Raw genomic sequence first — 144,179 nt, 5'->3', positions numbered from 1 at the left:
CTTCCCCCATTCCACTACATTGAAGAAGTTTTTTCTTGACTCTTATGTGAAATATCTTAGCCCCTTCTTCCTCTCCTTTCTCTTCCTCCCAGTACTTTCTTTTATCACCCATTGACTCCATCTTTTTACTATATTATACCATCATATTCAGCTCCTTCCTGTGCCTTGTCTATATATGTTCCTTCTAACTGCTCTTATAAATGAGAAAGTTCACATAAGTTATCAGTATCTTCTTCCCATGTAGGAATATAAACAGTTCAATGTCATTAAGTTCCTCATGGTTAGTCTTTGTCTACCCTCCCCCCATGGTTCTCCTGAGTCCTGTACTTGGAGATCAAACTTTCTGTTCAGCTCTGGTTGTTTCAATAGGAAAGTTTGAAAGTCTTCTGTTTCATTGAAAGCCCATCTTTTCCCCTGAAAGAGGATATTCAGCTTTGCTGAGTAGTTGATTTTCAGTTGTAAACCAAGATCTTTTGCTTTCCAGAATATCATATTCCAAACCCTATGAGCCCTCAAAGTAGATGCTGCCAGATCCTATGTAATCCTGACTATAGTGCCATGGTAGTTGAATTGCTTGTTTCTGGTAACTTTTATTATTTTCTTTTTAATTTGGGAGTTCTGGAGTTTGTCTTTAATATTCCTGGAAGTTTTTCTTTTGGGGTCTCTTTCAGGAGGTGACTAGCAAATCCCCTCAATTTCTATTTTATGGTCTGCTTCTAGGATCTTAGGGCAATTTTGCTGTATTATTTCTTGTAAAATGAAGTCTAGACTCTTTTCCTGGTTGTGACTTTCAGGTAGTCCAATAATTTTTAAATTATCTCTTCTGGATCTGCTTTTGAGTTTGGTTGTTTCTCCAGTGAGATACTTCACATTTTCTTCTAATTTGGTTTTTTTTTTGGTACAGTTTTATTTCTTCCTGAGTTCTCGCAAAGTCATCTACTTCTTTTAGTTCTATTCTGCATTTAAAGGAGTTATTTTCTTTAGAGAGCTTTTTTAAATCTCCTTTTCCAGCTGGTCAATTCTGCTTTTTAAGGCATTCTTCTCCTCATTTGCCTTTTGTGTTGCTTTTTCTATTTGGCCTAAACTGGTTTTTAACATTTTATTTTATTCAGTATTTTTCTGTGTTTCTTTCACCAAGCTGCTGACTTTTTTTCATGATTTATCTGCATCATTCTCATTTCTCCTCCCAATTTTTTCTCTACCTCCCTTAATTGCTTTTCACAGTCTTTTTTGAGCTCATCCATAGCCTGAGCCCATTTTCTATTTCTCTTGGATGTTTTGGATACAGAAGCTTTGATTTTGTCATCATCTGAGTATGTATTTTGGTCCTCCATGGGACTAAAGTAATTTTCTATTGTCAGATTCTTTTTTTCCCATTGTTTGCTCATTTCCTTAAGCTATGACTGATTTACTGCACTTCCAAGGCTTTGGGGGGGTTGGGGACAGTCCACAGGGATCTTAATTCCTCCATGGTATTATGAGAGGCTTCAGGCCCTCCCCTCTGCTCTGGATCTGTGAGGATGGTCCCTGTTTGGCTATGGTAGTATGGAAGCCTAAACTACAACCTGGATCTGAATGTGGGCAAAAAGCTGAGTCCTGCCCCAGGGAGAGCAGAGAGAGACTTCTGCAGTCTCCCCCAACTCCCTTACCATCTGTGGGCTGGGAGCTCTGGACATGCTCTCTGCCAACTCCTGCTGTGGGTTCTCACCATAGTGCTGCTCTGAGGTCGGTGCTCTGCTCCGCACTTAATCTGGTGCAGCAGAGCTTTCTCACCACCCCTTCCTGGCTGTTCCTGATGATTAAACCACACCCTCTGCCACAGACCCAGGTATCTAACCCTACTGTGCTGCACTGTGATTTTTTCCAGCACCGGATCCTGGTGGAACAGACCTGTCCTGGAGATCTTCTAAGTTGTCTGGTCTGGGAAATTGTATCACTCAGTCTTTCTGTGAGTTCTGCCCCTCTAGATATTGGCTAGAGTCATAATTTGACAGCTTTTGGAGATTTTTGGGAAATGAGTTTCCAGGAATTCCTGCCTTCCTACTGCCATCTTAGTTCTGCCCTCCTGTTTTGAGTTATTAATGTTTCCCTTCACCTAGGTTCTAATCTTGAAGTTTATTCCTTTCTTTCCCTCTCTGTATCTAAACAGCAAAAAAGTATATTATCAAATTCCATCACTACTACATCTCTTCTAGCTGTCTTCATTCACTTGGCCACCATTGTGTGACCTTCCTTGCTACTCACCTGAATTATTTTAATAGACTTTTAATTCTTTTAATTGGCCTCCCTGCCTCTACTGTTTATCCTTTCCATACCATCCTTCACACGGTGACCAGAATTGATTTTCCCAGTGTATTCATCTGACTTTCATCCCCTTCCTAATCAAAAAAACCTTCTATGCCTCCCTATTGCCTCTAGGTCCCTAAAATACAAATTTATCAAGCTGGTATTTAAGATCCTCCAAAGTCCAACTGAACTTTCTATTCTTGTTTTATATTCCTTCCCTTTATAGACTAAGCATTCTGACCTAACTAGACTATGAGTTGATCCTCAAAGATTTTCAGATGATCTCTCTGCATTTGTGGAAGCTAAGAAACTCTACTATATTTGAAATGCATTTCTTCTTTACTTCTCACTATTAGAACCCTTTGAGGCTTAGCTTTCTCTGTAAATTCAATTCATTTCAATTTTTAAAAAAGTTTACTCAGCTATTATCAAATACTTCTGTGCTAATTGCTGTGTTATGCTGGGATACACAGACACAGATGGAATGGTCCTGACTTCAAGAAACTTACATTCTCCTTGGAATTGGGGATAAAAAAGTCTACAAAGATAAAAATATAAAAGAAAATGAGAAGGAAGAGGAGAGACCATTAATACATAGGGACATCAAGGAGGACTTCATGAGGGAATGGCAACTGAGCTTTAAAGGAAGACAAGGTCTCTGAGAGGCTGGCATAAGGAAGGAGTTCGTGTGAGCCATGGGGAACATTACAGAAATTGAAGCTAAAAATTTAGAGAATAAATAAATAATAAATGTCTTGCAAACTAATTAAGTAAATCTACAAGATTTAGGAAACCCTTAATAGACCAATTTGGCTATTAATGTAAAGAATAAGACTTGGAATGTATATAGGTGTCAACATGTGGCAAGCCTAAAATGCCACAGTAAGGAATTTGTATTCTATACATAGGGAACAACTAGAGCAAATTACAGAAATTGAAGTTAAAAATTTAGGGAACAAATAAATAATAAATTTATTGCAAAATAATTAAGTAAATCTATGAGATTTAGGGAAACATTAATAATCCAATCTGGCTATTCATGAACAGAATAAGACAGAACATACCTAGGTACCTAAAATGTCATGGCAAGAAATTTGTATTCTATCCTGTCATCAGTGGGAAGCCCCTATAGGGTTCTGAGTTGTTGTAAATGGGAGACTGCCCAGTGAGCCCAGTCCCTAAGGGCCCTAGGAGCATCAGTGTGCTTGGCTAATATGGTACCCTATGTCGAAATAACTGAACAGCCAGGTTCTTGGAGAATTGTAGTATCAGGTAAGGAAAGTTCCTTGAGGAAACTCTGGAGCATGTGCAAACATTCTGAAACTGGTTCCAGTTTGCTAAACACATGGTAGACAACCATCTCTTTGATTGGCTCTGGTTTTATAACCAGAACTATAGGGTCTTAGTCAGCTTTGGCAATTCCTGTCTCCTTGGTTGGAACTCTCTTCTTACAATGGCTTCTTCACTGATAGTAACCCAAGGAATCTTGAGTCCTTTCTGTCTAAAACTGACATGTAGTCCCATGGCCTTATGATTTTACTTGCCTCAGTGTTTACTTTTCTGCTTTATAGGAAAGAGATTAATCTGGAGGCTAAAATCTTATAAGTTTTCAAAGGTCAGGACCAAGTTGTCCAGGAGTCTGGTAGTCTAGAGAGTCAAGTCCATGCTGGTTTTTGCATTAAATGTCCCTAAAAATGACTTTCAAGACCCTTCCCAGTAGTAGGTGAGACAAAGGACTCGTCTGATAGTAATGCTGCATTTGGACATGTCCTAAGTAGAAAATACATTAAGTTAGGACATGCTCTCCCCAGTGACTATGAAGATATGGGGGAGTCTGTTCCTTCAAGGTAATAGGGGGAAATGTTTGTACTTTTTCTTGATATAATTTTGTAGTAAATATCTTTTTGTAAAAACTATTGAAACTTAAGGTTTTAGTCACTAATAGCTAACATTAGGGTGAATATGCCTAAAAGTTGATGGCATTAATGAAAGAGACACCAATCCCTCTGGGGTACCCCTAAAACATTGAGGGAGAACTATAGCAGTCTGTTTCTGGGATGGTGAGCTCAGAAAATACTTACTACATTATGTCAGGCCAAAAGTGATAAGGACCCAATTAAAATGATGATTGGGTGAATCCAGGGAAGGGGAAGGGAATATTTAAGATATATTTATATATCTATATATGAAATACATATTTATAGATGTATGTATATATGATATATTATGGAAATAGAATCTACAAGAGTTGAAAATCAACTGGATAGAGGTCATTAGAAAGAGACAGTCAAGGAAGACTGAGTTTATGAACATGAGGAATATAATGAATTGTTTGAAATATATTGAGCTTGTGATACCTTCAAGGTGTATTCAAGGGAATAAATAAATAAATAACAACTATATTACAAACTAATTAACTAAAAATTTAGGGAACCATTAATAATCCACCTGGGTAACATAAGATATTCAATGGACAACTGGTGATGCATGATAATGACACAGGAGAGAAACTATGTCTGGCTATGTAAATTTGGAAGTCATTTATGTAGAATTGATATTTGAACCCATGAAAGCTGATGAGAGCTCTAAGAAATAATATCTATATATCTCTATCTCTCTCTCTCTCTCTCTCTCTCTCTCTATATATATATATATATATATATATATATATATATATATATGTATATATATATATATATATATATATGAAGAGAAGAGGACCAGGACAGGACCCTTCCTGGCACCCATAGTAGGATGATAAGTGCCAAAGGAGGACAAGGAATAATCAGACAGATAGGAGGAGAAGCAGGAGAGATCAATATCTATCAGTATGGTAGACCAGACCTCTTGATATCAAGATAACGAATTTCAAAAGATGAAATCTTATCTATCTGTACTTGAGTTATGCTAGGATACAGAATGAAAGCTGAATAAGCTACTTCAATAAGTATGTTGTTGATTTGTTCATTTTAATACACTATCCTTGTGCTAAATTTTTTTAAAGTAGCAAATATTTTTTTAAAAGGCAAAGGAAAAAAAAAAAACTGTGATGGAAAAACAGCCAGACCAGAGCACGGAAGATAGCCAAAGGCAATGAGTGTTTAGGGGAAATAGCAGAATAAAGAGCTACAGAGAGGTAAAGAAGGATGAGAAAAGGCTATGTGAAGGTATCTTCCATCCTCCAAATGGGGAACTGTGTGAATGGAATATTACAGAGAATGTCACTTTTTCAGAGAGTTAATTAGTTTTGCCAAACTGGTTTTTTTTTCTATTTTTAATTTTTATTATAATGGATAGCTTTATGGGAGGGCTCAGGAGAGGGGATGCACTAGCAAATGTAGTTAATATAGAAACAAAATCCATTAATGAAAATGCATTTTTTAAAAACGAAAATTCTATTTTAGAGTCAAAGATTAAAAATTCATTGGTAATCTTAAAGAGAACAGCTTCCATCCAGTGGTAGGGGCAGATGCCAAACTCCAAGAGATTGGAGAACTGGAAGCAGCAAATAGATACCAATTTCTAGGAGTTTATATGGAAAATGAAAGAGAGGAATAGGATAATAGCATTGAGAGAGTGGCAGGATTAAGTGAAAGCATTTCCAAGAGTGGGGAAGAACTGGACATATGTGTAGGCAAGAAGGAGGTATGAGTAGACAAGGGCAGATTTGTGGGTTAAGAGAGAGAAAAAAAATAATCAAGGTGTCAAGGAAACAGAAAAGGATGGGATCAGCACCACCATTTCTGAAAAGAAAGGAACAAAGGAAAAAGAGAATATATGTAGGACATATGTGTAGAAGAGTTTACAGGTGTGGAGTAAGGAAATTCATATCAGACTGGTTCTTTTTACTTAGTAAAGAAAGAAATAAAGACATCTGCTTAGAGATGGGATGAGGGGAGGTGGGGTGAAAGAGGCGTTATGAATTACAGAAGGGAGGAGAAAGCTTGGAGTAGCCACTGAGGGGAATGGGATGGAGAATTAAACAAGAATGAATTAAAGTCTTTGCCATGCAGCTGTGAGGATCTAGGTGAAATTGGACCAGATAATTTTATAGTGACTCCATTTGGCAAAAGTGGGGAGAATTTCAGTTCAGAATATGAGACAGATGGTGGGGTTGGTCCCAGGTTGATGAGTGAAAGAATACAAGTAGACAAGGGGCAATGTTTAGGTGAACTACGTGACCACAGCTATGACAGGAGTTCAAAGAATGATAATTTGGTAAGAATGAAGAATAGTTTAAAACCAGGATTCCTTAACCTGGAGACCATGAACTTTAAAAAATATATATTTTGATAGAATAAATTCTTTTCTGATCTTATGTACTTTATCTTATGCATTTAAAATATTATTCTCAGACTTTACTAGATTTCAAAGGAGGCATCACATACACACAGACACACATTAAAGATTTGCGGTGTGGATGTAGGTTGTTGATAGAGAAAGGAGAAGAATGGGAAATTATGCTCAAACAGGGGGTGGAAGTCACTTAGTTTGGGATGATGATGAGAGACAAGTTTGGACCTCTTAACTGCTAAATCTGATGGTCTTTTCTTTTGTAAAAATAATAAATATTTACTGGTATCTTTTTTTAATATTCCTGGTACTTTTCAATTGCCCTACTCAACTTCCACCTTCTCTGAGACTATTCCTAGGAGTGACTTAAAGTACAAGAAAGTTTCAGATCATGGGAGTTGAGGTAAGTAAATGACATAATAGATAGTGAAACTCAGGAAAACTTGAGCTCACATCCTGTGACAGTTTTTGTAATAGCCCTGTGTAACCCTGGGGCACTCAACCTTTATTGCCCTTGGTTTCTTAATCCATAGAATGGAAATAATTGATAACATCGATCTCTGTTAGAAGGGGTCAATAAAATAACATGTAAAAAATTTTGCAAACTTTTAAAAGTCATAGAAATGTTAGTAATAATAATAATAATTATTATTATTTTATTGAAGGATGATAGATAGAGGATATTTTGAGGGTAACACTACATTTTTTCTTTGAGCACAAAGAGGGGTTAGGTTGGAATGGAGGACTTTGAGTCAGGTCTTATGAATAGTGAGAAAAGAGGGAAAATGACCCGGAGACCAGAGGACCATGGTAAGGAGGCTCTAGACTAACAAAAATAGCTTGCATTTTTCTCTCTTTGAATAAAAAAGTTCTTTTATTCTGAACGTAATAAATACCAAATAAAATTGTAAACTCCTAGAGGTCAGGGACTGCCTTTTGCCTCTTTTGTATCCCCAATGCTTAGCATAGTGTCTAATACATAGTAGGCACTTAATAAATGTTTATTGATTGATTGATAAAATGGGCATTTCCATCCATCAAGTCATTTTATACATAAAGCTGTAAATCTCCCTCCTTTCTCTTTTTCCTCCCTCAACTTCCCATTCCTTCCTCAGTGAAAAAATAAAAACAAATCCTTATTTTTCCTACAAAAATGCAGTCAAGTGAAAACAAAACCCCACTGTTGACTCTGTCTTTTTTTTTCTGAATCTTGAGTAAGGCTTTATTTTCAAAAGAAAAGAAGCTACTGAGTGAAAGGGATAGAGGGAAGGTCTGCAAGTGGGAGTCAGTAACAGAGTGGATCCCTTCCTCTTCCTGGCCCATTGCATTGGGGAAGAGATGAAAGAAGAAGCTACCAGCATTTGAGACAGTGGGCAGGGATGCACTGGACACAAGAGAGAAGAGATCATTTGTTAACCCCTGAGAGAAGAGGTATCCTGGAGGGCACAGTGGAAAGGGAAAATGAGAAGAGAGTAGGAATAAAGTAAATAGAGTATGGAACCTTTACCCCTGGAAACAGTGATTGAATAACTAGATCTAGGGGAGCAAGAGGCCTAGATTTGCTGGCTATTTCTCCCAATGGGTGGGGATCTCTACTTTCCAAGCATGTTACTCTGACATTTTAGGTCCATCACCACCTGACTTCCATGTATCTTTCATGCTTTAATCCAAACAATAAGAGCATATAGAAGTATGAACTATTCATTGGATTTTATACTCCTCCTGCCTCTGGGCATGGGAGGTGGCATGATTTGATGCTAATCACTCAAGAGCTTTCCAGTCTTCTAACATATATGCCCCCCTCATATTAATATATACATCAACACTGAAACAGCAATATTGCAGATAGGTCATTCAGTGGATTCAGCTGGCCTCAGACATTTGACATGTACTAGTTGTGTGACCTTGAACAAGTCACTTAACTTCACATCCTGGTTCATCTCCAGTCACCTTGATTCCTATCTGGCCACTGGTCTCAGATGGTTCTGGAGAGAGAAAGTGAGGTTGTTGACTTAACACAATCAAAGTTCCTTCACTCAAATCCAATTCATGTGCTTGTCATGATATCTACCTCCCCTATGTCGTGGTCTTCTTTGAGAAGGAAGGGTAAGCATCATCCACAACAATCAACTACTCATAACTTTAAAGGACTTGTGATGTAAAATACCATAAAATTCCAGATAGAGAAGTGATGGACTCCAAGTGCCTATTAAAGCATATTTTTTTCCTTTCTTTTTTTTGGATGTGGTTGAAGTAGGCAATTCATTTTGCATGGCTATACATATTTATAAAGTTTTTTTGCTTTTCTTGTATTCTCAATGGATAGAGGGTGAAAGAGAAGGAGGAGGGAGAGAATTCAGAATGAAAATAAAATAAAATTAGATTTTTTTAAACAAAAAAAAATAAAAGAAACTGAAGCATAAAGAGTTAAGTGATTTACTCTGGGTAATAGAGCTAGTAAGTGCCAGAGGAAGATTAGAATTCAGGTCTTCATTAGTTTAAGTCCCAAGCTCTATCTGTCTTTGCTACTTAACTACCTAAATTTTAGTCTTGGAAAATTTGTCTGAGATATTGAGAAGTTATACAACTTGCAATTCCTTAAGTATTTCCAGGTCTATCAAGGGAAAGAAGGATTACTTGGGGTCCTTGAAAATTGTGATTACTATATTTTAATGAATTTAGTGTCATTTGTAATATTTTGTATTTTATTTTTGCACCTAAAAACTTTATTTTAGGAAAGGGTCCATAGGTTTCAACCGACTGCCAAGGGATCCAGCACCAACATTTTAAAAAAGACAGCCCCTAATAATAATAGTAGTATTTATATAGTATTTTAAGGTTTGTAAAGTGTTTTATAAATAACTCATTTCATCCTCACAAAAAGCTGGGAGGTGGGTGCTATTACCCATTTTACAGATGAGGAAACTGAGCAGACAGCAAGTGACTTGCCCTGGGTCCCACTGCTAAGTACTTGAACTTCCAGTTTCATAAACTCTGAAGTCCCTCTATCTGATCGGAACCTTCTACCACTGCATCTCTCTCACTTTTAAACCCATTCATCATTCTCACCATGTCTTCACTCTGGGATTACCTCCCTTTTCATTATATCTATTTTTGTTCATAATTTTTTACATGTTTTCTCTCTCATTAGAATATGAGTTCTTGGAGGGCAGGCTTGTATTTTTTCCCTTCTTGTCTTTAAATCCTCAACAAAGTGCCTGCACAAAGTTAGAGCTTCCTAAATGTTTACTGGTTGATTTATTGATCCTAGTTCAGCATAGTATAGAGGAAGGAGCATTGGATGTGGAATCAGAAGATCTGGGACAAATTGCTTCCCTCTCCCCATCTCAGTTGCCCATCTATAAAGTAAGGGAGATGGAGAATATGATTCCTAAAGTCCCTTCTAGTTTTAGATCTTGGATGCCATTTTTTTATACTTCATCACAATGTGAACAAAGATATTTATAGTAACTCTTTTTCTGAATGCAAAGAATTGGAAACTGAGGGGATGCTCATCAATTGGGGAATGACCGAACACATTTTTGTTGAGTCATGTATGACTCCTTGTTATCCTGTTTGGAGTTTTCTTGGCAAAGAAACTGAAATGGTTTGCCATGCCCTTCTCCAGTTCATTCTACAAGTGAGAAAACTAAGGCAAACAGGGTTAAGTGACTTGCCCGGGGTCACACAGTTAAGGTCTGAGACCAGATTTAAACTTAACTCCAGGTCTGGTGCTGTGCCATCTAGTTGCCTAATATGAATATGATAGAACATTATTGTGCCATAAGAAATTTTTTCAGGGCCATCTTTAGTCACCCTGATCCATATCTGCCCACTGGACCCTGATGACTCCGGAGGAGAAACTGAGATAGGTGACTTTGCATAGCTCTCCCTCACTTAAAAACAATTCATTTGCCTTTCATGACTTCACCTCCCTGATGTCATGGTCCTGAATGAAGGACCAATAACAACAGCTATAAAAAATAATGAAAGAGGTGGTTTAAGAAAAGTTTTGACAGACTTAAATGAACTGATGCAAGATGGAGCTAGCAAATTAGGAAACCAATTTCACAACATTATAAAGACTCAAGAACAATAATTACAACTTTGAAAAATTTAGGAACTCTGATCAATATAATTATCAGCCACAATTCCAGGGGTCTTATGATGAAATACAGAGGTCATCTGCTGACAGGGAGGGAATGGACTCAGAGTGCAGATTGAGACAAATATTATTTTTGGACATGACCAATGTGAGAATTTGTTTTGCTTGACTACATGTTTATAACAGGGGTTTTGTTTTTATTTCTTCCACTACTGGAGGGTGTGTGTTGGTAGTGGGAAAGTAACAAGGAAAAGAAGAAATATTTTTGTTAATTGAAAGAATTTAATTTAACAATAGGGAAGGAAGCAATCAATTATTAAGGACCTACTAATTGCCATTGGCCTAACTCTGGGATGCAGGGAAAGGCAAGAACAGTCCCTGATCCAAAGTATTCACAGTTTAATGAACTTGTCTAGGGAAGAGGAGTTTACTTCTTTTCAAGGCATCCTATTGTCTTGTTGATCAACTCTGATTTTCTAGATGTTTCTTTCTTGCTTTGAGCAGAAATTTCTCTACCTGGAACTGTCCTTTAACTTAGCTCCTCCCTTTGCTACTTCCTACATGAATGGGCTAGGGTAAATCATTTTAGTTCTCAGTTTCCTCATCTGTCAAATGGGAGATCCAAAAACTAACATTCGGTGAGACTCTTACTTTCTGGGTTTTTGTTTCATTATCATGAAAGGGTTCTATTAGATAGCATCTGAGCTTATTTCCAGATCTAGCCCATGATCCTTCATCTCCCAGAAGCCTTCTCTTTGCCAGATAATAGAGTTTTGTTACACATCATGTAGGGAGGAAGAAAGACAACTATTATGAGTGCATAATGAGTCAGAGGGAGACTGGGGGTCATAGCTGGAGAGATGGATTGAAGGAAAAATTGATGGTTAGTTATGGTGACAGAACTATCAGACTGACTCACTCCTTATCTTGACTCTCTTCCTGAGATCCCACTACACATGGAACCCACATGAGGAACATCTAATGACATTTTATAGGTTTACAAAGCTTGCAAGGCCAGGCTCCCAGAAACTCAGGATCATAGTTTTAGGGCTAGGAGAGACCTTAGTGGAAAATACCTGAAGTCAGGAAAACTGGAGTTCAATTTGAGCCTTAGACACTTAAGTAGCTATGTGACTCTGAGCAAGTAATTTATTTTCTATCTGTCTCAATTTCCTCATCTGTAAAATGGGGATACCACCTATCTCCCAGGGTTGTTGTGAGGATAAAATGAGGTAATATTTACAAAATGCATTGCAAACCTTAAAGCCACTATAAATTCCAGTTAGTATTATTTGTCTAAGGAAAAATCAGAGGCAGAGGTGGGCTCTGAGACAGTACTCCTGCTACTTTGCCACATTCATATTTCTCTTTCTATAATGTGAATCTTGGTGTGTGTGTATGTGGCCATCCCAGAGGGGCATGCTGTAGGAAAATCTGAGAACTGGCTGCAGAAGGGATTTCATTGATTACCCAATCCCTCTTAAAGGTAATTACCTTTATTAGACAAGAACACTCCTGGTGTCAGGCAGAATTGGGGTGAATGAGGCCTGCATCCCTCTTTATTGGTTTTTTTTTAGGTTTTTGCAAGGCAAAAGGGGTTAAGTGGCTCGCCCAAGGCCACACAGCTAGGTAATTATTAAGTGTCTGAGGCTGGATTTGAACCCAGGTACTCCTGACTCCAGGGCCGATGCTTTGTCCACTTTGTCCACTACACCACCTAGCCACCCTCTGCACTCCTCTTTAAATCAAAGATATTTTATTTAGGTGGATTAGGAAATTTACTTCAATTGGTCATGCCCTAAGAAACTTGGAAATAAGAATTCTCTCTCTCTCTCTCTCTCTCTCTCTCTCTCTCTCTCTCTCTCTCTCTCTCTCTCTCTCTCTCTGTCTTGCAGCAGAATGGAAAGACTGGGAACATGAAGATCTAAACCAGAAAGTATTGTCAGCAAAGGGTCAATCATAAAGGGACCAAGAGTAAGGAAAAATGAGCTATGGTGGCAAAAGGGAAGTTGCGAGAAGAGTCATTGGCCTGACGGGCATCTCAGAGAAAAACATTTAAGACTCCTACCACCAGTGATACCTGTCTCCTCCAGGATTGAGGAAAGTTCTGAGAAACCATCTGCTCTTTCCTCAACTTCCCTTCCTGGTACTGGTACTTATCTATTCACAGACACCATTAATTATTTTCTTGATTCTTTATCCAAATGCTTCCATTAACCCGAATTTCAATAAAACAATAAAAAAAGGCAAGGGTGAGTCAGAGATAAATATAAATATACTTACATTTAAACATTATATATATATATATATATATATATATATATATATATGATTGTAAATTAAGTAGACAATCAAACATCTGGTTAAATGTTAGAAATTTTCCTAACTGGGGGCTTGGAGAAATTCTGATTGTAACTTTTTGTGTAATATAAGCTCCCTATTAACAGCAGAGGAAACCTTGTGGAACTAAAGGATTATTATATTGTCCCAAGATTTGAAAGGGCAAGTTATTGTAATAGGTGTTACATATATTTTCTTTATTCCTTCTTTTCTCCTCCAGGAAAAACTACCCACCAATTCTAGACCTTCCAAGTTGCCCCTCCATGACCCTTCATTCCCCCAAAATACCCCCAGTTTTAGAATTCCTTCATGGAACAGAACTATCTTGATTGATGGGTGAATGAAAACACCTATATCTGTATTTGTCTCTCCAATTGGTATAGAAGTTTCAAGAGAGAAGGGATTATGGAGCACTTAGGTGGTGGAGTAAATGAAGTACCACCCAAGAGTTAGGAGGACCTGGGTTCAAATTTGACCTCACTGTGTGACCCTGGGCAAGTCACTTAATCCTGCTTGCCTCCAAAAACAAAAATAAATGTAACCCTCTAAAATGAGAAGAAAGCTGAGAAGCCATCTACTCCAGGGATCTCATTTAAATGATGATGAAATCAACTTACAGAATGGTATTAATCCTCAGTGGGGGAACTTGAAACCACATTGCCTCCAGACCCATCATAGCTAGCTCATTCCAGACCATGCTCCCTAGGACTCCATATCAAATCCCCTTTCTATTGTTAGTTGACATGACCCAAAACATGCTAGACATTTTTTTTTTAGGTTTTTGCAAGTCAATGGGGTTAAGTGGCTTGCCCAAGGCCACACAGCTAAGTAATTATTGTCTGAGGCCAGATTTGAACTCAGGTACTCCTGACTGCAGAGCTGGTGCTCTATCCACCGAGCCACCTAGCCACCCCTCCATGTTAGACATTTTCACCAAGTAGTTTTACTACTTGTTCCTCTACTAAAGAGGAACTCATGGTCCACTGAAACAGCCTATTCCATTTTTGAATAGCTTTGAATATCAGAAAAGTTTTCCGTGAACCAAGCCTAACGATGCTTCTCTACAAACTTTCCCTCATTTTTCTTGTTTCATGAAGGGAACAAGAATGATAGAGTTCAAACAGAAAACAATGGAGGGTATGTGGAATATAGAATGTCAGAGTTGGCAGGTCCCTTAGAACCCAGGCTGTCAGAACCGAGAGTACAGAGAATATCAGAGCTGGGAGGAGCCTTAAAACAGAGAATGTCAGAGCTAGGAGGGACCTTAGAACACAATGTCAGAGCAAGAAAGGATCTTAGGACATAGAATATCAGAGCTGGGAGAATATCAGAGTCACGAGGTTCCTTAGAATGCAGAATGTCAGAGCTGAGAGGGTTCTTAGAAAAGAGAATGTCAGAGCTAGAAGGTACCTTAGAACATAGAAGAACCTGGAAGGAACCTTAGAAATAAAATATTCCCATTTAGGAAGCAGTGAGGAAGACTTTGAGATAAAGCAGGCCTGAAGAGAAGGGGTTCTTGCTAGAATCTTCTCAATTCTAGCACATGCGCCATCATCTGTGTATGTTCTTCCAGAGCCAACACTTTTCCTCCAAATCCCTACAGTATTAGCCTAGGCATTTTATATTTTTATAGTTCTGAAAAAAATCATTCTTGCCCCTCCAGATCAACCTCAACCATGCTGGGGGGCAGGAGGGAGAGGAGGAAGGAGGAGAAGGAGAAGGAGGAGGAGGGGGAGGAAGATGCCTTCCCCCCACCATGGTACAGTAGGTCACTGCAGGTCCTTCCACAGAGGCCCCACGCAGGGATGGCCTGGCAGGCATTGCAGCCTCTCGGGCCTGTTTATGACCAATGAAGTCACCGACAGCTCGTTGTTTACACATTGACTCTCATAATATTTGTTCCCATTTTGCCATTCTTCCTCTCTACCGAGGGCTGACAGCAGATAGAGAGGACAATCACCACCGCACTAAGGCTTTCGCTTGAACAGTTTGCTTCCTCCTTACCCACTCAACCCCTTCCAAAGAAAGTCTGAGTTTTCTGAAATAATCCTACTAAATAAGGCTACTGGTATGGGAGTCGTGAGAGCTGGGTGTTAGTCCTGGCTCTGTCAGCATCTATGTAGCCTCTGCTTCTGTAGCCTCAGTTTCTTCATCTGTAAAATCAAAGGGTAGGAAGAAATGATCTCCATTCTAACTCAACATTATGTGTACTAAGGGCCTTCCCAGTTCTGAGATTCTGGTTTCTAAGGACCCTCGCTTCTTTGTTCTCTGTTTTGTTTCCATATTTTCAAGAGCAGTTTTGGTACCTTAGGCAATAATGAAATTTCCCCTTTAGACTTCTCACCAGGCTAACCAACCTGTCCTAATCAATGAATCTGTCTAGAGGTAGGAAAAAAGATTGAAGCTATCATAGAGATATATGAATTTCTTTTCCTGCTGTTAATTATGAGACCTTGGACAAGTCATACCCCCACAAGATATTTTCCCCTATGAAATACTCCCTTAATTTCCAAGGTCCCTTTCTGTTCTCAAAAACACTGTCTTAAAGAAAGAGACAGAGGATCCATCAGGTTCAGTCTCTCATTTTACAAATGAGAAAAACCAAAGACCAGGGTGGAGAAAGGATTTGCCCAAGGTCACACAGATTTCCCCAAAGCCATACAAACAGCTGGTGATAGTTTAGTTTTCTCTTTTACTTCCCTTTCTAGAGCTTTTAAAATGGAATGCCTAAAAAAAAAAAATAAAAAACAAACAACAGCAAAAAATAGAATAACTTCTCATCAGCTAGAGTTACATTGACCAGAATTTGACCAAAGCCAGAGTTAAAACTTAAATTGTTTCTTGAGTTCTCTCCATGCTTTAGGGGAGAGCTAGCTGGGAAGCCTTTGTGGGGTAAAGCAGGCTGGGGGGGGGGGGGCATTGCCCACACACAAATATTGTGTGGTAGCACCGCCCTCTAGTGTTCTATTCTTAGAGGGACTAGAACTAGTCATTTGGAGTTAATAACTCCTCGTTTTAAGCTTTTGGGGGTGCTGTAGCCTGTGGGGAGCTTGCAAGTCTAAGAACACTTTTTCAGAAGAATTTTTAATATATGAAAATAAAATATGATAACATTACAATGTAAAACAATAATATGGAAATATGGTTATCACAGGGCAGTTAAGTGACTTGGTAGATGGAGTTACAGCTGTAGAATCAGGAAGACTCATCTTCCTGAGTTCAATTCAGCCTCAGAAATAAGCTGTGCGATCCTGGGCAAGTCACTTAACCCTGCTTGCCTCAGTTTCCTCATCTGGGAAATGAATTGGAGAAGGACACAGTATCTCTGCCAGGAAAACCCAAATGGAGTCATGAAGAGTCAGCTATGACAGAAGAGAACTGAACACAGTTATCACAACATTTTTTTTAATTTTATAGACCTCAAGTTATACATCCCTGCTGTAGAATGCTAGGATTCAGAAAGTATTCTCTAAGGGAATTATTATTATTTCCCTTTTTTCAGTTAGGGAAACATTCTCCAAACCATTCATTGTTAGAGATTTGTCCAATTTGAATTTCAAGTCAAATAATAAGTCTCACCTTGTACAGGAAGCCTTTCCCAACCCCTTTTAATTTGGGTGTCTTCTCTCTCTCTCTCTCTCTCTCTCTCTCTCTCTCTCTCTCTCTTATTTCCTGTTTTCTTGTCTATATTTCAATTGCACATATTTAATTGTAGATTGTCTCTTCCATTGGGTGATAAGGTCTTCCAGGATAAGTACTCAGTCTTTTGCCTTTCATTGTATTTGCAACCTTCTGCATGGTTCCTGTTGTTTAATAAATGTAGATTAATAAGTGCAGATCAGGATCCATTCCCTTCCTCTTCAGTATTATTACATCATAGAACCAATCATTCAGTCTGTATTCTTGAGCACCTACTATGGGCCAGATGAGAGGTCACATAGTATGGTAGAAAGATCATACATGTTGTGTTCAGAGCCAAAAAGATGTGGATTCAAGTCCAACCCCTGATATTCTGACAGTGTAACTCTAACCAGGCTTCCAGTCAATCTCTCAGCGTCCTCGGACAATTCTATAAAACTAGATACTATGAATCCTAAAGCCCCTCTCAGTTCTGAACTTCTTTGTTCTAAGGACTCTCCTATCTCTAACATTCTGAAGTGTTATAAGGCCAATCTGTGTTGGTAGGGGAAGTTCCTCAGTTTGCCTCAGTTTCCTCACTGGATCTTCCCTAAACTATTGGAATCATTCAATTTGGTCATTTCAGTCTGAATCTCTGTGACCCCCATTTTGGGTTTTCTTGGTAGAGATATTGGTAGAGATAGTGATTGGCTATTTCCTTCTCCAAATCATTTTACAGATGAGGAAATTGAGGAAAACAATTGTTTTGAACCAAAGGGGAGAAAAAGAGAAAAGAATATTGGAATACAAATATATATGTATATGTATATGTATATATACATATATATTTCCCTTTTACAATTGGAGAAAACAGAAACTCCAAATTGTTCATTGTAATTTGTCCAAATACAAATTTGTGCAAATACAAAACAATGCCATTCTTCTCACTTCAAGATGGGTAAATTAAGCATGAGCATGTATGTCAAGTCTAATAACGAATCTCATCTTGTACCGGGTACCTTTCCCAACCCCTCTTAATTCAAGTTCCCTTTTTCCATTGATTATTTCCTGCTTATCTTGTCTATACTTCAATTGCACGCACAACCCACTCCAATATTCTTTTCTTTTTGCTCTCCCTTTTGATCCAAAACCTCATATCGACCGATTCATCTATTCATCTTCTGATGATCCCATAAGAATAATTAAGTCACTCCAAAGAAGAACATTTCCATCAAGCGACTTTAGTAGAGAAGCCAGGAGGAGGATGAGGAGGAGTTGTGAAGAATAATATACGACCCTTTAGGGACTGGTATGTGGGTCTCCGGTATGTGAGGTGAGCTTGAGTCTAGAATCAGGAAGGGGGATGGAGTAAAAATTCATATATACACAGAGACAGATGTACATTGGGAGGGGAGGGCTGTGTTTATAGTCCTTAGGCCAGAGGGGAGTGCAGAGAGGAGGCTGGGTTGATTGATTAGCTCCTTATCTGTTCTGTCAAGCTCAGAAAGAAGCACGTGGGGCCCCCTGAGAACAACATACTCTGGCCTTTTCCAAGCTCAGAATCCTATAAAGGACATCCAGGGGAAGGGACCCCACACAAAGCTATGCCCCCATCTTGAGCATTTCATCAACTGTCAGAATCTTAAGAGTAGTTGAGGACCCCATGACAAGGGATCTAGTCAAATTATACCTGGATAAGGATCCCCTCTACATTAACATTAGCAAATAGTCAGGCTTGCATTACAAAAATATCCTCCACCAAAGGTTTAGCTGAAAGTTTTTATTTAAAAATGAAATGTCAAATGTCAGAGCTAAGAGGGAACTTCAAATATAGAATGTCAGTTGTGGGGGTGGGTGGGATGTATGAACCTTAAAACATAAAATGTCAATTGTGGGGGAGAGATGTGAACCGTAACATACAGGATGTCAGAGTTGGCAGGACTTAGAGCAAAGAATGTTAGAACTGGAAAATACCTAAGAACCTGTTTTCACAATGTATCTGGGTGTCACTGAGACCCTTTTGGTGGTGGTGGGGGTGGTCAGGAGGTCAGAATAATTTTTATAACTGAGATTTTTTTTTTACCTGTTAAAATATTCTTCCCTTGGGGCAGCTAGGTAGCGTAGTGGATAAAGCACCGGCCTTGGAGTCAGGAGTACCTGGGTTCAAATCCGGTCTCAGACACTTAATAATTAACTAGCTGTGTGGCCTTGGGCAAGCCACTTAACCCCATTTGCCTTACAAAAAATAAAAAAAATATTCTTCCCTTTTCCAATTGCATATCTGTGAGGCCAGATTTTCTTCATGTATCACAACCAAGACAATAGATTGAATATAGAAACAGATGTGAGAATCCAGATGTCTTCTATGAAGTCAGATAATCAGTGATTGGCCAATACAAAACAATGCCATTCTTCTCACTATTTTTTTTCAGAAAATGTTATTTTGATTTTAAAAAGTTGTTTAGGTTAACATATAATGGGTATATTTTAAAATGAATTAATATTTGGATATTTTAAAATTTTATTGGTTTTAATTTCCTACATGATAAATATTGATACATATGACTCAAATATGTATCTTTGGGTTCATCAATAATTTTTAAGAGTATAAAAAGGGTTTGGGGATCAATAAGTTTAAAAGTGCAGATTTCGAACATAAAATGTCAGAGCTTTGGTGGGAAGCTTAGACATTTTTATAACATAAAATGTCAGAGTGGGAATAATCCTTAGACTATATAGAACATCGAAGCTGGTAAGGACCTCGGGGCACAGAAAGTAATAACCTTGTCACACAGAATATTATAATTAGAAGAGACCTTAGAATATGGAATGTCAGAGCTGGCAGGGACCTTAAGAAATACAGTATTAGAGCTCATACTACTATTAAGGACAGGATGGAGAGATATGCAGTCAGTCATTTTTCAATAGTCATTAATTAAGCTTATCAGTGCAAGCACAATGCTAAGACCTAGAAATACAAAGAAAATTATATCACAGTCCCTTCTCTCAAAGAGCTCACAGGGGAAGACAACATGTTAATAATGATGTATAATCAAGCTATAAATAAGATAAAATTTGAAATAATCAACAGACAAAAACTAAACAATTAGATGGAATTGGAATGGACTGAATTATTAGACCCAAAGAATAATCCTTAATGGTTCCATGTCAATTTGAGAATATGTCTTCCATGGAACTCCCCTATTCCACCCCAAGGATCTGTGACCATCCTTATGCTATTTAACATATAAATGGATAATTCAATAAAGGCCAAGATGGTAGGCATGCTTGTCAAGTTTGCAAACTCAACACTTACTAATGACAGGCTCTGTGCTAGGCACTAGGGATACAAAGACAGAAATAAAAATTTCCCTACCTTCAGGAAGTTTACTTTCTTTTTTTAAAAAAAATCTAGTTTAATTTTTTCCAATTACCTGTAGAGATAGTTTTCAACATTCATTTTTGTAAAATTTTCTCCCTCCATCAGTATTACAGAAAATCTTGAGTTTGGAATATTAGACCAGATAAGTAAGATCTCACTTAATAGGGATAAATCTAAAGTCTTATACATTGGTTCCCCAAATCAGGTCCACAAAGACTATGTGAGAAAGTCACAGTGAAACAATAGTTCAATTGAAAAAGATCTGAGGGTTTTAGTGCCCCCCCGAAAAAAACTAGGGGCACTTAAAATCTCTTTAAGGAAAAATTCAAGCTGGATGAGTCAAAGGAATTATCTGGCAACCAATAAAATGATGGAGATACTAGACTGCTTTAAGAAAGGCAAGAGTAAGGAAAAGATGAACCTAAGAAAATGACAGTCCTTCCAGATCATGCCTTGGTCAGAACATTGACCAACAGAAAGCATCCAGAGGAGGGCTATCAGCATAACAAAAAGACTCAAGTTATGCCATAGGAAATCCATTGAAAGATCCAGAAATGTTTACCCTTGAAGAGAGTTATGGAACTCATGATAGTTACCATGAAGTATTGAAGGACTGTCTCATAGAAAGGCTGACCTAAGACACTTACTAGCCATAGGACCTTGAGTATGTCACTTAAACCTCTCAGCCTCAGTTTCCTTGTCTGTAAATTAGCAAGATAAGAAAATGGAAAATCACTCTTGTACTTTTGCTAAGAAATTCCCAAAAGAGTCCAAAATAACAACTTATAGAATAGCAAATATCTTATTCTTTTTGGCCTCAGAAGTTCCATAGAGTTAACATCAAGTAAAACAACAGATGAAGAGTGGAATAAACTAGAAAGCCCCAGTTTCTATAAAGAAAGTATTGGGGGGCAGCTAGGTTGCCTAGTGGATAGAGTACCGGCCCTGGAGTCAGGAGTACCTGAGTTCAAATCTGGCCTCAGACACATAATAATTACCTAGCTGTGTGGCCTTGGGCAAGCCACTTAACCCCATTGCCTTGCAAAAAACAAAAAAATATATTGGGAGGAGTTTGGTGTTCTACCCCCCAACCCTCTAATTGAAGGGGAGAGGGGATTGAGGAAGGTGGGGTCACTTTAGACTTGAGTTAGCAGCATCATTATGAGATCAGAGTCCTAGCTGTATGGGACCAAGCAATTCACATAATCACTCTCAGCCTCAGTTTCCTCATCTGTAAAATGGAATCATACAGCTAGTAAGTGTCAAGTGTCTGAGGCTAGATTTTGAACTCAGGTCCTCCTGAATCCAAGTGTGGTGCTCTAGCCATGATTAATAGCAGTACTAATGGTGATGGTGGTAATATCTAAAGTATAACGGACTATTTTTAAGAGCTAGGGTCCCCCACTCATTGGATATTATCAAGCAGAGGTTAAAGGTTGGACCAAAGTCCACTCAACTCTGAGATTCAGTGGGTTTGCATAAAGAATCTTAGAACACAAGGCTTTATCAGATGAATAAACTGAGGCCCAGACTCACTTTGGGTTGTTATAGAAACAAATATCATTTATTCTGAGACAATGTCTAGATCTCAGTCCTAGAAAACAAGGTGATTTTTCACACAGTCTAGGGATCAGGTTTGATTCTGGTCACTCTAGAGCACCTCAGTTCCAAAGGGGTCTAATAAAAAAAAACATTCTAAACTTAAGTAACCTGGGCTCAGCTCCACAGCAAACATTTTAGTTCTACCTCAAAGAGTTGCTGTGAGGAAAGTCACCTGAGCAAATTGCTTCTGTCTCCAAGCCTTGTTCTTCTTATCTGTAAAATGGGAAGAGAACAAGCCTTACCCTGTCTTCCTGGTAACACAGCCACGAGGTACAGGCTTTATAAACCATAAGCACACAAAAAGAGCATGATCCTCTTGCCTCAAGTCTCTGTCCACTCCAAATTCTACCAAAGTGATTTTCCCAAAGTACAGATCTGACTTTATCACTTCCCTATTGAAAACATTCATTTATTGCCTCAAAATCAAATATTCATCTCATCTTTAACAATTTAATTTTGTGTTTTATAATAGCTAGCACACATATATGCCTTTAAGTTTTGCAAAGCTCTTTGTACATGATAGCTCATTTATATAGTCAACTACCATTTATTAAGGGCCTATGATTTGTCAGCCATTACATTAAATGCTATGCTAAGCTGTCATGATGCTTACCTCAAGCTTGGAGGCAACTGCTAATGTTATTATTCCCATTTCACAGATGAAGAAACTGAGACAGACAAGTTGTGTGACTTGCCTAGAATCACATGGATAGAAAGTGTTTGAGGTAAGATTTGAAGTCAGGTCATCCTCACCCCACTTACCTGATTTTATAATGTGTGTAATTACAAAGCCAGTGACACATGTATGTAATGTATAAATAAGTAAATATAGGCATATTAAGGAGGTATGCAATCAACAGCGGCAAACTACTGCTATTAATGAAACAAGGTCAAGGATATAGACAGTATTTGTATTCCTTCAAAAGGTGGAGAAGACTGAGCTTAGAATCTGGTTGGCAAAAATAAGCATGTGAACTTAACTTAAAAGTCACCTTCAAAGGAAGTTCTGCTGCCATCCTAGGAATGCGTGAGTCCTGGATGGTGAAGCATTTAACACTAGATGGCGCCCTTGGAGAGTGAATATGTTGGAGCCCAACACCTTCACTGGAAGAATTAAGAGTCATGGGTTTTCCAAGATCAATCTGTACAGGAATTTCTCTGAACGATCTCTCTCTCTCTCTCTCTCTCTCTCTCTCTCTCTCTCTCTCTCTCTCTCTCTCTCTCTTTCTGTGTTTCCTCTCAGGTTCTGACACCATCTAATCCAACCACACTAATTCAACTCTTACCTTTTTTTTCTTTTTTGGTAAATGAGGCCCAGGAAACTTAAGCATCTTGTTCTGGGTCACATAGTAAGACTCAGCAGTGGGATCTGAACAGGAATCCTCTGACTCCAAGACCAACGCTCTTCCCACATACAACACTCAATATCAAGTTAGTCAACATATAAAGTTCAATGGGACTTGGAGTTAAGAAGACCTGGAGATAAGTCCTGACTCAGCCATATATTTTCATTCTTCTCTGAATCACTCTTGAGTCTTAATTTCCTCCTCTATATCTGCTGTAAAATGACAGACTTAGATCAAAGTCTAAGGACCCTCCCAACTGTGTCATCTTTTGTTTTAAGGGCCCTCCTAGCTTGGCCATTCTGTATTCTAAGGGTCCTCCTAGCTCTGACATTCTGTGTTTTCCAAGTCAATTCTAGGACTCTTTACAGTTCTTATAGTTCAAATGTATATAGTATAATAGTACTATGGAAAGACTGGTGGGGTTTTGAGTCTGAGGATCTAGATTCCAATGATAACTCTATTTATTACCTGCATGATCTTGGTTGAATGGAGTCCCAGTCTCTCAGGATTGTTTTCAATGGGACAGATAGGTAGTGCAGTGGATGGAACACTGACCTTGGAGTCAAGAGGATGGAAGTTCAAATCTGGTCTCAGACACTTGACTGTTATTAGCTGTGTGACCTTGGGCAAGTCACTTAACTCTGCCTCATATCCAGGGCTATCTTCAGTTGTTCTGATTCATATCTGGTCATTGCACCCAGATGGTTCTGGAGGATAAAATGAGGTTGGTGAGTTGGGACAGCATCCCCTCACTCAAAGCCACTTCAGGTGCTTTTCATGGCATCATCTCCCTGATATAGTGTTCTTCAAAAATGAAGGACAAACTATTATTATTATCATTTTTCAATAGAGTCCAATAGACCACTTGACAGGAATATCATAGAGATCTTTGTTCAGGAGTAGCTTGAATGAAATGACTTAAGAGTTCTCTTCCAATGGACATCTTATGAAACCTCTGGGCACAGAATCTCAGTGTTAGAGTGCATCCATCCGTTTTCTCTTGCCTTTGCAATGATTACCTCTTTTGCCTGAAAAGACTCTCTCTTCCTTCTCTCCCTTCTCTCAACCTTCAAGACACAGCTCAGACAAACATATGAATGTTTCCTGATCTCCCCAAGCACTAGTACCCTCCCTCCCTATCTTGTTTGTGACTACATTTTATAACTTTATTTAAATGAAGTTTAATTTCGTTTTTAACCACATTGACTGAAAGCTTTTGAAAGTAGTGACAGGCCCATAAGTAAACAACGTACCATCTTGTTTGGCAACTCTTCATCTTCACTGAATTTTCTGAACAAGCACACTCAAATATAATATGAGACATAGCTTATGCCTTTGACTCAAATAGCTTTGTTGAGTTTGGTGTCCATGACCATTTCTTTCATTGCAGATTTGTGAATTTGCTTCAGAAACTGAAGATCTTTTATTTTTGAAGCCTCCTCCAAGGAAATGTTTGTTAATCTTGATGGTTTACTCTCTGGTCACCACTCATTGATGGCAGAATTTCTCTTCTTTTTTTTTCCTACATTTCTTTGCAGTAGCCAGCCTGCCCTGGACCAGGTCCAAAAGAAAGACTGATTTATATATACTCTTTATAGACTTATGGAGTGTGCTCATATTTATCCTTCTAGATGAGTCCTACAAAGCATGAGCATATGATCTGTTAGTCATATACTTAGAGTATGTAGGGAACACATGTGGGAGATAGTGTGACCCCCCCACTGCTCACCCCACTCTTTAGCCCAGCTCAAAAAGTCATCACATTTCACAAGAAGAAAGAAAAGAAGGCAAATGAGTTCTGAGAGCCCGATTGCTTGCTTTCATGTCATCCCTGAGCCCAACGGCTCTTTGGTGGTTGTGTCTGAGCAGAAGCATCCACGTGAGTAGATTGGAATTGGACAGAGATTATAAGGGCATACTCTGTAAAACCCAGTAGGGAGAGCAGATCAGCATACACCCTGTACCTGCTCAAATTTCTCTATTTTTGTCTTCTCTGTTAAAATGGAAGCTTCCTTCTTTATTTTTCTATCCCCAAAGCCCAACACAGTGTCTGGAACATAGTCATTGCTTAATAGATGATTCTTGATTGATTCCAACTCCGAGATCCTGTGAGTCTATATTAGTCAAAAATCTTAAAGGAAGTCAGAGGACATGAACTGGAGACCTATCTCTGCCAGATACTGGTTATATGATCCAATGAGTCCACTCTCAGCCTCAGTCTCCTCATCTCAAAAATGGGGTCAGGGATTTCTGAGCTTACTTCCCTCCTTAACCATAGAAATTCAAACTATAATTGTGTTTTGCTATAAAAATAATAATTTTGAACATGTATATTTTCCTTTTCCATTCATTTGCCTTTTTTCATGATAATTAATCTTCTAACCAGAAATAGGCACCCTGAAAACAGTCTCATTTTACCCTCAGTCCAGGGAGAACAGAAATAATGAAGCTGATAGAGGCTCAGGCTTGATCTTGCGTCTTTATCAGTTTCATCTTAGAAAAGCCGATGGAGGTGCTGGCAGAAGAATTCTAATTGCTACCAAGGCGTCCCTGGACGTGCTGCCTGGCTTGTTTGAAGTGGGCTGCAGCCGGGCAGTAGGAGTAGACGCAATATTAAGGTTGGACCTGGGGGGTTGTCTCCAAAACCCTCTACAAGCACCAGAAGCATTCTCTGAAGGTCGCTGCCAAGGTCATTGGAATCTTGGAAGCCTCTGCTGGGGTGTAGCCGTTTGTTGGATGACATTTTCTTTGGTTTTCTTGGTACAGAAAGGAAATCCCAGTTGTCAGAGCTCTAAGCATTTCTGAAAGGCATGCTTTGCAGAATCTGCAGTGACAACCAAGTCACTCCAAGGGCAGGCCCTTTCATATCTCCTCTTCAAATTGTTGGGCTTTTTTTTCTCCTTAGGTAAAGAGATGAAGAAATATATTTAGAATGCTAGATTGTCAGGGGGTTGGAACAGACCCTAATGGGATAGAATGTTAGAGAAAGAAGAGATCTTAGAGGTTATCGCAACCTATCTTTTCATTTTACAGATAAAGAAACTGAGGCCAAAGGAGAAGTGATTTGCCCAAGGTCATACAGGTTGTAAGTGACAATAGAATAGCAGAGCCAGGAGGGACCTTAGAACCCAGAATGTCAGAGTTGGGAGGGACCTTAGAACCCAGAATGTCAGAGTTGGGAGGGACCTTAGAACATATTATGTCAGAGCCGGGAGGGTCCTTATAACACAGGATGGCAGAGCTGGGAGTGTCCTTATAACACAGCATGGCAGAGCTGGGAGGGTTCTTAGAACACAGAATGTTAGAAGCTGATGCATAAAAATTTATCATAGCAATTGGAGCTAAAAGGGACCTCAGGGATCATTTTGTCCAACCTATTCATCTTAAGGAAATTGAAATCTAAAAGCACACAGGACCCAAAGTCACAGAGCTAGGAAAAGGCAAAGACAGGAATTTCAACCATAGACATGTGGATACAAATACAATGCTCTTTCCACTATATCTTATACTACCTTAGAATATGAAATGCTAAAGGAAGTTTTTGATATTTTTGTTTTTATATCACACTGACTCCCAAATATATCTCTTCTCTCCACTTTCATAGCAAATCTTCACTTTAACAAATCTTTTAAAAAAGAAGAAAAACACAGTTTTGCAAAAATCAATCATCACTTGACTGAATCAGCAGATATAACACTCCTCCTTCATCGTTCCCCACCTCTTCCAATCAGAAAAGGACAGTTCATTTTCTCAACTCTTCCAAGGTGAAGCTTGGTGACTATAATAGTTACTCAGCATTTGAGTTTTTTCCCCTTTCCAATTTATCATTTTATATATCATTTCCTGATTCTGCTTTTTTCAATTGCCATCAATTCGTTTGTTTTCCTAGGTTTCTTTCTCAATTCTTCATATTTATTATTTCTCATGTGCCATGATGATTCATTATATTCACGAATCATAATTTACTCACCCCTATTGATTGGTACCTACATTGTTTTCAGTTCCTTGCTACCACAAAAAATTACTGGCAAAATATTTTAAGATTTATAGAACTTTTCTTGTTATCTGACTTCATTGGGATATACTCTCAGAAGTAAAATCTCTGGGTCAAAGAGTATGGACTTTGAGGCACTTTTTAAATAGAATCCCAAACTGATTCTCAAAAATAATCAAGCCAATTTGCAGTTTCACCAACAGTGTATTAGTGAGCTTGTCTTCCTACAATCTTTCCAACATTAACTATTCCAATATATTTTTATGTCTTTGCCAGTTTTCTGTAGATAAAAGTAAACTGGGAAGTTATTTTGAAATTCATTTCTCTTGACATTAGTTATGTGGCATAATCTTTAATCTGGCAAGTCTTCTTTCGGGAACTGATCATTTCATTTGGCTACTTAATATCTGGGAAATGACTTTGGGTCTTGACTTGTATTAATTCCATTTTTACTATATATATATGTATGTATCATAGTTTTAGCAGAAATATTTGATGCAAGTATTTTTCCCCAAATAACATTTCTGGATTGGAATTTAAGAAGCCATATAATCCAACTCCCTTTCTTTATTGAAGAATTTGACATTCTGAGAGATTAAGGAATTAACCTGAGGCCACAAAGTAAGTGAGCAGTGCAATGGGGGAAAGGGGGGGGGAGGGGGAACCCAAAACTGCTGACTCCAGAAGCCTATACAATTTCTCTTTAGTGTCAGCTCTCCTTGGAGCTACTTTGGGAATCCATAGCATCATTTTTATGGAGGTGGTGAGATTCTTCTATGTTGCCTTCCAGATCATACCTATCAAGCTTGGTCATATATTGCTGAAGGAGCCTAAGCAAGCCAGCAAAAGAAGGGATCAAAGCTAGATTATAGGTAGATTTGCTATCTAGGTGGTTCAGTGGGTAGTGTTGAACTTAGAATCAGGAAGACTCAACTTCAATCTAGTGCCAACAAATCTAGTGCTTCAAATATAGTGCCACACACTAGCTGTACAGCCCTGGACATGCCACTTAACCCTATTTACCTCAGTTTCCTTATCTGCAAAATGAACTGGAGAAGGAATTGGCAAACCACTAGCTAGGAAAACTCCAGATGGGATCATGAAGAGTTGGATCCAACTGAAATGATTAAAAAGATAGATTTGAGGCATGTACTGGTTACCCTCCCACCCACACACCCAGATTCTAGTGACTTCCCATCTAAGTTAATTTATGTCTGCTTTGTATCTGTTATCTATGCCTACATAAATATATTTTCTTCCCAATTAAAAATATATTATTGCTTAGTAACAACAATAAATGCTTATTAATTGGTTAACTCTTGTGTCCTAAACTGGCAATTCCAACTATGCTCTCACTTGAACTATTTGTCCACTCCCATCCCAAAGTACAACTTAATTCCCTCTTTCATCTTTTTTTTTTTGAAGTTGTTCCTTTGTCTTGTCAACTTTAGTCACTCTACCCGCATTCTGTCCCTCTCTTTTTGGGTTTGACTTCTTAGTTCCTAGTCTAACAGCTCTTCTTTAAAAAAAATTATTCCAGGTATAATTTTCCTTGCTGCCATATATGCCTGAGCCCAAATGGACAATATTTACCAAGAGAAATTGAATTTTTCTGACTCTGAAACTTCACTGTTGTCTTTTAATAGTATTTTTTCCTATTTTCATGGAATAAATACAATAATTCTCAGTCATTTTTCAGTTATGTAGAAGTCTCTGTGACCCAATTTGGGAGTTTTCTTGGCAGAGATAATGGAGTGATTTGATTTGCTGTTTCCTGCTCCAGGTCATTTTACAGATGAGGAAAACTGAGGCAAACTATGTGCTCAGAGTCCACAAGTTAGATAGTGTCTGAGGTCAGATTTGAAATCACAAAGATGAGTCTTCCCCTAATAGTCATTCTGAAAGGCTTCCTCTCTTCCACTCTGGTTAAAAATATACTTCTCACAGTCTTTCCTTCCCCTTTTAAGGCAACCAGTCCAAGTTAGATCAGCAATTATTTATCGTGTATACTCTGTGCTAGATACAGTGTTAAACGTTGGGGATATAAAAAAGAGACAAAAGATAGTCCCTGTCCTCAAGAAACTTAAAATCTGATGGGGAAAGATGACAGGTAAACAAATAATTACCAAGCAAGCTATCTACAGGATACCAATAACATCATTAACAGAGGACAGACATTAGAATTAAAGATTTCAATTTGGGAATTAAAGGAAGATAGAGAGATATCAATAGAGGAAAAGCATTAAGATTAAGGAGGGTTGGGGAATGCTTCTTGTAAAAGATGAGATTTTAGCTAGGACTTGAAGGAGGTTAGAGACCAGGAGATGGAGGCTGGAAGGGAATTAATTCCAGACATGGGAGACAATCAGTGAAAATACAGTTATAATATGGTGTTTCCTCTGTGTTTGGGGAACAGCAAGAGTCACTGGATCTTAGGATATATGGAAAGGAATAAGGTATAAGAAAATTGGAAAAGTAGAAAGAAACCAGCTTATAATGAGTTTTAAAAGCCAAACAGAGGGTTTTAATTCGATTCTAGAGGTAATAGAGTTTATTGAGGGGCAGGAATATGGCACAGTGGATAGAGTGATGACCCTAGAGTCAGAAAGACTCATCTTCCTGAGTTCAAATATAACCTCAGACACTCACTAAAGCTATGTGACAGTGACCAAGTCACTTAACTCTGCCTCAGTTTTCTCATCTGTAAAATGAGTTAGAAAAGGAAATAGCAAATCATTCCAATCTCTTTACAAAGAAAGCCTCAAATTGGATCATGAAGAGTTGGACAGGACTGAACAACAGTACAATATAACACAATAAATACAATACACAAAACACAAAAATAACACAATAACCAAAAGTTTATTGAATAGGGAGGTGACCTAGTCAGACCTGTACTGAAAGAAAGATCAATTTGTCAATGTTGAAACTGGAAGATACTTTTGAGATAACTGACTAAACTCTTCATTTTATAGATGAGACAAGGCACAAAATGAGGAAGTGACTTGACAGAGGTCACAAAGCTAATTGGTGGCAGGGCTGGGATTCAAATCTAGACCTTAGAACTCCAAATGAGGGACTTCCACTATTATACAATTCCTAATGTTCTAAATAGCCCACTCATGAGACAAATTTTCCATAAACAATTCAATAAACATTCAGTAAGTTGGTACTCAGGGCTAAGCCCCATGGCAGATACAAAAAAGTGAAAACATGAATGCTTTTGACAACATAAATCTCATTTCAATCCATATAGGAATTTAATATTCAACAAAAACAATTGAACAAACTGTAGTTAAGCCCCTCGTGTTTCCCAGTCTGTGTTCTAAAAACTAGAGATAAAAGGATGAAAAGTGACTTAGTCTCTGCCTTCGAGGACCTTCTAGTACGGTTAGAAGGGAATGGGTCATGAATGAAGAGGTAAAAAGCCAGGTTTAGAACTAATGATACAATTAAAATGTCACTGGACAACATAGAGATTCACAATTGGGTATCTTAGGCTGTCGCCAGGTGGCAGTACTGGGCTTGGAATCAGAAAAACTCTTCATGAGTTCAAATGAGACCTCAGACACTTACTACCTGGGGAATCCTGGGAAGTCATTTAACCCCATTTACCTCAGTTCCCTAATCTGTACAATGAACTGGAGAAAGAAATAGCAAACTGTTCTAATATCTCTGCCAAGAAAATTCCAAATGGAATTAGAGTCCAAATAGAGTCAGCCATGATTGAGCAACAACAAGGAAAATAAAAAGGGAGAAAACAATTTCATTTAGGGAATAAACATGGAAGAGTTTATGGCAAAGGCCTTCAGTTGACCTAAAAGGAAAAGAAGCAATTAATGGGCAGAGTGAGGGCTTTATAGGCATGAAAATTGGATAGTGGGAATACCCAGGTGGAAAAGGGCAGGCAAAATAGAACAGGACAAAAAATCAAAGAATAGCTTGTAGTTCAGTTTGGAAATGTAACAATGGGCATCTCACACATGTCCTCATATCTCTGTGGTCCTTCTCTACTTCTCAGGTTCAAGTTACTTTGGGAGAATGATTTATTCAAAACAATACCCTGGGGCAGCTAAGTGGTGCAATGGATAGAGCGCCAGCCCTGGATTCAGGAGAACCTGAGTTCAAATCTGATCTCAGACATATAATAATTACCTAAATCACTTAATCCCACTGCCTTGCAAAAACAAAAAAAAAAAAAAAAAAAAAACCAATAACCTGGGCTCCACCAATACATCTCTATGACAAAAAGCATTTAACTAAGATAAAAACAGAAAGGTAAATAACAGGGAATTGGATAAGGTATTCCCTATACCCATGAAGAAAATGGTAGCGATCCCATAGGACCTCAGGGCAGGGATATTCGCAGTCTTATTTATCTTCTGCTTCTCAATCTTAGGTGAAAAGAACACAGTCATCTCAAACTTAAAATTCCCTTGGTGAAGTTTAGGTTCTCATAGTGTCTATCCCTTGAGATTTTAAATTGGGCAGGTTAAGGGTGTGCTAAATAAAGTCTTGAAGCTGGTCTAATTCTCAGTGGCTACAAAGGGTTATAAAACTGTGCATATTCTTTGATCCAGCAATACCAGGACTACTAGGTCTGTACCCCCCCTCAAAAAATCAAAGGAAAAGGACCTATTTGTACAAAATTATTTATAATAGCTCTTTTTGTGGAGGAAAAGAATTAGAAATTTAGAGAATGCTTGTCAGTTGGGAAATAGCTCAACAAGTTGTAGTGTATGAATATAACAGAACACCATCATATGATAAAAAATGATGTGCAGGATGGTTTCAGAAAAATCTGGTAAATCTTAAATGGCTGATGCAAAGTGACATGAGCAGAATCAGGAGAATGTTGTATACAATAACAACAATATTGAAACAATGATCAACTGTGGAACTGATCCAGACAATGATCCAAGCAAATTCCAAAGGACTTATGATGAAAAATGTTATCTATCTCCAGAGGAAGAGCTGTTGAACTCTGAGTGCAGAAGGAAGCATATTTTTTAAAAATTTTCTATGTTTTTCCTTATTGTGAGTATGCATTTTCTTCTGTAACGTGGCTACTATGGAAATATATTTTGCATGGATGCATATGTATAATGAAAATAGCACTAACTGAAAAGAGAAACACTATAATTTAAAGAGAATATAATAAAAATGTATAATCATTATCATACTGCTTGCCTTCTTAAGAGATGGGGAGGAGCAAAAGAGAAGAAGAGAATTTAGAGTTCACGCTTTTTTCTTTAATTTTTTTTTTTTAGGTTTTTGCAAGGTGATGGGGTTAAGTGGCTTGCCTTGGGCCACGCAACTAGGTAATTATTAAGCATCTGAGGCCAGATTGGAACTCAGGTATTCCTGACTCCAGAATCAGTGCCCTATCCACTGCCCCACCTAGCTGCCCCCTTTTTTAATTTTTCAAATGTAGTTGGGAAATATTTAACAAAATAAAATAAAATATATTTTTAAAGTTCTCATTGGTTAAAGAATTTGTATTTTATCCTATGAGAAATAAATAGGTACTGCTGGCTCATAAACAGATGGGTGATATGACCATACCTTACTTACCTTTTTTTCCTTTGTCTCCCATTGTTTTGGTTGCAATCTATTGCCTGTTAAGCTTCCTATTACTGTTTGCTCCCTTGGATTTCAGGTGCTCTGTGTTATTAATATCTTGAAATATCTATAATTCATCAATAGGGGTGTTTCCTTCACCACCATATATCAGTACCTCTCTATACTTTACTCCATGAGTTTTGTAACTCATTGTGGCCAAAACAAGTCATTGGCTCATAGCTTACCATCTGGGGTTGGACCTGACTGCCATGAATTGGTCTGCTCCAAAGAGGTCATTCACTGTCACCAGACTCCCACTGGAAGCTTTTCCAACATGGCAGTACCTGCCAGAATTTGTATGCCTATTGGCACAGCCTTCAAGAAGCTAAAGTGTCCTCCATGCTATCATCACCCCCACTTGGTGGAATTATTCTTTCATCTGTTTTCCTTTCTTCTTCAGGCACCAGAAAAAAGGAAGAAAGATGAGCTAAATTGTTTGGGTGTTTAGCATTAAAGCAAATGCCCAAGTTTTTGGTGGAACATTTGGAAAGAGAACTGACTGCCCCTCCTATCTGGAATGCTCTCCCTCCTCCCTCATCAACCATTCTGAAAAGGCACCATACGCAACAAGTGGTGATCTGGCTACTGTTTGAAGACTTCCAGCTAAGAGAAGTCACCTCCTCCCAAGATCATCTATTCTTTTTTGGAAAGTTAAGTGACATAATGGATAGAGTGCTGGGCCTAGAATCAGGAAATTCTGAGTTCAAATTTGACCTCAGACACTAAGTGACAAGTCACTTCACTGCTGTTTGTCTCAGTTTCCTCATATGTTAAACAGGGATGGAGTTGGAACTAGTAAAGCACTTAGCATAGTAAGCACTATGTCAAAAGTTGTTATTGTTCTCTCCTCTTCTGGCTTCTTTAACTTCCTTCAGTTCCCAGCTAAAATTCTACCCTCTGCAAAAAGCCTTTCCCAATTCTCTAATTTTAGTGCCTTTTCTCTAAGGTTATCAATAATTTATTCTATCTCCATCTTGTGCGTACATAGTTGTTTACATTTTGTCTCCCTCATTAGACTGTGAGCTCCTTGAGAATCGAACCTTTCTTTAAACTCGCAGTACTTGTCATACTATCTGGTGCATAGCAAGTGTTTCATAAATGACTGTTGATTTGATTTGACCAGTCCATTCTCCAATCAGCCATCAAAGGGATTTTCTTAAAGCCCAAGTCATGTCACTCTATTCAATAAACTCCAGTGGTTCCATGAGCAGATATAAAATGCTTTTGTTTGGCATTCGAAGCCCTTCCTAACTTAACCCCTCCAACCTTTCCAGTCTTCTAACTGCTTATTTTTATCTCCTAAGTCATAGGTGGTTTGGGTGAGTTGTAGGAGTTCTACACCAAAATAATCATAAATTCTTCATATGTCCCTGGATCCCAGACTTGTCAAGTGAGAGATTCCAGATTTTTGTCCAAAGATACTCCCAAACCAGCCAAAGGAGTTAGCAGTTGGTCTACCCTCTCCAGTTTGTATGGATTAGAAAAGGATACTCCCTGTAACTAGAAAACACTCCTTACTCATCTCAATGCATTGAAATCCTTCCCTTGCTTCAAGGACCTATCCAAATACTATCTCCTCCATGAAACCTTCCCTAAGTTGGTCTCTCTCTTTTCAAATTTTCCTGGTAAACTTTTTCTTAGTCTTTCCTTTGCCCTTAACACTACATCTCATTATGTTTTTAGTAGAGAAAATAAATTTTTCATCTTCAGAAAGCAGAAGTGAGGTGGGAGACAGTAAGGGTTCCCCCACATACACAACAAACATTCTCTTATGGGAGTTATGAGAAGCAACCTCAAATAATTTGAATAATACATCTTTATTAACCAGAGAGACATTCCATGCCTGGAGTGAAAATTGGGGTACATTCTCAAGCCTCTCAACCCAGGTCTGAGAACTTGGTTGTTTTATACACACACACACACACACACACACACACACACACACACACACACACATATATATATATAAAACTGTATTTTAATATTAAATTTCCTTTATAACTCTAAGCATTGTATTTTATGCATTTAAAAACTTTATTCTGAGAAGGGATCTACAGGCTTTACCAGATTACCAGATTGTCAAAGGGGTCGATGACCTCTCAAAAGTTAAGAACTCTTGTCATAGAGAAGTTTTTCCTGAAAAGTTTCCATTCTTGGTGATATATTTTGCAATAGATATTGATCAGCTAGAAAACCTCCATGGAGAGACCAAAATAGTAAGGGATATATAAACTATTCTATATGGGGATCAGTTAAATGAACTGGGGATGCTTATTTTATAAATTGGAAGGAAGAAAAGACTTGGTAGAAAGAGGCAGAGACATGATAACTGTTTTCTTGCATTTAAAGAACTATACTGTGAAAGAATAAACAAAATACATCACACACACACATGGAAATGTAAATGGAAAGATTAAAGAAACAAAACTGATTACTATGTAATTAAAATGATCAGGAAACTTGATTTTAGAAAGAGATGGGGAAAAGCATCTTACTCCCTTCTTTTCAGAGACAGAGGAACTATGAGTGTAGAATAGAGCAGACACAGTTAAAATTTGATAGTTTGTATTGTTGAATTATTTTTTCTTTTGCTTTCTTTTTTCTTTGTCTACAAAGAATGGTTCCCTTGGTAAGGACGGGGTGAGGGATATGTACAGGAAGGGGGATCATGTAAGAATAAAACTCATTAGTAAAAATTTTAAAAAGATAATCAGTGAGGAAAGTCCCTTATCAATTTATGATTATATTTATGAAATTATTTTATGCCTCAAGTCTCTCTCCACTCCAATGCATCCTCCACTCAACTACCAAAGTAATTTTCCTGAAGCTCAGGTCTGACCATACCATCTCCCTACCCAATGAATGCCAGTGACTACCTCCAGAATCTTTAAATATAAAATCTTATTTGACATCTAAAGCTCTTTATTTATTTATTAATATTGTTACCTATCAATGGAATAAGTGATTTAACAATTTTATTAATCTTTTTTACAATTAAATTATAAAGACAATTTTAATACAATTTTTTAAATATTGAGTTCTAAATTCTTCCCCAATTGTCTTCCCTTATTAAGAAGGCAAGCAATTGATGTTATACTTGTGTAATCATGCAAAGCATATTTCCATATTAGTCATGTTGTGAAAGAAACACAGACCTCTCCTCCTCAAAAAAATAAAAACCCATGAAAAAAATTTTAAATATATGCTTTGATCTGCACTCAGATGAGATGCTTCAGTTTTTTTTCTCCAGAGATAGATTGCATTTTTCACTGTGAAACAGCATTTTTCAGAAAGTCTGAATTTCTTTTTTTCTAAACTTTATATGTTTCACTTAAGTCTCATATTTGAAGATAAAATGTTATGTTCTGATCTTTTTATCAGGAAAATTTGAAAGTCCCCTATTTCATTGAAGATCCATCTTTTCCCCTGAAAGAATATGATTAATTTTGCTGGATAGTTGATTCTTGGTTGTAATTCAAGCTTTTTTGCTTTCTGGAATATTGTGTTCCAAGCCCTATGATCCTTTAATGTAGAAACTGCTGAATCTTGAGTTATCCTGATTGTGGCTTCACAATGTTTGAATTGTTTCTTTCTGGCTGTTTGCAATACTTTCTTCCTTGACTTGGGAGTTCTGGAATTTGGAATTCCTGGAAATTTTCACTTTGTGATCTCTCTTTCAGGAGGCAATCAGTGATTTCTTTCACAGATCTTTTTATTTTGCCCTCTGGTTCTAGAATATCAAGGAAGTTTTACTTTATCATTTTTTGAAAGACATTGTCTAAGTTTTTTGTTTTTTATCATGACTTTCAGGTAGTCCAATAATTTTTAAATTATCTCTTCTTAATCTAATTTTCAGGTCAGTTATTTTTCTAATGACATATTTCACATTGTCTTTTATTTTTCATTCTTTTGATTTTGTCTCATTGTTTCTTGATTTCTCATAAAGTCATTAGATTCCATTTGCTCTATTCTAATGTTTAAGTAATTATTTTCTTCAATGAGTTTTTGTACCTCCTTTTCCACTTGGCTAATTCTACTTTTTAAAATGATTTTTTCTTCAGGGAATTTTTCCATCTGACAATTTTGCTTTTTAAGGTATTGTTTTTCTCATTGGGTTTCTTTTAACCTCTTTTTACCAGCCTAGTCTGGTTTTCAAGATTTTATTTTCTTCAGTATTTTTTAACAAGTTCTTGATTTGTTTTTCATTATTTTCTCTTTTTTGTTTTTAATTTAAGGCAATGGGGTTAAGTGACTTGCCCAAAGTCATACAGCTAGGCAATTATTAAGTGTCTGAGGCTATATTTGAACTCAGATACTCCTGACTCCAGGGCCGGTGCTCTATCCATTGCACCACCTAGCTGCCCCCTGATTATTTTCTTGCAACACTCTCATTTCTCCTCCCAATTTTTCCTCTACCTCTCTTACTTGATTTTCAAAATCTTTTTTGAGTTTTTCCATGGCTGGAGACCTATTCATATACTTCAGGAGTCTTTGTATGAGGGAGCTTTTCTTCTGAGTGTTGTTTTTACCTTCCTTGTCATCATAGTGACTTTCTATGGTAAGAGTTTTTTTTTCTGTTTGCTCATTTTCCTCACCTATGATTTGATTTTAATTCTTTGTTACAATGGAACTCTGCTTCCAGGGTGGATGGCAAGCTGTTCCAAACTTCTGGGGTTTTGTGCAGTTGTTTTCAGAGAAACTACTGATACCTGCAAGTTTTCAGTTCATCCAAGTTGATGAAGTGTTGTGCTAACTAGTTTAGCCCGTTCTCTGGAGTGACCACAAATACTCTTCTAGCCTAAAACTGTGAAAAGGGTCCCTGCTCCCTTGTAGCAACAAGCACTGGTGTGCTACTTCTCCTCCTCTCCCTGGGATTGCATCCCGGATTGCATCCCAGGATTTTGACCAGATCTGAGTATGGGCAAAGAAACAGAATCCTGCCTCAGTGCAGTATAATCTGCTTCTAATTCCCTTACCATCTGAGGGCTGAGAGCTTCAGAAACAGTGGATGTCACTATTAATTTAATGGCTCCCAAGGTCTGCTCCTGGTTTGCGGGGGTTGAGTCTGTGCTACCATGACCTGCACTGAACAACACTCTTCTTTCACCCTGGTATAACAGACCTTTCCTTCTGACCATCTAAGTTATCTTAGGCTGGAAAATTGTTTCATTACATCTTTTTTTGTGGGTTCCACTCTAGAATTTGTTTAGAGTCATTATTTAAAGGTATTTAAGGGTTTTGGGGGAGAACTTGGGTAAATTCTTGCCTTTATTCTTCCATCTTAGTTCCATTTTAACCTTAGTTCCATTCTCTAAAACCCTTTCTAACCTGATGCTTTCTTACCTTTCTCATCTAGTTTCACTTTTCTTCTTTCTACATATTCTATGATGAAGCCATACTGATCTTCTTACTCCTCACATGTAAAAGTTCATCTCCTTTTTCACCAGCTGTCCCCTTTTCCTAGAATGTCCTTCCTCTTTACCATTACCTCATGGTTTCCCTAACATCCTTTAAAACTTCATTTAGGGCAGTCAGAGTCAGGAGGAGCCAAGTTCAAATCTAACCTCAGACACTTAGTAATTACCTAGCTGTGTGGACCTTGGGCAAGTCACTTAACCCCATTGCCTTGCAAAAAGAAAAACAAACAAAATTCCATTTAAATCCCACCTTCTGCCAGAGACTTTTCTCAGTCTAGTTTCAGCTTTCCTCAGTTCACTAGGGTCCTTCTTTTGAGCTTATCTTATATTCTACTATATAACTTGAATGCACACACAGTTCTTTATATGTTGTGTACCTCATTAGAATTAAAATCCTTTAAAAGTAGGACCCATATCTTGCTTTTCTTTGTATATCTAGCACTTAGCACAGTGACTGGTGCAAAGTAAGTATCTAATAAATATTTGTTTACTAACTGACTGAATTTATAAATAATTTGCTTTTAGCATTAAAAATATGTTATGATAGCTGAAAATTCTTTGCATTCAGTGCCTCATCAGTTTAGTGATAGTATGAGGAAGAATTATCCATATTTTCCATCTGATCAGGCAATTTATAGATTATTTCAAAAAATGATATCATTTCTATTTGCCCCTCTTTTAGTACTCAGTCAATTGAATCAGAATCTAAGAATTAAAAGACCAAAAACCAAATCATTTTCAACAGGTTTCAACCTCTAATTTAGGATTATCAATAATAGAGAATCTATTACCTCCCATGGTGACCCACTGTTAGCAAATTTTCCCTTATAGCTAGACTAAATCTTACTATTACCAACTTCCTCCTTTCACTCCTTATTCTGGAAGAAGGACCTCTAGGACCATAAGGAAAAAGTCTAATCATTTTCCCATATGACAACTCTACAAAGACCTAAAATGTGCTTTAACAGTCCTCCCAACCCAAGTCATCTCTTCTCCAGGCTAAACAGCTTCAGTTCAGAATCACAAAATAACAAAAATTGAAAGTTGGAAGGTACCTCAGCCCTACCTAATCTAATGCCAAACTGAAAGGAAAACCTACTATGATATGGGGAGAAGGAAGGAAACAAGTATTTATTAAGCACCCTGGTATGCTAAGCACATTGAAATAATTATTTCATCTGATCCTCAAAACAACTTTGGGACCTAGATGTTGTGATCATCATTTTAAAATCAAGGAAACTAAGGTAGGCAGAGGTTATGTGATTTATCCAGGGTCACATAGCTAGAAGTCACTACATCCACTGCCCCATTTAGCAGACTCCATACATATTAAGTCCAAATCAGACTAAGATGACTGTTGAAGTCCCTTCTAACTTTCAGAATAATGAATCATGAAGATACATTGCCATCTACTTTGTTGCTATACCCCAAGCATCTCTCTAAGCTTTTCCACCTGACTTACAACTAACTGAAACTCCCATATGTGTTGCCCTCCTTTATTAGAATGTGAGCACCTTGAGAATAAGGACTGTCTTGCTTTCTATCTGTATCCATAGTCCTTTGCATTCATGGAAGGGAAATAAGTTTGGGGTTGCCATGGGGACAACCCTTTGATGTTCTGATAAATGTCTATGCTTCCCACGTGATATTACCTTCTGGTTTGGTTTTCCCATAGACACATTTTTAATGCTTTTTCATTCATTCATTTATTCTTCCATCAATTCAATCAATTCAAGAAGTCAAGCTCTTGGGCAGAGGAGAGGAAGTTTTGATTTCCTGTTAACAGTCAGTCTTGGCAATTGCCTTGTAGGTAAACCTGAGTTTTCTATTTCTCAAGACTAATTATGCAGGGAATCAAGTACTAGTCTTTTGGCCAGGTCAACCGGGTTCAAATTCCACCTTAGACTCTATCCAATATTGGGCTTAACTTCTCTGTACTTCTATTACATCATCTGTAAATTGATGAGATGGGGCACACTTGTCTCTAAAATCCCTTCCATTCACAATTTACAATCCTAGTTTACAGATCAGACCTTGAATGGAAAGGAATTCCTGGTATATTATGTTCTTGAAGGGAGTGGAGAGGTGGACAAGAAGGATCACATCAAGTGAATAGTATCCTACCTGGAAGGCATATGTAATAAATTATCTGGACATTTCTGGTCCAATGGGAAAGGATTATTTGTTCAGAAATCCCAAGTGTGTCTATTGAAAAACCAAACCAGATGATGATACCACATTATAGAGGGATTATAGAGGACATTGTGAGAAGCATAGACACTAACAAGACTGTCAAAGGGTTACCCCCATGGCAACTCCAAACAAACAAACAAAAAACAATAAAAACTAAGAGAGAGGTTGAGGTGGCATTTAAAGTTTCTTCCAGCTCTCTATGATCTCATGATCCTAAGATCTGAATTCAAACTCTGTCACCAGATAGAAGCCTCAGGAAATAGAGTACTGAATCTAAAGTCAGGAAAACTTGAATTCAAATCCCATCTTAGATACTTACTAGCTATATGACCTTGAACAGATCAGCTAACTTGTCTGCCTCAGTTTCCTCTATTTTTAAAATGGAATAATAGCATCCAAAAGGGTTATTGTGAGAAGCAAATAAGATAATATTTATAAGGCATTTAACCCAATGTAGGTATAATATAAGTTCTGGCTATAATTATTTCCTTCCTGAACATAGGCAATTAAATAGCAATCACTTGGGGGCAAGATTGGAAGTTCAAGAGGTCTGGAGTTCCTGTTTCCAATTGCTAGAACAGAATGAGTAGGATGTAGGAGTTTCTGCATCAGAGAAGATCACCACCAGGTAAAAGCCCTTGGCTTTTGGACATGGAGGACATTGTTTGCAACAGTGTGGAGCTGAAGTGAAATGAAGTGAAGTGGAAGATGCTAAATTGTGGGAAGTACCTTGGCCCAGAAGGGGCGCCACATTGATCTAATTATTGTTCCCCCAAACAAGAGCAGAAATAAAAAGGTAAGGGAGTGGGGGGGTACCTAATGGCAGTAAATCTGGTCCCCTGATGTAACCATGTGATGTGAAGCAGGATCTGAAGTCACGTAAATATGGTGGGTTGAGGTGAGTCTTCACTCATAAAAACATTTAATCAGGAACTGGGAGAGTTCCAAAGCTGAATTCATTAATTGCTCTGTGGCAGTCACTAGAGACCCAGGTGAGAATTCACTATGTTGAAAGCCACCACCCCTTCCACCAAGGACTAGCTCTCTCTACCTCCACACAGCACCCAAGAGCTTATGTCTATGACTTGCTGCATATCTGAAGATTCCTGGGGTCAGTGACCTTCATTAGGTTCTTTGTACAGCCAGTGGTACATTATTCCTTTTGCATGGAACACATCCCTGTATGTTCCAACAGAAGTCATTCTGAAAGTCTCCTAATTTTTTTCCTTGACTTCTCGGATCTGCTGAGATGTGTGACAGACTGCATCCATACTCTTGAATGCAGGATCTGCCAGAGAAATCTGAGAAGGCTTCTAAGAACTGATGCAATGAAGCATCATACATAGTAATAACCACATGACTTGGAGAGACTTCAGAACTCTGATTAATGCAAGATCAACCTCAATTCCAGGGAATGAAGATACCATGCTCTCTCCCCATTTCCTGATGGAGAGGTGATGCTCTTCAAATGAAGGAAGAGACATGCAGTTTTGGTCATGGCCAATATGGAAATTTGTTTTGCTAGACTATGCGAATTTGCTGTGAGACTTATTTTTCATTAGGTTTGGCTGGGGTAGAAAATAAATATTTATAAAAACTAAATTAAATTAAAATGAAGCAAGAAAATAAAATAAAAACCACCAATTGCCAACCAAATTATTAGTACTTATGGAGGAGAAAGTATGAAATTGTGAAAGTTGATTTTTCTTCATGTTGTATCCTCTGTAAGGTGAACACAGGGCACCAGCTTCCTGGGTTAAACCATCTACCCCTACTTTATCAGAGCATGGGAGGGGAGAAAATATTAATTCATTCTGCTCTTAGATCCTATACTCATTCATCTCCCACACCCAGAAGAATGCTGCCCAGTTTTCAAATGGGTAGCTACCAAGCTGAGTCTCTTGGTTGAAAAACAACACAAAGAAAAGGTAACCTTGGAGGGAACCATATGGAAGGGGACCAGCTTTTCCCTGTGTCTAACTCCCTTCATCCTGAGACATACCTTATCAGAGCTATCCAAGGCAGTAGCCAAACAAGACTTGTTTTCTCCAACATAACACAATTCTGCTAAATGATCCCTTTGTGGAAATTAGAAAACAAAGAATGTCAGAGCTGGAAGGGAAGGATGAATTGTAAGTGCTTGGAAAGGACCTTAGAGGTCATGTATTCCAACCCTGTCATTACAGAGAGAACTGAAAGCCAAAGAAATGAAGCAACATACACCAAATTATTCAGCAAGTTAGCAGCAGAACCAAAGCAAGAGCTTATTTCCCTCCCTTCCTGATGCAGCATCAAATGAATTAGTTTCCCAACCCCCTGCTTCCATTCTCCAAAAACCTGGAAAATACAATTTCCAACAGACTCAAAACTAGCTATATCTGAGTCAAGAGGCTTTCTGAACCCCCAGAAATCTTCCAGATTTCTTGGGTTCTGTAGGGGGGGAAAAGCATGCTATCCGATCAAAGTAATTTACTCCAAGGTCTTAGAGATTCCATATATTGCCCTTATCAGAAAAATTTGCATTTTAAAGAATTCATTTTAAAAGATGAATTTGAATAGGGAAAAATATAAATAGGGTCCAAAAAAAATCAAGTTCACAAATAAGAAACAGGATATATATGACTAGATAGCAGTTTGATGTGAAAACCACTGGGTTGCTAGTGAATTGCAAACTCTATATGGATAAAGAATTAAATGTCAGTCTCCCCCCACCCCCGCGAAAAAAAAAAAGAACTAACATGCTTTGAAGCTTATTAAGAGAACCAAAGTGTCCAGGAAACAAAAGGTGCTCCTCACTTTCTTGGAGGAAATCCAACCCAGAAGCTTAGTTGAAGATAGATAGTCAGGACCTCTAAATGTTTCTTTTTGCATATGACATTATATTAGCTGCATTAGGTTCAAAAGAACTGCCAAGTCTTTTAAGTGAGATTCAATATAACTCAAAAGAGTTTGGTCTAACTATCTATACTGCAAAATTCAAGAGGATGAAGAATTCCCATTGTCCAGTTAGTGCAGTATTTAGCCAGACAACCCGTATAGATAACCCTTTGATATTTAATCCTCTGTCTATTGCTGTTAATGGATGATGAGCTCAGTCCAGAATTAAGCAGAAAGAGGAAACTAGACTTGGAATATTGTTCTTTTAATGATTCCTGGATTTTCTAAGAAATGAAAGCCCAATGTTCTTCCAGTGATATATGGCTCAGATTCAAGTGAGCAACTTAATCTTCCATAAAAGAGAAATTAAAGATCACCCAGATGGCAATGTAGGTGTGAGACGGCTGTTGCTGTTGATCAGTCATTTCAGTTGATCTGACCTTTTGTGTCCCCATTTGGGATTCTTTTGGCAAAGACACTGAGGGGTTTGCCATTTTCTTCTCCAGTTCATTTTACAGTTAAGAAAACTGAGTAAAATAGGGTGCTCTTTATTTTCCCTAGACTAGCAATATTTGGGAAAAGGAAGGAGGAAAGAGATATAATTCTAATCTGGTACCTTAAGAGAACAGAGTGATCAGTGTCTAATTTAATATGATTGTTCTCTGGCTAGAAATCTAGGTTTCCCTTTGAGAATGATGGGTGGACTATATTTGGGGTCCAGTGCCATCATGAGTAGGCTTGGACCTGATTTGTTATGCAATAGGCATTCATTGTTTAATAAATCAATATGCTTGGGGGGGTCCCCCCCAAAAAAGGGTGGGTAGAGGATATTCTAGATTGATTCATGTCTCCCTTCAATTCACATCTAAACAGACTCATATGGATACCTGACCTACAGGGGTAACACACAGATCCTTACAGATAAGTTAGATCATCAAAAGAAGGCAGTCATTGAAAAAGAAGCTGGCTAGGTCATATGGTGAGAGTGAGATATTATTCTTGGAAAGTTCATGTGTTCCCTTGTGGTCTCACAATGTTAAGAGAACGAGGGGAAGACTACCTCTCCCCATGTTGGGTGGCACTCCTATGGCAACCTTATGGGATGATATGGATTAGAATTAACTAGGGTAGGCAATCTGGATGGCAGATGGAGATACATCACTGAAGGGAATACTCACATTGATAAGGTCACCAATCTTCTCTAGTCTTAGAGCAACTAGGGAGATGACCATCCTGTACTCTGTCCTCATTAAACTGCATGAGAGTCTTGGATTCATTTTCTTGGTGTCCATTTTTAGGAAAGTCTTTGAAAAAACTAGACACCCCTAAGGGAAGAATCTCAAAACTGGTAGAAGGAAATGTAGATGTGTAACTGAGAGAGAGGACAACTTGGGGAGGGGAGGGCATGAAATCTGCCTTCAAGTCTTGGGAGAAGGGAGAATAGACTCAATCTGCTTGGCATACCTAAGAATAATGTATGGAAACTGCAAAGGCAGCTTCTATTTGATGCAAGGAAAATTTTTCTAACAATTATATTGGTCCATCAGTGAAATAAGTTGTGTTGGGATGTTAAAAGTTGTTTTAATAGCTCACATTAATATGGTTCCTTAAGATCTGCAAAGAATTTTACAGATATTAGCTCACTCTTATTCTTACTACTTTAGGAGATAGCCAGGTTAAGTGACGTGCTCAGGTCACATAGCCTCAGTTTCCTCATCTATAAAATAGGAATATTAAGAACATTAAGAATATCTCCACCTAGACATTAGTGAACTGTTGGTGGAATTGAGAACTGATCCAACCATTCTGGAGAGCAATAAAGAACTTTTCCCAAAGAGCAATAAAAATTGATCATATCCTTTGACCCAGTAATACCATTACTAAGCCTATATTCAAAAGAAATAAAAGAAAATGGGAAAAGTCCTACATATTCAAAAATATTTATAGCAATTCCTTTTGTAGTAGCAAAGAATTGAAAACTGAGGGGATGCCCATCATTTGGGGAATGGCTAAACAAGTTGTGGCATATGGATATTATGCAGTGTTATTGTTCTATAAGGAAGCATGAATGGTCAGACTTTAGAGAAGTATGGATGAAATTACATGAACTGATGCTGAGCAAAGAGAGCAAAACCAAGAGAACACTGTACACATTAACAACAAGGTTGTTTGATCAACTATGATGGAGGCAGCTCCTTTCAAAAGTTCTGAGATCTAGGACAACCCTGGAAGATCTGTTATGGACAATGCCATCGTCTTCCAGAGGAAAACAAAAAACAAACCATAGAATTTGAATGGATACTATGTTCACATTTTAAAAAAACTTCTCATGTTTTTTCCTTCCTATCCCATGGTTTTCTTTTCTTTCCCTTAGTCCTATTTCCTCATACACAAAATTACTTATATGTAAGCATGCTAAACACAAATTATAAGTACAACTTTTACTAGACTGCCCCTGAGGGGAAGGGGGTGGGAAGGGGGAGGGTAGAAAAATGTATAACTTATAAATATGCAAGGGGATGAATGTTGAAAAACTTCAATAACATGTAATTGGGGGAAAAAGAATATCTCCCCCAAAAGTGAGGATCAAATGAGATATTATTTTTAAAAGTGCTTTGCAAACCTTAAAGTTATATGAGCTAATTTTATTATTCAGATCCAGGTGTCCTGGATCCAAGTTTAGTTTCTTTCCCTCCTCTCCTGTTACTTAAATTGCCTAATCTATCTCTAGTATGCCCAACCTGCCTAGGCCTTTGTTTGGGGTGGGGGGAAGCAATTTCTCCATTTCCCACATCCCACCAGAGGCCACCTCATTATCATCTGAAGACAAGGTAAACTATTTTAAATGTGGAAAGGCTCACCAGAGAGTTGGACAACAGGTGACTGGTTCTAAAGAACTAGAGGCCCTTATAAAATTATGTCCTAAGGCATGGAAGGACTCAGAACAGCATGGGCAGAGGGAATTCGCACATAAATCCAATCATTCATTCTTCAAAGTGGGCAGCTCTGTGAACTTACCCTTCTAGAGGAAGATTGGCTACACCTCCCTCCTGGCACTCAAGGGGTACTCCTAAGGACAGGAAGGTGATATTGGCTCAAGCTCACATGATCATGGATCATCATTTAGTCAATCAGACTCAATTTTGTTTTTTGTTGCCAATATTCAGTCACTTTTGGACAGAGATATTGGAGTTTACCATTTCCTTCTACCAGCTTATTTTACAGATGAGGAAACTGAGGCAAAAAAGGGTGAAGTGACTTGCTCAATCTACTGAGACACTTAGCTGCCCTATTTTGCTTTTTAGAAAAGGGTGTTTCTGGTCCTGAGTCAAGAGGACCTGAGTTCAAATGAAGTCTCAGATAATTACCTAGCTGTATGACCCTGAGCAAGTCACTTAACCCCCATTGCCTTGCAAAAAAAAACCCAACAAAAAAGGGTGTTTACAAAAGTAATACAATAAGAACATTCTCCCCCAGCTCCATCCTCCTTCCTGCCAAAGGTTATGGCAAGCTTTCCAACAAGTACATCCAAAGTCCAGAGGAGATAGCATGCATGTGGAAAGGGGAAACTCATAGCATTTGATTTCTGGAAGTTCTTTGACTATTAGGTGATGCCATAGTGCCTAGAGCATAAGCCTGGTCATGGGAAGACCTGGCCAAAGTGGATGGGGGCAGTGAAGGAGACCTAGGCTGAGGTTGGAGTCTTGACCTCTTCTCCTCAGTGGGGTTACCTCCACATACTGGAATGACCCCCATTCTAACCTAGCTTGATAATTTATAGCTGCATGCTAAAGCACGACCAAGATTCCTTCTCTCAGCCCCATATATGGTTCCAAATACTTTTTATATTTCCTCCGCAATGTTCCAAATACTTTTTATATTTAATCTAAAGCCTATGATTATTCTGAAGGACTCATGATGAAAAATGCTATCTGGCTCCAGAGAGAGAACTTGATGAACTCTGAGTGCAAACTGAAGTCTAATTCTTTCACTTTATTTTTCTTACTTTTTTTTTCTTTGATGCAGCCAATATAGAACTATGGTTGGCATAGTTCCATGTGTATAATTAATATCATATTGCTTGCTTTCTCAATGGATCAGTGAGGGACTGGAGGGAGAGAGAATTTAGAGTTCAAAATTTAAGAATAAATTTTTTTTCAAATAAAAAATAATTTTTAAAAAGGCAGATTGTAATTAATTGAAACTAAAATCTGTAACTGAGATGGGTGGGGATTCACCCTCACCTTGTTAAGTTATGGGGTACCTTAATCACTTTCAGTTAGATGAGATTGCGAGTCAGTCAAACAAATCCATCTTCCTATTAGTAAAAATGAAAAAAATCTATTTGGGGACATATCCACAGTCAGGGAGAAAGTAGCAAATTGTTGAATTCAGATGTTTTGATTACAGAACTTTGGTCCATTCCTAGTTCCAGGCCAGCTTGGCTCTCTCTGGTTCCAACTTCACATGGGCTTCTGTCACACAGTTTAGTAACTTTTTCAGTGGTTAGAAGGTTCTAAGAGTCCCTGGAAGGCCATGGATACCCTTTGACCCCTTCTGTCACCCATAGTCTGGGCCTAACTCTCCAGGAAAGCCCCTCTCTTAGGGTGCTGCTCAATAATAGAAATCTAGTCTCTTTTTAGCCCCAAGATAGTGAGAATATGGCAGTAGCTATTTGTCCTTCATTTTCAAAGAGGGTCAATGAAATCAGGAAGGTAATGTCTTGCAAGTGAATTGGATTTGAGTGGGGGTGGGTGCTGTGCTATGTCACCAGCCTCACTTTCTCCTCTGGAGTCATCTGGGTCCTGTGGCCAGAAGTGTATCAGGATGACTGGAAAGGATCTGGATGGCTTACCACTGGACTCAGATGACCCTGGAAGAGAGAATGAGACTGGTGTTTTTGCACAGCTCTACCTTCACTTGCAAATCAAGACATCACCCTCCTGCTGTCATTGGTGTTTTTTGAGAATGAAGGACAAACAATAATAAACAAAATGAAAAGGCCCTGCTCTGGAGGTGCCTACATTCTATAAGGGGAAACAACACTTATCTATCTAAGCATGCACAGCTATTTAGTGGCAGAATTAGAAGATGAATCCAGTCCAATGCTCTTTTTGTTTCACCAAGTGGGTGTATGATTTGTTTCCTGTGGCTTAGGAAGATCATCTTTTCAGCTGTATGAAGGATGAATTGGAAAAAAGAGAGACTGGAGGTAGGGAGGACATTGGGAGGATGGTATAATAGTTCAGGTGAGAGATCAGGAGGGTTTAAGGTTTAAATTTAGGTTTGGAAGTGATTAGAGGGGTATCTAGGTGGTACAGTGAATAGAGTATTGACCCTGAAGTCAGGAGGACCTGAGTTCAAACATGGTCTCAGACCCTTAATACTTAACTTAGATGCATGACCTTGGGCAAGTCACTTAACCCCATTGCCTTGCAAAAGAAGTAGAAGAAGAAGAAGAAGAAGAAGAAGAAGAAGAAGAAGAAGAAGAAGAAGAAGAAGAAGAAGAGATTAGAGAGAGGGAGACTGGTCCCTGAAATACATTGAGATAGAATCAATAACACTTGGCAGTTTGTTGTATATGAGAGGTAGAGGTGATATAGAATAAGACAGTAAAAGGTCAAGGTTGATGCCAAGGTGATGAATCTGAGTGACTGGAGAATAGTGGTACCTTTGACAATAATGGGAAAGTTTGGTGGGATTAGGGAAAAGATAACAAATTCTGTTTTCTGTATTTCTGAATTTGAGATATTGATGCTACACCATCAATGATGATAGTGCTGATAATGTCTGGCAGGGACCTGATGATGCCAGAGTGGAGCTGACATTAGAGACTAAGGCAGATTTGGCAGTCATCTGTATAACAGAACCTATGTGATCTGCTGAGATCATCAAGAAATTTTTGCTGTTGCTCAGTTGTGTTTAGACTCTTTATAACCCCATCTGAGGTTTTCCTGGCAAAGATACTGGTGGTTTGCTACTTGTTTTTTCAGCTCATTTTACAAATGAAAAACTGAGTCAAATAGTTAAGTGACTTGCCTAAGGTCACTCAGCTGGTAAGTGTCCGAGTCCACATTTGAACTCAGGACAATGAGTTTTCCTGACCCCAGGCCTAGCAGTCATCCACTATGCCACCTAGCTGCCCTTCCTGACCATAAGGTATGAGATGAGACACAGAGAGAATTCCATAAGTTCCCCACCACTTGTCCATGATATGGGAGAAGGAATTTCTGCTTAGGTCATTATTGTAATAGCTGTCTCATGATGTTCCTTCCAAACCTAATAAATAGAGGAAAGAGATAGGAGAGAGAGAGAGAGAGAGAGAGAGAGAGAGAGAGAGAGAGAGAGAGACAGAGACAGAGACAGAGACAGAGACAGAGACAGAGACAGAGAAAAAGCCCCTTATACTTAGGAGGTAGAACATGGATAATGATTAGACAAAGAAGACTGAGAAGGATCAATCAGATAGGTATGGAACCAGGAGAAAGTGGTATGGTAAGAGCTAAGGAAAGAGAAAATATCTAGAAGGAAGTCATCCAGACAACACTTACTATGTATAAACATTGCACTAAGAACTGACTAAGTCCCTGACCTCTAGGCACTTACCTTCTAAAGGAGGAAGAAGACAACATATAAAAAGGAGTTGGGGGCAGGGAGGAGAGGGGAGCAAATACCTAGTCAAAGAGAAAGACTCAAATGGAGACTGGAGAGGAATGAAGACATTAGTGGCTTTGGTGGGCTCTTAATCTGAGGTTTTAAGAGGAACCATCCAATAAGAGGGAGAGGTCAGGGGACAGAAGCAGTGGTCAACTATATCAAAAACAGGCATAATAAAAGAACAATTTCCTTAAGGAAGGTAGTCACCAGCTGTAAGGAGCTGAGATGTGAGTGAGTGAATAGTGAGGAAATGAGGGCAGTGAAGAGAAAGAAATTTTTTTCCCTAGAAGCCTGGCAGTGAAAGGCAGGAAAAATATAGGACAATGGCTTCAGGGGATGGTAGGGACACGTGAAGGGTGTATGTGCATGTGTGTCTATGTGTGTGTGTTATGTGTATTTTAAAGAATGAGGAGAAATGGATGTGCTTGGAGGCAGTGGGAAAAGGTGTCAGTAAAAATGAAAATGCTTGAAGATGAGAGAAGGAATGATCAAAGGGCTGAATTACTGGAGGAGACAGGAGGGGAGAGGAGATGAGGGGAAAGGAATCAAGGACTCCCATAGGCAAAGAGTCAAATTCTGACCAGGTGAAAGTTCACCTCATCCTTGGGGACAAAAGCAAAGATTTAGAAGAGAGGCTAAAGCAAGGGAGGTGGATTAGAACTGGGAGGGAAGGAAGGATTGGAAATCTTGATGACGAGTTAAAAAATTAATTAAAGAAAGGTGAGACAAAGGGAAGACTGGAAATTCAGGAAAATATGTCAGAGAAGGGGCAACCAATTCAGGATCATGACAGTTGTGGAGGATGGAGAAATTTCATCTATCGTTATCCTTGTGGATGGTGGAGTGAAGACATGGGGAGAGCTGAAGTCAATGACCAGGGTATGAGGGGGGAGCAAATGATGAGGTAGAAGGGAAGGTGTGAACCAGGTAAACTTGAGAAAGTTAACCCAAGAATATATACAACATAGGAAAAACAAATAGAAACACATAAAGTCAACCAAGCAAAACCATACTCTTCAGAGTCAGAACACTGCCATAATAAAGATACCATGCTTGAAAGGAATCTAGGTAGTGCATTAGATAGAATATTGAGCCAAGAGTCAGGAAGATTTGAGTTTGAATATGACCTAGCTGTGTGACCCTTAGATAAGCCCTTGAATAGAGCATGAGACTTGAGGTCAAGGTTGACATATGGTGAATACTACCTCAGAGAAGTATTAGCTGTGTGATCCTTAGCAGATCACTTCCCTTCCCTGGACCTCAGTTTCCTCTTCTGTAAAATGAGTGGTTTGGACTTAAACTCCTTCTGGTTCTTGATCTAGGATCCACCTGATGTGAACTGTAGATGACACTGGGACTAGATGATACAGATTCAATTTAATATGCATTAGTTAAGAGGGGTATTGGATAGAAATGAGACTTCAGGGACAGGTAGCAGGGGAGATGGGTTTTGTCTCAGTTCAAGGCAATTCTGAATCCCAGAGATTAAGGTGGCAGTAGGAAGTGCTAGTTTGCTTTTTATCCATAGATGAAGTAAATCATCAAAGTGCCAACATATTAGGGAACTGTCATAATTGAGGGTGCTGTAAATCAATCAGTCAACAAGCTGTTATTAAGCACCTAAGAGGGTCAGACACTGCTGACTCTAAGATACAAAAAGAAGCCAGGCAATCCCTGCCTTCAAGGAGCTCACAATTTAATGGGGAAGACCACAAAAAAATATATTCAATGTCACCAACAGTCGAATAGGAAAATATAGGAACAATGGTTTTATGCCTTCTTTATCCAGCCATTTGGGAGCTGGGGATGGAGGTGCCAAAGGAAGGGGATAAATTGAGAATGCAGATCAGTAAACACTTGGAGTGAGGTTTCTGGCTCACCCAGAAGACAGTTCATACATGGAGAAGGCACTAGGCTCAGGGTAAAGTCAAGTCTCTGAGTTGGCCTGGGATATCTGGTAAGTTCAATGGACTTGGTAACAGGTTTCCATCTTTGGAGGAAAGTAGCCTCTTATAGGTCCTAGAATCATATTTAAATATGCAAGGAACCTAAGGAGACAGTTAGTCTAATATTGATCTGAGTAGAAATCCTCTCTCCAATATCCTGGACAATTGGCAAGGAGTCCATGAGGTTCTTTATGTGACCCATTCAACTTTTAATTAGAAGGGAACAGAGGTAGATAGCTAGCAGTGCCAGGTCTGAGGTTAGGAGATTCATCTTCCTAAGCTCAAATCTGACCCCTGAAACTTGCTAGCTGTGTGATCCTGGACAAGTCTTTCAACCTTGTTTACCTCAGTTTCCTCATCTGTAAAATGAGCTGGAGAAGGAAAAGACAAACAAGTCCAGCATCTTTGCCAAGAAAATCTCAAATGGGGTCGGAAATAATTGAAATGACTAAAGAATAACAATAAAATTAGCAAGTTTTTTCCATATATGGAGCTGAAATATTCCTAGCTTCAATCTCTACTCATTGGTTCTGTTTCTGCCCTTGGGGCCAAGTAGAAACAGTCTTATCGCTTTCACATGACAACCTTCAAATATTCCCTCCCACGTTTCTAGGTTAAATATCCCTAGTTCTTTCTATTGATCCTTGTATGGCAGAATTCCCAGTTCTCTCATACGCTATTCACCCTCCTCTGGCTGTTTTCCAGTTTACTAATGTCCTTCCTAAAATGTAGTTTCCAGAATTGAACATAATACTTGGTTAACGCAATCAGGGGGACAGACTAGTTGGGCTTTATATGAAGAGGGAAGATAGCAGCTGGGTCAATAAGTCTAATAAAGCCATCCACCCCTCTCCAATTCTAGGGCTATCCTCAAACAGTATAAAAAAGCTTGCATGAGCCTGACCTCTGGACTGCTATTCATAAATAGACCCTTCAAAACTGTTTTGATGGAGCTAAGAGTGTTGATAGGAGGGAGCAAGAAAAGGGATGCAGAGAAACTTAGAGATCATCTACTAATTACTGTGCTTTGTGATAAGCACTTTACAAATATCTCATTTAATCATCACAATAACTCTGCAAGGTAGATGCTGTTATTATCCCCTTCCTACAGTTGAGAAAACTAAAGTTACAAGGCTTGCCCAGGTCACCCAGCTAGATGAGACTTGAACTCAGATCTTCCTAACTCCTCAATGTTCTATCTATTGCACTGCCTAGCATGATGTCTTCATTATGGCAGAATCCTATGGCTCTGGGGAGTATGGTTTTGCTTGGGAGGCTCTGTGTGTTTCTATTCTATATGTTATGTTTATCCTAGGAGAAAGGCTTATGCATTGGACCATGGTGCTGCTTATCGCCCAAGAGCTTGGGTACACAGTATACCAAAAGGCTGAACAATGGTAACTATGTTCTCCAAAGTACTCCATCCTTGAAAATACCCTCTGAGTTCTTTTCTATTCTTTATGGTTGGGACCTTGTATCAGAACCTGCTATACTGTCCTTGACAAGACTGGCTAACATCAGACAAGAGCTAAGAAACAGAGGGACAATCTCTGCCTTCACTATGGACATGATGTCTTCATTCATGTGGCCTAAGAGTAGGTGTTGCCTTGTAGTTTAATTTCTTGTATGTGTGTCTTAGGCCACTATGAAATTGGGATTTCCAGAAGGATATCAATGGGGTCTTGACCCATGTCTTTGTATCTTGAACTTGTATACTTGACAATCAGATGGCATGATGTATGCAGACAGTGCTGGAACTAGAAGTCAGAGGACCTGTCAATCAGTCAACAAACATTTAATAAGCACCTAACCTCAGATGGTTGATACTCACTAGCTGTGTGACCCTAGCTAAGTTACTAAACCCTTACTTCCAATCATCCAGATCCATATCTGGCTACTGTTCCCAGATGGCTCCAGAGAAGAAGCTGAGGCTGGTGACTTAGCACAGCATACCCTCACTCAAATGCTTGTCATGGGATCATCCTCCTGATATGGTCTTCTTCAAGCTACAACAAGTAAGCACCTTGTATGGGCCAGGCACCATGCTCAATGCTAAGGCTACAAAGAAAGGCAAAAGACAGTCCCTGCCCTCAAAGAGCTCATAGTCTACTGAGGGAAGACAATATTCAAACAGTGATGTAGGAAGAGGATATGGACAGGATAAATTGGAAATGATCTACATGAAAGGGAATTGGATAGATTTCCTATAGAAGAAGTACTTTGTCTGAGCCAGGAGGCAGCTAGGAGGCAGCAGTAAAGTGTTAGAGCATTCCAGGCCTGAGGACAGTCAAGGAAAATGGTCAGTCAAGAGATGGAGGGTCTTATTCAAGAAATAGCCGGAAAGTTGGAATCCCTGGATCACAAATTAGGTCTCCTTTCTAACTGTCTGATCTTAGAAAACCATTTAACTTCTCTGAACCTCCTAGATATGACAGGGTTGAACAAGATGACCTCCAAGGTCCCTTCCAATTAATACATGTATGAGATAGTTGTTTTCAAATATCTGAACGGCCTTCACAAAGGACCTCCACAAAAATTCTCTGATGTCTCAATGTTCCTACCTTCTGAGGAACGTCTGAAATCTGCTTAAAACATCTCCAGTGGAACTCCTGACCTTGCAAGGCAACTTAATCCATTGTTGGACAGCTCTGATTTTTAGAAGGTTCTGTCTTTTGAGATAAAGTTTACCTCATGATGAATAGTATGTATGTTGTCTGAAGATCAGCCTTGCTAAGTTCCAAGAGTTTATTATCAGATTTATCATAGCTTGAAGAATCTTAAAGTCATAGCAATTCCAGAGATTATCTCCTAAGGTATAGCAAAGCTATAACATATATATGCATTTATGTATGTATGTGTATATATATTCATTTATGTATATATATATGTCCATAGAAGGAAGACACATAGCAGAGAAATAGCCAGTCTTCTGTGAAGTATCCTTCATGAGAATGTGGAAAAGTCATAAGGAGTAGGATTCCACTCAACAGGTGGAACAACTATTTTTTTTAAATCTGAGATAGCCAAATACATACATGATAAATTGGAGATAATCAAAAGAGGCAATTCTTATATTCTGGAGATGGGACTAAGTGATCTCAAAATTCCTTTCTATTCAGTGATTCACTAACCCTAAATGTGAAAAAAAAAAAGCTTCTGCTTCGGCTCCAAGGGGGTGAGGGGTGATTTCTTTGGTGTGAACTCCTTAGACCACTCCATGATTAGGTGGCGATGTGGGTAGAGGACTAGGCTTGGAGTCTAGAAGACCAAATTTCACATCCATCCTCAGATACTTCCCAGGTGTGTGGCCCTGTGCAAGTCATTTAACCACTGCCTGCCTTAGTTACCTTATCTGTAAAATGGGGATAACAGTAGCCTTACCTCCTAGGGTTGTTGTGAGGATGAAATAATATTTGTAAAATGGTTCGCATAGTATTTGACTCATTGGTATTTAATATGTTTCCTTTCTTCTTCCCTTCTTTCATTCCTTTCACTTTCCCTCCTTCCTTCTTTCCTACCTTATTTTTCCTTTTTTCTTTCTGTTCTTCCTTCCTTCCTTCCTTTTTTCTCCCTCCCTTTCTTCCTTCTTTCTTTTGTTCCTTCTTCCTTTCTTTTCTTCTTTCCTTTTCCTTCTTCCTTTCCTTTCCTCCCTTTCTCTTTTTTCCTCCTCCTTCCCTTTTTCCTTCCTTCCTTCCTTCCTTCCTTCCTTCCTTCCTTCCTTCCTTCCTTCCTTCCTTCCTCCCTCCTTTGATGGATATACTTCTTGAGTCCTTGTGGTTCAAAAAATTTATTCATCCTATGGACCATTTGGATAATAAAAAAATCTCTTTGACCTCAGCAGACACAAATTTGAGTTGTGTTCAAAGACTTTTGTAACTTGGTAAAACCTGCCATACTATTGAAAAAAAGCATGGTCACCTTCACACCATAGTGAAATGTCATTGGGGAAACCAAATTTTTATCATGCTCCAATTGAAGACTAAATTGGGAGTCAGGACATGAGTTCTAGTCCCAGGTCTGCCATAAAATCTCTTGTATGACCTTGGACAACTGGCTTCATTCTCTGGGCTTTGATATCCACCTTTTTTAAAATGAGTGCTTTGGATCAGAAAACCTCTAATACCCTTTCCAGTTCTATAATTTTCTGATTTCTAAAAGTAGGCAAGCATAACTCTTAGAGAGTGTTAGTCTCTAAAGTCTTAGACTGGCAGCTGCTCTCATCCTAATCTTTTTGCACCTGAAATGGATGAGAAGCCTACTGACCTTTCTGCCTCATTTAGCAAATTCCTACAGCCTCTACCACTGAGATTTCCTGGCCTCTGCCAAGTAGGCTCTGAATAAAGCAATACCAGACCCAATTCCCTTGGCCTACAGAAAGCATCGAGCTGCCCTCATAATTAGAATATCAGGGAATGGGACGCCAAGGCCCAGACGCCAACTCTGATAAATATGTGGCATATGGTGTGCACACCGCAAACCCGACTTTGGCTCCCTACAAATGACACCAGCGACACAGGGAATTACAGGAACATTTGACCAGTCAGCAGTCCCTGCAGAAGGTGCTATTTACAGAAGTCAGCTAAGCTGATAGAGATCCTGGAAATGATCTTGGTGGGGGTGGGAGTGAGAGGGAGAGAAGACTGGAAGGAAACACAAAAGGAAAAACAAAAATACCACTCAAGGGTAGAAGCAGATTTTCCTAGGACAACAGCACAGGAAAATTGTGTATTGCCTAACTAAATATTGCAAGAATATTAGGATTTAGGATTTATCAGGAAGCAGGGTCCAGGGGAGATAGAGCTAGAGAAAGGGATATATTAATAATAATAGGGAGATAATTAATAATAATAGTTTCCACTAATAGATTTAGAACTAAAAGGATTTAAGAAAATTTCTTTAGAGCTAAAGATTATAAAAAGTAAAAGGGGGTCTTAGAAAATAAGATATCAGAGCTTAGAGGGACCACAGAACATAGAATGTCAGAGTTGGAAGGCCCCTTGGAACACAGAAGGTCATTTTTGGAAAAGGCTCTTAGAACACAATATCAGAGCCCGGAGGAAACATAGACTTAGAATGTTAATACTGGGAGGGCCCTTAGAAAACAGAATGTCAGAGGTGGAAAAGTCCTTAGAACACAGGATGTCAGAGGTGGAAAAGTCCTTAGAACACAAGATGTAAGAGCTGGGAGGGCCCTTAGAACATAGGATGTCAGAGCTGGGAGGGCCCTTAGAAAAGGAAATGTCATTTTTGAAAAAGGCTCTTAGAACATAGAATATTAGAGCTGGGAGGGGCTTTAGAAGAGAGAATGTTAGAGTAAGGAGAGACCTTAAAACACAAAATGTTTGAGTAGAATTCTCTGAGCTCTGACATTCTCTGACTAGTTACAGCTTTCCCTCTCCATAGTCTATGCCTATCTATCATTACCTTCCACTCCCTAGTGAGGAGTATGGATGACAGCAGGAAATTGAAGCAATTGCTCTCTGTTCATGCTGAACAAGCTGAAGAAAAGCTTCTATTAAGTCTACAAAGCAGGCAGAATCAGAGCTAAAAAACCCTGGGCCTAGAGCATGAAGATATGTAGTTTAGGTTCCCAGTGGGAGAAGGCTGCAGCAGATTACCCTAGTAAGTATCTGATGTGTTGTTGTTGTTTGTCCTTCCTTTTCAAAGAAGCCCATGGCATCAGGGAGATGATGCCATGACAAGCACATGAATTGGATTTGAGTGAGGGGGGCTATGCTGGGTCACCAGCCTCACTTTCTCCTCCAGAGCCATCTGGGTCCAGTAGCCAGATAGGAATAAAGGAGGCAAGGCAATCAGGGTGAAGTGACTTGTCCAAGGTCACACAGCTAGTAAGGGTCAAGTTACATAGCCCTGAGCTGGAGGAGATAGGGGAGGGTGCTCAAGAAGCAAGAAAGGCAAAGCGTCCTAAGTATATGCAGAGACCAGGAACCTGAGAGCAGACAGTGCCAGAACTGGGAAGAGGCACTGATCTCAGAGCTACAGTCCCCAGGCCTCAGGCTTGGATGGCCCAGGAGGGTTGGGCTTCATGAGCAACTTGGGCAACACCCTTCTCCTTTCCGGGCCTTGCTCTGGAAGAGAGAAGAGTAGACCTGAAGGACCATTTTAGTCATCTTCTCACCATCTGTGATAGGCAGCTAGGTGTGGTGTAGTGGCTAAAATACCCGAATTCAAATCCAGTTTCAAATGCTTACTAGCCGTGTGACCATGAGCAAGATGCTTCAATGCTATCTGCCTCAGTTTCCTCATCTGTGAATGGGGAGTCATAAAAAGCATCTGCCTTGCAGGGTACAATTAAAAAGAGCTTCATAATACTTAGTTTCCTTTTCTTGTATCCCCTCTCAACTTAACACTTTCAGCTCAGGACCTCCCATGGGTTCTAATTTGTGAGTACCTCACATGTGATGCTCATTGCCATACTTCCTTTACCTGCTTTACCTTACCTTCCTTTAACCTGCAACATGCATAAATCATAGGCTCCTTCCACTTCCCTATTTCTGGAAATATAATCAAACTAATACTTATATAGGTCTTGCAAAGGAAGTATATATGTGTGTATGTTTATGAATGATATGTGTTTTTGTATGAATGATGTATGTATATGCAATGTGTATATATAAACATGTGATATTTTAAATTCTATATCTCATATATATCAAATAATATATGTCATTTGTTGGTGTTAAGTCATTTCTATCATGTTCAATGTTCTTTTACACCTTTTGGGTTTTTCTTGACAAAGATACTGAAGTGATTTGACATTTTCTTTTCTGGCTCATTTTACAGATATGGAAACTGAGGCAATTAGGGCAAAATGACTAGCCCAGGGTCACACAACTAGTAAATGTCTGAGATTGGATTTGAACACAGGAAGGTGAGTCTTCCTGACTTCAGATCCAGTGCTGTATCCACTATGCATGTGTATACACATATATGTGCACATGTATATAACAGTTTTACAATGCATACATCACATAGGTATTATATTACATATTATATTACATAACTGTAACTGCAGCACAATTTAATATATAATTTAAATTTTCCCAGGACTCCACATATCATTCAGAGACCTTCCAAACTTAAAAACCCCTCCTTAGCTACTACTCCCAGTATGTATTGTCTCCTATTAGAATATAAGCTCCTCATGGGCAGGTACTTGTCTCCCTTTTGGTTTTTTCATTCTCAGTGCTTCACAGAATACTTAGCACAGACAATAGGATTAAGGTCTGTTCCTATGGTCTCACTAATATTGGAAACTTCAGGAAGGGGAAGCCTCTTTTTCTACAATATCTCACCTTAGGACCATTGTGGAATGAAGCGATAGTGCCCACAGTCACATAGATGTACTCACCTGGAATAGGATATGAGGCCAGATCTTCCTGGCTCCCAGGTCATCTGTGTGTCTCCACTGCTCCCCAAGGCTTCTCACTTCATCAAAGCTTTTTTATTCATTCCCACACCCAACAAAATGTACTCTATAGGGTCCTTTCCATTCTACAAGTCTGTGATTCTGTGTATTTACCAGCTGCATGTTGGGCAGGTCACTTATATTTCAGTTTCCTCATATATAAAATGAGTATAAAAGAAATTATCTGGAAGGGACCTTAGAGATCTAAATCTTCAATCATTAACTTGAGGCAGATTCTCATCTTGTCCACACCTTCCTGAAAGGCTCACAATAGAGGTCCATCCCCTATGTAGGGGCCCTTCCCCCTTCCTCTTCTGAGACTATTGTACATTTGCAATCATAAAGCATCACAGGAGGAATATTAAGACAACAAACATTTATTAAACTGTGCTAAGTTTATATTATCTCCCACTTTATATATAAGGAAACTGAGACTTCAGTAGATGAAGTAACTTTTGCAGCATCACACAATCAGTAAGAATTAGAGATTGGATTTGAACACAGATCTTCTCAATCCCAAGTTTAGTGTTCTAGCCACCTTTTTATTTACAGTCTAGAAACCTTGACAAAAGAGGAAACTGGATTAGTACAACAGGACTTAAGTTATACTAGCTTTGGGTGATCATGGCTTCCTTTTTCTTGACTTTCACTATTTGGAAACAAGTAGCACAGAGTTTGCTTGACCTGGAGTCAGGAAAACCTGAGTTCAAACTCTGCCCTAAATATTAACTGTGTGACTCTAGGCAAGTTACTTAAATGCTGTCTGCCTCAAGTTTTCTCAACTGGGAAATGGGATAATAATGCCAAGGGTTTGCTGAAGATCAAATAAAGTAAAATATGTAAACTGTTTTTGCAAGTTCTAAATAATATAAATGATGGTTATTATTATTATTATTATTATTATTATTATTACTACTACTACTACTACTACCACTACTATTGCTCTGTTGCTTCAATGGATATCCTCCAATGGTAGGGATCACAACCTGTCCCTCCTTTCTGTCTCTTTCCCAAACTTCCATTGGGTATGGAACTATCTTTCTTTTTGCTCATATTCATATTCCCAACACTTAGCACACATTGTTCTTGTGGATAAGAAACAAAGATCAAACCTAGACTTAGAGAAATAGGTAGATTCAGAGTTGAATGACCAAACCCAAGGCATGAACATTAGTGGCTGGGACACTAACTTTGGCTCTGTGCTTGTCCTTGGTTATTCAACTTTTTAATATGTGACTTAGGGGAAAGATTGCCCAGAGCTGGGAAGCGAATCTTTTAATGGAGATTAGAGGATTACTTATTAGGGATGTTACTGAGCAGACTCTTGCTGAGGTAGAAGTTGGGACTAGATCTCAGGAATGGCATGGTTCTATGATCTATCACAAGCAACCATGTTTATCCTCCCAGAAAATGGCAGTTGAGATTGATGGAGTTCCTACTGTGCAAAGACATGGCTGCTACACTCAAGCTACCACTATCCACATGGATACTTTCACTGGCACACAAATTCAGTACAGTTACCCAGTGACGACTACTGAGTTCAAGATATTATTGTCTCCCTTTTTACAGATAAGGAAACTGAGGACAGAGACATTGACTGAATTTGTCTAAAGGCATAATAACTATGATGAGTGAAATCTGAAATAACTGAGGAAACAAATGTTCAAGATTTCAAGCATATTAATTTTTTAAACAATGCATGCATGACAAATTGGGACCTGACCTCCTCGACTTGGCACTGGACCCCAAATACAGAGGGAGACAGATTTCTGTGCATCAAAAAAACAATGAACAGGATATAAACCAGGATACAAGATTAGCTCACATGACTTCTAATTCGAGGAAAGATTAGGGGCTTTCCAAGTTGGGAGGGGGAGAGGCAACAGGTGCAATTCCTTGAAATCAGAAAAAAAGGTGTTCCATTTCCCTCCCCCTTGCCTCCCCCCCCACCCCAAGTTTGTATTCAATCAAAGGAACAAAGAAACAGCAACTGGCTGACCAGTATGGCGCCAGTTTTCAGATAAGACATATGGGTTCTTTGGGATGTATAATTGTGAGAAAACTCGTCATATCAGTCTTCAGATCTGACTGGATTTCTCTGGTCAGTATAACCTAGGTCCTTAGTTAAGGGTCTCTAAGGATCAGGTCTTCAAGGACGAAGGGCAAACAACAACTAAACAACAGGTAGAAATGGTCCAGCTTCCTGGCCATGCAAGGCTGGGTTCAAACAATGCAATAAAATTTTCTCACAATTCCCATAATTGAATAAAGTTTTCTCATAAGACCAAAATTGAACTAGATCCACAATTGAATAGAAAGGAACTAAGTTTGATCCAGAATTGAGTCACAAGATAAAGTCAGTGTAGTTTACTCAGTTCCCACAATTAACAAGTCAGTTAATTAGTCTTGCATTTGAACCCAAATCATATCAGTTACCATCATCAACCATTAGAATTTAGATACAGATCAGTGACTCATTGTCCAATTGGATCCCCCCCCCCACATATATACCCATACTTACTCAGTTTTAGCTATCTTGATGCCCACTTTCACCCAGTTACTTTTTTCATGATAAGTTTTCAGCCAAGCTATGACTCTACTGATCTTAGGAACGGAGGAACTATTTCTGTGGGTATATGTTTGTGTGTGACAGAATTCATGATTACATGTGTGCCACACTGAGATCTCCTGCCTATATCTTTGCTCACACCATTCTCTATGATTTCAATGTGGATCTTTTCCTCATTTACCAAATAAATTTATAACTATTCTTCAAAGTTCAACTCCAGTGTTGCCCCAAGATGCCTTCCACAATTCTTCAAGATAGTAGTGATCCTTGGTTCTCTTATAAGACATTGTAAAAACCTCTTCATAAAACATACTTAGGAAATCATAGAATCAGAACTAGAAGGGCCTTGGAGTCTTTCTAGTCAAACCCCTTCAATTTATAGGAAGGTCATAAAGTTTTTAGAACTTATCCCAACTTTCATTCTCATAGACAAGTCTTGGGTTTCCAGAGCAAGATTACCTTTCCCATCCAGGTTTTAGGGGGTACTTTTAGGGAATCAGGGGTTATTCTCTAATGTCATTGGTTCAATCCCTATTGCTATGTTTTCTTCATAGATTTATCAATTGATTATCAATTAGTCAGCCATCCTTCTGTAGATTTAGAAAGAGACATTTAATGAGGTACAAAATAAAAACATTGTAAAACATCTCCTTCCCTCCTCTACTGGTCTATGATACTACAAGGCAGCAAGGTCATGCAATTGACCTTGGAGTCAAGAGGACAAGAGTTTGAATCCAGCCTCAGACATTTGACACTAGCTGTGAGACCTTGGGGAAGTCATTTAATCCTGATTGTTTCATATCCAGGGTCATCTCTGGTTGTCCAATTCATATCTGGTCACTGGACCCAGATGGCTCTGGAGGAGAAAGTGAGGCTGATGACTTAACTTAGCACCCCTTCCCTCAAATCCAATTCATGTACTTATCATGGCATCACCTCCTTGATGTCATGGGCTTCTTTGAAAATGAAGGATGAAACATCATCATCATCATCATCATCATCATCATCATCATCATCATCATCATCATCTATGTTACTCTCCCACAAGTAAATAGAATCTAGTAGAAAGTGTGTTCTAGCTTAGAAAGTACATGGGAGAAATAGGGAACTCACAACTCCTAGTTATTGGAAGTCCTTTTCTCCTTAGAAAGTTCCCCTTAGGTATGTTGTACTTCTTTCCTAGGCTTCCATGAACCTGTGTCCAATACATCCATGACTCTTAATACAAATAGTACCATTAGCTGATCCACTAGAACATGGATGGGAAGGTGAAAGTCCAACAAACATTTGATTCTTCAAAACTCACAGAGTAAGTTGGCGATTTGTTTCTTGGGTTCGGTTCCGCCCTGTGATGAATCACGACTCAGACTCAGGAATGCAAGTTTTGGAAATAAAACAGAGATTTATTAAAGGAAGTTACAACATATTAAGAATAGAGAAGTTAAAAGAGTTTAAAGAGAAGATCATGTGGATTTAGAATTGGCCAGGCCAGCTGACCAGGGTTCAGCAGGAGGCTGGAAAGTAAAAGAGTAAGCCCCTTCCTTGATCTCCTTAAATTCACCCTCAGAGCCCATGGGAGGAGGTGGTGACCTGGGAGTCCTATATTAAAGATTTCACCTTTTGGATGGTCTTGGGTGTTTCCAGGGCCTGTGCTCCCTGCCAAATATAATCTAAATCAGGTTGAAGGTCAGGCCCTCAGGTGTGGCCTAAATTAGATGATAAAGGAAGAAGGAAGATTCCCTTTAAAATGCAAACAAAAGATTACAAAGTTTGTCTCTGATTATTTCATCACTCCCATGCCCAGGTTTCTCTGCATTAACAGAGCTCTCCTCTGGCCAAAGTAGAGACTGGGGTTGCAGTAAAGAATGGACAAGGAGACCAGGTGAGACCAAAGTGCTTTCCTTCCTACCTCCCATTCCCCTCCACAAGAGAATGCTTTTCAAAGGGTTTGTTGGAATGTCTTCCAAAGCATCTGCTCTTTAAAGGCATCTCTAGTTCCTGCTCTTATTGACTTCAGATTTTTCCTCTTTCTCAGTATACAAGGCAGGGACTCCCTAATTGGAATGATAACCCAAGAATAGATTCTCTTTACAGTCTCCTCTGGATCTGTGACCCAGAACTTGGTGGTAGTCACAGAGTTCTAGTTGGTACCTCTTCCCATCAAGATGTGCCCCAGTTTGGTTCTGAGACCTCTTCTTTCCCTGATGCACAGCATCTATTTGGGTACTACAGTACTCTCTCTGTAGTGTGCTCTCCACCCCCTTGTATCTATGGGTCTCTTTGTTTCCCTAACTGAATTGGACAAATGACTCACTGTGACATTTTCTGGATTTCCTCATCAAGATTTTTGTCCAGTGCATTATCTACTTCTGTTTGGAGAAATTTTGTAGAGTGTCTCAACTCTAAGACTTCTTTTTATTTTGTCATCCTCCATTTTCTTCAATTTAATTTTGATTTTTGTTTCTAATATTAATGTCTAATGGGATAGTTGAGTCTGTTTGACCTATTCTAATTTCAGGGAGTTCATTACTTGTAAGATTTTCCACTTTCTGTTCTAGGTTAGATGTTCTTTTTGTGCTTTCCTGTATCACTTTTATTTCACTGATACTATTTTAACTCTTGCTTCATTCCTTCCAGGTATTTTTCTATTTCTTATAGTCAAGATATGGCTTTTGATGTTTTACTCTTTTTTGCTTGTGACTGCAGAATGTTTCAATACGGATTTTCAGTGTATTCTCTTTCCATCTTCTATTTCCAGCCTCATTGTCTGATTTGGGTTTTTGTCTCCCAGCCAGGATCTATCTCTTCTCATTCTCTCAAATGGTCAGACTCTTTGATCCTGACCTTGATTTCCTGGGCTTTTTTTTTTACAACTGATTTCCACTTCTCCTGATACATCTACATTTAGAATCCTGGAAACCTTAAGCATCTGTTGTCAGAACTCTGCTTGGGGTCAGTTGCTCCAGATAGGGCATGCTTCTATGGACTTCTGTCCACCTTTTCCAGGTTTCTCAATGGAAAGCTAGGTAGTGCTGTGGATAGATCACTGGCCTTGGAGTTAGGAGGATGGGAGTTTTGATTCCAGCCTCAGACACTTGACACCTACTAGTTGTGTGACCTTGGGCAAGTCATTTCACCCTGATTGCCTCACATCCAGGGCTATCTATCCGGCCACTGAATCCAGATGTCTCTGGAGGAGGAAGTGAGGCTGGTGATTTAGCACAGCGCCCCCTCACTCAAATCTGCTTTCTGTGCTTATCATGGTTTCACCTCCCCTGATGTCATGGGCTTCTTTGAAAATGCAGGGCAAAGGGGTGGCTAGGTGGCAAAGTGGATAAAGCACCGACCTTGGAGTCAAGAGTACCTGGGTTCAAATCTGATCTCAGACACTTAATAATTACCTAGCTGTGTGGCCTTGGGCAAGCCACTTAATCGCATTTGCCTTGCAAAAACCTAAAAAAAATAAAAAAAAAAATAAAATGTAGGGCAAATATGCAGGTCTCCCCACTCCAGACGTTATTTTGTCCCTCCCTGAAATCTTCTGGGTCCAGGGGCTTCTTCTATTGACCTTCTCCTGAGTTCTCCTTACCTTGATGAAAAGAACTCCCTGATTTTCTCTTTCGAGTTGTCCCAGGTCACAGGAGAGTCTGAAGCACTATCTCTTTTCCTTCTTTTCTTCACACAACTCGGTTTATTGTGTTTGAGATACTCCCAACACTCCCAGGACCAGCTCTTTCTGGCCGTACCTCTTGCCGGCCTTTCTGGACCACTTTTCATAGTCTAGGTTGTGTGATGAGCCGAGCAGCCTCGGCGTTAGCCCAGTGTGGAGGAGGCTCACAGGACAGGTTGGTCTGACTCGCCACCAGAGGCAAGGGGAGCCCTTCCTCTCCCTGAAAGGTGTCCTACCTTCATGTCACAGTAACTGAGCGAGGGACAAGTAGCAGGTGATAGATCGGACGGGGCGACCGGGGAGCTGCCGGGCTGGGCTGGGGCAGCCGAGGGCGACAGAGGCACCCCTGTACTGTCCCGTCCCAGCGACTGAGGAGGCAGCGAGCCGGGCTGAGAGGAAGGGCTGACAGGGCCAGCTGCGCACACAGCGGGAGCTCACTAAAGAGCGAGCCGCGCATACGGCACTGGGGCCCGGGGGTGGCAAGCACATGCTCGGATACAAGCAGGGGCTCCAGAGGAGCGGGGACGGGAGTCCAGGGGAGGCGGCCGCTAGGGGGAGCGCGTGAGAGCGCGCCTGCGCAACGCCGCGCAAACCCCTCCAGTTTGAAGGTCCGCGCCTTTGCTTGTTTGTTTTGGCCCGAGACCTCCGGGAGCCCAGGGGCGGGGAATCAGAAGGTCTGCGCTCGGGAGTGATTGGCTACAAAGCAATCGTTCGGCCAATCATAGGAGACCGAAGGCCGAGCCACTCCGCCAATGGGGCGCCCTATGGCGCGCAGACCCCGGATGCCCCTTGCCGATTCCGGCTGTTCCGTGGGCTCGGAGAGAACCTTTAAGTTAAACCGCCATTTGTCTCCCCCTCCCCTCCCCCCCCGGCGCTATCTTTAACCCGGCACCAAGCCCGCGGGGGGGGGGGGGGGCTGGAGACCTTTAAAAGAGCGCGAAAGCCGCGGCCTCTGCGCTCGGCCCGCCCCCTGGCGCCACGCAGCGCCCCCGGCACGTGACGCTGGAAGTCGCGGACGCCGGCGCGGCCCCGCCCCGCCTCCCCGCGCCAGCCTCAAGATGGCGTCGCTCTGGCCGCCGGGACGCTGTTGAATGGAGAAAGCTTTATTGTTCCCGCCGCCGCCACCAGCGCCATCAGCTCCTGGAGCCCGAGTGTTCGCGTGTCCTCCGCGCCGCTGTCAATAAAGAACAGGCAGTTTGAATCGGCGGCGCCGGGCAGGTAACCATGGTGACGCGGGGCCTGGGCTCGGCCGGCCGGACCACCGCGGCGGCCCGGGCCCCACGGCGGAGCCGGGCTCTCGGGGCTCGGCCTCGGCAGGCCCGGAGGCCCGGAGCCGGACCCCACGCCCTGACCCGGGGCTCGGGGCCGCCCGGGACCCCGCCGCTCCGCGCGGGGAGGGGCGAGCGCGCCTTTGGCGCCGCTCCTGCCCCCGCGTCTGCTCCGGCCCGGCCCGGCCCGGACCCCCGACCCCCGAGGAAACCGAGGCGCCGCCCGGCCGCCTCGTGGAGATCCGGGCCCGGGCGCGCCCCGAGCCTGGGGGCCGGAGAGCAGGCGCACGTGGCCCGCCCGGGATCGCCCCCGGCTCCGAAGCCCCCAGACTGTGCGCACATCCTGCGCGGAGCGGAGGAGGGGCGGGCCGGGACCGCCCGGGGGCCGGGAGAGCGCGGGGCCGGGAGAGCGCGGGGGCCGGGAGAGCGCGGGGCCGGGACCGCCCGGGGGCCGGGAGAGCGGGGGCCGGGAGAGCGCGGGGGCCGGGACCGCCCGGGGGCCGGGAGAGCGGGGGGCCGGGAGAGCGCGGGGGCCGGGACCGCCCGGGGGCCGGGACAGCCCGGGGGCCGGGACAGCCCGGGGGCCGGCGGGTCCCGAGGAAGCAGCGGAGAGGCCGGCGCTGCGGCGGGGGCGGGCCGGGGGCGCCGAGCCCCCCGACCGGGGTCCGAGGGAGGCGGCTGTGCAGCGCGCGTCTCCTGGCCACCCGGAGCCGGACCGGCCTGGGCAGTGCCGGGGCCTGTGCTCAATGTCCGTGTGCTACGGCTCCGAAGCGTGGAGATGCGACATTTATAGACTCCAAAGCATTGATATACCACGTTTATAGACTATACTCGAAAGCATTGACAGGTTACATTATAGACTCTAAAGCATGGATATACTACATTTGTAGACTCTAAGGCATGAATATACGACATTTATCGACTCTAAGGCATGGATATACTACATTTATAGACTAAAGCAGGATAGACTCTAAAGCATATACTACATTTAACGACTCTAAGGCATGGATATACTACATTTATAGACTATACTCGAAAGCATTGATATACTACATTTAGATATACGACATTTATCGACTCTAAGGCATGGATATACTACATTTATAGACTAAAGCAGGATAGACTCTAAAGCATGGATATACTACATTTATAGACTCTAAAGCATTGATATACTACATTTAACGACTCTAAGGCATGGATATACTACATTTATAGACTATACTCGAAAGCATTGATATATTACATTTATAGACTCTAAAGCATGGATATACTACTTTTATAGACTATACTCTAAAGGATGGATATACTACATTTATAGGCTACGGCTCTAAGGCACTGATATACTACATTTATAGACTCTAAAGCATTGATACACTACATTTGTAGACTCTAAGGCATTGATATACGACATTTATTGACTAAGGCATGGATATATTACATTTATAGACTCTAAAGCATTGATATACTACATTTGTAGACTCTAAGGCATTGATATATGACATTTATCGACTCTAAGGCATGGATATACTACATTTATAGACTAAAGCATGATAGACTCTAAAGCATGGATATACTACATTTGTAGACTCTAAGGCATTGATATACGACATTTATCGACTCTAAGGCATGGATATACTACATTTATAGACTAAAGCATGATAGACTCTAAAGCATGGATATACTACATTTATAGACTCTAAAGCATTGATATACTACATTTATAGACTATACTCGAAAGCATTGATATATTACATTTATAGACTCTAAAGCATGGATATACTACTTTTATAGACTATACTCTAAAGCATGGATATACTACATTTATAGACTACGGCTCTAAGGCACTGATATACTACATTTATAGACTCTAAAGCATTGATATACTACATTTGTAGACTCTAAGGCATTGATATACGACATTTATCGACTAAGGCACGGATATATTACATTTATAGACTCTAAAGCATTGATATACCACATTTATACACTCTGAAGCATTGATATACTACATTTGTAGACTATACTCTAAAACATTGATATACCACATTTATAGACTCTAAGGCATGGATATACCACATTTATAGACTAAAGCATTGATATACTACATTTGTAGACTCTAAGGCATTGATATACGACATTTATAGACTCTAAGGCATTGATATACTACATTTGTAGACTCTAGGGCATTGATATACGACATTTATCGACTAAGGCACGGATATACTACATTTATAGACTAAAGCATGGATATACGACATTTATAGACTCCAAAGCATTGTTATACTACATTTATAGACTAAAGCATGGATATATGACATTTATAGACTCTAAAGCATTGATATACTACATTTATTGACTCTAAAGCATGGATATACTACATTTATAGACTCTAAGGCATGAATATACTACATTTATAGACTCAAGCATGGATATACTACATTTATAGACTCTAAGGCATTGATATGCTACATTTATAGACTAAAGCATTTATATTACATTTGTAGACTACAACTCTAAGGCATTGATATATGACATTTATAGACTATACTCTAAAGCATTGATATACTACATTTGTAGACTACAGCTCTAAAATTTACAATGCTATTATAATTTATATACTACAGTTCTAAAGTTTACAATACCAGCTATTTATCATTTATATACTACATCTCTAAAGTATTTATATATTACATTTATATACAGCTTTAAAGTTTACATTGCTAGCTATTTACATTTGTCATTTGTATACTACAGCACTAAAGTACGTATTACATTTTTATACTATAAAGTATTTATATACTACATTTATATACTACAGCTCTAAAGTTTACAAATGCCAGCTATTTCTATTTATCATCTATATACTATAGCTCTAAAGTTTACAATGCTAGCTATTTATATTTATCATTTATATAGCTCTAAAGTATTGATATATTTATATACTATGCTTTAAAGTATATACTACAGCTCTAATGTTTACAATTCCAACTTATTATTTACTATACTATTTACTATTACTATTGTTATTTCGTATTATTATTTAGATACTAGAGCTTTTTAATTTATGAAAAGCTTTACACACATCATCTCCCTCAAATGTAAGGTAGATAATAGGAGTGTATCTCTTGTTTTAAGGATGAGGAAACTTGGAAGTGACTTAAGATCACGTCTGCTTAGGGAATTCAAATTATGGTGACTCACGATTTCAAGTAAATCCAGACGCAAAGTTGAGATTTTGGCCACGCCACAGATGCTGCCAATCTTAGGGCTTCAAATTTGCTCCCTCTGGGTGTCGCCTCTTACCTAGCCCCTCAAAGAAATACATCAATTCTTTGTTCCAAGCTTATTCTTTTCTTTGGCTTTAAAAACTATAGGTATGATTCAGCAATTTAGACATTTATTAAGCCCCTGATTGGTTCTCATCCTTCTTTATGGAGAAAGATCAAAGACATCACTCAAATTACAATGTGCCCAACTAGTTGATCAGACCAATATTGCTAGGAATACTCTGCCACAGGTCAGACACAAATAGTCCATGTGAATATCTGGGATGGGTGCTCTTAACTTATGGATGTCACGTTTACTTTGAGCTGCTTTAATTTTGCCTTCCTCACAGAATGCAGCACCCTCACTGATTAGGGCACACTACGGTGGGTGGTCCTATGCCAGTGTCTCCCATGCTGTACCTCTACACCCCCACCCCCAACCCCCTGCAAAACAAAGAATTAAGATATGACATAGACAAAGTAGTTGGCTTTGGAGTACAATAAAGAAAATGCTGTGCTAGGTAAGAAAAAAGACACAGTTTAAATAGAACACATTTTTCTGAACTCATGGAGTCCTCAGAGGGGACATAAATAAACTGATGAAACATTCAAACATTAAATATCTACTGAATGCTGAACCCTGAACCAAGCACTGGGAATGCAAAAGCAAGTGGTTCCCAAGGTCTCAAATACTGTCCCCTGCACTGCTTCCAGAATTATTGTCTTTTAAGGCTCCATTCAGAACCCTGCCTCCACAGGCTGCCTCTTACCTTTCCAGCTGATAGTGAATACTCATCATTCCTCAGTTTTCCTTGTACTGTCTTTATTTGTGAATATGTGATTCTAACTTTGTTTTCTCAGTAGAGTGTAACCTCTTCAAGGGCAGAGACTTTCATTTTGACTTTGTATCCCCCAAATCTGGCAGTGTGCTTGACCCACGTTAGTTTGGTCATTTTCAGTCATACCTGGCACTTCGTGGCCCCAGTTGGGATTTTCTTAGCAAAGACTCTGGAGAGAGTTGCCATTTCCTTCTCCAGTTCATTTTACAGATGAGGAAACAGGCCAGCAGGGTAAAGTGACTTGCCCAGTATCACCCAGTTGGTAAGTGTCTGAGGCCCAATTTGAGAAGTCTTTCAGACTCTAGGCCTGGTGTTCTTAATAGGATATGTCCTCTTGGCATATACCCTTAACTTATGTTAAATGTTGAAAACAAGAACCGTACCTCTTTGAGCAAATACAGAGAGCTCTGTCTGACATCCAAGACCCTTTCTAACCATGCAGTCTTTCCAGTCTTCCACCTTCCGTCCTACCATGTACTCTTCTGTTCAGTCGCACTGACCTTTTTGCTGTTTCTCAAACAAGCTGCTCCAGCTCTCAGCTCTGGACATTTCTCTGACTATCCTCTATGCCTGGAATTCAGTGACTACTGACCACTCTGACTTCCTTTAAGTCCTTTAACTAAAATCCTATCTTCTACAGGAAGTCTTTTAAAACCCCTCAATTCCAGTGCCTTTGATATTTATAGTTCATTTGTATATATTTGTTTTAGTAGCAACTAGTTGTCATGGTGGATAGAACACTAGGCCTGGAGAGTTAGAGAGATTTATAATGAATCTTACTAGTTGGGTGACCCTGGGCAGGTCACTTCACCCTGTTTGCCACAGATTCCTCATCTGTAAAATGAACTGAAGAAGAAAATGGCCAGTCACTCCAGTATCTCTGCCAAGAATATCCTAAATGGGGTCATGAAGACTCAGACGCAATTAAAAAAAAAAACCCAAACAATCCAATTTGTATGTTGTCTCCTCCATTAGACAATGAGCTCCTTAAGAACAGGGGACTGTCTTTTCCCTTTTGTGTCCCTAGCATCTATCACAGTACCTGACACATAGGTGCTTAATCAATGTTTTTTGAATGAATAAAGGGATATGTGAAGTGAAAGGGAAACCTGAAAGAGAAAACATTAGTTGTATGGGGCTGCTTTGGAATTCTGCTAGGTTTTTATTACTTCAGTATTACTTACTAGAGAAAACCTTCCCAGGCATAGGTCATTTGGAGTGCTGATGAACAGTTGGCCAGAGATAAAGTTTATAGTTATTTCTGTAGAAAAAAGAATTGCAGAGGGGCAGCTAGGGTGGTACAGAACATAGGGCACCGACCCTATAGTCAACAGGACCTCAGTTCAAATCCGACCTCAGACACTTAATAATCACCTAACTGTTGACCTTGGACATTGCCTTGCAAAAACCAAAAAAAAGGAAAAAAGCAGTGACCTTGATTCAGAGAGGAAGTTGAGCCTTCATCATATTCTGTACAAACTAGGTGATTAATATTTGTGGAATCAGAATTTCTAAAGATTCTTGCTTTCAACACTTAGTGGAGATTGTTAGACAGAAAGTTGACCTATAAACCAGAAAGACCTAGGTTCAACATCCCCCCATATATTCAGAGTATGGGACTTTTGGCAGGACACCTGACATCATTACTGAAAGCTCTAGAGAAGGTGCTTCTCTGCTTTCCAAATACCAAGGAAATCACAACTTGGGGACCTGTTCTTGTTCCATTTCTCAACATATCCCTCCTACGTCATTATAAGAATGAGTAAAAAGCAAAGGGAAAACATCAGTAAAATTTATACCTCAGCCACTGCAGACCATGTAGTGAAAAAACAGAGGACCTGGGTTCTCATCTACTTCTGTTCCTTCCCTTAAAACTTTAGTCATGTAACTTCCAGAGGACTCATTTTCCTTATCTGTCAGATGAAGGGAGTTGGACCGCTTGGTGTCTGAGATCCTCTCAATTTTAGACCAATGCAGTGTTCTAGTCCCAGAAAAATTCAATTCTGTAAAGGGAGAGAAGTGCAGTCTAAAGCTCTTCTTTGAGGTCAGATCCACACATTATAATTAAACAATTCAGTTTTAATTTTTTTTCTTTCAATTTTTGTTGCTATTGTGCATAGTGTTCTGGGTCCTATCACTTTTTATCCTTTTTATCATGTTCTCATTTTTTTTTTTTGCAAGGTGATGGGATTAAGTGACTTGCCCAAGGCAACACAGCTAGGTACTTATGAAGTGTCTGAGGCTGAATTTGAACTCAGCTACTCTTGATTCCAGGGCTGGTGCTCTATCCATTGCACCACCTAGCCACCTTCCCCCCCTCCCCTTTTTTTTGGTTTGCTCTTAAATCTTCATAGACCTTTGTTAGAGTGCAGTAATAATCTTTTATTCACTACAATTTGGTTTGACATTCCCTAGTTGATAGATCTTGGCTTTATTTCTGATTCTTAGCTACATGAAGTATTCCTATAAGTAGTTTAATGTTTATAGCACCTTTTTAACCTTTGATCCCCCTTGGATCCCCTTACAGTGGCATCTCTGGGTCAGATTGCTTCATAGAATGGTTAGACATAGTTTGCAAAGTATTTATTTCACAAGACCTTGGTGAACTAGGTAACCAAAATATTCCCATTTAACAGATGAAAAAGTAAGGCCATAGGAACATAGATTTAGAAACAGAAAAGGGGTATTCAGTCTAACCCCTATCCTACAAATGAAGAAACTGAGGCTCAGAGAAAGAAAATAACTTAGCCAAGGTCATACCATTGAGAGGTCATCTGACTCCAGATCTTACACTGTACCATGCTGACTTAGTGCCTTGCTCATAGTCTTACAACTGATAAAGGTTCAGAACTTGTCCTGGAACTTGAGTCTCCTTGGAATTACATAGAATTTCAGGGCTTAAAGGCACTTTAGAAATCATTAAACTGACAAGAATTCCTTTTTCAAAAGCCCTGGCCAAAAACCCAAATGAAACTAACCAATGCCCCCAAAAACAGAAAAAGAAAAGGGGGTCTTAGAAGCATTTTAAGAAAACACACAAAAGAGACCAGAAGAAAATGCAGGCAAGTGGGGCAGCTTTGAAAGTTACATGTTAAATTTGCTTTTTATTATCAGGGAAAAGTAAGGCATAAATAATAGAAAGTAATAGTTTCATGGGTAATCTTTTTTTCTGTTATACATTGATTTAGCGATTCTTATTTGGTCATTCAGGATTATTTTTTTTTAAACCCTGGCAAGAGGTCTCTAGCCTCTGCTAAAAAGCTATCTCTCTCCCAAGAAAGGAAAAGCACTGAGCAATCTGTCCGTTCTACCTTTGGATGTATTTGGGGTAGAAGGCCAGGCCTAAGGTGTTACTGGCATAAGAGACTCCTAGTAAGGAACATCAGGGCAGATCAACATTGTAAAATTACCAAAAATAAAAAGCTATACTAGAAATAGAAAGGACCTACCCTAACCTAAAATAACAAAGATATTCAAAACTTGCCTTTTGCTTTGCACTAGATCTCAAAAGAGTTGCCTCTGGGGCAGTGAAAGGATCTGGGACCTGCTTGGGTTCAGGCAACTAGTGTGGGTCAAAGGACCCGTGGATCTTACTCTTCTGATGTCAGTAATTCAGTACTTAGGCTCTTTCTTAGATCCAGCTCTAAATCAGATTAAGCCCCCCCTGGACCCAAGGAGAACAAATCAAACTCCCCTTCCAAATGATGACCCTTCAAGTATGTAAAGGCAGCACCCCTGTCTCTGGAAGTTTTTCTTTTCCAGGCCAAATACCCCTGATCTTTCCGTTGATCTTCCAGGGGCATAAAATTGAGACCTTTCACTGTCCTGTTCTGTCTCCTCTGGAGGCTCTCTGGTTTTTAAATTCTTCCCATGCTTTGAAGAAAGTGAGGCAGATCAATAGACATCTATCAGGTGACATTTGCCATTGTGGGAATGAGGGATGGTAGGAGCAAGGCACTGACATAAGAATGGATGAAGAGTGGCTCTGTTTGCCTACAAGAGCACATATGCTCCTAATGGCAGCTAGAGCTGCCCAGGTTCACTTTCAGCCAGATTATGGAGGGCATTGAAGGCCAGCCTCAGTAGATTATGCTTGAAACGGTTTCTTTTTGGGCAGCCAGGGATGTGATTTACTTTAGGCTTGCGCTAAATGAGGATAATAATAGGACCTCCCAAGATTGTGATTAGGATCAAATGAGTGCTTTGCAAACCTAAAAGTACTCTTTAAAGGCCAGTTATTATTACTGTGCTAGGTGAATGATGCAGAGGTAGCCCCCATGGTGAAGAGAGATCCAGATGATCTGGGTTCAAGTCCAGTCAAGTATCTAGGCAGTTAATCTCTTCATGCTGTAAGCAGCTCTCAAAGACTATAAATAAGGTGCAGAGTAGGTGCCCACTTGCATTGTTAGTGGGAGGTTTCCTTATCTTGAAGGAGTTCCCTAATGTTGTGGGGAAAGTCACAAGCTTCACTTTCTCCTCTATAGCCTTCTGGGTCCAGTAGACAGGAATCCTGATGACTGAAGATGGCCTGGGTTATAAGGCAATTAGGGTTTCAATGACTTGTCCAAGGTCACATAGCTAGTACCAAGTGCAGCTAGTTGGTGCAGTGGATAGAACACTGGCCTTGGAAGTCATCCAGCCTCGGACACTGTCACATACATATATGAGACAGGCAAGGAGCAGTACGTGGCAGTGTTTAAGAACTATGTTGGGTGGTTTCAGAATCTCCATCTGAAATAGATGTTACAGGTTTCTCTCTGACTCCCAGACTTTAAAAAAGAGTGTTGAATAACTTAAGAAAGTTTTCAGAGATAACATCATTTGTTGTAAGGTGCTGGATGTGGAGTCGGGGGTCTGGGTTTGAATTCTAGTTTTTTATTCTCTCTCTTCTTCTGGCTTCTCCCTCTCCCTTTCTTTTTCTCCCTCTCCGTCTCTGTCTCTGTCTCTGTCTCTGTCTCTCCCTCTCCTCCCTCTTCCCTTCCTGCTCCCTTTCCTTCTCTCTGTCTCTCTCTGTCTCCTCCCTTTTCTCCCTTCCTCCCTCTCCCTCTGTATCTCTCTGTCTCTCTCTCTCTTCACTCCCTCCCCCTTCATCCATCCATAGATTGAGCGTTAGAGGGACCCAGAAGTTATCTGGTTCCAGCATTTCATTTTACAGATGAAGAAATTGAGACTCTCAGTGGTCAAATGACTTCTCCAGGGTCACACAAACAGGAAATATCAGAAGAGGGATATGAATCCAGTTCCTTAGCATAATCAATTGCCCTTCTTCTGTACCAAGCCGCCTTCCCTAGATAACCTTTAAGGTCCTTCATAACACCAAATTTATGATTTCTGTAGTTGTATGTAGGCAAAGAACAAGTTTTTTGAATTGTCCAAAATGGGATGCTAGGGTGTTTTTTTAACCAGTGTGAAAAATTATGCTGAGGCAGTCATACATCAAGAGAGTACTATAGAAAGAACAGAAATTTAAAGTTTTGACTTGAAACTATAACCAGAAGCCATCTTGCAAATGTCATCAGAAGCTATAATGCAACCTAGCAAATGGAGCAAGAAACCGAACACAAAGTGGCCTGTTCACACAAAGTAAAAGCAAGTGTTGAATTTCTTTGCTATTTTGGGGTTGGGTGGTCCCTTCACATTCTCATCAAGTACAGCATTACTTGGTGATTTGGGCCGGCTGGGTTTTGAGCCAGAGAGTAGGTGATAACCCTTGCTTGGCAGGTTGATGGAAAGTCCTGAGGAAGAGCCAGAGCAACCAATGTATTTTTTAATCTATTTTATTTCAGTTCAAAGTGACATCGTAAATGGACAACCCAGGAAAACAAGCCATACTTTGGCAATATTCTGCTTTTGGAGATTGAGGAGGAGTGGGTACAACTAGAATGTGACTTGTTTTTCTCGGGCTTTCTGTCTGCAATGATGCTTTGAACTGAAATAAAATAGATTGAAAAACAAATTGGTATGCCCTGGTGCTTCATGCTGAGTATTTACATTATGCTTCTGGAGCACTGCCTGAACCAGCAGCACCCTGGGGGAAGGCAGGGACCTCTTGGCCTCTCTCAACTCTTCAAGAGAGTAAGCACTTTGATTTTGGGGAAGGAAATTGAATTGGTATATATGGTTTCCTGGATCTCCAATAACCTGCTTTTCAAAGGCATCATCTTGGATAATGAAGAGAAAAGCAAGCTGCTAAGCACATTGAGGAAAGTATTAAAATAATGTTAAGGACATTTAAATTCAGAGATAAGATTGTCACTCTCTCTAACTTGGTGGATTGGTTCAGCAATGAATGTGAAGGATCATGCTCTGTTTCAGCTCTCCTCTGTCCCTTAAAAAGAGTAGCTGAGCTAGAGAAAACTAACTTTCACTGCATCTCCCTTTTCCTTGTGATTTAAGTCAAAATCAGGACACCAAGCATGTAATTTAATGAGATTAATAAAATTTTAGAATGTTCTTGATGTAATTTATGCAGTGACATAAGTTTGGGGAGTGAATTTGTTCTCACAGAAATGGAGCTGGGGATGCATTCTTGTAGTTCAGAGACTTATTGAGTTTAGAGCTCCAAAAGACCTTGAAAATCACTTAATCCAAACTTTTCATTTACAGTTGAGAAAACTAAGGCCCAAAGCAGCTGGCACTGACCTGAGGTCAGCCTCTGTACTCAGGGGGATAAATTTCTTTCTGGTGCCCTCACTGCTTATCCTGTGAGGGCTCCATGATCCCCTCCATCAGAGAAAGGGAACCTTCCATCCCTCCATTGTAAAGTTTTCCATCTGTTTATGTACACAGGTATACCCACATACATGCATACAGTCCACTCTGGCATTCAAACCTTTGAGCCATACATCTTTTCATTTCCCTTGGGCCATTTATTGTTTAATTTCTTCAAAGTTTCACAAGCCTGTTGGATCACAACTATCAAGCTCTATGGGACCTTTTCAGTTCCCTAATCCAACCTCCTTATTTTATAGATAAGAAAAGTGAAGTCCAGAGAAATTGTGACTTGCTTACCAGTGAGCAGAACTGGGATTTGAACTCAGACTTAGAGATCACTTAGCTAGCTGACTTCAGTGAATTTAGATTTTCTGACCAAGGTGATCTACATATTTGAAAATGAAAGAGCCAGCATATATGACTGTTAAGCCACAATTAGTGATCTTTGAAAGAGGGGAGATATTTCTTTGGATCAGTTGGTTTTGCTGAGTTTTAAATTCTTTTTTCTCTTAATAGAGTTGACTCCCTGGAAGAGAGACTCTGAAGTGAGAGGTATGGAGGGAGCCAGCATTTATTAATAATGCCTCATACTATATGCCAGTCTTGATGCTAAATACTTTTCAAATAATATCTCATTTGATCCTCATAATAACCCTGGGAGGTCAGTGGTGTTTTTATTCTCACTTTACAGAAGAAAAAACTGAGGCAGATAGGGGCTAAATGCTTTGCCCAAGGTTATACGGCAAGTAAATGTCTGATGCTGACTCCTGACTCCACATTCAAGGCTTTCAGAGGAGTGAGGTTTTGGGGAAATTAACAGGAGGACTTGAATTCAAATCCAGGGACTATTTTTACCTTTCTTTGTGTCCTCTTAACTTGTAAGAGTGTCTAGTCCATAGTAAGTTCTTTATCAATACTTGACTATAGACAGAGTTTGTATCTCAGAAGAACATATTTTGTTGATGGAATGATGGATAGGATTGAAGTAATTGAGGAAGAAGATTGACAAAGTGAAAAGGGGATGAGAGAATGAGGGAAGCTGGGCTAAAAACAAAGACTAGAGGAGAACAAGCACATTCAAAGATGCTTTCCCTTTGACATGAGATCAACTTATGGCTCTCGTGGGCCAGGGATAGTTAGGATCATAAGACAACCTAATTCATATGTAGTCATTTCTGATTTTAGTAATAGTGGGAAAGAAAGAAGAAAGGAAAATGGAAATTTTCGTAAACCTAGGGTCATGTTACCCAAATGGGGTTACCAAAAGGGATTATTTTAGGAACCAACTTGGCCAAGACTTGAGAAATCAGCTAACTACCTCAATATATAAATAAGGAAAAAGAAGCCAAATCTTTTAAGTGATTTTCCCATGATCATAGAGGGGAAGAGACAGAAACTCGACTTGAATCCTGGATTTCTAATTCCAAATTTCCCTTCTCTTTACCATGATCCACTCCGGCTATGTGGGTCAGATCCATGCTTGTGGGAAGATAATTACTGTGGAGAAATGCACTAAGTGGAATGAACTGCTGGAGAGGAAGGGAAACAATGAAGGAGAGAGAGAAGAAAAGCAGTAGAGAAAGTGAGGGAAAGGGCTCAAGTTTATCCTTTGGGAAAGTTACTTGAGTGATCCCTTTTCTGACTTGCTAAAACATTGCAGGAGGTACTAAAAGAGCCATCTTTATCTGTATATCTCAACTCTGGCAACTTTTTCCAGCTCCCCTTTATTTCCTGCCATAGAAGTCTAAAACTTCTAATTGCTTAGGAAGCAGTGACTTTCATTTTGCCATAGGGAGACACTAAGTGAGAGTGGGTGACTCAGAGAAAGTAATTTTAAAAAATTGATTTGGAAGGGTTGTCATCTATTCTTGAGTTTCTTTATTTGGGAGCTTATGGAAGTCTAGAGTCTTCCTCATTCATAATACCTGCTCTCATTCTAAGGCATTCAACAGTTGAACTGAGAGTCCCAAAGAAATGCTTGAGAAGTGTATTTAAAAAAAAAAAATCTCTCCCAGCACTAACCCAAGCATAGCTTTTCAGCTTTTGATAATTATCACATACAACTTGGACAGGAAATTTGGCCACCCTAGACATAAACACTCAGCTAGCATGGAACTGCCAGCATGTCTCTAGGTTTGTTTTTGTTTTTTTTTTAATCTGGTTAAAACTCTAGGGAGAGCTTTCCAAGGTCAGGGTCCATGACAGTAGAATAATTGGCCCCCAGAGTTCTAACTTTCTGAGCAATAGAATGTTGAAGAAATTCTTGACAGGTTTTTCCATGTCTGTCTGAATAGTTTTGAACCAATCATGGAATCCCAGAGGCTTAGTCCTAAAGTGTAAAGCAATAGAATTCATCAACACCTCCACCTTTATTTTGTGTGTCTGTGTGTCTGTGTGTGTTTAATCTAGTCCCTTGTCAGATTCCCTAGTGATGGGTACCAGAGAAATATGTAGATCAGAATAATCCTCAAATGTTTAAAGACAGAAAAGATTGCAAAATTTTACAGTATAAAAAGTGAGAAAGTGGGAATAGCTCTGCCAACCAGCTTAGAGAAGTATAATCTGCTTAGGACAATAGTTACAAAAAGCGTGAAGAGTGTTGAGTTCATGTCCCAGGTCTTTATTACCACTAGCAATACAGGAAAAAAGACTTCTTCACCTGCTTTGAGTTTTTGAAAAGAATTCAAGCAGATGGTAAGAAATCCAACTGATCCTTCCATCCTACAGCCTTTTCTACTTCTAGGCTACTTTCTTGTCACTATGGTATAGTGAGAAGAGGTCTAGATAACTAGATAGGGACACCTCCCAGCACTTGCTATCAGTGTGACCTTGATCTACAGAATGAGGTTAACCATACCTAGACTACATAGCTCCTGGAGTTGTTGTGACCAGATGCTCTTGGGAGCATGTTATCTTGGTCCCTGAAAATTCTAGTCTCCTCTTCCCTTTGCTCAAAGTTTAAACTTCATCCTTTCCCATTTTTTTTCTATACACACAGTAATAATAGCTAGCTTTTGTGGTTTTCAGCATTCTAAAAAGAGATATCTCATTTGATTCTCATAGCAATCCAATGAGATAAAAGGGCTATTATCCTCAATAGATGAGGAAGCTGAGGTAGACGGGTGAAGTGACACATACAGAGTCATACTGCTCAGGTTGGGGGCAGGATTAGAAATCAGGTCTTTTAGTTTTTAGGTTCATCACTTTATCCACTAAATCACAGTTTTCCAGTATCAAAATTATTTTGGTTGAACAGCCTCATACTACTTATCTCCTCTTTTCCCTTCCTTGCTACCTTATTTGTTTAAGACTAGCCTTTCCCAGGGGTGGCTAGGTGGCTCAGTGGATGAAGCATCAGCCCCGGAGTCAGGAGTACCCGGGTTCAAATCAGGTCTCAGACACTTAATAATTACCTAGCTGTGTGGCCTTGGGCAAGCCACTTAACCCCGTTTGCCTTGCAAAAAACCTAAAAAAAAAAAAGACTAGCCCTTCCCAAAGTATGTGATTCACCTTCCTTATGAACTCTTTTTTTTTCTTAGATTTTTCAAGGCAATGGGGTTAAGTGGCTTGCCCAAGGCCACACAGCTAGGTAATTAATAAGTGTCTGAGACCTGATTTGAATCCAGATACTCCTGACTCCAAGGCCAGTGCTCTATTCACTGCACCACCTAGCTGCCCCTTCTGATGAACTTTCAGTGCTTAATAAGATATGTAATTGTTGATCATGGTCAGTATGGGAATTTGTTTTGCTTTGTTATAAAGGTTTCTTCTATCCTCAGTTTTTGTGGAGTAGGGGTGGACTTGTGGATGGGAGAGGATTTTTGTCAGTTGTAAATATCTATATCTAGATGTAAATTAAAAAGAAAAGTATAGCCCTATTCAGTAGCCTAGGTTTGTGGGTGCCTAAGATTCTCTGCTAGTTCTCTGGCCTCATTTCCTTTTTTTATTAGTCAGATATTTTTGAAGCAGCAGTTTGGGAGCTCTGCTAGTGCCATTAAGTTTTCATTGATAAGAAAGGTAAGCACAAAAAATCAAGCTCAGAAATGACAGAAACATTTATTCCTGATACAGACAAAACCCAGAAACTAAAAAATACTTGAGGTTAGGTTTTAAAATGTCAGTTCTATTGGTTTTTTAAGATACTTGACTGTGTCAGAAATAAAAGTTAGAATTACGTGAAATTTAGTAAAATTTTGAGTTACTTATGGTTGGATATTTTGCAAGATTTTTCAGTTTTTATTTCAAGAATCATACTGAACTGTATCATGTTTCAGCCCAGTAAAAGCAGGTAATGATGTTCACCCTAAAGTTTCTATTTCAGCAGTCTTTTTTGGGTGGGATTTTTTTATTTATGTATTTATTTTTCAATTACATGCAAAGCTAGTTTTTAACATTCACCCTTTTGTAAGCTTTTGAATTCCACATATTTCCACATCTTCCCTTTCATGTTTCCCATGGCAGCAAAGAATTTGATATAGACTATACATGTACATTGTGTTCAATATATTTTCATTTTAGTCATATTGTGAAAGCATATCAGTAGTCTTTAAAAGTTTTGAAACTATGAACTAGCTGCAAAGCAAGAGAATTATAAGAGGTTTACCATGTTGAAATTATTGGTGTTGTGCCTCGTAGTTTCACATAGATATTCTCAGAGGAACATTTCTATTAGAAATAGAGCACCTGGAAAAAGAAATCAGTTGATTCCTATGATAATTACTGACCTATCAGGAATACTTTTTAAATATGTATTGCTTTTTCTTAGGTGAAGGTTAGTAAGGAAATAATTATGAACAAGGGGAATTTTCCCATAGAAATAAGTTTTATATCATTTTAGGATGGAGGTTACCAGGGAAGTTAAATATACTACAGTATTTGAGCAAGAGCAGAGTTTAACATATAGATAGTGACTCCTGATTCTTGGTTATGGGAGAAACAGCTCCGTTTTTTCATTTCTAAAACTGGAGCTGTAGTGTTGCATTCTATAAAGGGAATTGGAAGCTGTAGATAATTAATGTGTATAAGAGAAGAACTTTTGAATTTATAGGGAGAAAGCACAGTGATACTGAAACATTTTTATTGTTATATTTTTGTGATTTCAGTGTTTCTTCCACAGCTGGGCATTCATGCCCAGGTAGAGTGCTTAGGTTGATACTGACCAATTTACAAATGGGGTGGACCACCTGCTGCTGGACTGCCCTTGCTAGTAGAAAGCTTGTTGAAGTTTCAGAAAATAGTTAAGCTATTTTTTTTTCAAGATGAGGCCAATAAAAGGTTTTCACTGGCTTTAAAAAACATTTATTATCTTTTAAATAAAGTTTTTATTTTATTTTTTCTTATTTAAAGCAGTGGGGTTGAGAGTATCTTGCCCAAGGGTCACACAGCTAGGCAGTTATTATTAAGTGTCTGAGGTCAAATTTGAACTCAGGTCCTCCTGACTCCAGGTCCAGTACTATTTATGAGCTTTTTAAAAATGCTCACATACAAAGGGTTTTCATTCATTTGAACTCAGTATTTTAAATATTATTTTACTTATTTAACTATACTAGCAATTTATAAGTGGGCTGAACCATTTATAATTGGTTCAATTACTGTGGGTCTTAGAATTGTAAAATTAGTAAACCAGTTTCCTGCATTTGAGGTAAGGTGAAAATGAGTCTCCTCCTTGTTCTCCAACTTCCCAGAGGAAGATAAGAAGCACAATTCCTCTGCATGTCATATTCTCCCTTCTTGGGAACAGAAGAAGGATCTTTTCTATCTAATCTACTTGGCCTTGTGCTTTGGGGAATGCTGAAATATTCCTTTCTCCCCAGTGTATCTCCCTTTACCAACATTACTCAGTAGCTTCTACTTTGAGATTCACTCAGTCCCTATCTATCACCCAGCTAAAATTCTGGGAGCTCTTGTGTACTAGCCTCTGAGATAGTTCTTGCTTTCCTCAGTGAGTTTGGGCCTGACTCATAGTCCTTTTCTTTTCAACTTCCACCATCATTTAGAAGATTTCAACATATATATTGACTATATATATATATATATATATGTATATGTATATGTATATGTATATGTATATGTATATGTATATGTATATATATGTTGATCTGCTCTCAATCGCCTTAGACTCAGAGTTCTGCAATTTCCCATGACCTGTTCTTCTACCTCATCTACACACAAGAGTAGTCTAATCTTGATATTTCCATTGGCCACAAATACTCCCTTTCTATTTTCTTGTCTTTTATTTAATCACATTCTCTTCTCATTCTACTTGCATTCATTATACTACATTCTCTTTCTACTTGTCTTGTCACCTTGAGTCCAGTATTTTGTTCATACCTTCTAATCCTTTAACCCTCAGTTCTTTCCCAAGACATTATCTCTGCGCTGACTGAATTCTCCTATTTTCCATCTTGACCCCTAGTTGAACCTGTTCTACTCCGTACTGTCCTTTCAAGGACCTATGTTACTGAACTTTCCCCATGTGATTCTCAGTTTTAGAGCAATGTTATTTCTGCTATCTTTACTTTTATAAAAAATACATGACTCCAAACAAAGATGGAAAATAATCAAGAAACTCTGCCCGGGCCACTACATATAACCTTGTCAAGGACCTCACTGATGCAAGGCAATTCTTTAAGCCTTTCTAATTAACTCACTATCCCATTCAGCACAAACTCTCTCAAAATTTTCCTGAAACCTCCCATCTCTTCAGTTGAGAATCTTCATTTTTTTACTGAAAAAAATTGTTCCCACTCTCTTTAGAGCTACCTCTTCTCTCCATTTCCCTATCTCACACCATCCAGATACCTTTTGCCACTATCTTTTCCTTCACCTCTGTCCTGACATTGTGACCACTCTGGTGCAAGCCCTCATTGCTTCATGCCTAGGCTATTAAAATAGCTGACAGGAAGATCTCTTTCTATTTACAATCCATCATCCACTCAGTTGCCAAAATGATGTCCCACCATCTTACATGTCCAGTAGTTCCCTATAACTTCAGTTGCAAATATAAAATTCTGAATTTAGTGTATAGAGCCCTTCATAACCTCCCCTCCCCCATCTTCCCAGTCTTCTAACACTTTACTGGTGCAATAATATTGGCCTCCTTGCTATTTCCCATCTCCTGACTTGGTGTTTTCTCTGGCTATCCTCTATCCCTGGAAAGCTCTCCTTCTTCCTCTGATTGCTAACCTCCCTGACTTCTTTAAGTTCCAACCCAAATCTCACCTTCTACAGGAAACCTACCCCTCATCCCCTTTAAGACAGGAGTCTTCCATCTGTTGATTACCTTTTATTTATCCTGTATCTATCTTATTTATACATAGTTGATTACATGTTCTCTCCCCTAGTAAACTCTTGAGAGCAAACTCTTTGTTATTCTATTGTGTCCGACTCTTTTCTTGGCAAAGATACTGGAGTGTTTTGCCATTTCCCTATTGGGTTTACATATTTCCTTCCCCATTTTACAGATGAGGAGTTGAGGTAAATAGAGGTTAAGTGACTTGCCAGGGTTGCTTAACTAGTAAGTAAGAATCTGAGGTCAGATTTGAAGTTTGGTCTTTCTGAATCTAGGCCCAGTGCACTATTCATCACACCATCTAGCTGCTCCAAAGAGACTATTTTACCTTTCTTTATATCCATATCACTTAGCACAGAATCTGTGCAAAGTATAAATAGGTGCTTAATAAATGTTTATCGACTTATGCACCTCATAGCCTTTCTTATTTCATAAGGGAATCCAAACCCAGAGAGGGAAAGTGACTTGCCAACACAGAATAGTCATAGTAGAACCAGAACTAAAACCCAAGACTCCAGACCTTTAGTCCAGTATTCTTTCTACCACACTTTATTGGCTTCCTTACCATTTCTCTGAATTGTCATAAGTTCAAGGTAATCAATTGGATATCAACTAAGAATTTCAATTTATATTGCCTATAGTATTCAATCTATATTGCCTATAGAATTAACTTGGGTCATAACTTTTAATTCTTAATAAGGAAGCATTTTATTAATTTTTCAGTGCTAATGTACATAACTGGAAATAATCATTTGAGATAGAACAGAACAGTGTGTGAAAGGTAAGCAGGGAAAAAGGGCTGACTGAAGAAACAGGAAGAAAAGAAATATGAGGATCTAATTAGTTAAGACCAGAAGAAAAATGAAGAAGTTAATCTAGTGGGAAGCTCGAAGTTGGTAGAAGGTCATAGTGAACTGACTTCTACTAGACTATAAAGTTGTTTTGTTTTGTTTTGTTTTGTTTTGTTTTGTTTTGTTTTGTTTTGTTTTGTTTTGCAAGGTAGCGGCATTAAGTGACTTGCCCAAGGCCACACAGCTAGGTAATTTTTAAATGTCTGAGGTCAGATTTGAACTTGGGTCCTCCTAACTCCAGGGTCGGTACTCTATCCACTGCACAACCTAGCTAGCTACCCCTTGGACTATAAAGTTTTGAAGCTGCCATAACCAGAAAGATATTTTCTCTTGGCAAGAACAAGCTAGAAAACCAGAGTTATAGAATAGCTGACTATTTCTTTAGTGGTGTTTAGAGAGTGCTCACACTGAGTGATACATAAAAGCTCAAAGGAACCAAGAAAGAAAGCAGACTTTGTAAGGAACCAGACAGAGAAGCCCTAGATGGGAAGGGCTGAGCCCTAGAGACCAGGAAGAGACTACAGTTATGAGAAAATATCCAAATCAGATAGGGATAGATTAAGCAAACTATGTTCTTGTAATTTTCCTCCCTTTTAATATAATTTTTACCATGTAGGAGGACAACATAGAGTGTAGGTGACCAATGGCATTCCAGTTTGACTGGAGTGTTGAGTTTGCATAGGAATACACTGGAGGAGAAAACTGGGAAAAGACTGGACTTCAATGCTAAAATATGAGGAGAGTTTAGCCTTTTGTAAACAAGAGATTGTAGAGGTGGTTTGGCAAATGTTAACTTAGTTCAGTATCTGCCATATGTGATACTTTTCTAGGTACTAGGATGCAAAAACCACAATGTTCTTAAGAAATTATTTAATAACTAACAGCAAGTCATATGAACTTATGGGGACTGTTTATTAATTAAGTGTAGTTTCATCCAATTCTCTTGGTTTGGGCCAGGACCATTTTGACTTGGTGTGGGGAAACAGTGATATCCAGGCATCTCAGCGTCAAGAATTCAGGAGGCTGGACTGGTTCTGGGTCATTTCTGTTCTGTGGTTTAATGCAAAGCAGACCAACTTAAAACCCTTAGGAGGTCGAGTAAATTTAGAAAATCTTGGGGCATTGAACTGAATTGACCTTTAGGTTTCATTTCTTTTTGGCTACATTTTCATGATCAGTAAAGTATATCACAGTATTCAAGGTATATGCCAAGGCTCATTGATTTTTTATTCAGCTAAAACGAGGTTCTTAACTTTTTTTTTTGGTCATGGACCCTTTTGGCAGTCTGAAGCCTGTGAACTTACTTTCAGCATTATTTTATTTTTATTTTCAATTCTAAATTCTCTTCCTCCCTTCACCCCTACCCCCATCCATTGAGGAGACAAGAACTTATATCACTTTTTTCCCACATTTGCCAAAGATATGACAAGTAATTTTTTTCTGTACTCCCTAATTTGTTTATGCTATACACTTTATGTCTAAGTCATATACCCATTTTGAACTTATCTTGATATGTAGTGTGAGATGTTGGTCTATAGTTTCTGCCTGACTGAGGGTAAGAATCAAAGAATACTTCACAGACTTGGACTGATTTTTAAAGGAAGAAAAGGATTCTTAGAGGCAGAGATAAAGAGTGATTTCCACCTCTAAGGCCTCTATCCCAGAGATCATAGGTGTTTAGTTGTCCTGATTTGTATCTGTCCACTGGACCCAGTTGACTCCAAAGGAAAAAGTGATGTTGATGACTTAGCACAGCAACCCCTCACTCAAATTCAGTTCATGCTTTTGTCATGGTATCACTTCCCTGAAAGCATAGTTCTCTTTGAGAACGAAGGACAAACATTATCGTAGTGATTGGATATTCTTCAGCTAATTGGGTACGGTGAGACTACATGCCTCTGCTAGAGATGTCATAGGGGATGATTCCTTATAATAGAAGTGAAGTAATTAATCAGGATGATAGTTAAGTGGCTTTGTATAGGTATAGCATTTAAGCCAGAATTTTACTCAGCAAATCCTTATGATTGTGTAGAGGTCTGAGTTCGTGTGGTCTTAGAGTGGTAGGAGTCAGGTCCTGGTTCACCCTTGGGCTGCGTCACCTCTGTGACCTGGACAAGTAATTTAACATCATTGTACTTAAGTTTCTACATTTATAAAATCTAGAAGATTAATGTTTCTTCACCTATTTACATATGATGTGGTGTAAGTGACCAATAAATGGATAAACTCCTCAGAGTGAAGTGAAAGGAAGTGAAACTAGGAAAGAAAGTTGGACCTGATCCCTTAAGAGTGAAACTATGGAATCTGAGATGATTAAGTCCTAGTTGAGATTGGTGCATTTTGCTGACAGTTTGGTTCTTTTTCAGTAATTAGGAAATTCCATAATAATAATGATTATAATTGCAAAATCTTCCAGAGGCCCCTTTGACCATAGAACTATCCCCTGACTGGAATAGATTCTAGGGAGCCCTCAGACTTAAAGGTCTTTGAATCCTAGGGGTTTGGATAGAACTGTACTGACCTTGGGAATACAGCTAGTCATCCATCCATTCATCCAGTATGGTCAGAATTAGTTGTGGTTAGTAGACCAAATGACATTTTCTTTAGGATCAGGGAAATCTGTCATGCCAAAAATCAATAGTCATCCATTTTATAATCTCACCAGTCTTCTTTCCTGAGTTTTCTGAAATAATTTCCAGTGAATCCATACCAACTTAAACCTAGTGCTCCTTAGGGACCTTACATTTAAGCTTTTTTGAACAGGTGCCTCAGTGGCTTCTGTCCTAATGACATCTTGTTGTCGTGAGACTTTTTTCCTTTTCTTGGCCATAAAAATTGTTGGTAGGAGACTAAATGACTGTAGGCTTAATGGAGAATAGACTAACAAAAGCTAAAACATGTATTATGTGGTGCACCTCTGTGCTCATTCATTCTACCTATGCTTTTTCTATTGATCATCAACCAGTCAAATTTTAAGAATTTTTAGAGATTAATATTTACTAAGGTTGTATAATAAGAGTAGTTGGGGCTAATATTTCCTCAAACCAGGGCACACTCTCCTACAAGTCCGATTGAATAATGAATATAGAGGTCAAGGGGAAGTGGTCTCAAATTTAGATGGCACATGAGGCAGAGTCCCTGTCTTCCCTTCATGGAGTCCACATAAAGTTCCCAATAGGTATGGGATAGCTTCCTGTTGGATCCTTGATTTTAGTCTTGATATTGCCTTCCTTCAGTATATCTCATTTTTCCTTGACTTCTGATAGAGACACTAGAACATGACTGTTCTGGGGACAGTGCTATGATGCTGAAGAGAAGTTCAGATCTTATGACCCCTTGAAGTTTGGTACAAGGTCATTCTTTGGTAAAATGGGTAAGAAAGGAGATTGAGGCTCTTCTCACCACCCCCCCCCCTTCTCAAACAGTGTCCAAATTAGCTTGCTATTTTATATAAGTCTAATGAACATGACTGAATCTCCTCAACCAATTACACCACTACAGAGCATCATTTTCATTTTATCCAGTGGATTTCAGTGCTTCCAAATTGACCTAAGGACTTTTTGCACCTAGTTTAATGCCTTTGATAGTTTAATTCAACTCCTCACCTGGTTAAGATGGTTAAAGAAATGGAGTGATTGATTCAGTCACTTAGATAATGCTTTTATTCTTTGTAAGTTACCTTTATCCTGTTTCATCCTTCAAGACCTGGAAAATAGATAACACTGATAATGTAACGTTTCTAAAGCTCAATTTCCTCACCTCTAGGGTTGTGCAGAGAATGAAATATTGCCTTTTTAAAGTGTTTTGCAATCCTTGAGTGTTAGCTTTTATTCCTATTTTACTAATGAAGAAACGAAAGTGCTAAGAGGTCAGGGATTGCCCATTGTCACCTGGCTAATAAGTAGCAGAAATGGTATTCCAATCTAGGTCCTCTGATGGCAAATTACATGCTTTTTTCCCCATTATACCATCCTGCTTTTGCTCTGTGATCCTTCCCTTTCTAAGGGAAAGCAGTATTCTTCCTGAGAAGATTTTGGCTAGGATCAGAGGCCTTCCTTCTTTGTCTTCACCACTATTCTATAAATTCTTTTGTCTCTCAGAGACTCAGTTTCTTTATCTGAAAAGTAAGATTCTAGCTCTCCAGCTCCTACAGCACTTAAGCATTAGGAATGAAGAGTAAAGATTTCACTTCAGAAGGAGCCTGGGGCTAACCACAAAAAAGATGTCTGGTGTCTGTAAGAAGGTGGTTCAGCTCTGCACAGCCAGGAAGAGAATGTGATACAGACTTTAAAGAGATCCAGAAGATGTTTGGAGTCCTCAGGAAGCAGGCCAAAGGGCCTGGGACCAAGAATGGGGCTGGATGGGGAGGACTGGACAGAGAGATAAAAGGATTTTGCTGGGGATGGAGGTTTGGAGGGCTGGACGTAAGAACTGGAGAAAGCCTTCATCCTCTCCTCTCCTAGGGTGCCAGCCAGTGTGGGAAGGGAACAGCCAGCTGGCTGTTCTGCCTCACACCTGGGTTTGTCCATGTGATAACATTCAGTTTATTCAATTCAACACTAGTATCTTCAGGTAGACGTCGCCATTTTTCTGATATGGCATCTTGCCCTTCCAGCCAAGGCATTTGTCACTCCAGCTGACCTTTTCCTTTTGTCAAAGTCCATGGGGAGTGGGGGGGGAGGAGGAGGAGGAGGAGGATTTTAAGTCTGTTTTCAGTGTGATTTTCTTCCCCATCCATTAAAAAGACCTCTTCATTTTTTGTGACTAGCATCTCAGTTCTCACTTGTGTTTTTCTGAGTTGACTTCTCTAAGCACCTGCTATTTCTTTGTCCTCCTCTTCAGTGAGCTGGCCTAGTTTCTACTTGGTGTACAATTCCCATTCGCATTTCAGGGCTTTATGCTGTACTTGGTTCTACCAATTAAGTGTCTTACCCCTCCTATCTTGAGTCTATATCGGGACAGTCTTTTCTTATGCTTTTAATATTGTTCCTTTGAGGAACATCCGGATTTCCTCTGTTCTTTTGTTGCTTAAATGTTCTTCCCCTGGGACCCTTGACAATTTTCCCAAGCCTAGCAATTTCAGTAAATGCTTAATAACATCATTTCAATTGCTTCTATACAGGCACCTCCAGGACTCCACTTAGAGATCCCAACATGCAGTGTTCCTCGGGGTTTTTTTACCTCTAGAAAATTTAGTTCACTCATTAAATGAAGCCCAGAACCTCCACATGAGAACAAGGAAGAAAGCACAACTCTGTTCATTTACCTTTGCAAGGAAATATGTAGTGAAGCCAGCAGTTTAGGTGCACTGTGTACCCTTAGACGACCTGCTTAACTCACTAGTGTCCGCTTGAGTAGAAATGAAAGATCCCTCAGTCCAGGGTTATTGATAGGACTGAAGAATTTCAGGGGGGGGGGGGTCTCTGTCACTGGTATAGGCACTCCCTCCAGCAGGGCAAATAGCAATCCTCTTCTTCCTATACAGTTCTTCTGTGTGCCCTCCTGGAAACCCTCTTTACATGATCTTCTATACAATATTCAAGAGTTTTTGTTGCTTCCCTGATGTTAGCATTCTGGCAGACCATTGTTCTACCTTCCATTCTGTACATCACCAGCTCATTTGTTTTTCTAAGCGTCCATTTCCTTGCTTTCTTTTGCATCACAGATAATTTTCTTCACAGCCTACTCCTTCCCACTCTGCATTTTAGGTTCTATGATTGGCAGTCATAGAATATTGACAGTGTCTAAAGTACCAAGCCTGGAGTCAGAAAGACTCATCATCCTGATGAGTTCAAATCTGACCTCAGAAATTTATTATCTGTATGACTCTTGGGCAAGTCACCCAATCCTGTTTACTTCAGTTTCATCTGTACAATAAATTGGAGGTGGGAAACCATTCTGTTTTTTCTGCCAAGAAAACTCCAAGTAGGGTCACTAAGAGTTGAATGTGACTAACTGACTAAACAAGAACATTCCCAGTGGTTTTATTAGTTGCTTTCCTATTTACCAGACCCTTTTTAGGATCTTCCAAATTAGATTACAATAATTGTAAATTCATTTCTAGCACATAATTCTAAGAGAGATAATGTTTCACTTGCCTTAGATTCACCACTCTGTGACTCTGGCCAAGTCACTGTTACCTCCCTGAGGTAGAGTTGGTTCATCTGTAAAAGGGGGAAATAATAGGGTTTACTTCACAGGACTTTTTAAAAGAATCAACATGTAAAAAGATGATATATACAAATCCATACATCAGCATTGAATTTGGATTTGAACATTGAAGTGTCTCCTAGATTTGAATGTTTTATTATCTTGAATAAATAGTTACCAGGTACATTGAGCCTTTTCTGCTTCTAGAGTTAGTTAATGCAGTAGCCTCTGCTTGAGAATGTTACTGAGTTTTCATCATATGTTGACCTTTATTATTTCATGTTTGTGTATCTCACTTTAAATTCTGTTCTACTTGTACTTACAGTTTGGTAGTAAACTTGTTGACTGAATTCTATGAACTGATTAAGCCTGGTTTTCTATTTGAACTTTAATAAGATCATTTAATACCAATATAACATGTATTATACTTAAAACATGTCAGTTATCCCTTCAGCATAGTCCATTTCCATCTGTTCCCCAGATTATGGCAAACTGATGATGACTGTGCTTTAGGCATGCAATTTTGTGGTCATCTGTTTACTCCCTTGACAGTAGAGTACATACCATATGTTCCTGGATTTTATGGGTTAAAACCAAAAGTATGATGCAAATCTAAATCCATTATCTTCGCCTTTTATCTCAAGATCAAGTTCTTATCTTAGAAGGCAATTAAATTAAGGTAAAACATTTTGTTCTTAAACCTTGTTGGTGCCTATCAAAGTCACTATGTCATATTCTTCCAGGTATTTGCATGTTGGATACTAGATGCTTGACTAATAGTTCTCCAAGCTTCAAAATATTAAAGTGACCAAAGTTTACATTCATTGTGTGTGTGTGTGTGTGTGTGTGTGTGTGTGTGTGTGCACGTGTGTGCACACACCTTATAAAGGTGAGCCATCATTTTGACTGATTTATAATCTTTTGGTATTTCTTTTGTTTCCCATGAATATTGGACAAAGATTTGGGGAACAGGGAGTGTTCCTAACTCTGCCACCCTGGTTTTAATCACCTGACTTCTACCATCTTTATTCTCTCTATATAAAACTGAACAGATTGAATTGGATAATATTTAATGCCCTTTACAAGTCGAAAGTATAAGTTCTGAATGTTCCTTTTTATACTAAGTTCTGGGGTATTGCACTTTTAATAATTGAGATAGCAGGTGACTCAGTGGATTGAGTGCTGGGCCTGAAACCAGCAAGATCTGAGACTGAATCCTGCCTCAGCCACTTACTAGCTGTGTAAATGTGGGTGGGTCATTCAACTACTGTCTACATCTTTTCTTTATTTGTGAAGTGAGAATTGTTAATAGTGCCCATCCACTGACTTTATCTTGGGACTCAGTTCTGAATCTAGCTCAGTTTCCTTTGTGTTATTCAATTGTGGGTCTAGTCCAGCTTTGGCCTTGAGAGAAAACTTTATTCAATTATGGGAATTATGAGAAAACTTTATTACATTATTTGAACCTAACCTTGCATGGTGGGAAAGCTGGACCACCCCTACCTGTTCTTAGAAACTCTTAACTAAAGACCTAGGTTATGCTGACAAGAAATCTAGTCATATCTGAATATTGTTACAAGAAGTTGTCTCACAGTCACATATCTCAAGCAGTCTGATCAATCAGTTATCATTTCCCTATTTCTTTGATTGAATATACTTGTGGGGAATGGGACACTTCTTTTTCTGATTTCAGGGAGTTGTGTCTGTTGGTTCTCCCCACTTCCAGCTTGGAAAGTTTCTAATCTTTCCTCCAGTTATAAATCATATGACCTCATCTTATAATTTAGTTTATATCCTATTAATTGTTTTCTTTTAATGCCTAAAAATCTATCTCCCCTGTATTCGGGGTCCAGTGCCAAACTGAGGTCTCTATTTGCTATGCAATTGGCATGCATTGCTTAAATAAATCAATAGGCTTGGAAGCTTGACCATTTGTTTCTTCAGTCATTTCAGATTTTAGTTATTCCAGTTTTTAGTTATAGTTATAATATGTTAACATGTTAAGCACATGCAAATCTCAAAAGTACCCTATATAAATTGCCATAGTTGTTTTTATTATACATTTGGCTTACAGGAACTACAACACATTCAATCCTGATAAAGTACTAACCTGATATTTCTCTGATTCTCTCTAGCTTGTGCTGATCATCAAAGGTATTTTGGCGGGAGGACTATACAGTGGTCTTGCCTCCAATTGGTGCAATGGAACTTCCCAACTACAGCCGCCAGTTGCTACAGCAGCTGTATACACTTTGCAAGGAGAGACAGTTCTGTGACTGCACCATTTCTATTGGGACAGTTTATTTCAGGGCCCATAAATTGATCTTGGCTGCTGCCAGCCTCCTCTTTAAAACATTACTGGATAATACAGATACAATCTCTATAGATGCATCTGTGGTGAGTCCAGATGAGTTTGCTCTCCTGTTAGAAATGATGTACACTGGCAAGCTCCCTGTGGGCAAACACAACTTCTCCAAGATTATCTCCTTAGCTGACAGCCTGCAGATGTTTGATGTGGCAGTTAGCTGTAAGAATCTGCTTGCCAGCCTCGTAAGCTGCCCTGGTCCAAGTCAAGTCATAAGAGATGCTTCCCCTCAGACAATGGAGTCATACAAAAAAGATGCTGATAGATTGCTAGTCGAGAATTCTTCCCCGAAGAATGTGATTGTGTCTCCCCATTCAGGAGAGGTTCCATCCCTTCCTGTGGCTTTGAAGGCTGACACTGTAGTGGTGGTTAGTGCAATGACACAAGAAGTTGGTGAATTGAGTCCTGCCATGGAGCAGCAGGAGCTTGATATGACTCCTGCTGTTGCCCCAGAAGAGGCTCTGGAAATTGAAATGAAGAGTGCAGCTTCACCAAAGGAGACTTCCAACGTTCCCCAAATGAATTCTCTTTCTCCTGGAAAAGAAACAGTAAACGAGGAGGTGGAGGAAGAGGAGGCAGCAGTCGTGGCAGTATGTATGTCTCAAAAAATGACAGAAGTTGCCACAGAACTAGGTAATTATCCTGAAAGGCTGTCTTGAAATGTGGTCTTCCTTCTTATTACTTAATGATTTCTATGATTTTTAAAATTTATATTCATAGAATTGCTCTTTTAACCTAAGTTTATGATGTTGCAATTTTTATAAGAGCCCATTTCTTCTTCTGTATGTTTGCTTACCTTTTGTTATTTGAGTTGTGTACATACATAAAAGTTGTTGCCCTTTCCTAACAGTGGGAGAGAATTGAAGTTGTTATGTGGCAATCTCTTTTCTCAGCAGATGCCTTTCTGGGGTATTCATAGTGATTCATTATAGATACCTCCCCAGAAGGGTGACATCCAACAGAAGAAATTTTTTGACCATTACATCTCCTGAAGACCACCTCTGTAGACATGGAGGGGATGACTGAAGTTTGGCTTGGTAGAGGAACACCCACACCATTGAAGCCACAGCTCTTGAGTAGTGCTGAATTATAGCAACTGTTGATTGTCACTCCAATGCTCTGTTAGCAGCCTTCTAGAGGTCCTGCTTAGTTATGGGGAAATGAATGACATTAGTTTCATTCACTGTAAAGTGTTAAGAGTTGATGTGCCAGGCTGCGCTCTCTTCTTCTTGGCGTCCTTGTGTGAGATTCTTAGATTTGTTCTGTTGTCCCAGTTTGCATCTGTTAGAAGCAGCCATCCTCCCTCTGGAGGAAGAGGGCTTGTCAGCAGTCTGAAGACAAAAGACAAACGGATATTAGTAAGACCAACAACAATGTCCCATTTTAGATTGATGCTCATTGTTTTAACCATGCTGAGCATGGCACAAAGGAGGAAGCTATGAGTGACAATCTTGTCTTTATTGTACCTGACACTGGATAGCAGTTAATAGATGGGCCTGACCTAAAGACTTGCAGGCAGCTTACATTTGTATTTAATCCCTTCAATTAATGACTAACTGATCTTGTTTCTCACATATAGAGCATGAGAGGAAAATGTCTAAGCTGAATTTACTTCTGCAAAATGAAGGCATCTTCTCTGAAGTGCTCTCTATTGCCCAGGATGTACTGAAAAGACTAGATGAATGTAGCGATATTAAAAGTCCCCAGAAGGAGGTATGTGCTGCTTTCTTCCTATCATGCCGTATTCTTAGCACATTTTAGCCAATCCAAGAAGCAAATAGGAAGTGGATACCCCATGCCAACATATTGACCTACATGCCTGGGAGAAACCAAAAATGGCTCTTTACACAAGGAGCTGATATTCTACTTTACAATCTTCTATTGGCTTAACATGAAACTCAACAAAATGGATATGCAGAATATTGTAATAGTGCACAATTTTCTTAGCATTTATTCTTATAGGATCATAGCAGGACTTTTTTATACCATATTGATCTGGAGATAGGCCATACTCCTAAAGAGTGTGCTCTCTGAAAGGAAAAATATGCAATGAAAAATTCCATAAAATTACTGGATTTTAAACATAGTTTTTTCCATTTAAATTTTCCTAAAAATGTCTTTCAATTCAAGTAGAAACTTTTAATTTTTTAAGTCATTATTATTAAAAGTCATTATTAAAGTCAAATTTCATTGTCACTTTCATTGTTATAGACTGTACTCAGGTTTTGGACAAGTCATATTTTGAGAGAAGCCCAAAACTTGCTTATATTTTGACCAATAATGGTATGTCATCGGGTAAATCCAAGCTGCTGAAAAATAAATATTTTCATTGCTGGAAAGATGCAGGAAATTAAATCAGAGGAATCAGTTTTAATCTCTTTTCCCCTGAATACAAATTGTTGCTTTCTCTGGAAAAATTTGTTGGCTTCCTTATTAAACAGAGTATTCAGTTATAAAGGCAGCATGTAGAAGGAACTTCAAGTTGTTCTTTTTTCCCTGGTCAGTTAATGCAGCAGTATTGCTTTTTAAATTTTTGTTTGTTTCTTAATATTTTACAGTTTTAAACAAATGAATCCCCTTGAAGCTTCTTTCAACCATAGGAGAGAGTTCCCAGTGCAGGGACTAGATTGCCTGAAACCTATAACTCCCCAGAGTGGAGGCATAATGCAGGGGGAAAGGGGGGAAGATGGTGGAGAGGGGCATAGAGGGGATGGAAGGGAGATGAAAGGGAGGCAAATATTGATATATCTTATTTAAGGAGTAAGTGTAAATCCCTGTTTTTTCTTACTCTCTGTCTCCCAAGAGCATAGAAATCTCACCTTTTTGTTTACATGATCTTTTGGGTGGAGAGGATTCCAGACAGCATTGGTGGTGTCATTGAAGCTGATTATTAGTTGATGGTCACTTTATATTTCTAGGTTCTGTTTATCTTCCAATAAGTTAGATCATTTCATTGTCAACCTTAATTGTTTCAATCCTTTCCGAAATACAACCTTACTCTTTTTGAGGTTTACAATTTTGCCACATTGTTCTGAAGGAGGACCAGAGGATATTTGCTACTGTTTTGTGTATTTCTTTCCTAAAATTAGTTTGTGAACAACCCTGTACTTAGTTTGAGGAGGACACTGTGCACTGATGTCCTTCTGATTTTGTTTCCTAGGGATAGATGATGGAAAGTGGCAAATCTATTCCCCAAACAGTGATTGCAACATGAGCAAAGCCTGGCTTGCTGAAGACGGTGGGAGACCAGCCCTAGACTGATTAAGAAGTCTCAGGGGTCTTGAATGGGAAGGTGTCTATCTCAGGATAATATCACCTGCCACTTAGAAAGAAAGACGGGGACGGTCTGTGTAGGATTTCTTCTGGGAGAAAATTCATATTTTCCTATTACTTGGGTGTCATAGTTTATCTTAATTTTCCTTTCTTTTTTCTAATCATGATCTTAATGAATTAGATGTACACAGTGATATGGGTTCTTTGACTGTAGTTGAGTTTTCCCTCTCTTTGCTGCTGCTTTCCTAGCTTTTACATTTTTCCTATCCCCCACCCCCACCCCCACCCCAAAGTTTTGAGGAAGTCCCTGAAGTGACAGGATCATAGGTTTTAAAGCTGGGGAGGTTTTTCTCTTCTAGTAAATCTGATATATTCTCTATCAAGTTGCTCTGCTATGGAGGATTGTCCAGCATACACTGTTGTCTGTTCCTTATTGTGACAATGGAGGGTCAGCTTTGTTGTGGAGTAAGTATAGGGAACAATATTACTTGTTTGAGATCTGGAGGGATGAAGAAAAAAGACAATTCTTGCCTCTTTTTCTCTGAGACCCTACAAAGTTTGGATGAGAAATACAGCCAGAAGGACCACTGGAGTACTGGTGGCTTCTAAAAAGGAAGGTCAGATCAACTTAATGATTTCCATCAAATGAGTGAAGACAAATCCTCTTAGAAAGACCAGCCGAGACTGGGATGATGTGATTCCTAGTTACATTTCATGCAGGGGTGGGGGGTTCCATTTGTACTTCCTTTTAAATATAAGGCCTGGGTCTAGGGATGACTGTCAGCTCAGTGCCCATTGGTTCAATATGCTACCTTTATGAAAGGGAAAATCTGTATCATTTTATATACAGTTAATATACATTTAAAGCCTTCAGCCTTTGAAGAGGCTCTGTGGGTTGAACGGTTGAAATTTTACTTCACTCCTGAGCCCCCAGCATATTTTAACAAGTGACAGACAGTCTTCTCAACTAGGAAGATCAGCTATTTTAGAAGACAGTTGGCCAGCAGGCAGCTCTAGCCTAGTTTATTTGGGCTAGAGAACCCTGAGCAGCTTAGATGGCTGATGGAACCACAGCCATAACTGGCTTTCTTTGGTGCAGCTTCTCACTGGGGATTAGTAGGAAGAGCCAGGAGCAGACTGTCCAGGCAGCTGGCTCCTGCCTCCCGGCTCTTCCCTGAGTCTGCCCCTGCTACTCTCCCCAGATGGCCACCTTGTCTTCACTGCTGAGCAATGAAGTTAACAAATGTTTTAATTTCACTGCTGAGTAGCTCTGCAAAGGGAGAGGAAAGAGAGAGGATAATGAGCTGAGTCAGATGCCATTGCTGATAAAAGCTTCTCTTACCCACCAGCTCAAATCAGAAAGCCAGAGGGAGTTAGGACAATATAAGAGAACTAGATTTCAAGAAGCCTAAGAGCAGAAGAAAAAAAAAATTGTCTGGCATATATTGTCAGCAAGATAGAGGTTAGAAGCAGATAGCCAAACCTGCTTCACTTAAGGTGCCTAAAGGAAAGAAAATGGAAGTAAAAATAGAAAAAATTGTTTAACTGGGAATGGATTCCATCACTGTGTCCTAGACTGGCACCAGGATCTCTCCCCTAATTAATCCTATCATAATTGGGTATTAGAGAGTTGCCTGAGACCCAGAGAAGTTAAGTAACTTGTTTTGACTCACTTGTTAGACTTGTTAGAGCTGGAATTTGAACTTGGATCTATTCTACAAAAGGTACAAATCCTTTAAAATGAACTTAAAAAAAGATCAGTTTTTATTTATTTTTTAAATTGATATTTTATTTTTCCAGTTACATGTTATGAAAGTTTTCAGCATTCATCTACTTGCATATTTATAAGTTACACATTTTTCTACCACCCTCCCTTCCCAACCCCCCACTTGGTGCTGAACAGTCTGGTAAAAGTTGTACATATACTTTTGTGTTTAACATGTTTACATACTAGTCATTTTGTTTAAGAGGAATTAAGTCTAAGGGAAAAGAAGGAAAACCAAGGGATAGGAAGGAAAAACATAAGCGAAGTTTGTTTTTTTTTAAGTGAATATAGGGGTAGCTAGGTGGCTTCGTGGATAGAGCACCGGCTCTGGAGTCAGGAGGGCCTGAATCCAAATCTAGCCTCAGACATTTAATATTTACCTAGCTGTGTGACCATGGGTAAGTCACTTAACCCCATTGCCTTGCAAAAAAAAAAATCTAAAAAAAGTGAATATAGTAACCTTTCAGATTCTGTGGGGGTTTTTTGGTTGTGGTGGTTGTTTTACCTCTGGATGTGGGTGGCATTGTCCTTAACAGATCTGTCATGATTGTCCTAGATCTCTGAACTGCTGAGAGGAGCTGCATTCTTTGCTTAGCATCAGTTTGTGTAATTCTATACATGTTTCTCCAGAATTTGACCATTCATGGTTTCTTATAGAACAATATTCCTTAACAGCCATTCCCAATTGATGGGCAACCCCTCAATTTCTAATTCTTTGCTATTACAAAAAGAACTGCTATAAATATTTTTGAATATGTGGAACTTTTCCCATTTTTTTATGAATTCTTTTGGATATGGTCCTATTGGGTCAAAGGGTATGATTAGTTTTATTGTACTTTGGACACAATTCCAGATTGCCCTCCAGAATGTTTGGATTAATTCATAACTTCTCCAAAAGTGCATTGATATCCCAATTTAAAAGGATGAAGTTTTGAAATGATTTTTTTTTAATATTGAGAAACTGAGACAATTATTTCAGATTTACAACTACCCCTGAATTTCTATTGTGAATTAACAAGCATTTATGATCCCTCCTTTCCATTGCCCCTACCCTAACAAAACCAAGCTGCCTAATAAGGTCACAAAACAAATTTCCACATTGGCCACACCCAAAAATACATGTCTGGAGTTTAAGACCATCAGGGGGCAATTAAGTGGCACAGTGGATAAAAGCACTGGCCTCAGAATCAGAAGGATGGGAGTTTGAATTTGGCCACAGACACTTGACTCTTACTAGCTGTGCGACTTTGGGCAAGTCACTTAATCCTGATTGCCTTTCATCCAGGGCCATCTCCAATCATCCTGACTCATATCTGGCCACTGGACCTGGATGACTCTGAAGGAGAAAGTGAGATTGGTGACTTAGCATAGCACTGCCTCACTCAAAATCAATTCATATGCTTGTCATGGTATCACCTCTCTGATGTTGTAGTCTTCTTTGAAAATAAAGGACAAATATTATTATGTCCATTATCTTTGTGACTAGAAGTTGATTGTGGGGATTTTAGTCTTTTGAACTTAGGGTTTCTCTTTGTATTAATCTGGAAGTTGGTTCAAGACAAGCCTTAGACTTGGTCCAGAAGAATTATAGGATTTTGTTAGGGAGAAAGCAGCAGGCAGAAATGAAAAGACATTTAACCCCTAAAGATACATTGAGCACTAAGCCCCATCTCCAGTACTGTAATGATGCTTCCTTTGCCCAAAAGGATCACGGGAACACATTTGTAACTGAAGTGGGGTTCCAATTGTACTTCCTTTATACTGATAAGGAAATGGAGGTTCCAGCAGTGGAAGGAATCTATTCAACAGTTCGTTGAGAGTCAGTGACAGAGGGCAGTTAAATAGTGCAATGGATAGAGTCCTGGAGTCAGAAGGACCTGAGTTCAAATGCAACCTCAGACACTTTATAATTACTTAGCTGTGTGACCTTGGGCATATCCCTTAACCCCACCATTGCCTTGCAAAAAAAAAAGAGTCAGTGGCAGAGCAAGGCTTCAAACCCAGGTTTTCTTACTTCACATCCAATATCTTTTCCTTCTTCCTTTGAAATGAGACATACTGTTGGAAGTGACTGATGATCCAAGCCTGATGTATGATAAATGTCAGCACATGCAATATGGACTCCATAACATATGGGAGCCATGCATTTGTTCTATATACATTGGTGTTCTGTGACACAGGGAGTACAAAAGTATAAACCCACCCCTGCCTAAAGGAAACTGGCATTCTGGCTTGGAAGATTCAAACTAAGGATGGATTTCAGATGAGATGGAACTTTAATTGGGCCTTGAAAGACAGGAAAAATGTCCAGAAGGTGAGAATGACACAGACATTGTAGGAATGTACCCAACAGACCACAGTATAGAACGGCTTTTTCAGTCCTTCAGAGAACCCAGACCATTCATCTTGAGGTCCTCAATCTGATCAGCTATGATTAGCAGAGGAACTTGTGGTTTTTTTCACTTGGGAGTAAAAGGAGACTATTTCCTTGCATATAGAGTTAGGACTTGGCTACAAAATTCTTTTCCCCATAATTTCTCTCTCCAAAAAAGTGCTGAAACAAATCATAAACAAGGTTGCAAAATCAGCCACTTAAATAATACAAGTTCAATTTGTCAGGTTAGGATAAAATATTTAATTATAGTTTCATTTGTTTTATTGTCCAGTGCAACCATAGAGGAAAGATTATCTATAACTTAAAATACACACACACACACACACACACACACACACACACACACACACACCTGCCATACTTGAGTTAAATCTGGCTAGTTTGTTAATTTTTTTCTTTTTTCAATTCCCTGCCAAATGACATAAATTAACATTGTTATTAAAATTATTTCTCTAGCATTAAAACTGACTTCATTGTATACAAGTGATTCCCTTGTTAGGCACCTAAGGTATTTACATGCATCCTACTTTTCAACTAGATATTATTTGATCACAAAAATATGGCAATGGAAATTCCACAGTGGTTTTTGCTCCAATTTCAGTGAGCCCTCAGATTAGTTCTTAGCATCTCTCTCAGTCCCAAGCACCAGGCTCCACATAGGACAGGCACTTTAGAAATGTTTGTTGTGTGATATTAAGAATACATATTGCCCCCTCCCAGCTGACCTCATGAGGGAGTTTTTGGTTAAAATGAGATAATAATTGGTAGGCATTTTGAACTTATTGGAAAAAAGGTGCTCTAGGATTTAGTGTAGTTTAGCAGTCAAATCTCATTAATCAGCACTAGGGTAAGGCAGAAATTGAGATAATCCTTACAGAGTATGCTGAAAATTTACTCTTGCTTTTTATTTGGTTCTTCAGTTGTTTCAATCATGTCCCACTCTTTCATGGCTCTATTTGTGGTTTCTTGGTAAAGATCTTATAGTAAGTTGCCATTTCCTTCTCTGGTTCATTTTACGGATGAGGAAAATGAGGCAAGAGGGGTTAAGTGACTTATTTAGGGTCACAGAGCTAAGTGTCTGAGACTGGAATTGAACTCATGAAGATGATTCTTCCTGACTTCAGACCCCGGAGCTCTATGCACTATGGCACCCCTTATCAGTCATTATTTGTAGTTCATGCAGATATGTGATGAAACCCAGATGTGATGAGATCAAGACCATTGGGACAATTGTATTAAGAAGAGACGATTATTAAGGGACGATGTTTGTCCTCCATTTTCAAAGAAGACCATGACATCAGGGAGGTGATGCCATGACAAGCACATGAATTGGATTTGAGTGAGGGAGTGCTGGGCTAAGTCACCAGCCTTGCTTTCTCCTCCAGAGCGATCTGGGGTCAGTGGCCAGATATGAATCAGGACAACCGGAGATGGCCCAGATATGAGACAATTAGGGTTAAATGACTCGCCCAAGATCCCACAGCTAGTAAGTGTTAAGTGTCTGAGACCAGATTTGAACTCCCATTCTCCTGAATCCAAAACCAGACTGTAGGAAACACTAGACCATCACTGAGAGGCTGGCAGCGCCATGGATGCTGTTAATGGAAAGAATAGGAGGCGGGGCCAGATGGATCCAGAGGAACCTAGTAGTGAATGAAGTTGGTGAAATACTATTTTAGCACCATTTTGTAGCCATTGTGGAAGTGCTGAGAATTCAAAACCTGAAGCAAAACAAATAGGGAGGTGAAACATACTCAGAAAAAATAAAGAACAAGTAAAGGAAGACAGCCTAGTCTTCCTAGGTTCAAATTCTCCCTGCAGGACCTGTGTCACTTACCTTTAACTTCCTTTCTTCATCTATAAAACTCCAACTTCTCTGAAGTCCCTTTTATCTCTAGATTTATGATCCTCTGATTGTTGAAGTCACTAACATCTGGGGATGGGGAGATCAGGGTGGCCTTTGAACCATGCCTACAATGTGGATGTAAGGAAGACAAATCTAGTCTATGCATGGGATGCATGAGTGCAAAGGCAGAGACAAAAGGAGAGGTGTCATGTAAGAGGTGTCCTAAGAAGGCCAGCTTTGCTGTACTGTAAAGGATGTGACTGCACAACCCTCACTTAATCCAAGTCACTGCATGTCATGTTATCACCTCCCTAATGGCATGGTCTTCTTTGAGAAAGAAGGACAAACAACTGTAGAGTGTAAGAAAGGCAGACATGTCATGGGGCTAGAAAAGTAGGTTGGGGCCAGGATGTGAGGGGCTTTAAGTGACAAAGAATGGGGTATGTTTGAGGTGAAATCTGTAGGTCTTGACAACAGTTTGGATAAGGGTGGGGGAGGGTTGTGAAAGATAGTGAGGAGTCCAAGAAGATTTCTAGGTTTTAAACCTGAGGGTCTGGGAGGATAGTGGTACTCAGGGTAGCAATAGAGAAAGTTAGAAGATTTAGGGAGGAAATAATGAGTTTCATTTCAACCATGTTGAATTTAAGATGTATGTGAAGCATCTGTGTTACCCTGAGAGACATCTATGGTTAGAGGGCATAATCTGGAGGAGGATCCAGTAAGAGCTTGAGAAGAACTGGTCTGATAGCTGGGAGGAGTAGGGAGAGAGTGATGTCCCAGGATTTCTGATTTCTGATTGATAACATTTTGCTTAACTTAGAGGTGGAATTCCGCCACTAACTAGCCAGGTGACCTGGAACAAGTCACTTTCCTTCTGTAGTCTTTGTATCAGTAAAATGAATGTGACCTACAGACAAGGCACATTGAGTGAAATTGTGAATTGTTGCTGGCAAATTGGAAATTAGTTAAAAGTTTTTAGAAATGTCAGTAAAATGGAAATAGCCTTTTTTGTCCTTAAACCAGAGTCCTACATTTACTTACATGTACACACTCACAGGTGCACACACATATGTTTATGTACCTACAGAGTCATAATTTTTGAAGCTGATAGAAAAAAACTGAAGAAATGGTAGGTGCTTATTGGTTGCAGAATAGAAATAATGTGAATTTAGGAAGATGTTAGTGCAGCAAATGTGTGGAATCACAGAAACATAGGAAGTCTTTCATAAACCGTTACAGAGTAAATTTAGCAGAACTAGAATAATATACACAATAACTGAAATGGAGCCAAAAGCTGCACAATTAAAATGACTAATTGTGCCCCTGGATGAACTGAAGGAATGTACCTCCCTCCTTCACTGGAGGAGGTAGAGGCTTGGAGTGGCCCACTCCTATCAGCAGATTTTTTTTTTTGAAGCTAATTTTCTTTGCTACAAAGGAAGGATTTGGGAATAGAATTCCTTAGAATTTAAAATCTAAAAATGAATTTTTTAAAGATCAATAAAACCTGAGGGGTTTTGATGATGGTTTTTCTTTTAATTAATGTTATGGCTTAAATTATTTCTAATATCCTTTCTGGCATTAATATCTATGATTATGTGATATGTTAAGGATGATAAATTTAAAGTTAGTAAGAATCTTAGAGATTTTCTAATCCAGTCCCATTTTTCCATTGAAAAAACTCAGGTCCTTGTGAAGTTGATAGACTTTGTATGTAGCAGAAGTTGAACCAGTCTTCTGACACCAAACCCAGGGCTCTTTCCACTATAGTGTGCAAGTTCTGAAACTAATATATTCTGAATTCCTTTTGAAATGGTTTAAAGGTTTCACTGATTTCAGATTTATATGCTCCCCTAAATTTGCAAGACTTAACTTGTATTCAAAATGAATAATATGACACTCTGCAGCTGAGAAAACTAGGCATAACTGCATGAGAGCCATTTAAACCATTTTCTAATATCAATGTGTTTTTGTTATTACATCTGATTGTAACACAAAGAGGACAGTGAAGGAAAAATGTGAGGGCTGCAGCATCTGCAGGCAGATGATGGGATGACTTGTTCGTATAGTTGACTGGAGGGAGAGTGAGCTGAATCCTGGACTGCTGTCTAGGTTCATCCAGTAGATTTATAGTGGGTGGTTAACAGGCAGGACCCTAGTACTGGAGCTCCAGGGATGAATGGATCAACTTCTCCAGAGACTAAGAGCATGGCCTCAGGAAGCCCTGAGTATGGAAGTCTGGTCTCAGGTTCGTGGCTGTAAGAGATAGTAAGTCACAAGGCGGAACATAGGGGAATTAAACAGGGCTGCTGATTACTCTTCCTGGAATCTTTTGTTCAAAAGGCTATCCTGGAGTGTCTTGAAGCTAAAGAAGGAATCTCAGCATTCAGAAGACTCCTCAATAAAGTCAGAAACAATGAGGGCCTCAATGTGGAAACTGTGGTGTCTTTGTTGGAGCTATTCCAGGATACTCATCCTGAAATAAAAGCTGCACTGCAAAAGCGAGATCCAGAAGATGGAGAAAATATGCAGCTAAAAAGTAGGAAAACTCGCATTGACATGAGTCAGTCTATTATGTTCATTGAAGGGACTTTCAGAGTTCAGCTCTAATTATACCCACAGGCCTGGTTATCTGTTCATATGTTTTCACTTGTTCTGCTATGTACAATTCTCATAGCTGTATGATGTATCTCTAAAAGCAAAATTAGCTTTTCCATTGCTAGAATAACTGGTTTCCTACCTTAAATTGGGAGAATACCAGCAATGTTCTTGTGCCCTTCAGGAAAAAAAAAAAAACAATATAAAGTTTTACCAGATTGATGGGTTGGGTATCCAAAGTGAATTGGCTCTTTAACTGAGCTGAAGGGCTAGTGTTTCTTCCTCATTTGGGTGAGCTACAAAGCAGTGGCCTTGCCAACTCCAAGTTAACCTCTGGCTGGCTTTGCAGCTTTGTGATCCATCAGAAAAATGAAACGTTTTTCCTTTCATAAAGTTTAAACAGAATAATAAAGTGTTTTCCTTTGCTAAAAGAGTATCTGCATTCCAGTGCTCAGAATAAGCTGTGGATTGCTTTACTATTCTGTTAGATCTCTTGACAAACCAAGCTGTCATTTTTCTTCAAATTGACTCCTCTCTCTTGTGTGTTTCTAACACTTTCTCTCCTCCAGGGAGCACAGAAGAGGGAAAGACCTTGTCCATCCTGTTACTGGAACACAAAGAGGAGCTGATCCAGAGCTTAACCCAACTGAGATCCATTAGGGAGTTCCTTGAGACAGCCCCGGGGGAGCTCCTGACTGGCCCGGAAAAAGAGGCAAGTAGAGAGGGTGGGACAAGGGATCCCTGGGCATGACCCCTGCTCTGACAGGCTTAACTCAGCACCTTGAGGATCTTTTTATACGTGAATGTAAAATTAAGATTTTTAGATTGGAATAACTTCATTAATAGGAGAAAATGTTTGATCTTAAAAAAATAAAAACAGTTTGTGTGTTTTGCTTTGTTATTTACCCATAGCTTTTTAAAAGACATCTTCACTATTATTATGCTCCTCTCAGCATTTTGCCTATAACTCTTTTGCTAAGAAAAAAAGTAGAGCCCCTGGCATGACTTATTAGGCTAATCAAATTTAGAAGAAGTTGTTTTCACCTATTAGTATGAATAGGGATTTATTTTTCTGAAAGAAAAGAATCAAAATATTGATGGGGCTTTTGAGTGCCAGTACATCAAATTATAATAAACCTAATCAACATGGCTGAGAGAGAGAGATTTGGGAAGCATCTTCATTAATGCATAATACTCCAGATTGATAGTGAACCTGACCACCTAGGCCCTAAATTTGACTTTGGAGTATGCACTGGGTATGAGAGCCCATACTGAATGTTTTAGGGGATTTAGAGGAGCCTAGAAGCTAGAAGAGAGCCTAGACAAGTGAACAGGGCCAGGTTAAAAAGCATTATTAGGGGCGGCTAGGTGGCATAGTGGATAAAGCACCAGCCTTGGAGTCAGGAGTACCTGGGTTCATATCCAGTCTCAGACACTTAATAATTACCTAACTGTGTGGCCTTGGGCAAGCCACTTAACCCCATTTGCCTTGCAAAACCCTAAGAAAAAAAGCATTATTAAATACTAAAAAGTTCTGGGTAAAAATTGGAAGCTTTAAGAGTCAGAAGAGAAAGAAAGGTAGAATGGCAATATCCATGCAGAAAGAAGGAAGACAGGGCTAGAACTTGCTACTTAGGGAATAATTGGAAACGTGAGACGAGCACAACAACATGGAGGAATGGACCACATTCTTATTAGAGGGGACACACAGCATTTATTATAGAATTACATCAGACTCCAGAGGGAAACAAGCAAGGAGGGGCACCACATAAAGAGGGAAAGAATGGTTACAAACAAAACAGACTTTCTGAACAGAACCAGGAAAACCATTTATGTCCAGACCACCACAACACTGTAAAGAACAACTCCAAAAGACAGAACAGTTCAGATCTGTGGAGTGATCATCTCCAGAGGACCTTGCCTCCCATCAGATGGAATGGACACCTTGTATAGAAACAGTTGGGGCCATCAGTGAGCTACTCAGTGCAGGGCATGTTTATTACAAGAGTTGTTTTTGATTTTGTTTTTTAAATTTCTCTAAGTGGAAAAGAAAAAAGAAAGCATAGATAAGCAGAAGAGTTTTGAAAGTATTATCTGTAAAATGTCATATATATTTTTCTAAGAAAAAGCAGCATGAAATGGATGTTCATGATTTCACTTGGAATCCTCATTTTATGATCTACATGAAAATGCTCTTGGGATGGGGGGCATATACAGAATTTGAGAAATAGTGCTAGAAATACTAAAAGTAAGTGAAATCTGACAAGAAAGGTCAAGGGAAGCATAAAGGGGTTTGTTTTTGTCTTTAGTGTGTTGATGAGGACATTTTGTTTAAATGGAAGAGAGCAGACTCTGACAACAGGCCAATATGCTTCACTGTGGTTTCTGGCTAAAGAATTAGAAAGGAAGAGACAAAGAAGGGTGATCAAAAGCAGCTGACAGGGATCCATCAAGGAAAAAACCAGGCATCCTAAAAAACCTCCAATGAAAGGAAAGGCTGTGAGGCTGCAAGGTTCAGTTTTTGCCCTAGAGAGCAAATGAAGCCATATACCTCCCTACTTTCATCAGAGCGGGGGTGGGGCAGGGACATGGAGGTGGAAAGTTGTATGCACTGCCCAGTATATAGTCTATTAAGTGATTTTGGTTCACTGTTTTCAAGATGAAGAGGAAGATGAGGGAAGGATGTGCCTGGAAGTGACTGTGATGTAAAAAGAAGAGACCCCAGTCAAACTTTAAAAAAATAAAATAAGCAGGGTTCAATTTGTTTCCTTTTTCACCAGGGTTATCAGAATGGTTTGTTTAATTAATGTCATAACATGTTTTTACCTAGATTTTTGGAAAGTATTTGATAGCATCTCTCATGCTTTTTTTGTCGACAAGAAGGAGAAATTTGGGTTAGATACTAATACAGAGGGATGTGGCTTTGGGGCTAGCCAAGTGACTGGTCTCTGAAGCAGTTCTTTGGAATTTATTCCTGATCTTGATCTTGGGCGCTCACTTAGCATTTTTATCAATGACCTGGTGAAAAGCAGAGATGATACGCTTACCAAGTTTATAGATGATACCAAACTAGAAAAGTTACATTAACTTATTAGTTGGCTAAATCAGGATCAAAAATTTTTCCTAAAGACCTAGAACATTGGGCTATATCTAATGATACTGAATAGTCTAAATCTAAAGTTTTATGCTTAGGCTAAAAAAATCAGTTTCACCAAGTACAAGATGGGGAGATTTGACTAGATAATAAATAGTTTATCTGAAAGATGTCTGTGGACACTAAACCCCGTGTAAATCAACAGTGTGATTCAGCAACCAAGAAAGCTAATATAATTTTAGAACACATTTAGAAGTACATAGAATCTAGTGAATCTAGTGATATGCATTGGGATCTGTGACTGGGGAGATAGGAACAGTATCAGAGTTAGGATTTGTACTGTATGAGCCTAAGAAAGGTAGCACACGCAGGCCCATTTCAGGGAGGCAGATGTGCTGACTGCCTCACCCAATGATCAACAGTACTAAATATCTTATATACATGGGTACGGAGCATCATCTAGACTATGGAAAATAAGCATGTGTAATAAAAGGGTCTACAGATATTACACTGGTGACACACAGAGAAACAGCAAGAGGCACGTGCTTAGTGTATGCCTTCTAGCCAGTTTGTGAGGGATTATTGCCACTCTGAGGTGAGGCAGAGCTTACTGCTGTCTCATCTTGTGCCTTTCTCCATATTTGAGAATAAAATATGCAAATTCAACTTTGTATGTATGAAAATGACTGGAATCATACATAAATTACATATATAAAACAGTTCAGTGAGCACATATTAATATTTATTTTGTTTTATCTTTTTTTTTATTTTTCTTGACTGTCAGGGGAGGCTCTGCCTTTCCTGCCCACATATCCCTGATAGAATCCAGGATTAAGGAGGTGATCACAGTATATTGCTATCAGCCAGGGAATAAAAAGCTTCCTTCACACTTCTACTCATTAGCCTTGTAATGTCTGCCAGTCTTTTTCTCTCTCTCTTTCTCTGGGCCTCAGTTTCCTCATCTGATATAATGAGGGATATAGATTATATCTTTGGGTTCTCTTCCAATTCTAATTCCTATGAACCTGTGATTGATTAAAGAAGCTACTGTGTCTGTCCTTCCAGGGTTGAGTCTAGGAGTTAAGAAAGAACCTAGGGGGGAAAAAATATAGAAGAGAAGGTTGCTAATATCAAACCTATAGATTGATGCATAAATTCATACTGAAAGGAAATGAAAAAGTGACAGGATAATCAAGTCATTCCCACTTATAATCTATACCTGAGAGTTCCTCACTGAATAACAACTGCAAAGCATGTCACATTGTTTGTGATAGACCAGTCTTTGACATGCTGTCTTAAGCTCCATGTAGCATGGAATGAATTTATTTAATCTGATCAGTTAGATTAGCCTTAAACACACATATTCTCCCCAAATGCAAGCTAATGGAGAAAAAAGATATATACATCATTACATTCATGTACTTAGGTTACAATTATTTCTTTCAAAAATAGTTCATTGAGAACTTTAAATATCAGTCTGATCATATATGCATTTAAAACTATATATGTAAAACTATATATAATATGTTTTAATAGTCTAAATATAAAGTCTTATGCTTAGGTTAAAAAATTGAGTTTCGGGGCAGCTAGATAGAGCGCTGGTCCTGGAGTCAGGAGGACCTGAGTTCAAATCTGGCCTCAGACACTTAATAATTACCTAGCTGTGTGGCCTTGGGCAAGCCACTTAACCCCATTGCCTTGCAAAAACAAAAAAACAAAAATTCAGTTTTGCCAAGCTCAAGATGGAGAGACTTGACTAGATAGCAGTTTCTCTGTTGTTTTTGTTTTGGTTTGTTTTTTACTGTCAGTTGTAAGGATTTGTAGAAAATTATGCCCAAATATGGTTGCCCTGGAAAAGTTAGTATTATATATCAATTTCATGCCAGTGTGCATTCCCGATTCTGAATTTTGGACAGTTGAGATTTCCCCGGGCACCAATGGAGTGAAATGTGGATGTGTCCTTGCTCTCCCATACTTTTTAGTATGATGTTTTCAGCCATGATATCAAATGTCTTCACTGAGGATAAACATGGTTAAAGTTAGCTACCACACTGTTGGCAAATTCTTCAACTAGAAAATTGAATAAGAAGGTTGACACTCCCATTGCCAGAGCTAGCTCAGTATTTGGTGTGAGAGAGAAGTATAAGACTGACTATCAAACTGAAGGTCTACAGAGCCATTGTGCTGACCTCATTGGTATATGCCTGTGAAACCTGGACAGCCTATAAGGGCCATCAGAAAACTACATCACTTCCATTTAAACTGACTAAAAAAGATTCTGAAGACCACCTGGCAGGAGAAGATACCAGACACTGAGGTTCTTTCTTGAGCTAAACTGCCTAGCATTCCAACATTACTACTACGAGTACAACTATGATGGGCTGGACACATTGTTAGAATGTCAGACATACATTTGCCAAAAAGACTATTTTATGGAGAACTCACACAGGGCATGTGGTCACAAAGGGATCAGAAGAAGCAATACTGAAATGAGACACCCTTAAGGTCTCATTGAAGAACTTAAGAATTTATTGTACTCATGGGAGACACTGGCACAAGACCACCTAGCATGGCGTGCCCTCCTCAGCGAGGGTGCTGCATGCATTCTGTGAAGAAGGCAGAATGGAAGCTCAAAGGAAACATGACATATGTAAGTCTAGAGTACCCATTCCAAGTGTTCACATGGAGTATTTGTGCTCAACTTATGGTAGAGCATTCCAAGATAATATTGGTCTGATCAGCCTCACTCAGACACATTGTAAGTTGTTTCAAACATAGAGATGTCATTTTGGTTTTCTTTAAAAATGAAGGACAAAAACCAACCAGTTTCTCTGAAAGATAAATATGTGTTGTATATTAATATATATAAACTTAAATATAGTAGACATATTCATATAGTAATCTTAGCATATAAAATAAGATGGACATTGAAACCTCTAATGTTTAAAAATGTACTTACTCCAGGCCTTTCTAGTTACTGTTTTTTTTATCTCTTACAGATGCCACTAAAGTCAAAGAGAGTTGTTTTACTCTCTTTAATTCTTAAATTAACATTTGTATAGGTCTGTCCATGCTAATAAAGACTTGAACTATTTTATCAACTTAAGAATTTGTTAGATTGACTTTAAAAACTGTTTAAGGGGCAGTTAGGTGTCGCAGTGGATAGAGCACCAGCCTTAGAGTCAGGAGTACCTCTGGCCTCAGACACTTAATAATAACCTAGCTGTGTGGCCTTGGGCAAGCCACTTAACCCCATTTGCCTTGCAAAAATCCTAAAAAAAACACTTTAAGATTCAGTGTCCTCTCCATGATCACACAGCTAACATCAGAAACAAGATTTAAACATAGTGTTTCCTTGAATTCCAGGTTCAACTCTCTGTCCCTGCTCATCCCCCTCATTACCCCAATCTGCACCAGGGTTAAGTTTAATTGCCAGTTCCATACTCTTCCAATTTTTATTTCCTTGATCACTGGGTGTAATTATATGCAATTTGTATATCTACTTTTATAAATGATCTATTCATATCCTTTGACAGATTATCCATTATGAACTGTGGTATTGATCTATCTTTCAGTTTCTTGTCTGCTTTTGATGTTGAATTTTTTATAGGATAGATTTGCTGCAAATTTTCCTCCCAATATTTTTCTCCCCCCACCCCCACCCCGGTTGCTGTTGTTTTTATAGAATTCTTATTTTTCTGTAATCAAATCTCTTTTTCCATTGTGGGGAGAAAGTATTTTTGTTTCTCTCCTTCATGAGATAAAAAAAGGATTACTAAAAGAAGTGAGGAAAGAAGTGGAACCCATGAGAAGCAGAAGATCGGGGCATCTTGTAACGCAGGATTGTAATGCAGCTTTGCTGGGTTTTGCAGTTGCGTGTCAGATAAATTTAGCATTGCCAGTGACTGGTGTCTGCTTGATTGCTCGCCACTGCAGGTGATTTTGAATTGCTGCGAGGGCGGAACACCCAAGGAGACAATAGAAAATTTGTTGCACAGAGTGACTGAAGAGAAAACATTGACTGCTGAGAGTTTGGTTAAACTCCTTCAGGCTGTGAAGATCACATTCCCCAACTTGGACCTTCTGCTGAAGGATTTTCAGAAACAAGCAAGTGTGCCAAGCACTGCAGGTATCAGCTAATAGTCCAATCTTGGGGCTGGAGCCCTGTTGTATAAAATTACATTCCCATGCAGTATTTTTGTATGGAGATGGGAGGAACTCAAGGGAGAACTCATAAACAGAAACTAGACAGGGACACAACTCTAGAAAAGTGACCCTCCTGTCTCTGAGTGCCTTTCCCCCTCCTAAGATTTCTCATGACCTTCCACCTGCAGAGTTCAGTGTGTATGCATTAAATTGAGTGTTTTAGGGTATAGATGCCCCTGAGATGCCAGCTATCCCTTCTGCTTAGCCTCTGGAGCATGTTGGCCTATGCCTGGCAAAATAAGACCTGACTTTTGGCCAGCCAGGGCTGAAGAGAAACAACACCAGTGCCTTAAGCCCTCTCCTCCCACTACTCCCTTTATGTAAGCGCAGGGTAGCTCCAGCACGCAGCTGACAGACATGAATTAGACTCCTACTGTGCGCCAGGCATGTGCTAAACATCAGGGTTACCATGACAAGATGGAAACAGTTCCTGCCTTTAGGGAACTTCCCTCATCCTGGGGGATACAATATGTTCACAGAGAAGTACATACAAGAACTTAATAAAACAGGTTCAGAAAAAGTGCCTCATGATTTGAAGGGAAAGCAGTAATACTGAGGAAAGTCAAGAAGGGTTTGTGGGAGGAAGTGGCCCTGGAGCTGGACTTTGAAGAGGGGCAGGGATTCAAAGGTCTGAGGCCTAGCTGGTCGTGGCAATAGAGGTCAATCCAAGGGGTGTGACTTCTAACCCTTGTTCTTTTTATTCTCCCTTGGAGATAACCTTAAGACAGTGACCGAGCTTCAAAATCAATATTCCCAGTTTGACTGCCTTCTTCTCAAGCTCAGGAATTCCAGAGAAAAAATGCTTCTTCTTTTGAAACAAAACTGTTCCTGGTTCTTGACAGTTCAACCTATTTAAAACTTTTATAAATATTTAGATCTGTGACCATGCCCTTGAAATGGACATATATGTTTGAGTTTAACATGTTTTTACTTTATCTTAATTTTTTTAAGATTCTGGCTAAACCTTAGTACTTTTGAGAGGGAGGGAGCAATAAGACTGTTTAAATTGGGAACCCTGTATCTGCTTTAAACTTTCTGAGGTGTAGATGGCAGGAACCTCTCCAAAAGGCAGTATGGGATAATAGCATGAGCTCTGGACTCGCCCAGAGATAAGCTTGGAATCCCAGTCCCTGTCCTAGCTGGGTTATTTAATCACGATCTCAGTTTCTTTCTCTGTTAAAGTGGGAGGTGGGAGATGTTGTTCATCTTTACCCTCCTACTTCCTGGGTTGTTGGGGAAAAAGCAGTCTAGCAATCTTTTGAACTCTACATCTTCACGAACAGTTATTAGTGGACTCTGAAGTCCTGTAGAAGTTGGATAAATCCAGACTCGGAGATTTGGCCAAGATCATTCATACATTTTCACTGTCCCACAATGGGGGTTGAATCCAACTCTGAAGATGAAGCTTTTGCATTGACTCCTTCTCCCTCTTCTCATTTGTAATCCTCCTCAGTCTCTGCAGGAAAAACCCTTAAGGAGGTCATGTTGCATCCAACATTATTGTTTTGATAATATCCTTACAGTCCAACCAAACCCTGATGATTATGGGACTGAGCTCTTGAGACGGTATCATGAAAACCTCTCTGAAATTTTCACTGACAATGAGATGTTACTAAAGGTGATCTCCTCTGCAAGCAGTTTAACTCCTGGAGAAAGAGAGGTAAGAGAGGGAGTGTTTGTGTGCACCTCTCTGTTGGAGCTTGTTCTGAGCTCATTAGGATCCTCAGCAAGCATTTATCAAGGACCTGTGATGTGCCAGCATAGTTTTGATCACTACATATTCCAGCTATTGGGGTATGGTGGGGGGACCAGGAGGGGCCTCCAGACGAAGGAGAGCTATGGAGAAAAAGGAGGGAAGGAAAGGGAATAAGCATTTATGTAGCATTTATGTATACAAATCACTCTTTTAAATATTATCTTCTTTCATTCCTACGACTCTGGCCTGAGACAAATATGATAAGAGACTTGCCAAGGGTCACATAGGCTCAATAAGAATCTGAATCCAGATTTGAACTTGGGCCTTCCTAACTACAGGCCCAGTCAAGGAGGATGGGCTAACAGAGGTTTTCACAACAATAACAAAGAAGAAGAAAAGACCTTAGAGATCATATGGAGTAGGGGTTCTTAACCTGGGGTAAAAAAACCTCCTACTACTGAATTTGGATGAGAAAAAATACATCTAACCTTTAACTGAAATTTAGTATTTCCTTACATCAACACAAGCAACAAAACATTCTGAGAACAAGATCTGTGGGCTTTACCAGATTGCCAGAAGGGGTCCATGACACAGCAAAGGTCTTGGTCTAGTCCAGACTTCTAATTTTGAAGATAGAGACATTGGATTTCAGAAAGGTTAACTGATTTGCCTAGATTCACCTAGAATCTGATGTTTGAATTCCAGTTACAGAATTATAGAAGTAGCAAAATACAAGCCAGACAGATTTTACTACACACTTACTTGTGTGCAGAGCACTGAAAAGTAAACCAATTGAATCCCAAAAGTGGGGGAGGGTCCATGACACAAAGCTAATTAAGAACCCCTACTTTTATTCTAGCCCCAGGTTTTTCAGATGAAGAAACTGAGGCTCAGAGAAAAGAACTGACTTAGTGTCACACAATACCCAAGCAGAACCGGGGGGCCCCCTTTGCACAGCAGCTTTGCCCTGACATCAGTCTCGTGAGAAATTGTCCTGATAGCAGTAGCAGGTGGACCAAGGATACCCTCTCTCTTCTCCACTGCCTTCAGACTCCTTGACCTTCTGCCATAGCCCCCTCAGACCTTCTTCTCTTAATGCCTCTGTTCAAACAGCTGTCTGCCTTTGCTTACATATATCTCCCTAGAAGCTCCTAGAGGAAGAGGGCTCTGATTCCTCTGGTGGTGGTCTCTATTCTTAGCACAGTACTCGGTGAAATCATTGGCACTTCATAAAGTCTTGTCAAATTCACTGGAATTGAATGTCTTGTCCAACTCTGTGTTGGTGCCTGTTTTTGAAGGCCTTGGAACAGCTGGTGAAAGGTGACAGCGGGCGCAAGGGCTTTGGCAACCTGGTCTCTGGCGTGTTGGGAGAACAACCTCTATTGGGGCGGGCTGTGTGGAAGACATTGCTGGAGGCACAGACCACTGAACCATGCCCGTTGAACCTGCTCATGGAGGAGATACGCAAGGAGCCCGGTGCTGACTATTTCTTCCAAGCAGGTAACCACCCTGAGCTCATGGCTGCCCATGCTGGAGAATCCTGCCAGATGGGCTTCTGGGAGTGTGGAACAACCTCCTTTGGGGTCAGGCATCCAGACACCCACAACTTCAGTAGGGAAGAGGATTAAAGGAGTCTGTTTCAAGGACAAAGTCATTTGTTAAAGTCCTAATGCCCAGCTGGGGGAGGGGGTTCCCCAAAAACTTGAGTTCACTGTTATTCTCTTGATTAGTGCAGTTTGTCACGTTCCAAATTTCTAGTTCAAGGCAGGAGATGGAGGCTTGTTCTCAGGGCGAAGAGTAGATTTTTAGAAAAGGTGAAGGATAAATACGGTGTTCATGGTTGTGCTATTGATTTTCTTAATCCCCTTTACTTTCTTTAGTGGCCACCCCAGAAAGTGCTACTATAGAAATCATCTTGAGACATGGCAAGCTAATCACTGAGGCCATTCAGCCGAGAGCTGAGCTAAAGTGCCTCACTCCAGGAGAGAAGAAACTGGCCGAGGCCATCAAGGAGGTAACGGGGGCTGAAGAACCAAAGGAAGTCCAAACCAGCCTGACTGCTGGGTCCTGGGAAGGGAGAGCATCTTGAGGCTGGGCCTCGGCACACTCTTCACAGCCAACTCCTTTCAGCAGAAGGAGGATCACATTGTATGGAGCAGCTAAGGCAAATGACCCATTCTATTTTGGCTTGTAGCAAGAGCTTAGGTTAGTTTTGGAATGAACAGATGTTACATGCCCATATGGAATGGCATGCAATGCCAGCCACCACATGGCCAGCCTCCCAGAAAGACCAGGTGGGGAAGGGAGCACATCACGACCATGTCCTGAATGGAAAGCCTTCAGAGAGACACAGAATTAGAGTAGATTCCTTGTCATTCCTTTTCATTTGAAAGACCGGGGGGAACACTGATTTTGGTCTCTGCCATCATCACATTCCCCTCTGAATGAGGAAGGGGGGCATAGACTTTTATTGAGCCCTAGCAGAAGGAACACCCCCCCCACACACACACTTCAGACGTATATTGCCAACTTCAGGGGATTGGTTTTTCTTCACCAACTGATCTCTAGCCTGCCTCCAAGGACATCAGGTTCATTTAGTCAGACTTGAAAAGAGTGGAAATAAAAAATCTCCCAAATGAAAATGCCATTGGCTCTCTGTGAGTGATTTGCTCTGCTTTTCTGAGTACACTCCAAGACTGAATGTTGGAAACAGGGAAGTTCTGAAAGAACATTCTTGGCCCCATTTTGAACCTTCTTAAATTTTCTAGGTTTCTTCTAATAACATTTAAACCAGTGCATTTTTCTTCTTAAAGTAATGAAAAACATGAAGCTGCCTCCAGTTGTATGAATCTAATGCCATTGAGACTGCTGCCCTGTGGGAAGTTATTGATCTGTTGGAGCTCCCTTTCTGAGGTTTAGGAGCAAAGAGCCAAGGGGGTCTCCTTGTGCCCCTGTGCATGGGAAGGCTTCTCATGGAGAGTGCCTGGTGTTCGTGCACTTGCTTCCAGGACCCAGGAGAGCCTCCTACCCTCCTCATCCCTGGCCTCCTTTGTGCTTATCCTTCTGAAAGACAGAAAGGCCTCCACTATGCCAAGCACATGAACCTGAGCCTACTCCAAGATGAGAGACAGTGAAAACCAGGTTGAAAGTCAGTGTTCACCCAGCTCTTCTTTCCCTTGGTGTTCCTTTAGGTCCTGACAGTTTCCTGTGAGCCTGCCAGCCCTGAAGCCTCCCTGAGAGCAGCTCTTAGTAGAGCCCAGGAAAAGGCACTCCCCACCATGGAGATCTGCCGCCTTCTCTGTGGCATCCAGGAGTTCTGCCCTGGCCTGCAGGATGTTCTGCGAGAGCTGGGGAGCCTGGGTAAGAGACCAGGGGTAGGGTTGCCCTGAGCCGGGCCAGAGCAGCCATCCCTGCCCGCAGGGCTTGGGTCCCATTGGAGCTGGGAGTAGGCATCTCAGATATGGGCCAACGTTTCTGAGCTTGTTTTCTTGTTCTTAGATGCTCTTGATTCTTAAGGGAGGTTTGGGACCTGGATATAGAAGCATATAATCCATGGTGGTTAGAAAATAAAATTAATAATGACATTATAATGGAATTTCATTAGAAACCAAGTAGTCTCCACTCTCTAATAGTCATGAGAATTTTTAAAAGTCATAGAAATGAAAGTGGGCACATCAGGAGGTGCCCAAACAAGGCCCATGTGCTTCCATGCAGGTCTCCTTACTAAGGACAAGGAGCAGGGGGCTCCTGAGCAGTGGAAGGTGCTGGAGGACCAGAGAGAAGCTTCCCACTCTGTCGGGAGTCCTACCGAGTCTATGGAAGGGACTGAGAAGGAAAAGGAAGCAGCCTTGGCCGAGGAGCTGGAGAGCAGCACTGCCCCCTCCCCAAAGAAGAGCTTTGTCTGTACCGCCTGTGACAAGAGCTTCCATTTCTACTGCCGCCTCAAGGTGCACGTGAAGCGCTGTCGCTCTGCTCAGGGGAAGCAGGTGCCATGCAAAGAATGTGGGGAGATGAAGGCTTCCAAGAAAGAGCTGGAGAAACACCTGCAGGAGGCCCACGGTGGGGCTGGGGTGCCAGGCACCCCAAAGAAGAAGAAGAGGAGGCTCCCTGTGACCTGTGACATCTGTGGACGAGAATTTGCTCACGCCTCCGGTAGAGTTGAACAATGAAGAGGGGGAAGAGAAATGAGCCTGCCCTCCCCTTCCTGAGATTGGGGTCTCATCTCTTGGACACCTTCAGGGAGGACCTAGGCCATGTCCATGTTAACCTCAACCTCCTAGATGCCACTCACCCCATGGTCTTCTCATTGTTGATTATAGTTTAACTCTGGAGGCAGTGTGGGGGGTGGGAATGAAGGGGACGGGCTTGTAGTCAGATATTTAATAGGGCAGTGAACCTGGGCAAGTCCCTTCCCTCTGTAACTGTTCCCTAGGGCACATCTGTATTGGTACAAGAAGTTCCCCAACCCAGACTAATGTCTGTGGATGAAAAAGAGCAGTGTTCTGTAAGTTAGCAGCATTTGAGATCTCTAAGCAGTTGCTGTGCAGTCCTCAAGGCAGTGAAGTTGATAGTGGACAGAAAAAACTAGCCTCATCCTAGGAGTGCCTGGCCTGGATGATCTCACTTGATCCAACAAACCTGAGCATTTCTGTTTGATACTTGAGGAAGCAAGGCTAGGATTTGAACTCGAGTTTTCCTGACTTTCAGCCCATCATACTAGCCACTGTGGCTACCAGCTTCCTTGAAACAAAGACAAAATCTAAGATACAAACACAGAAGCAGGGCTTGAACTCTGGGAGCTGGGGTGGGGGCTGAGCCTGTGCTCCCTGGCTGACAGTATTCCCCAAAGCCTGCCAACACTAGCTGTTTTCTCTTATTCTGAGGGGTTTACCCAAGGACACATGAGCAATTTGTGTTTGAGATGAAACTTGAACCTGTGTCCTCCCAGTTCCTTATGCTGCTGACTAACTCCTTGGTCTCTTGGCCCCTGACTTTGCTCTCGTAGGAATGCAGTATCACAAGCTGACAGAACATTTTGATGAGAAGCCTTTCTCATGTGAAGAATGTGGGGCCAAGTTTGCGGCCAATTCAACCCTGAAGAACCACCTCCGCCTTCACACTGGGGATCGTCCTTTCATGTGCAAGCACTGCCTCATGACGTTCACACAGGCGTCCGCCTTAGCTTATCACACCAAGAAGAAGCACGCTGAAGGTAAAGCCTCCTCCCATAGAAAGAGCTAGAGCTCCGGGATGAGTCCCAGCTCCTGGGCAAGTCATGTTCCTTCTTGGCACCTTCATTTCATTGTCTGCAGAATAAAACCCTTCATAGGACTGCATAGCCAAACCCCCACTCATTTTGCAGACGAGGAAACTGAGTCCTGGAGAAGGAAAGTGACTGGCCTAAGATTACCTGGCTAGGCAGCAAGAAATGCTTGAACAGAGATGACCCCTACTGTACCTGTTAGTGTTACCTTTCTTTGTTCTTAATGATAAAGGCTCATTGGCATCAGCTTGAATGAATGAGAATTTATCTGTGTTTATGGGTGAAAGGGCAGGGCCATGAAAGCTGATTGTGAAGCATTTGAAGATTAAGTCGTATCCTGATTCTTTCAGTATTTTATTTTGTATTCTATTTCAGAATTGCCCCGGGTTATTATGATTTACTGCTACAATTTACTGTAATGTTTGTTAAGTAATATTTTAAAGCCAATTTGCCTGAATTGTGTCATAAGTTTCCACAGGACCCAAAGGTGTGCCTCACTCCCACCAAGTCTTGGCTTTTACTTATCAGGGCAGATCAGAAAAAGAAAGTTGATACATGTCTCATAGGGTCTCTGGGACATGTAAATGTACTTGCTCGTGACCAATGCCAGAGGCTCTCAAGTCAGCCGTCATGTGCCAAGAGCCACTGCCGCAATGTCTAGTCCATAACATCTGCCTGTTGTTTTCAGGGAAGATGTACGCTTGTCAGTACTGTGATGCCGTGTTTGCCCAGTCAATCGAGCTGTCTCGGCATGTGCGGACTCACACTGGAGATAAGCCCTACGTTTGCCGGGAGTGTGGCAAAGGCTTCCGACAGGCCAATGGCCTCTCCATCCACCTGCGAACCTTTCATAGTAAGTATGGTAACAGCCCTCCGGCCTAAGGTGCATGTGGAGGAGGCAGGTCACGTAGCTATTGTTTATCATCCTGTTCTCCTAAGAAAAGCTCAAGATTCATCTCCATATTACAGATAAAATCTAGAGACTGAGCATGAGGAAAAGGTCTGAACTCAATCAGGAAAACCAAAGTTCAAATCCCATTTTTGTAATTTAATAGTCCTGTACCCATGAACTAAGTACCTTTGCTTCCCCATCTGTTATCTGTTAAAGAACAATGACAACAATAATAACAACAATAATAATCTTCACAGTACTTCCTTCCTTTGGGCACCAAGTAAATAATAAAATTTGATCCATCGACCCTCTGCCGCCCGTTGAGACCGCAAACAATGTATCAATCATACAAGTGTTGTCATGCAAAATATTTCCAATTAACCATCAACAAAAAATTGTTATTTTTATTTAAAATTTTTTTACCCCAGTTTCATTCAAAAGCAAGTTTTAACATTTACTTCCAAAAGTTCAAAATTCTCTCCCTTTCTCTCTCTTTCCCTTTCCTCCTATTGAGATAGAAAATTACTTAGTGTAGGTTAAAATGTGTCACCATGGAAAACATTACAATAGTCATGTTGTAAAAGTAAACATAACCCTTCTACAAACACACAAAGAAAGAGAAATCTCAAGGAAAAATAGAGGGGGGGAAAAGTATGCTTCAGTCTATGTTCACATTCCATCAGCTCTGTCTCTGGGAAGGGTTGCATTCTTTATCATAAGTCCATCAGAGAAGTTGCTATTACTAGCTGCATTTCCCTCCATCCTACTCCTCTCCACTCCCATTTATTCTTTTCTCTCTCTCTCTCTCTCTCTCTCTCTCTCTCTCTCTCTCTCTCTCTCTCTCTCTCTCTCCCCCCGACCCCTCCTCAAAAGTATGTTGCATCTGATTACCCTCTCCCACCATCTTCTCTTTCTTCTATTCCCTACACCCCCCTCCCATCACTTTCCTCTCCTGTTTTTCTCTAGGATTTCTGTACTCTATTGAGTGTGTGTGTTACTTCCTCTCTGAGCCATTTAGGAGTTTTGTTTCAAGGAAGAATCCTCTCTTCACAGACCCCTGCTTACTTAGTAGTCAGTCTACTGGTCAAGGTGGGGATCCTTTTTGTACAATAATACCTGAGCATAGGATTAGTGTATGTCCTCTGCATCATATCACCAGTGAAGACTTAAGCTAAAGAGATCACAGAAGAAGCATTATCCAGGAAGCAGATATTCAGAAAAGGAGATGGATCAGCAGCGTTCAGTTAGTCTCATCTGCTGGCCTGGTAGAGACCTGAGAGGTTGCTTAGGACCCCAGAGTATGAAAAGGACCAGAGCAGGGCTTCTAGGGAAGTGGGTAGAGGTGTAGTCCATGAGTTAGGTGCTCTCCCTGGTGAGAGGCTGCAGAGCCACAGGACTGGGGAAAGGAGAGCCCCATTCCCTCTATCTGACAGAGAAGGTTTCGTGTGTGGTTATAGTCAAAGAGGGCCCAAAGATTCACACTCCCCGCTGCTGTTCCCTTTGCTTTCCACAGCTGACCTTCTCATCTTTCCCAGAAGGTCGGAGGTCAGTGTCTGTCCCACTGATACCTGGATAAGAACTCATACGATAGAGACTGACAAATGACCTGGCAGTCTTTATTGCGGGGAACCCAAACTCACACCCTAATTATGCAACCCATTCACTTGGAAGAGAGCTTGAACTCTTACTAAGGTTTTCCTAACCTAAATTTGCCTCTTTAAAACTTGGATTCAGTGATTCCTGTCCTACTTTTTGGGGCTGAACAGAACCAAGCTAATCCTTCTTCCCACCTGCAACCTCTAATTTCTTTTTGTAACAAGATGCTTCAAACATTTTGTTTCAAACCATTCACAGATACTTATGTATTAAGGGTTCTGCAAGACTCTATGAGAAACTTAAGGAGCTTATTACCTCATTGCAATAAAAGCAGTGATCTTTCAGTGCATAATATTGGCCTGTTGTTATAATAGTTTGATGTCCCATCTTTTTACTAGAAGAAACTTGTGTTTTCATTGATGTAGGCATTCACTCCATCTGCTTATCCCTCCAGTCACTTTGAGTTGCTGTGGCCCAAACTATTTATCCTCTAATGGCCATCCTTCTAGTGATGAACCTTTCCACACTGGTCCTCAAGATGCTCCAGGACTGTCCTGATGCTTTGTCAGCATGGCTGGCCTTATGGGAGCTGGCACTCTCCTCCCATAGCTCTTGGAATCCAAGGGTCTCCATGCCAGAAGGAAGAATCAGAGGAGGACTGTGCTGAGGCATCGACTCCTAAATTCTTCAAAGGAGATTCTGCCTGTTTTTCATTCACTGGGGAAAGAAGGAAAGAATTGGTGTTGCTTCCTTTTTGCTTCAGGGGAAAGTCCATGTTTTCCTAAACCTATCTCAGTCATTTGAATTCAGCAGGCACTTATAAAAGGCCTACTAAGTGCGGGGCTTTTTCTGTAAGCAGTGGAGGTGAACAACAGATTCCTCTGTGGAAGCTGGAAGTCTAATGTGAGGCAGGACCAATAGATAAATAACTAAGGAGAAGGGAGGAGGTGAGACAGTGCAAAGAAGGGATCTAGGCAAGATGCTAGGAACAATGGGAGGAGAGAAGTCAAGATGGTAGACAGTCATCCCCAAGTTGGGGATTTCCCAAATATTCTAGGCCTTTATAACTACCCTGGGAGGACCCATATCCCTTTACAGGTGAGGAAGCCCAGATTCTGAGAAAGGTCTGAGACTTGTTCAGAGTCATGCAGCCTCCTAACTGACAGAGCTGGGACTTGCACCCATGCTTATAATTGTAAGGACCAGCTGGATTCTACCCATACTATTCCCTCCATTTTTTCAAGTGGTATTTTTAAAATGTCTCTTGAATACCCAACTGAGACTATAAAATGAATTCTTATCTTCAGTAATCAGGCACAAAGGACTGGCACATAGTCAGCATTTGGTAAATGTTTATTGGTTGATAGATTTGACTTGATCCCCCACCTAAGTAGGGGGAAAGGTGTCAAGTTAGCTGTGGATGGGAATTTCCTTCTGGGGTGGGGTGCTTTCTCAAGGGCATGAGTTTAGAGGGACAGAGAGAGTACAAGTCTGATTGGAAGAGAGCTTTGGGAGCCCAGAGTTGAACTTCAGCTCTTGTAGCATGTGTGGCAAAGGGCAACCGTTTTGGAAGCTGTGGTCACTTGAATAGGAGGACCAGGATCAGACTGCAGCCTGGGGAATTCAGATCAGCTGTTTGAAGCCCCAGAGCTGTTGGGCAGTCGAATTAGGCCATCCTGGGAGGTTGTGGAAATACCTTTGGGAGTTTTCTGAAAGAGTGGAAGTGTTGGATCCTCTCTGTGGGAGGATTTGTAGTGTTCTCTGGGTGGACGCCATCGTCCTGGGATTTTTCGTTCATATGGGATGCATGAGCAGGTATCTTTAGGGAAGCAGGGACATGAACTGCCCAAAACTTTGCTTCCTTGTTTTCATTCTGTTCAGTACCTTGGACTTTTCACTCACTTTCTGCCTTCCTTTTCTACTGTCTTGTTCTATGGCATCAGATATTGATGATCCCTATGATTGCAAGAAGTGTAGGATGAGTTTTCCCACCCTGCAAGATCATCGAAATCATATTCATGAGGTCCATTCAAAGGAATACCACCCCTGTCCGACGTGTGGGAAAATCTTCAGCGCCCCATCCCTGCTGGAGCGGCACATGGTAACCCACGTCAGAGGGAAGCCTTTCAGCTGCGGCATCTGTGACAAAGCCTACCAGGTGAGTGCATCTCCGTGAGGCTTCTGATCTTTGACCTGGGCACCAGCTCCATTTTCATCCTTCCAGGGACTGAGGATCGTGCCATCCTGCTCAGGTCTGGGTGGGTACCAGATCGGGCCCAGGACAGGGGAATAGAAAAGATCAATGTCAGGCCATGGGGGAGAAGAGTCCATGCATGCAAGTAGTGCCTTTGGTACCTCAGACATCACCAGGCTGCACCAGAGCTAGTCTCTCATTTAACCCTTACAGCAACCTTTCAGGATGAGGGCCATCATCCCCATTTACATAGGAAGAAACTGAGGGAAACAGATCAAGTGACTCGTCCAGCAGCTAAGCATCCAAAGTCACATTTGATTATGGAGATTTTCAAAAAATCTAGAACTAATATGAGTAGGAAAAACAAGTCCTGAGGCATTAGCTCAGTTTGTAGTCCGTCTTCTTGATAAGACTATTGACCAAGCAAAATAGCACACGAATCTGAATTAAGATGCTCTTTAAACACTCTGTCTAGAGAAAGGAAAGCCTGGATTGTTAAGGTGGACAGGCATTAAGAGCTTGGAGAGGAGGCTGCTTTGGTGACTCGGATGGGAGTGGAGCAAGTGTGTACCTGCTCAGAAGAGCCCTTGCCACCTTTGCCATCTGCTTCCTGGGTGCCCTCCCTCTCCACCCTGGGAGCAGACCTAACTACTCACTCCAGCTCAGCTCTCTGACCCATTGGAAGAAGAGTTTTGTTCTTGAGCATGAAGAGCAAGCTTCTGCCTGAGCCCTCACACCTTCAGAGGCCAACCTTCCCTCCCTTATTCACAGCAATTGTCTGGTTTGTGGTACCACAATCGGACCCACCACCCAGATGTGTTTGCTGCCCAGAACCACCGTTCCTCCAAGTTCTCTTCACTGCAATGCAGCTCCTGTGACAAAACCTTTGCCAGCATTGTCGCTTACAAGAAGCACGCCAAGACAGAGCATGCAGGTGAGGGAGGGACTGAGGAAGGGGGCCAGCCAGTTCAGTCTGACCACCCCTCTGTTCTCCCCCATTGGGGTCACAGAGGATCCAGGCTGATGTCAGGGTCCTGCCCTGGACTGCTGGCACCCTCAGAGTCCCTGGGCCTTCTCTGCAGTCCTGCTTCTTCTTATGTCTCATCTCCTTTCTAGATGTGAAGTTCTATGAGTGTGAGACCTGCCAGGAGCTCTTTCCCACCTTGGCTTTGCTTCAGGTTCATACCAAGTGCCGGCATTCAGGTCAGTGGTGCTGTTGCAGTGGGGTCTTCATCTTACCCAGGAAGCTGACTGCCCATTCCTCTTCCCTTCCCTTCTGGACTTCCTTTTTCCTCTCTTCCCTCATTCCCTGGTAAAGTGATGTCTCCTTAGGAGAACTTGCTCAGTGGCTGCTTCTCACCTTCCCGCCCTCAATCTCTTGTCTTCTTTGTCCCCAGGTGCCCAGCCCTTCAGGTGCCTGTACTGCGCAGCCTCCTTTCGCTTTCCTGGAGCCCTGCAGCACCATGTGGCCACTGATCACTTCCGGCAGACAGAGAACACGTTCCCCTGTGAGGCATGTGGAGAGCTCTTCACCTCTCAGACCCAGCTGGAGACCCACTTTGAGTCTGAGCATGGGAAGGTTGTGGTCACAGGAGCCACCACCCAGATGGTGCAGGTAATTCCCAGGCCATTTTAGACCATGCGGATCCATGGAGGACAGTAATTGAGAGAACACAAGCAGATTGTTCAAGAAAATGCAGCTGATGAGTATTTATTAGGTGAAGGGGACCAAAGGCAAACCTAAAACAGCCTTGGTTTCAAGTCATTTATAGCCCACTGGGGGAGGAGGGGGAGCATGTATACACCTATGAGCAGGCCTAGAAGAAGTTCAAGAGACAAGCTGTAGGGAGGGGAGGAGGGGCCACCAGCAGGGGAAGCTGCAAAGGCTTCATGAAGGGAGAAGCTTGGAAGGAGAGGAGGGGATGAACAAAGGAAAACTGTTCTGAAGGTTGAACCTTTGGTTGTTGGAGTTGTTGGAAAGGACAGCAGGTTGTGCTTGAGGCACATCCCTTTGCCAGTTGTGTGGAGGCCAGAATGAGGGCAGTGGTCAGCAGCTGTGTAAGCAGAGAGAACGGCCCTGGGCGAGGGAGGGCACATAATATAGAATGACAGGATTTGGCAGTGGATTAGATTTATGGAAGGTTGAAGGAGAGAAAGAGGTCAAGGAGATCTCCAAAGTTGCTAACCCAGTAGACTGACAGGATAGTGAAAATAGGCAAGTTTGGAAGAGCAGATATTTGGAGGAGGAAAGATCATGATTTCTGTTCTAAATATGGTGAGTTTGTGATATCTGTGAGATAACGAGTTTGTTGGAGGGTCTAGCTTGAGGAAAAGTCACAGGACTAGATAGATGGTTCAGAGGTGAACATCATTGTGGGCTGGGGTGGAGGGGAGAATTAAGTTATGGATATTGAAGAGATTGAGACCCTGGGAAGTTGAGGCATTTGAGGGAATATGAATATGTATGTTGGAGTCTTCTAAAATGAGGGCAAGAACTGAGGAGAGACGCACTGAACTCATTGAGAAAAGAGTTTGAGAGGTCAGTAAACAACAAACACTAGAATCTTAAGCAGGTGATAAATATGGATTGAATGAACCTCAAAGGAGGTGATTGTGTGATAGTGGGAGACAGAGAGGAGAGAGGCTGGAAGTGATACTGGGGAGCAGGCACTGTTCCAACTTTCCACCTTGATCAGTCCATCAGGGAGTGTTAATAGCCAGGGAAGTTCTGTCAACAGGAGGAAGCCAGTCTCATCTCTGAGGGCAGGAATACAGAGGGAGTAAGAAAAGAAAAGATGTAAGATGAAAGTTGCTCGTTACCTCTTCAGGGAGGGAATCCAGAGAACACAACTTTGGAGAGGCATCATACTGAAGAGATGGGAAATCTGGGGGCCATCAGTGTGAGTTAGAGAATGGGGTTTGAACAGTGGCAATGGGGAGGGCATGTTGGGGAACGAGTGTGTTCACCATGTAAATGCCAAGAAACTAGAAGGGCCATATCATAAGTAGGAACAGAGAGTTACAGATTACAAGATGGGGAGTCATGTGCAATGACTGATAGTGAAGGACTTTAAAAGCCAAAGTGAGGATTTTATATTTGAATCTAGAGGAAATAAAGAAGGAAGCCACTGGAATTGACTGAATAAGAGAAGTCAGCTGTATAGAGAGAAGAGAGTCCAGAAAACTCTTGAAATCCACTTAGATGAGGGGCTGAGCAACCCCCAAAGAAGACTGAGCAGAGATGATCACATAAATAGAGAATCAGGAGAAATCAATGTCATGAAGAGTCAGAGAAGTTAGGGTGTCCAGAAGGGGGAGAGGCTACAGAGAGGTCAAGAGGATAAAGACTGAGAAAGGTGTCAGATTTGGCAACTTTGAAAAGAACAGACTCATGGGAATGCCAGTTTCAGAAGCCAGATTGCCAAGGGTCAGCTAAACAAGTGAGAGCAACATTGCAAATTTTAAAGGGGTTCTCATGTGTTTCTTCACTTACTTCGTTTCCTCTTATTCGAAGCTAGTTAAGGGCTTGAAGGCACTACTGATGAAGAGTAGCACATTCTCTACCCGTACGGTAATCTGTCTCACAGTAGTCTAGTGGGGCATGACATAGCCAGAAATTAGTATTTCATGTTATATTGTGATTGGGAAGGAAAACGAGGATCTGGGAAAAAGTGTTCTATAGAAAACCCCTCTAAAAAGGGATGAGAAATCATTTACCTGAGAGGCCCAGAGAACATGGAGAGGAGGACTTTAGAGGACACAGAAAGGAGAGGGGGGAAAAGTAGGTTGGAAGAACAACAGTGAGTCTTTTTAGAAAGTTCTTTGATTTCATCTGGGCCTTACAAAGAACTGCTGTTTATCCTCATTTTACATACCAAAGCCTGTTATGGGCTTACACAACTATGAGAAGCACCAGATACAGGATCCAAACCCAGGTCTTCCTGACTCCAAGTCTATCAGTGCTTTGCATTGTACCATGCTGCCTCTCTTGAATTATTCATACATGGAGATGCTTCAATAAAAAGTTGAGGAGTTCTTGGGCCTTCATGTCCTGCTCTGTGATGGCCATAGGTGCCTTTGATTGATGAACATGTATGCCAGGGGACTGCTCAAGTCCCATCACAGGCCCTAGGAGGGAGCTGCCCACGGCAATGTAGGTGGGCATGGCCCCAGTCCTGCCTTCCTTCTTGTCAAGGAATGTCACAAACTATGTGGGTAAGTGAACTTCTCTCTGGGACCTCTTGGACTCCTCATGCCTAAGCGCCTTTCATAATGACAGAGGGAGCCTGACCATCTAGTGACAATGAACTTTGGCAAGACAGACAGCCTGGGAGTGGGCGGGGGGGAGGTATGAAGGAGAGCAGAGGATACTCAAGGGTTGGGTTCTATTCTGGGCTTCATATTGTAGGGCAAACTCCACCCTGACCAACTAACTGGGGTGGAGGAAGACTGCAGACCATACCATGTGTGGGCTGAGGCAGCCCCTACTTCTCAGGGCCCGCTCAAGGCATCATCACCTCCCCCCAAACAAAGACACTGAGCTCAGACCTGGGGCTTTTCCCCTACGGAGAAAAGTGTGCACTGGGCTTTCTTTTCTCTTGCTCTCTGTCTTCTGTCTTGTACGAAATAATATTGTTTTCATGTGTAGTGTACATCCAGGCAGAGGAATTGTGAGAACTTTGGATGTGAGAACCAACATGGTCAATGGGAAAAGCACTGAATTGGAAGGAAGAAAACCTGCTTACCATCTGTGAAGTGCTGGACAAGTCACTCCCCTTCTCTGAGGCTCAGTTTCCTCCTTGATGAAATGAGTTGCACATGATAATTTCTATAATTTTCCCCAGCACATAAGCCCTACTTGCTATGAGTTGAATAGCACCATGACCTGAGCCCTTTTGTTGTGTTCAGTTGTGTCTTTGTGACCCTTTGTGAGACTGGAGTGGTTTGCCATTTCCTTCTCCAGCTCATTTTGCAGATAAGGCAAACAGGGCTAAATGACTTGTCCAGGGTTACATAGCTAGTAAATGTCTAAGGCCACTTAAGAAGATGAGACTTCCAGAATCCAGGTCCAAATTAGTAGTGCTCAATGAGGAGACCACCACCCTTTTGGAAACCCCAGGAAAGTGATCCACAGGCCCAAGTTTCTAAACACATCAAGGGGTGAGACCAACCACTGTCTATTGTCTGCCTTCTGTGTTGCAGAAATGACTGGTCTGGCCCTTGAGATACAAAAAGACTAGTATGTGGTTCCTCGCTAGCATGTAATCATAGACTGTGTGTTCTGTGATGGCCTACAGAGCCAAATTATAGCAATTTGATGTGCAGAGTTATTTAAATTGTTTGTCTGCCTTCCCAGTTGCATCACTGGTGTATTAGCCTTGGAGTTTCCCATTAGGCACATGCATTTTGTAATTGCTCTCCTCAGGTGAGAGAACAAATATGATCATTACCGTGTGAGGCTGAAATGAGATGGAGCTTAAGAAGTGGCAGAAGAAAGGCTGCCTGCAGGCCTCTCCCAGAGCCCCAGTGTGTTGTCTCCTTTCCAGGTGATCCAGGCTCCAGACCCAGGAGTGTCAGCTGAGCAGGTCATCACTTTGGAGGAGACCTCTCTGGGCGGATCCCAGGTGTTTGTGACATTGCCAGACTCCCAGACTCCCCAGGCTGCCTCAGAGCTGGTGGCAGTGACAGTAGAGGACTTCTTGGATGGGACTGTGACCCTCATCTGTGGAGAAGCAAAGTAAATGTCACTCCAGAGCCTCAGAGGTGACAGGAGAGCCATGCAATGACTTAGCTCTTTAGAGAGCATTCTGAGCTGAGGTGAACTGGCTGGGAAGCTTGTGTGTCTAGGATAGTGACACTGCCCCCAGTGCCTCTCTCATAGGTGGGGGCAGCCTGACCTCACATACCAGTCAGTGCTTTTGTGTCTAGGTGACATTTCAGCTGCCTAAAATCAAGTGTTAGTTCCACAACCTATACCTAATGAGCACTGGTGAAAGGAAGTTGGGGCCTGAAGCTTAGTCTGATTACAGGCAGCCCCTCATAGACAGAATGGACATGGCCAACCAAAGAAGGCCAAGCAAATTGTTTTTAATCTTTGTGTGAAGTTTCTTAGCAAGGCATCAGGTAACTCCAGCCTAGGCTATGTTCTGCCTGTCCTTGCTGACACCTCCAGGCCAGTGTCTCCTGCTGCTTATTTCTCCATTCCTGCCTTGGTAAGTGGCCACCAGGAGGCCATCCACAGCCCACCACACCACCCTCTCACTAACTGATGTCCAAGGAGCAGGGAGAAAAGCTCCCCTTGGACTTGAGCACCTTTCCCTAACCCATCACCAATGGTGATGACCAAAGCCGACCTTTATAAGAAGGGGCTTCTTCCTTGCTTGGTGCAGTAATATCTCTCTCTCTCCCAGAACAAAGAGTTTGGAGTGTTTTCTCTTGAGACATCCAAAGTGAGGCATGCCAGATGCAAAGGTGCTTCCAGACAGCTCCATCCCAGCCCTTTGGGTAATTCTCTAGAGAGTGCCCAAGGGTGACACCAGCACCTGGAGCAGTCCCTTCTCTTTGGACCAGCTTCCCCTCCTGCAAGCATCTGATATGATCACGGTTGCTGACTTGGCAGAGAGCAGTCATTTCTGCCCCGATGCAGCCCAAGGTTCAACAACTCCTCACCTCCTTGGGAAGGCTTCTCCAGAACCAGAACCCATTTGGTCTGTCTCTCGTTGCTGGGCCGCAGCCCCTCTACAACAATATTTCCCCAAAGCCTTTTATCTGCTGCTTCCTAAAATATAATCTGATAATTAATGGTTTGTTGACTCCATTATGAAGTGCAATTAGATGGATGTAGGTTCCTGCCGTTTGGAGGGAGCACTAAGCATTTATCTTCCATTCCTTGTGCCAAAAGGTTGGACTTTGCCCGGCAGTGTTTACATGCTGAGCCACGATCCCTGCCCCAGCCCGGGGCTCAGCCCCCTCTGGAGAGCGATGTCCACTCCATCACTCTTCCTGGAACCAACTCCAGCAGGAGAGAGCCAGTCCTTTTTTTCCAAATGCATTGCACACAGCTGGGCACAGAAGGAGGAGCCTGTTTTGCTTAGGCACTGAAACTCTTTTTGCCATTGCCTCTCAGGTTGTGGCTGTGAATGTAAAGGGTGGGGGGTTTTCACCTGCTCATGAGCTGGCTGGTACTGTGGAGGGGTCTCAGACCAACCCTTCCACAGGGACAGTGGCTCAGCCACTTTTGTCAGGGCTGGTTCTAAAGGCAGACTGCTAAGACTATGGTGTAGGAATATTGGATGACCCCATATCAGCATATATGTCCCTCAAGTTTACCCAGGAAATCTGGAATAAATGAAGTTTTTAAAGGGGACAGCCTTAAAAATGCATAATGACCAGAAGATGGTGCTCAAACCTTTAAGACTTCATTTTTAACCTAGTGTGAAGGCCCCCACCATGGCTTCCTTTTGGAGTCTTGGCAGTCCTTTAAGCTTCCTCAGTCTCTCTCTCCCCCCCCGCCCCAACTCTCAGGCAGGCTTAGAAAGTAGTTGACCCACAGGGAGTGACCTGGAAGGACCTGGAACGTCAGCATCATGGAATGACATGCGTTGAAAAGATCCTGGTGCCAAACCCCAGAGAATCCAGCGGCAGCCACTTTGTCTGAGCAGCAGCACCCGGGCTGCAGTGTTGCCTGCAATTAGCTGAAGGAGAGGAAACAAAAGAAGGATTCCTAATGGAGGTGATGAGAAAATGGGGTCACATGCATTTGTGTTCTTTAGAAAAGCTGGTGCTTGTCAGGCTTCAGTTTCAGTTCCATGGGAGCCTTTGGAAAAAGTCCTGCCCAGATTTCTGATTGAGAGAGGCAAAAACCAGGAGCTCTCCAGCCTTCAAAATAGTCAGATCTGCCCTGTGTTGAGCATAGCATCCAGAGACCAGGATGCTGATGAGGCCCACCAAGGGAGCGCTTGCTGATCTGGCAGCAGCAAATGGTAGTTACAAAATCTATTATTGGTTCTCCACATACATTTCATCCTGAATTTCCTGAGCAGGGTTGGTCAAATCTATTTGCTCTGGAGAATTCTGAGTCTGACTATAACTCCACATGGGCCCAGTGAGGGTGGCCCCTTCCTCCTCCCGTCTTTCTTTAATGTTATTCTAAATAACCCTCTTCGTTATGGCCCCCACATGTTCACTGTGAGCTGATGATCCCTCAGATGAGGGAGGTTCGGAGTTTTTTCTCATAGAGCATGTGATGTTTTTAGGGAAGTGAATCTCAAATTCATGTACTCTGGGCTCCCACAGTAGATTTGCTAACTAGATGGAGAAGCAATCATGAAGAGAAAGCAGTGTGGGCATCTAATTCAGGGGGAAGGAACAGGGATCAATTATGGAGCTCTTGTGGGTCGGGTTTGGACCATCGTAGGGAGTTACTTCAGGGAGAAGGCAATTAGATGATGGGAAGCAAGGATTACCATGGGAGCTGAATCATTGCTTCTAAGTGTGGTGTACATGGAAGGAGGACCAGGAGGTCAGCAGAGCAGCCAGGAGACTAAGAAGTCTTTATTCTCTCTTTTAAAATAGTCTGTCTCATCTGCCTCAGAAGCCTCAGATTCTACAACCTTCTTAAAGCTTTCGCTCTGCATGGACCAGAGGCAGGAATATGGATGTTGTGTTCCCATGGTGATTAAAATCCTCTCTGAGGAATAAAGTGCTTTCCTTCATGGAGCACCCCAGGGCCAAGAGAGAGAGTCAGATGGCTTCTGCTTTATCAAGTAGAGCCTTGCTACCAAGGATTGGGTGATGAAGCAGTGCTGGGTGCTCCAGATAAGAGGAGGGTCTAGGGGGGGATCCCTGCCCTCAGGTGGAAACAGAGAAAGGAAAGGAAGGGACCCTTTGAGGAGTCACCTTTTTCCTTTCTACCCTTGCTACTGTTGCCTCCTCAGTAATCAGGGCAGGACCTTGTTGGAAGGGAGACCCTCTATCTCCTCAGACTACTTCATTCATTGAGGGCCATATGTGGTCCCCAATAGGAAGAAGGGTCCTCTGATAGAACCAGGTGGTTGTGGGAGAGGCCACCTCTTCTAATGGGGGAGTGGGGGAGGCTCCATGCCTGCTTCCTGATCCAGAGTTCTGCTCAGCACCATTTGGGTCCGGAGAATTACTCCGGGGGGGGGGGGGTAAGGTTTGGCATAAAGAGAGGCATTAACAGGATTTGGGATTTGGGGGGTTGTCAGAGAGTAGGGTGGTTAATTATCTGTCATATTGTGATAGAACATCCCAGAGTTGGTCAGACTTGGACCAGACTCCAGAATAGAGAAAGAGAACAAACTCTCCAGGCACTTTTTTTGCTGGACTTCCTCACCCGAGGAAGAAAAAGGCCATCCATGCTCCAGATGACCATATGGGTGGGGATTCCCAGAGCTAAATCAGATTTCCTCTAAATTGTCCAAATATAGTATCAGGTATAGTGCCAAAGACTGTACCTGAAATAGCCATATAATTCACAGTATAAATTCTGCATAAATTTTGTTAAACCTGGATTGGTCTCTAAACTAAAGAACCAACAAATAGCTATTGGAAAGTGATGCTTATTAAAGTGTTGGATGGACTGCGGTGTCTTCAGCTGTGTTCTATTTCCTTGGCTCTGGTCTGCGGGTCCTTTCTCCTCATGAAGGAATTCCCACTTGATGGACCTGGTTGTTTGGGCTTGGTTCAACATAAGGTTGTAGTCAACAGAAAGGTCCGAACAGCATGGGGTTGAGCTAGAGCTGAGCCACATCCAGAGCTATGACCAAGTGAGCAGAGGAGCCAGGACTAGTACTGCAGAGCTCTCTGGCTGCCTCTGTCCCCTCATAGAATCTTGGTTCTCCACCCATTTGCTCTAGTTTCTAATATACTTGCCACCCAGGATGGCAAAGAAAGGTTTAACATCTGGGATTTTGGTTGGTTTCTCATAAAACTGATTCCCAAACTCCATTGTTGTTTGGATGGTACCTCAATGTCCCCTCTAGGCCATCCTTGCTTCTGCATAGGATAATACCGATAAGTGGATTTCCTGAGACACATTTGCCACACAATCCAACAATCCAAAATTATTTATATGTATGGCCTTCATATTGGTGCTTCCTTGTTTTATGAACATGAGCTCTTTGAAGGCAAAGATGGGTCGTCTTACAGACAACCCACCTAGTACTGCAGATTGGTTCCACGAGAACAATATATTGCAGAATAGCATTAGAGGGGGAGAGGAGAGAGTAATTCAATAAGAAGTAAGATGAGTAGAAGAGTAACTAGGTTTAGGGGAAGGAGTAAGAGCTGAATTGAGCTACTCTCCCAGCATTCTGGGAGTAGGCGTCCAGGTAAAGGCACCTACTGTTTTTGCTTCATCCTCATCCTTAGCATCAGCGGCATCTTGAGCACTAAGGATGCCTTCGCTTTGTGCTTCTTAATTGATGAAGTGATTGCCAACATTGGCATCTCTGTTCAACCCCTTCTACCCAAATGACAAATTGTCCAGGATTATTGAGGGGAGCTTTCACACAGTAGGCCCTTAAGAATGTTTATTGAATTGAATATTGTTGCTGCTTGGCCACATCACCCCATGACCACCGGTACAGGCTCCATCAGAAGCTTGGCTTGTCCTTTTTATCCTGAGTAAAGAGATTAGCAGGAGACTCGGAGCAATGCACATGGACTGGAGAGCTCCCCCTACCACCCCCATCAAATGCTGTTTGCTTGGCCTCCTAACAAGCCCTTCCTGCTGGTTCTTTTCATACCGGGTACTCCCTGGTGTTTCCTGAGAACATTGGATTGAACATATCGGGACAAGGTCATTGCAGAAACCCATTGTGCCCCTCCAGGAAAGATTACACGGGTCTGTCCTTGGGGGGTCCTGGGAAAAATGGATTAGAAGTGGCAAAGCTAAGCAGGGGGGCTCTGGTGCAGAGAAGAAGAGAAACCTCCCCACTTTTCCACCCCATGCAGGATCCAAGCAGAATCAAACATTCCCACTAGAAAGAGCTGGCTTCGGAGCTTAACATGAATAACAACCACTGTAAGAAGGGGAGGGTGAGATTTGGGCTATTTGGCCTATTGACAGGTACTCATTCAACTGAGCAAATATTTATTAGGTTCCTACGTCATTCAAGGCACTGTATTGGCCAGTGAGGATACCAAAGCAAAATAAAACAAAGCCACATCACCTTTCCCTTCAGAGAACTTCTAGTCGGTTCACTGGGAGGTCTTAACAGGAACAGCAGTGAGTGGGATGAGGTAGAAGGTGATGGGGCAAAGAAGAGGCCTGGACAACAGTGTGCTTCAGGAAGATTGAGTCAGAAGAGAATATTCTCAACTGAGGGTGCCAAGCAAGGGTGATGGAGGGAGGTGCATCAGGGGAAGTCCAGGTGAGCAGATGTGCTAGACTATCCTGTGCAGTCACAAAAGGCATCCGTTGTAGACCAGAGGTGATAGAATAAAAAAGGGCAGCTCCTGCCTTGAAGGCATTTATTTGGGAAGATACAGCAGAGTAGAGCAGTGTTCGAAAGTATACTTGACTACATGACCTTGGATAAGTCCTTTCTTCTTGGGTCTCAATTTCTAATGTAAAATCAAATTGCATTAGATATTCCCTAGAGGCCCTTCTGCTTACAGTATTCTGAGAGTTCTTATGAAACTGCTATCATTAGGGGATCCTGCGAAAAATGGATTGGAAATGGCAAAGCTGAGCAGTGGGACTCTGATGCATTGAGGTGAGGAGGTATAAGCCCCAGGGACGTACAGGACAGTGAGCCTTGAATGGCACAGGACAGACGTTAAGGAAGATGAGTGTGGCCTGAATGATATTCATTGGCTAGAGTGCTAAAGCTGGGAGGGTCCTGAGAAATCGGTCCAAACTCCAGTGGACGTGGATGTTAATTTAGAAAACTGCAAATTAACCTTCCCCGCCTTGTAGTTTTATTTTGTTGAACATTTTAATCTGATTGCTGCCACACTAGTTTTGGGGGCAGCAAGTCTGACTCCTGGCTAGCCCAGTATCCTCATTTTTCCTGAGTCCCACTATATACCATATTCCCCACTCAAGGCAAGAAATGACTACCACATTTCAGGAAGATTTTCAACAAAGATTGAGACAAAAAGGATTTTCTGCTTTAATCCTCAATTAATCCAAAAATGTAGCTCACCACAGTTCCCTGTTCCTTGAACATTCCAGTTAGCCCAGACCCTTACTGTCATGTGCCTGGTTTACTGGGACCACCCTCTAGCTAATCCCTCTGCTTTCCATCTTTCTTCCCTCCCATCTGTCCTGCATTCTTAGCCAGATTAATTTTTTTTTTCTAAAATGACACTTTCATCATTTTACTCCCCAGCTCAAGACCCTCAATCCTTTTTTGCCAAGTGCCTTGCCGTTCAGGGCTTCCATACTGACTTCAGGTCCATCACCCTGTCCACCCAAACAAGCAGCTTTTCTCCCCAGACATAGGTCGCACAAAATGGATTCTAGTACAGAGAGACGAGATTGCGATTGAGACAACACCTTTGGTTGGAAGGATCAAGGAAAGCATCATTTTCTTCCCTTTGCCAGCCTCCAGAGCTAGAGTTAAAATGAAACAAAACAAAAAATCAAGGATTTAAGAGGTAACAGTGGAATCTATGCCTGGCTTCCCCTCTCCTCCACAGTCTTTTAAAATGCCTCTTATAACTCCAAGTATTGCTGGAATGCAAATCGTGGCCCGAGCAGCTGTAACTGTTGGGTTCTCACCACCATGCTCAGCTCCTGGATTCATCTATGACTTATTATGATGAATATTTTATCGGACATTGGTTTGCCTTAATTAAACCTCAGTTTTTTAAAGCTCTCAAATGTGATTTTTATTTTGTCTTGGGGCCAGCAGCCTTTTTAAATTGTGGGAACACATCTGCAAAATTGGGTAGAAGTCAGTAGCAAAATAAGATTCAAAAATCTACCTTCTTTGATTTGCATGCTGCTTTCCAGGAAGGCACCCGATCATGTGCATTCTGTTCAGTCAGAGCTATTTGGAGAGCCCAGAGTACCTGAGAGGGGAGGGGAAATGTGCCCAATAGTGGCACCGATCCCAGCACAGGTGGTGAGAGGAACATCAAAGAAAACCGTTTGCATCCTTTGAGGCCTCCCTGCGGCTTTGATCTGAGTCCAAGGGCAGCTTCCCTTCACCTCAACATATTTACCACCACTCATCACCTTAGGGAGGGCCCCTTCAGGGACTGTCCCCATTAGGCTGCTCTGAAATAGCTTCCCATGTAAGTCTTGCCCCCGACTCCCAAGGTTTGTGACAGGTGCAGTAAGGTGAGAGAAACAACTGGGGAGAAATGATTGACTGGTGGTGATTGGGCTGGGGTGGGGGATACCTGGAGCTGATAACAGGAGGAGGTAGGCTACGTCGGAGTAACTGAGTTTACAATCTCAGGAGACGTCCTAGTGGAGGAACTAGGATTAGAATGAAAGGCTTAGGTCCTGAGGAACCGGTGGATGCAAGAGATGGTGGAGCTCCATCTGGGCTCCATTCGGCACCTAGACAAGCTCCAAGACCACCAACATATTCAAAGCAGAAGCAAAGGAGGTGCTGATCAGCTCAAAAGTATCTTAAGAACCAGGATGCACAAAAGTAAGAGGCCGTAATTTTACCGTAAGTAAAGACTTCGGAGAAGGAAAGATGAGGATGCACAGCAAACAACCAGGAAAACTAGGGCAATGAACCTGGAAAGGAAGATAGATGGAAATTCAAGGCAGCATAATTGCAATGACCAAGAGAACAGTTGCAAATACACCTTTCTGCCCTCATTAAGGAAGGGTAGGGAGGCACTAAGTATGGCATGTTGTATTGTCCTGTCATGTGGTGGTTTTGCTGAACTGCCTTTTTTTCCCTTTTAATCTTTGCCACAAGGAATAGGGCTAAGAGGAAGGAATATATTTGGAAATGAATATAATATTTCTAAAAGGCATCAATAAAAAATGTAAGGGACTACAAACAAGTGAAGTGTGATAGAGACAAAAGAAGGGCAAAAGGACTCCATGAAAGCAACTTGCCCTATAAATCCACAGCAATATTCCATCTGGCTGCACCCTTGAAGTGAGTCAGACCCTGATCCAAGGATTATTATCCTAAAACAGGAGTAAACCTGACCTCAGCTATCTCTGAACTTGAAGAAGAGGACAAGATTGCAGGGTGTGGGTGTGGTGGGAACTGATGAACTTGAAGTCCTGGGATTTGTTTGAAGCCTAGATTTAACTATGACCTTGGGCAAACTACTCTCTCGGTCTCAGTTTCCTCATCTATAAAATGGTAGAACTAGGTAATCACTAAAGTCTCAGCTTCTTATTCATCTCAAATCCCATGATGCTTCAAGTGTGGATTTGACATGGTTGGGTTGGAGGACTTCAACTTTAGGCTTGAGGAATTCTAAATGACAGCAGGGTCCTAAGAAGGGCTGCAGGGTGAGGGATTTGGGAGGAGAGGGCATTGTAACACTGAAATGGTTTATTAAAATTGGGGAGGAGGGAAAGTGAAGCCAGAGTAGGGGTTTCAGCCTAGAGAAAAAAAGGGCCAAGAGGTGGAGGTCACAGAGAGGAAGAAATTTAGATAGCAATTAGATATGATCTACTCCACTCCTCTTCCAAATTGCCTTGTTATTGTTGAGGGAATCACTATTATTCTAGTCATACCCAGTTAGGTCATCCTCACTCTCCCTCACATCCCTTATCTAATTATTGGCCAAGTCTTAAATTCTGCCTCCAAATATCTCACATCCCCCTTTTTTCCACTTTTAGCCATCATTCAAAGTATGAGTCCTCATCACTTCTCACCTGGACTTGGTCTTTCCGCCTTGAGACTCTCCCCCTCTTCAATCCACCATCCAGAGAGCTATCAGATTGACATTCTTACAGCACAAATCTGACTTTGACACTCCCATATTCAAAAACCTCCTATTGCCTTCAATATCAAATACAAATTCTTATTTTGCATTTAAAGCACCATCATAACCTACCTTTCCAATCTTGTCATACATTATTCCCTCCTCACCCTCTCTCTCTCTTTCTTCTGGGCAAACTGACCTACTTGTAATCCCCAATCTCCCATCTTTGTGTCCTAGACCTCAAAAGCACTCCCTCTTCCCAGGGATCTTTAAGAATTTCATTTTCTCAGATTGTCACTTCCCATATGCAGTTTTCCCTCATCTTTTCTGTTTCTAGTGTTCCCCTCCCAAAATTACCACTATATAGCACTATATATGTTTTACATTTATACATGTAAAAACTATATTTACTTACTATTGTTTCCCCCAAATAGAATGTAAGCTCCTTGAGGGCAGATACTGCTTCATTTTTGTGATCTTAATCCAAGCACATAGTAGGGGCTTAATGAATTCTTGTTAATCGACTGCATCCCAGCTCTACTCTTTCCTAGGTGTTAAACTATTTAGGGCTTTTGTTAAGCTCATTTGAAAAGTGAAGTGATGGAATGTTTGAGGTCCTGGAAAATACTGCCATCCTCAGTTCTGATAGTCTATATGCTGAGTCCATTTAATCCTGTCATTCAGTGATTCTCATCTTTGCCTCCCTAACTTATGGAGAGAGCTGGGGCATATGCCCACTTTGGGCTGAGGGTTAGGGTTGATTGTTGGCTCTAGTCTGCTTTGGGTGTATTCAAAGCCTCACATCCTTTTCTCCTTCATATTCTTTTTTTCACTTAAAGCTTTCACGATACACCTTTCCCTTCTCTGGTTCTCCTATCTGTAGGACCTCCTCAGTCTTCTTTACTGGATCTGACTCTTAAGTCACAACTGCTATCTGTGATTATCCTATAAGGCCCTGTCTTGGGTTCTTTTCTCCTGCTCTCCATGTAGTGAGCTCACTAGGACTCATGGATTTAATTATCATCTCTCTACTGGTGCTTCTCAAACTGACTTTGCTGCCCTCCAGTCTTGAATCTCCTTGTATTTCAGACATCTTGAAGGAGATGCTCCGTAGACATCTTAAACTCAATACATCCAAAGACAAACTCATCTTTCCCCCTAAACATTCCCTCTTCCTTCCCTCCCTATTACTCTCCAGGGTACCATCTTCCCAGAGCTCAGGCTCATAGTCTAGCAGTATCTGGATTCCTGGTCATCTCACTCCCCGCCCCCATTCAATCCATTTCCAAGACCAGTTCATCTCACCTTTGCAACATCTCCCGAATATCACCCCTTCTCTCTTCTGACTCTGTCACCACCCTTCACACCTAGATTATTGCTGTAACTCTCAGTGAGTTTATCTGCCTCAAGTCTCTCCTCAATCCATCCTCCATTTAACAATCAAACTGCTTTTCCTAAAACTCAAGTCTGACACTTCTACTCATCAACTGGCTCTCTCTATTGCCTCCAGGATCAAATATAAATATTCTGTTTGGCATTCAAGGTCCTTCCTAACCACTCCGCTCCTACCTTTCTAATCTTCTTACACCTTAATTCCCCACCATGTACTTTTCAATCAAGTGACACTGACCTCCTGGCTGTTTCATAAACAAGAGACTCCCAATTCTTGGCTCTGGACATGTTCTCTGGCTGGCCTCTGTACCTCTCCCTGTCCTGGTTTCCCCGACTTGCTTCAAGTCCCAACTAAAACCTCCCTTTTCCATGAAGCCTTTCCCAACCCTTCATTTGTGTGCCTTTTGTCTGATAATTATTTCCTATTCTCATACCACTTGTCTATGTTTGTATTTGTATATATTTGTTTACTTCTTGTCTACCCTGAAATTGTGGACTCTTTAAGGTCCTTTTGTACCTCCGATGCCTGGCACAAACAGATACTTAATATATGTTTATTGATTGACAGAAAGGCAGCAACACCCCAAAGACCCCAGCCACTGACTCAAAGGACATAAGCCTCTGATGGTCCTTTGATGATCAATAGCCTGGCAAACAGGAGACAAGATTTGCTTTGGCATGGGTCTTCTAGCCCTGACACACTCCCCACCCTCACCCCTCACCTCGGAAAGAGAGACGAGAAGAAACCGAGAAGATTGTCCACTCCCCTCTCTGTGAAGGGCTGGGAATGAGCAAAAAGAGAGGCAGCATTTTAGTATCTGACTTCTCCTCATCCCCCTTTTGAGGGGACAGATGCAGGGCGGGATGATGCTTTGACAGTGCATGAGCCTGCGTCCAGAACTCATATCTAATGCTTTCAAGTTACTGAAGGGAAGGACAGGATGAAGCACCCTACTCTAGTTCTGATTAGATTCTGTGAACAGACAGGCTACAGACTCCTTAACCTTGGACTTCAGACTTTCAACCAGAGTGTCAGTTCTTTGTGGGATAAGGGATTTTTCTGTCTCTCCTCCTTCCTATTCATGCAGCTCAAGACTTCCTCTTTTTCTTACTCCTTCCTATCTCTGATGCTTTTTCACTGTCTCTATTTCTGTCTCTCTTGGTATCTCTCTGTCCCTTCCTGTCTCTTTTACCTCCCTCTTTCAGTCAGTTTCTTGGTCTCTCTCAATCCATAGTTTTGTCCTCTGTGACTCTCATTCTATTTTTCCTCCCTCGCTTCCTCTTGATCTTCTCTGTCTCTTGTATTTATCTTATGTATATGACTCCTTCCCCATTCCCCCCACCCCAATGTCATTTCCATTAGAATGTGAGCTCCTTGGGGTTAGGGACTGCATTTTTGGCCTATGTTTGAGCCCCTAGTTCTTTTTTTAAAGTTTTTGCAAGGCAGTGGGGTTAAGTAGTTTGCCCAAGGCCACACAGCTAGGTAATTATTAAGTGTCTGAGATCGGATTTGAACCCAGGTACTCCTGACTCCAAAGCCGGTGCTTTATCCACTGCACCACTTAGCCGCCCCTGCTAAGTAATTATTAAGTGTCTGAGGTCAGATTTGAACTCAGGTCCTCCTGACTCCAGGGCGGGTGCTCTAGCCACCACACCACCTGGCCTCCCCTGAACCCCTAGTTCTTAACAGTGCTTGACACATACATAAGAATTATCTAATACATACCTGGTGTACTTCTATCTCTCCCTCTCCTGTTCTCTTAGTCTCCCTTTCCTGTGCTTCTCCAGTCTCTGCCCTGGCACTTTCTTTAGCCTGGTTTTCCTTCCTCCTCTCATCCAGTTTCTCCTTCCAAGTGCCCCTTTCTCCTCTCCTCTCTCTTGGTCTCGCTCCCTCTTGTCCAAATTACTTCTGGCATCTTTGTGGGTGCCTCACTAGATCCACATTTCCTGTCACTGTTTTCTCTTTCCTATGAAAGAGTAGGAAGAAAGTAGCTGAAAAAGAGGGGAGAGGCACGGCTCAGTGACAGCCCCAGCCTGAGCCAGCCCCTCTGAGCTGTCACCGAGGAAGGAAATCACAGCAGCCCCTGAAATTCAAATGAGAGTTTTGCTGAAGCTGCTAAAAAGTCATCAAACGCTATCTTTGAAGTCCTCTGGCAAGCTGGTCATTTCTTTTCAATGAGTCCCTGGTGGAAAGGAGATTGCAGGGCTGGAGGGTGGAGGAGGGTGGGCCTTAGCACACAGGCACCCCAGGGGGCGGGCACCTGGTCTCCCTGCTTGCTTGCCTGCCAACAATCAAATTCAAAGGATGTCAAAGCCAAGAGGTACCTGAGAGCTATCTAGTCCAACTCTGTCATTTTACACATGAGGAAACTGAGTCTCATAAAGGAAAAATGATCCACCTGAGGTCTCTCGAGGAATTGGTGACACAGCCAGGACCCAGGAGTATGTGTAACCTCCCTTTCTCCCCGAAAAAATCAAAATAAGGCAACAAACCACAGGATTCTGTCCATGGTGCTAGAAAACACAACACATCTTTATCCAGTTTTAGAGGGTTGAGTAACCAAGCAATATCTACAGGTAGCTAGCTAGGCAGGAGAGTGAGGAGAGAATGAGCCCCAAAGGTTAAGGCAGTCAGAATCACATCATCCCTGTATGCCAAACCCTCTTGGTAAATGGGCAGGGATGCTTGGTGATGCCAGGTCCATTGCTGGAAGCAATTAAAATTGTGGATCTCAGAAGAAAGAAAAAGAAGCATATTATTGTTCATCTTGCCATGAAGCCTACAAGGACTGACAACCTCTGAAACCTTTGTGAGACCATAAAAGAGGGAACAGTCTGAAAGATCCAGGAGGGTGCTTCTAGGACTGACCTTTCTCTAACTTTTTCCATAGCTCCTAACTTCTAAATCCAGTTTGATCCTCACCATCCAGTGGGTCCTAAAGATTGGCACTCTTTTCCCATAACATGAAACACAATGACCCAGTGATCACAGAATA

The 144,179-nt window shown here is 40.8% G+C and overlaps 1 protein-coding gene across 2 annotated transcripts; it reads left to right on the top strand.

Annotated features, from left to right (window-relative positions):
• The first annotated feature begins 66,115 nt into the window (after nt 1-66,115).
• ZBTB40 (zinc finger and BTB domain containing 40) lies at nt 66,116-137,632 on the top strand. Of its 2 annotated transcripts, XM_074218183.1 has the most exons (18): nt 66,116-66,564; nt 93,861-94,723; nt 95,670-95,803; nt 105,713-105,908; nt 106,537-106,679; nt 112,998-113,190; nt 114,791-114,927; nt 116,262-116,463; nt 116,844-116,977; nt 118,155-118,323; nt 118,678-119,115; nt 119,969-120,175; nt 120,915-121,079; nt 124,658-124,872; nt 125,680-125,842; nt 126,025-126,111; nt 126,306-126,523; nt 130,455-137,632. In XM_074218183.1, the coding sequence occupies exons 2-18, from the start codon at nt 93,928-93,930 to the stop codon at nt 130,647-130,649; spliced, it is 3,792 nt and encodes a 1,263-aa protein (XP_074074284.1). In that variant the 5' UTR covers nt 66,116-66,564; nt 93,861-93,927; the 3' UTR covers nt 130,650-137,632. The 2 variants fall into 2 exon arrangements, with proteins under 2 accessions (XP_074074284.1, XP_074074285.1); XM_074218184.1 differs by lacking the exons at nt 125,680-125,842; nt 126,025-126,111; nt 126,306-126,523; nt 130,455-137,632 and adding an exon at nt 125,384-125,673.
• The last annotated feature ends 6,547 nt before the right edge of the window (nt 137,633-144,179 follow it).

Source organism: Macrotis lagotis, chromosome 1 (genome assembly GCF_037893015.1).
Source record: "Macrotis lagotis isolate mMagLag1 chromosome 1, bilby.v1.9.chrom.fasta, whole genome shotgun sequence".
Lineage (NCBI taxonomy): Eukaryota > Metazoa > Chordata > Mammalia > Peramelemorphia > Peramelidae > Macrotis > Macrotis lagotis.
Note: the sequence above shows the minus strand (reverse complement) of the source record. Positions and strands in the feature narration are given on the sequence as shown.

Coding starts and splice junctions, on each gene's coding strand:
- ZBTB40 (XM_074218183.1), top strand. CDS start 93,928: ATGGAACTTCCCAACTACAGCCGCCAGTTGCTACAGCAGCTGTATACA. Junction 106,680..112,997: donor TGACTGGCCCGGAAAAAGAG/GCAAGTAGAGAG, acceptor TCGCCACTGCAG/GTGATTTTGAATTGCTGCGA. Junction 114,928..116,261: donor TAACTCCTGGAGAAAGAGAG/GTAAGAGAGGGA, acceptor CTGTTTTTGAAG/GCCTTGGAACAGCTGGTGAA.